The 132,879-nt window shown below is 39.2% G+C and overlaps 2 protein-coding genes across 5 annotated transcripts; one reads left to right on the top strand and one right to left on the bottom strand.

Annotated features, from left to right (window-relative positions):
* Positions 1–13,741: 13,741 nt before the first annotated feature.
* On the top strand, positions 13,742–24,734 carry LOC118846963 (transcription factor CP2-like protein 1). The gene is made up of 16 exons (XM_036755622.1): positions 13,742–13,824; positions 14,486–14,634; positions 15,384–15,457; positions 16,087–16,192; positions 16,402–16,508; positions 17,652–17,804; positions 18,041–18,151; positions 18,881–18,978; positions 19,538–19,592; positions 20,109–20,202; positions 21,685–21,775; positions 22,294–22,376; positions 22,878–23,023; positions 23,290–23,341; positions 24,309–24,400; positions 24,552–24,734. The coding sequence occupies exons 1-16, from the start codon at positions 13,742–13,744 to the stop codon at positions 24,732–24,734; spliced, it is 1,677 nt and encodes a 558-aa protein (XP_036611517.1).
* Positions 24,735–29,775: 5,041 nt separating this feature from the next.
* On the bottom strand, positions 29,776–130,848 carry FBXL20 (F-box and leucine rich repeat protein 20). Of its 4 annotated transcripts, none has more exons than XM_036754206.1 (15): positions 130,598–130,848; positions 83,763–83,824; positions 57,422–57,476; positions 54,361–54,435; positions 52,917–53,011; positions 52,497–52,565; positions 50,097–50,192; positions 47,632–47,758; positions 46,185–46,259; positions 44,138–44,268; positions 42,151–42,211; positions 38,633–38,677; positions 36,513–36,569; positions 35,282–35,494; positions 29,776–33,985 (listed from the first exon to the last, which is right to left on the bottom strand). In XM_036754206.1, the coding sequence occupies exons 1-15, from the start codon at positions 130,787–130,789 to the stop codon at positions 33,878–33,880; spliced, it is 1,461 nt and encodes a 486-aa protein (XP_036610101.1). In that variant the 5' UTR covers positions 130,790–130,848; the 3' UTR covers positions 29,776–33,877. The 4 variants fall into 4 exon arrangements, with proteins under 4 accessions (XP_036610101.1, XP_036610099.1, XP_036610102.1 ...); XM_036754204.1 differs by lacking the exon at positions 130,598–130,848 and adding an exon at positions 129,732–129,989; XM_036754207.1 differs by lacking the exon at positions 50,097–50,192.
* Positions 130,849–132,879: the final 2,031 nt, after the last annotated feature.

Here is a 132,879-nt window from a genome sequence, read left to right as displayed (position 1 = left end):
ACCTGTTTTTGTGATGTCCAAGAATTGGAAATTGACGGGATGTCCATCAATTGGGGAATGGCTGAAAAAGTTGTGGTATATGAATATAATGGAATACTATTGTGCTATAAGAAGTGATGAGCAAGCAGACTTCAGAAAAACCTAGAAAGACTTATATAAACTGATGCTGAGTGAAATGAGCAGAACCAGGAGAACATTGTACACAGTTACAGCCACATTGTACCATGACTTTGTTACACTTTGCTCTTCTCAGCAATGCAAGGTTCTAAGACAACTCCAAAAGGTTCATTGTGGGAAATGCTATCCACATCCAGGGAAAGAACTTTGGAGTCTGAATGCAGATTGAAGCAAACTATTTGCTCTCTCTCTCTTTCTCTCTTTTTTGTTGTTCCTTCTTTCTCTTAGTTCGTCCCATTGGTTCTAATTCTTCTTTACAACATGATCAATGTGAAAATATGCTTAATATGAATGTATATGTAGAGCCTATAGCAGATTGCATGCCCTCTTGGGGAGTGGGGAGGGGAGAGAGATGGAGAAAAATCTAAAACTCAAAAGCTTATGGAACTGAATGTTGAAAACTAAAATAGATAAATTTTTTAAAATGGCTAATATGGAAATACGTTTTGCATGATTTCATACATATAATTGATATCATATTGCTTGCTTTTTTGGATGGTAGGGAGGGGGAGAATTTAGAACTCAAAATTTAATAAGAAAAGAATGTTAAAAATAAATTTAAAAAACAGTCCAGTCTCCAAAGAAACTGAAATTGCAAATCACCAAAAGGTTGATGGAAAGGCATATGGCAGAAGTGAGCAGGCTGCTACACATTACAAATAAGGAATTACGAAGTGTAAGGGTCAAAATCACACCCACCCCACTTAGCGCTGAAACATTTATCAGATGAGAACACATCTCAATTTTCCACAAGTTGTGGACAATGCTGGACACGGCCCTAGGTATGATAGAAAATCTGTCAGGCTGGTTAAAGGATTTGGTAATTACCCTGTGTGACTGTCTAACATCAGGGAGCTAGCTGGAATGAGAAATTCTAGCAAGCAGTAAAGCTGAATAGGGTATTCTAGACAAACCCCCCGAGGAGAAATACCTCATTGTTCTTTTCGGAAGAAAAGTACCTAAGTACCCCTTGGCTGTAGGCAGACCTTGTGAGGTTCGAAGGATCTGGAAGATTTCCCAACATCCCATCAGCATCTCAGCTAATGACAATAGCTGTGTCAAGCTAATGTCTGCATCTGCCTCTGGAGCCAAGGACTAAGTAACTGAATGTGGGTTCAGGGCTCTACAAGGCTATGTTATCCTGGGCAAATCACATAATCTCCCACTAACCCTGTCAGCTCTCCAAAGCTATAAATTGCAGAGTAGGTAAACTGCCAATCTACACTGGTAGAATGTATTTCCTCAATGGAAACTCTCTATACCAATGAAGTCAAAGATCTGGTCTGAAAAGACAGAAAAAGAGATCAATGGAACCAGCCTGATAAGCAGTAATCGAGACAACTGGACTCAATAACTCAGTGTTTGATAAAACTGAGGGCATAAACTACTTGGGAAAATTCTTCATATTTGACAGGAATTGCTGGGGAAAAGAAATAGGTTTAGACCATCATCTTGTGCCATATGCCACAATATGTTCCAAATGGATACTCAAATATAAAAGGTAACATCACATTTTGAAAATGAGGGAAATGGATGGAAATCTTTCACAACTGTGGCAAGGGGAAGAATTTTTGATTTGGTTTGGTTTTCTGAGATACTGTCTTCCTATCTTGCCCAGGATGGAAGTTCCAGAAGCTACCCATGGTCCTAATCCCAAAATGGTTTGGCACTGAAACTTTGACCTCCATTTTTTCTGACTTCCTAGACTCATTTCCCCCTCTTTTAAGAGCCAGATGACCCTCCGCTCCTGGGGGCTCACCACATCGGTGCCACACTTAGTACAGACACCTGATCTTTTAAATGATCCACCAACCTTAGCCTCTCAAGAAGGAGGGACTGCAGACCTTTGTGCCACCATGTCTAGCTAGAGAAATAATTCTTAACTGAACAAGGGCTAAAGGAGGTCATGAAGGAAATATATAGATAATTTTGATTACATGAAATTGAAAAGCTTTTGCATGAACAAAATCAATACACATAGGATAAGAAGGAAAAGCTTAGATGGGGGGGTGGAAATCTTTGAATCAAGTACCTCTAATAATGTCTTAATATCCAAAGCTTATTGGGAATGAACACAAATATATATGATCAAGAGGAATTCCCCAAAGGATATGAATAATTTTTTCTTTTTTCTTTTATTTCTTTTAAAATCTTTGTTTCAAGGTAAGGTTTACTGGATAAAAAGGAAGAGGGATATATTTGGAAATGAATGGATATAAAAGACAAACAGCATCAACTATTTTTTTTAAAGAAAAAAATACAACTTGGGAGTCAAATCACCTGAATTCTGGTCCCAAATGTACTACTAAGCGGCTAACTGTCCCTAAACAAGTCACTTCCCTTTCTGGGGCCCATCTTCTTCCTCTATATAATGGGAGCTAGATAAGAGATAGATAGCTGTATAATTGGACCAGATAGTCTTTGAGGTTTTTCTCAGCTCCAGAGTCTTATGAGAAACATTTATTTTAGCATCCTTTACAGATCTAAAGTGACTTTGCTAGGTTAGGAACATAAAAATGTATTATGTATAACTTGGTTTGCTCATAAAATTATCATGCTTGATATATTTAGAGATGTGAAAGCCTGGGGGAAAAAAAAGCAAAAAAAAAAAATCCAGGGGAAAAATCTTTTAAAAAAGAAAGGAACTATTAGGAGAAAAAAACAAATTTCCCTGAATTTTCCAATCATGCCTTTTGTTCTGACACAATAGACACTTCCCAAAGAACACTCAACCCATTCCCCCTATAAAATACACCCCCCCAAAATAATTAAGCAGTAGCGCCTGATAGAATGACTCATATTTCCTGATACAAGTGATTGTGTGTCCAAATTGCATAATGGGCCACACCTTTAAACCAGCGTTTGTAGGCCTGTATTTCATCCTGACATCAATTGAATTCTATCAGTATAGACCCTGATGCAATTCTGCCACCTCATATAATTTTCATTAAGAATGAGTCAATTAGCATGACTGCACACATATAACCTTTATCAAATTGCTCACCTTCTCAATAGTGGGGGAAGGGAGGGAGGATGTAAGAGAATTTGGAACTCAAAGTTGAAAAAAAAAAGGTTAACATTGGGAAAAAATAAAATATTAAAAAGAATAAGTCAATTATATTGAATTTGTATCTTGGTATGGCATTATGAACTGCAGGTTCACAAAGTAAGGTCTTCCCTAACATTGGTTTTAACAACATATCATACATATGCAATCAAGTAAGCATCTTTAATTATCTCTGTTGCTTCACCCAGTTGCCATTCTCAATAGGAAACTTTTAGCTCCTATTAGTTGATGACAAAGGTGTTTAGGTATGTGGGCAATTCTTCTCCTGTTGTATCGTCTGCAAGTGGGAGCATTTGAAGCTGTTTTGCATGTCTTGCCAAACATTCTTTTGACCACAGCAACTGCAAGCAGTTCCAATGTTTCTCCTGTCAAATGAGGTTTTTACACTTAGCAATTCAGTATGCAACCCTTATATAATGCAAGAAATCCTTTAGATGTCACAGATATGGTTTTTTGGAAAGGTTTGTTGCTGCTTATTAAAGTATCTAAATTTTCCCGACAAAAATTCCCTTGCCCTGCCAATGGATTCTTTACGTACACTTTCAAGATGCATTTTAATTTGTTAGGTTTCATGATGTCTGCAATTGAAACATTTGTACAAAGCAAACACAGTGGTCTTTCTTCTACCTCAATAATAGTATTTATAAGTCTCGTTGATAATTATGCTGCATTCTATTTTCTAGATTTGAGTTTTTTACTTTATATTTTTGTATTTCCACTACTCTACTGTCTTTGTGTGTCAAGCTCTCCAGTGGATTTTCCCACAAATTAGTTATGGATTTATTCACCAGGAAGGGATTTTATTTTACTTAAAATAGTTATAGACAATAAAACAATTGAATAATAAGGAAGGTAATAGACAATTTCCAGTGATTATTTATAAGCATATTCAAATGTTTTAATTTGAAAAAAAAATTTAGGTTTTTTAGGAATACGTTTATTATACTGTAATTACCAACATGAGTGATATTGATAAATATAAGTGCTATTATGGTATTTTTAATGGCCAAACAAATATTGTTTGAGTTTAAACATTTCATGTTCAAATGAAGCAAACACTGAAGCAAACAATTCATCTGTATCATGAGCCTACTACAACAGCTGTTGACAGTGTCAATTAAAACCTTTGGCCAAGTTTGACATACGTGGACTCAAATTTGACCTTACTTGTATATATTTCATTAAATAATCTCTGTACCTTATTTACTGTCAGGTGAAGTGAATTGGCCATATTAATCTTGTGTTTGTCTACTCTGACTGGAATTTTGCCTTTATTGAAAAAAACCACAAGTATGGCTTTAGCGTTGTATGCAAAATTAGCCAATAAGCTTAGCTAGCACTTCATATTCTCCCTGGGAAGTTCTTGCTCCTTGTTTTTGGACCCCATAGTTTATGAAACTCTGCCTGTAGGCAAATCATTTTTCTTCTGTGGACTGCAGTGGCTTCTGTACAATGAAGAGGTTGGACCAGATGGTTTCAAAGCTCTCTTTTAGGTTTAATATTCTATAGTTCTAAGATCCTCTCCCCACCCAAAGCAAAGTTCAAACTTGTTGGTTGGAAAAACTTCTCCTTAAAGTAGGGTAGCAATTAAAGACAACATGAGCTCAGGGTAAGATGAGGGCAGAAGACTGGGACTAGGTCTCTCACCTCTCACTGTGCCTGGGCCACCCCAGAGGTTTTCTTAGGCATCCCTCTGTTTCTTGGTGCAGGTGGCCATGGCACATCAACAGCCTGTTGTAACAGCAACCACACTGGCATACCCAGGATAACTTCTAGTGTAGGTTCTTTTATCTGCTTTACTAAGGAAAGATAGCTGTTTCAGGGGTCAACAATCTTTCTTAATTACATTAAATCCAAACAGAGAAAAATACAGAGCAGAGAAATAAAGACCAACAGCCAGAGCTCTGCTGCTTGAATCAAAGCTTTGCATCCACCACCGCATCGAGAAAGCCTTTACCTCTGAGGAGTTGGAGAGTTTGAACATACGGCCACTCAGAGTCTTGACCAGGGAATCACAACATCTTTCTCATAAGCAAGCCCCCAAAGCAAAAGCTCACCACTCAGGATATATATTCTTTAGGCTGAGTGCCTAATTAGAAATTAACAAAAGGTGTGTAAGCCTTCCTACAAGCAAGCAAGCTTCCCTTAATGGGCTCCTCATGAGGCCTATTAATAGGCAGGGAAGATCTTATTCCCCATTAACCTTACATCTATCACCAGGTTGAGCTCCCTATGGATGATAGCACTGAAGTTGGTAAGCCTATTCATCATTTTCTCTTTGGTGCTATGTTATCTTTTTTTTTTTTTTAATACATAGACTCAGTAAAACCAGACCATCCTGAAAACATTTACAAATGAAACTGGAAGAGGAGAAAAAAAATTTTTAAATGAAAAGGATATGTCGAGATTTCTAGAACCAACTTTTCTATAAATATGGTTGGAGTTAGCACATTTGTACTCTAACATACTATACCCCATGCTGTATAAAGAAATGGAAATAGTACTAAGAAAACAAAATTGGGGAAAACACGTGGATCAGATCAAGTATACACAGAAAGCATTGTGGGATCCACTTTCAAAATATCTGAAAGAGAATATGAGACTAAAAGCCTGTGGGTGGATGGGTGAGGGACCCAGACTTTACTACTGATAAAAATAGAACCTGAAGAGATCATTAATTACTAACCATTAATCCTACATTCGCATTTCTATGAAGTCTTTATGAGAATAACTTACATACGTATAGAGGACACCCTTAATGGAAATGTGAGAAGAGAATACATAACCACTCACAAATAACAATCTATAGCAGATCATGTCTTTAGTCATACTAAGGATCCTACCATGTTTATTGTTTATGTACTAAATAAAAAAAATCCCTTTATCGATTCAGTAGAACAAAATGTACTCTTAATGACTCTCTTCCTACAAAGTATATCCCATGTAGATATTAAAATCTGAGATTATGGAATCTTCCTTGATAGACGTAACGACAGGCAACTATGATGAGGGAAGATATTCTCAAAAAGGGTATTTTTCATCGTAATGGAGGATATCTGGAACAAAGTCAAAATGAAAAAGGTAGAGATGGTGAGCCCTCCAGATGTTCTTGTGTATAGATAACATCAAACCGTGGAACATTGCAGAATCTCCCTAAATAAGAGCCAAAGTCACTCCAAAGAACCCAACAACCCATACAGGAAAAACCTGCTGATAAAGAATGCTGGCTGTCTAGACTGTGAGAGGCAGGAGCTGGTGTTAAACACATAGCAAGAACAAGAGCTCCATAGGCAAAGGGTGGGATGCTAATTACTAGATTAATCAATGATAGAAGAGAGATAAACTGGCATTGGCCCTGGGGAGAATATCCTGGGATGGGGGGGCTTGAGCTAGCAGTGTTAGAATAACCCCACTGCTTTCATGGGTATTCCTGAAGTGGAGATATAGCTAGCCAGTCTCCGAAGACCCAACTCATCACCACTGTGAGTGGGAGTTAGGGTAAGGAACCCAGGATTTTTATAAGTTATAAATGTTAGCATCCTTTACATCTTGAAATTTCTTTGTATTACATTTTATGCCCATTGTATTTACTAGTCTGGCTTCTTACTTTTCAAATATATTGTATTTGTTTCTCAGGCATATCACCAGCAGGCAGGCTAGCTGCATGGTGATGAGTTTTTTGGCCATAGAATGCCCCTCATTCCTGTGAAGCCATTTCAGCAGTGATTGCAGTGTGGGGAAAGGAGACCCAGAGCACTGAGAATCAAATAGTATTTTAAGACTATCTATAAATTTTAATTTTTCCATTGAGACTTTAATTGTGAGATCTTCGTCCAATGACCCAAAAATGGATATATTCCTGGAGAAGGGGAATCATATTAGTTGACATCCTTGTCAGAAGGAAGAAAGACCTCACAGTAAATGGAGGGATGCCTCAGGGGCACGCCTTAGGGATGCAGAGAAAGGAGTTGGCAGAGTGGATTTTATCGTACGTCTTGAGGCGACAAGGAAAACTGTTTCATGTGATATTTGGTCATCGGGGTGGTAGTGCTAATGAGAACCATTTGCAAAAAGACTTCCATATAAATAATGATGGCTTATATACCAAAACTGGGTACTAAAGAGGAAGAGGTAGAGAAATTTTATGAGGAACCTGCTAAGACTTTGCAAATTAATGCTACACACTCTGATATTTACTATGCATAGGCCCTGTGCTAAGTGGTTTTCAATCATTATCTCATTTGATATCAGAACAACCCTGAGGGGTAGATGTTATTGCCATCCTCAATTACAGATGAGGAAACTGAAGAAAACAAGGATTAAGTAACTTGCCCAGGGTCACACAGCTTGTAAGTGTCTGTGACCAGATCTGAACTCAGCTCTTTCTCACTCTAGGTCCAGCGCTCTATCCACCGTACCATCTAGATGCCCTAATATTGGGAACCTGGGTGACTACAAAGCTGACAGCGCCCTCTATGGAAGTTTGGGGGATGGATAGGTATTTGGGAAAACATGATGAATTTCATTGTACTGTAAAAATATGAAGAACTCAGAGAAAATTCAAAAGACTTGCGTGAAATGTTACAGAGTCAAGTAAGTGAAATGCAGAGAAAAATTGACACAATAGCCACATGTAAAGATAATACACATAATGTAAAGGAAAACTTTAAGGCTTTTCAAACTTTGACCTATGCAACTGACTAAAGAGGATTAATAATGAATATATCCCTTTTGTTTTGACAGAGAATGAGGTATATTCTCCAATATAATTGATCCATTTTGTTTAAATATACTTCACTTTAAGAGAGATTTATAAGGGGGAGAGGAATCATAGGGAAACAAAAGCATTGTAAAAAAAAGCAATAAAATATTTATTTTATAAAATATGCAGCAAGGTCTATTTTGAACTTAGGATCATAGATTTAGAAGGGACCTCAGTGGTCATCAAGTCACTTCCCAGCATCAAAAAAGGAAGGGGGGTAGATAGGTGGTACGGTGAGTAGAGCACCAGTCCTGGAGTCAGGAGGACCTGAGTTCAAATCCGGCCTCAGACACTTGACACACTAGCTGTGTGACCTTGGGCAAGTCACTTAACCTCTATATGCCTTCCCCCCTCCAAAAAAAAAAAGGAGAAAATAGTATGCTGACAAGGGCCTTTTCTAACTGGTCTCCTTGACTCAGATTTTCTCCTCTCTAAACCATCCTCACATACCTACTCAAGTGATTTTCCTCTAGCACACGTTTGATCAGATTTTTCCCTTACTCTATAAACTCCAATGGCTCTCTATTGCTTTGTAGGATGAAATATCAACATCTCTGCTTAGCTTTAAAGCCCTTCATTCATAACCTGGTCCCAACCTATTACCCATCACTTCCCTCCCTGCACACTACAGTTCAACCTAACTGGACTTCTTTCTGTTCCTCACACATGATACTCTATAGCCCATGTCCTCACCTTTGCACCGGCTGAGACTCCTGCCTAGAATGCCATTCCCATTTCACCCTCAGTTCTCAGGAGCCTTGATTTATTTCAAAATTCTGTTCAAAACTTCTACATGAATATTTTCTTGATTCCCCTTCCCTAATATTATCCCTGCCCCCAAAATTTATCCTGAATTGACTTTGTATTGTCTTTGCTGATAGACTATAAGCTCTTTGAGGCAGGTACTATCTCATTTTTGTCTTTGTATCTTCCATGCCTGGCACAATGCCCCGTATACACTAGATGATTAATAAATAGATAGGGAGACTTGAGGAGAAGGGAGAATGTTTGGAAAAACAACTGTGAAGAGTGGGATTCAAAGTCAATCAGAGAAGAATAAAAGGATTATCCCGAAGCAGTAAGGCTCAGCTGAGCGGTATAAACGATATAGCAAAGAGATTTATGTCCAGAAGACGATGTGGACCGATGAATTGAGTCCATAGACAGCTTGTTGCCTATGTAAAGTCAAGAGGAAGACTCTGACCCCATTGTGTGCACCCACCCTTCCCCCCACCCCCCACCAAGTTATATTGGATGAAGAGAAGAGGAAGGAAATAAGTAAGGATTTATATAGCACCTACTATGCGCTAGGGCCAGGGCTAAGCACTTTACAAATATTATTTCATTTGGTCCTCACAACAATAGTCCTGCAAGGTAGGGGTTAAAATTATCCCCATTTTCTAGCTGAGGAAACAGACAAAGGGAGGCTAAGTGATTTGCCCAGGGTCACACAACTAGGGTCTGAGGCTGGACTGGAACTCAGGTCTTCTTGACTCTAGGCCTAGCACTCTGTAAACTGCACTACCTTGCTGCCTCAAGGAGAAAGATGTTAAGGCAGGGGTGGGTTGCATGAAACCTACCCTCCTGGAGGGAGGACCCACATGGATGACATCATGGATTCACTGATCCATTGAAGACTACCTTTTCTGGGCTTGGTGAGAAGCACCAGCCCCTGAGTAGAAAGGAATAGGACACGGTCAGTGTTAATATCCTGGCATTGGGTGAGGGGAGGAGAGTCAGAGAAGGAGAAGAAGAAAGGGAGGGAAAATGAATCAGGGCTTAGGAGCTGGGCGATCTCAGGGATGGAGGAACAGAGAGGGAAAGATTAGAGGAGCAGAAGAGATAGAGAGATACAGAGAGACAGAAATAGAAAGGGAGAGAAAAATAGAAATACAAAGCCAGGGAGGAAAAGAAAAAGAATGACAACAGGAGTCTAATCACATTGGGCTTTTGTCAACTCCTGGGCCCCAGCTGGAAGTTTCCCTGGGTGGGGAGGGTTATTTCAGTTTCATGTATCCCACAGCTGTTCTGGGACTCATTAGTACAAAATTCCTACCTCTAGCCTGACATATGAAGAGATAGACTGAGAGATAAAGGACAAGACAAGACAAAGAAACAGAAGCAGCTAGGTGGCACCAGGCATAGAGGGCACCCCTCAGAATCAAGAGGACCTGAATTCAAATACTGCCTCAATAGTACCTATCTCCCAGGGCTGTAGTAAGGATAAAATGAGATATTTGGAAAAGTGCCCTCAGGGACAGCTGGGTGCCCTGGAATCAGGAGGACCTCATACATGTGACACTTACTAGTTTGGTGACCCTGGGCAAGTCACTTCATCCTGATTACCCTAAAAAAATATACTCTGGCCCTCTGGGAACTCTCAAAGTTCTCTGCTAACAAGTATACATCTGTGAGGACTCCAGGGGCATCTTCAGCCTTAGCCCCCACTGCTGTGAACTATAAACTTAGAGGATCATCCACTCCTTTACCTTCAGGCCCTCTTTTTATTGTTTTTCAGTCACGTCTGACTCTCCATGACCCCATTTGGCAGAGATCCTGGAGTGGTTTGCCATTTTCTTCTCCAGCTCATTTTACAGATGATAAAACTGAGGCAAACAGGGTTAAGTGATTTGCCCAGGGCCACAGAGCTAGTAAGTGTCAGAGGCTGGATTTGAACTCAGGTCTTCCTGATTGTAGGCTTGGCACTCTGTGCGCTATGGCACCACCTAGCTCCCCTCTTACTGCCTGGCTTTCCTAGGGAGGGCAGGAGAAGTTCAGAGCTAAAGAGGGAAGGAGGGGAGAGAGGAGAAAGGCTATGGCTCTGTCAATTCATCAGTAAACTTTGGTGGAGGGCCTTTTCTTACCAAGGCACCAGGGCGGGCAGTGCCAGAGAGACTAAGAGATATTAAAAGAAAAACAGACCCTTCGCAGCTACAGAATATGAGATTAAGAACTGAGCCTCAGAGAACCTGAGACTTTCCCAGGACATAGTTGCAGAGATAGAACAAAGAACTCATAATTAACTAATAATGGAGATGGGGGGTGTCCAGATCTCCCAACTCTCTGCATCCTGTGTCTCTCACTCCAGAATGGAGAGCCCTGCTCAGAGGTTGGCACAGGCATTGGGGCAATCAGCTTCCTAACAGAAAGTATGTTTTGAGGTGAGGCGGGAGGCATGGTTCTCCTTCCCAAACCTCCATTCCAAGGATGTTTTTTGTAGTGTGGGGAGGTGAGGGGGGCATAATTTTATATCCTCTGTGGGGCCTCTCAGTTGTGGTTTTACTTTCCCCACCCGCCTCCTATCCTACCCAGCCTCAGCACTTAACGATGCCTTTACTCCCACCCTCCCCCCTTCTCCTGTTTAACCCCAAACAGCCAGGCTCTGGGTAGAGATAAGAACTCTGTTTATTATCAATAAGGGGCAAGGGGTCCCCCTTTTAGGGCAAACGGTATTTGCCCACAAATACCCTCTCCCCTGACATGGAAGATGCCAAGGGGATGAGGAGGCCAGGACTGTGCAGATCCCCTTGAATAGGGGATGTTGACTGCACTGACAAGCCCCACTGTTCCTTGGATGGAGAGCCTGGCCCAGGTCTGGGCACTCCATGTTTAGGGTGACCCAGTATGCTAGAGGATCCACCCCTCAGGGAGAGTGTAGCTAGCCAGCCCCCAGCTCCTTGGGTCTGTTCCCACCCCAGGCTCCACCAGTCTGTTTCCACAACAAGGCAGGCTGTGTGCCCTGTAAACTTGGTCCCTCCCCATTCTCCACCCCGATTCTGGGGACACTGTGACCTGAGTGGGGGTGGGAGTTCCCTGGCCCCAACTGTCCTTTTAAGAATAAGAGAAGGGTGTGGCCTTTTCCCCCACCCCTCCAAACCAGGGAACTCGGGGCGATTCTCCCCACCAGGACCTAATGAGGAACCCTAATACTCTTATACTCTCTCAATGGTGACTAAACTACCACTTCACTTCCAGAGCCAGAGCTGGTAATTCCTTATGTTCACAGGATCTGTAGGTGAGTTGTATGCATGTGTATACATGTGAGGAAGGATTTATGTATATGAGATTTTGTGTGTATGTATTTGTGCACGTGCATATGTGCAAAGCTATTTAGGTATACCGCACCTGAATGTGTGTGGTAAATAGGCAGCTAGCTTTAAAGCCAGGATCCCCAGGATCTGGGTTCAAGTCTCACCTCTGACATATTCTGGTTGTTTCAAGGCTCTGAATCTTCAATCGATGAATAAGCATTTATTAAGCATGTCCGAAGAAAGCTGAGTTTGACAACAGAGGTCTTGGGTTCAAATTCAGCCTCTGCTTCTCCTCCCTCCCCCCCACTTTGGACTCCAGCCTTCTCTTTCAAATTTTGCTCTGACTAGCTCTGTAACACTAAGCAAGTCTCAGCACCAGGCTCAGTGGAGCCCTGGAGATAGACAAAAGGTTACTATCTATATAATAGAGACAACATGAACATATAAGGATATACAGTATAGATAAAAAATAGATACAAAGTTTGGAATTGGGGGGCAGGGGGAGGGGTAGAAAAAGGCATCTGCTGGGATCAGAAACAGCCTCTTGTGGCATCTGCGCTGATCCTAGAGGCTTCTAAGGCTCCTGATGTGGGTGGGGAGCAAGTGTATTCCAGACACGGGAGACAGTGCAAAGTGGCATGCCAGGTATGAAGAATACAAAGAAGGCCAATTTAGCTGGACGGAAGTGTGCATGTAAGAGAATGATGTGAAACAAATTGGAAAGACAGACTGAGGCCAGATTGTGGAGGAGCAGATAACAGGGGGTCACTGGAGTTCATTGAGTAGGCGAAGCTACTTAGAGTCAGGATTGCATTTCCAGCAAATCGGCCCGGCAGCTGTGTGAAAGATGGATGCTTCCGCGTGGGGTGCCACTTCTCTGCTGATTCTGTATGTATAGAACTCTCCCCAAACCTTCTACTGTCCGTTCCCAGGCATCTGAGGCTGACTGTAGTCTGTGACCTCCCTGGGGCTCAGATCCATCGTCTGTACTTATTAACATCTATCTCCGCGTTTCTGCCCCACCATATTTGCAAATGTTCTACTCTGTTCGTATGATTGTTTTCATGTCTCTCGGTCAGATCATAGACTGAGAGCTGTAGCTCCCCCCATAGACCCAGGGAGGTTAAGTGACCTGTCTAGGTCACAGAGCTAGGAAGTATCTGAGGCAGAATTGGAAAGGGAAATTGACATGTCCAAAGTGTGGGGATGGGTGGGAAGAGGCTGGATTTGAACTCAGGATCTTTGATATCAAATTCAGCTTTCTATACTGTATTACAATGCATTGGGGAGGGGGAGAAGGTGTAGGAAGAATCCCCGTAAACTTGTTTTCCTCACCTCAAGACCCGGCCTCGCCTACTGTCGCACCTCCCATGGGTTAATAATTATTAGGGATCCCGTTAGTGGCTCCCAGTCCCAGCCCCTCCCCAGCCTCAGCTGCCTTTGGCTTGTCTTGGCTTTGGGAGGGGTCCTGCTCTCCGGCCAAACAGAGCCCTTAGGCTTGGCCCCGCCCCATCCCTGGGTTATTTTCCCAGGATCTATAAAGCCAGAGACCCCAGGTGGGGCCTCTCCCAGTGAAAAGAGCCTCTCCTCCACCTCCAGGACATTCTGCTGCCGCTCTGTTGTCCTGGGTCGCTGTATCTCCTCTGCAACACCCTTCACCGGCACTATCGCCTTCCACCACTCAGCGTCTTACCCTTGCCCACTATGTTACTCTGGCACAACCAACCAGAACATCTGTGGCCCAGCCCGGGGGAGCTATACCCCTGTCCCACTAGCAATCTGCTCAGGTAGGTGCTTCCACCATGGGGAATACCCCCAAGGTCTCTTCTCCCTCATCCTTCAGGTCTTCCCGAGGGTAGTTATTTGCCTAGGCACCCACTTTGATCCCTCACGGTTAGTGTCTTCCAGTGTCTGTCCATTTCTCCTTGCCTCATCTGGGTGCTCCCTGTTGACCCTGGTTTTCCCAATCTGCAGAACAGGACAGGGGAGGGGAAAATGTCACCTAGGATTGACTGAATGAGGGCACCCTCTTGGGTCTGTCTCAAGCTCCTTTGGAGGTAGAGGAGCCTCTGAGTTCATCTAGGGTTTAGTCATACTTCTGTGGATCTCCCAGTATTACCTAAAGGTTCCCCTTTGTACATCCTCTGGGTTAAAGCAAGATCTGATCTTATCCAGAGGAAGAAGATTGTAAGGTCCAGGAAGGTTTAGGCTTAGGGATGGGAAAGACTCTTTTAGGCATTGGACCATGTCAGCACTTATGACTAGAAAGATTTTCTAAGGAAAGTTGAGCCTTTTGGAAGATGGGCAGGACACACCCAAGGATAGGGGAGAACTGAGAACCATCCTCTCTTAACCTGAGCTGTGAGTAGCCCAGGATTGGGGAGAACAGGCAGTGTTGGAGAGTTGGAGGAGGAGACCCTGGCAATTGTGTCCATCTCCCCCTAGCAGGGAGTCCCTGGCACTGCCGTACCTGAAGCAGGACCCTGCCAGCATTTCTACCTCGGACATGCACTGTCCAGTTTTCCAATATGTCCTCTGTGCTGTCACATCTCCTGCTGTCAAGCAACATGAGGAAACACTCACCTACCTGAACCAGGGTATGACCGACATGGGGCATAGAAACTAACTACACAGCGGGGCAGCGTAATCTAATAGATACGTTGGATTTGGAATCTGGAAGACCTGGGTTTGGATTCTACCTCTGACATTTACCATATCTGTGTGACCTTGGATGTCACTGGAGTCTTAGTTTTCCTATCTGTAAAATGGGGGTGATAACATTTTCCTTGTTGTAAGAGTTAAGCACATCACGTGGGTAAAGTGCCCTGCAAACCATAAAGGGCTACGTAAAGGTCAGTTGTTTGGTCTCTGCATCCTTAACACCTGGCTAGCATGGTACCTGGCACCCTGACACATCCTAGGTACCTAATAAGTGTTTTTGAATTATCATTAAGAGGCACAGTGATATAAGGGATAGAGAGCCAGCTTTGGAATCAGAAAATCTGGGATCAGGTGCTACTTCTGATGAATGTTGGATGTGACCCCGGGTGGGTCACTCAATTTCTCAGTGATCCAGAACAAGCCACAGAGGTGCCAATTTATGTTGTTAGTCCTCATTGGAAACTCCCCACACGGACCTTTAAAAAAATGCTATTAGTGGAGTTAGAGCCTGGATACCACAATGGAGTTAATGAGTACAGATGAGGGATCTGAGCCCCAGATGCTGGGAATGGGGAGTAGAAAGTTTGGGGGCAAGGGGACCCCAGAGGTGGAAGGGATTATCTCTGCTCTCCAGATGGCCCTCCCAGCTTTAGGCATGACTGATTCCCATCCTGATCTCTTCCAGGGCAATCCTATGAGGTCCGGATGTTCTGTAACCCCAAACTAGGGGATGCTTCCCAGTGGCCTCGACTGCTGAAGGTAAGCTTCTTCTCATCTCTCTCACCCCTCACTCACCTCTCACCTTCTCACTTCACCTTAGCCAGGATCATTGAAGATTCCTTCAATTAGATCAAGTGTCAGCTAAAAACTATTCTCCCTCAGGCACCAGACAGGAGGTTGCCTTGCCTGGTGTTCCCCTCTCCCCCGCCCCATCTTGGGCACTGGACACCTTACTTTAGAGACAACATGGATCAAATAGTGGAGAGAATACTGGACGGGAGATTTGGAAGCCTAGGATTCAAACAACTAACTAGCAGTGTAAACATGGAGTCAGTCACTTAGTCATTTAACCTCTCCAAGGCTCAGTATCTTTACCTGTGAAATGGAAGAGATAACCCTTGTTGTGCCAATCTTACTAAGAGGCACAAAGGAGATGATGTATTTTAAAATGTTCTGCAAGCAAAAGCACTTGATAAGCATCAGACTCCCAGGCAAATGATTGTTAAGTAGTCTTTCTATCCCTGTGGGACTGTCCAATCATCTTCTTACTTGGGGGGTGGGGGAGAAAAGAGGTCGTTTGAATCGGATGAAGAATATGGAAGGTATTTGGAGGCTGGACTCTGGAATTTCCCAAGTGCTTCGCTGAGATGGGTGTCTGGTGTCCACAGAGTGTGGTACGTGTGGTTTTTCACGACCGACGCCTGCAATATACTGAACAACAGCAGCTGGAGGGTTGGCGATGGAGCCGTCCAGGGGACAGGATACTGGACATTGGTGAGGGGAATGGAGGGGGAGGGTAGGAAGGCGGAAAGAGCCCTCCTCATGGTACTTCCCTAGTACCTAGTATCTAGGAGTGCCTGGGGAGGGGATTTGGGGAGGCTGTAGCAGTGGGTGGCTGTCAGGATGCTTTTACTTCCTGCTGCTCCCCTTTTGTCTACGAGTTTAACTTTGGTGCCTGTCTACCTCTTCCCCTGTGCCTACAGATGTGCCCCTCTCAGTGGGGGTGGTAGAGCCCCAAGTACTGCCCTCACTCCTCAACACAGTGGAGTTTCTCTGGGATCCTGCAAAGAGGACATCTCTCTTCTTGCAGGTCAGGGGTTAGGGTTTATCTGGTATCATTTCTGCCCTCTAGTTGATCACTGACTGGGTGGTGGGATGAGGTGTGGTAAGACACAGACAGACACATTAAAGATAACTAATGCCAGGAAGTATGTGAAACTTCACAGATGACTGGTGCTGGAGAAGCTCAGAGGCCCTTGGGCATTCAGGAGGAGACAGTCCTTGAGCTGGGGTGGCATTCTGGGGAAGGGGACAGGGTTCTCTGAGCAGATGGTTATGCTACTGGGTTTAGATAAGGACAACAAAGGGGTAAGAAGCAAGATGATGTGGTGTAAAATACTGGACTGGGTTCTAGTGATGCCAACTGGCAATTTGACTACGGAAATCTTGGGTGTTCCACTTAGATCCAGTTCAAAACCCATCTCTGACACTTCTACCAGTGCAACCTTGGGCAAGGAACTTGACCTCCCCTATGTCTCAGTTTTTTTATCTATAAAATGATCAGGCTTGATGATCGGTGGGGGCTCTTCCAGATCTAGATATGAATGATCCCAAGTCACCGTTTCTTAATCCGTAGTTCCCCCCATCTTGAAAAAATGTTTATATAATACCTGCTATATGCCATATACTTTACAAATATTATCTCATTTGATCCTCACAAGGTTATTATCCTCATTTTACAGATGAGAAAACTAAGGCACATGGAAGTAAGGTGACTTACCCAGGGTCACACACCTAGTAAATGTCTGAAACTGGGTTTGAACTTGTGTCTTCCTGACTCTAGGTCCAGTGTTCTATCCACTGTACCACTTAGCTGTCATAACAAGACCAATAACATCCCTTCCTCGGATAGATATAAGAATGGGTGGAGTATCCAATCGGGAGGAGAGGATAGACCACTTGTGAGTGTGATGACAGGAGAATGGATCCCTCTGGTAGTCTGGTGAAGACTATGGACCCCTTCTCAGGATCATTGGTTTAAATTCACAAAATAAAACAAAAAGGATGACAAAGGAAATCAATTATTTAGATATAGTTATAAAAATGGGTTTCCTTTTGTGCATTTGCACACCCCAGATGAAGGACTCAGAACAGATGTTTTCTGGCAGTAGGAATTCTGACCCTGGCTAAGCCCCTACTTTTGTCCACTCATCCCCTTCTTTTTCTATCACAGGTTAATTGCATTAGCACAGAGTTCACCCCTCGAAAAAATGGTGGGGAGAAGGGTGTCCCCTTCCGCATCCAGATTGACACCTTCAAACCAGCTGACAAGGGGGTACCTATAGAGCATCTGCATTCAGCCAGCTGCCTCATAAAAGTCTTCAAGGTATCCATTTGGGCCTGAAACTGCTCTCTCCTCCATAGACCCTAGCACTGTCTCCAGCCCATTTCGCCTTAGTCACCTTCTCAAGGTGTCCTAACGGACCTCTGGGGCACATGGGCTTCTTGACTCTCCTGGCATGCCCTGCCTTGCCCCCATTCCCATTTTCTGAATTGTTTTCCTAGGGAGGGGTGGGTAGAAGTTGATAGGACTCTGAGGTTTCCACATGGACTCCTCTGCAGCCTAAGGGGGCTGACCGGAAGCAGAAAACAGACAGAGAGAAGATTGAGAAGCAGTCACTACAGGAGAGAGAGAAGTATCAGCCAGCCTATGAGACCACTGTCTTCACAGAGGTGTGTATGTGTGTGGAAGCACCCCTACTGGGGCTGAGAGTTGAGGTTCTTGCTCTAAACCCTTTTATGGCCACATGTGTCCTAGTGGAAGAGCACCATAAGCAGCTGGGAAAAAGAAGGGCTACATTGAAACATTTTCAAACCAAGCACATTAGAAAAGGGCAGAAAATTTGGAGGAAAGCATAGACAAGCAAGATAGTTTTGTAAGTAATATGTAGAATTTCTTACTTTAAAAAGAACAGTGAGTGGTGTGAAATAGCTAGTCATGATCTCATGTAGAATCTTCTTTTGGTGTTCTGCTGTGTACGTGGGAATGGCTCTTCCTTGGTGGAATTTAAATTCAGAATTAAAAAAAAAGTCCTAGAGAGGGTCAACTACTTCCCCTAGGTTATACAGCATGCCAGAGAGAACTCTAATCTAACTTCTAGCACAGAGCCCTGGATCTACATTTTTTTTTTTTAGGATGGAAACTATGGAGGAGGTGGGGGGGGGGGGGGAAGAGAGATCCTGGTTCTTTAAGCAGCCATTCCCCTCAGAGATCTATGTTCTTCCTTATCCACAAGCCCTTCTTTCCCTGGAAGTGGACCCAGGGTGGCCACCCAGGGCCCCAAGGGAAGCAGAGCAGGGGATGAGAGCTAAGGAAAGTTCAAGTTCCCTTCCACAACCCCAGTCTTGGGGGCGTGGGCGTGAGCCACATGTCCTCTAAACTTTCCTGCTCCTTTTCCCCAGTGTTCACCATGGCCTGAGACCTCTACTGGTCTTCATGCCTGTCCCAGCTCTCCTGGCCTGACTTCTCCCCGTTCTTTCAAGTTCCTGACTCCTGAAAGGTGAGTAGAAACTGGGGACAGAGAAGAGGATTGGTCTCATCTGTTTTTTCCTCTTCTTTTGCCCCTCTGAGGTATAAGGTCAAGGGTGATTAAAGTGGGGAGGAAAATGACATTGATTTGTTGGTTGACAAAATATTTACTGAGCACAGTTTAATGGGGCATGGAGAGTGGGGCACAAAGAGGAATGGGACACAGTCCCTACCCTCCAGGTGCCTCCAGTCTAGCCAGGAGAGAGAGGAGACAGGAATACAAATCACCTATTCCTAGCCCAGGTAGTAACTGCAGATTCTGTTAGAGAAAAAAGAATCCCTCACAGTGGATATTATTAGGCCTTAAAATGGGACTCTTGGGAAAGGCTGTAGAACAATGGTTCTTAACCTGGAATCCATGAACTTTTTAAAAAACATATTTTTGATAACTGTATTTCACTATCATTGGTTTCCTTTGTTTTAAAAAAAAGGTGATGGAGGCACAAAGGTCAAGTTCTGTAGGACCTCAGAGGGCAAAAGCAACCCCTCTGGAGTCTAGCCTTCCAAGTCCTGTCTGCTCTTTCTCACAGGATCTGTTCCTCCCCACCCTTTTCCCTGGACAGCTCAGTGGACAGCCCTGGTGAGGTAAATCTCCTCCCCCCAGGTTTTCCTGCCTCATCCCCTTTCAAAGCAGTGTCACCCTGCCCCCTGGTGGCAATGCTTGGCATTGATCTGAAGTTGGCTGGGCAGGCATACTGCCAGGGGAGAAGGTAGGGATGATTAATACTTCACATACATTTTTCTACTATTTTGAAAGGTTTACTAAGTGATTTCCTCAAAACAACCCTGTGAAGGAGGCAGTGTAAGCTTATGTTCCCCTTTCAGACAGAGAGAGAAGGGCTTCAGAGAGCGAGAGAGATGGCCACATATGGGACTCTTGCTCATAACCTTCACTACCACCACCATCACTCCAGGCCCAGAGGATAAAATCTCAAGTTCTCAGCCTGGCATTCAGGTCCTCTCCCAACCTATCCTTCCAGCTTTGCACCTTCACACTCCAATCGGGTGGCTGGTTCAAGATCTAACCATTGGGTATCTTTAATCAATGTATTCTTTACTACTCACTAAAATAAAAATTTTGCCTCCGGCCTCCTTTCCCAGGCCCTCAGCCCTGGGGCTTCTATCTCAGAGACACAGCAGTGGTTACACCGTCATCGATTCTCTGGCTACTGCAGGATGCTGGCCAACTTCACTGGTGAGACTCTCCCCTTGCCTACATTACCCTGAGGTGGGTGGGCAGGACTCCCGAGTCTGTTTGAAAGAGCTGTGAATGGAAACTTTCTTTTTGTCCCTGGCTTACTAACCAGATAGCCAATACCTAACGTTTTTATATCTTTAAGGTTTGTAAAACACTTTATGGAAATCATTTGATCCTCACAACTATCATTTTGTAGATGAAGAAACTGAAGTTGAGAAGCTAAGTGACTTTACCCAGGGTCATGTAGCTACTACATGTCTGATTCAGGATTGAAATTCAGGTCAGCCTGATTCCACTCTGTAAAGTGGAGCTAGGGCAGCTAGGTGGTGCAGTGGATAGTGCTGGGCCTGGAGTCAGGAAGACTCAACTTCCTGGATTCAAATGTGGTCTCAGGCACGTACTAGCTGTGTGACTCACTCAACCATGTTTGCCTTGGTTTCTTCATCTGTAAAATGAGCTGGAGAAGGAAATGACCTTGTTCCAGTATCTTTGCCAAGAAAATCCCACATGGAGTCCCAGAGAAGTGGGTCTAACAAACTTGCACTACCAACATCCCCACAGGATTGTAATAGTAATAATGGCTAGCATTTATATAGGGCTTTAAGCTTTAGAACACACTTTTCAAAGATTATTCTCATTTTATCCTCACAACATCCCTGACAAGTAGGTGCTATCATTATCCCCAGTTTACATTTGAGGAAAATGAGGCTGATAGATTAAGGGCTCAGAGTCACACTAGCGTGACTGACGCCACATCTTAATTCAAGTCCAATGCTTTCTCCACTGCGCCTCCTAGCTGCCTACACTAAGAACGGAAGACAATGCCCTTAATAGCAAAATATTCACCAGCTTCTTAGTCTAATTCAATAATCAATTTTACAGAAGAACCACATTATACTGTACTGGAGGTCATATAGCTGCAAATATAGATATATTACGGTGGTGTCTATTTGTCATAATTGAGTTAAACCCAGAGTCAGGCAGGCTCATTAGATTGCAAGCCCTCAAGAGGATAGTCTTTTGCCTTTATTTGTATCCCTAAGAGCCAATCAATAAACATGTTTACTGAGTTCAGATCGTGTCTCTAACATACCTGCGTGACCCTGGATAAATCACCTACATGCTCAGTATACCAGGTAACTTTCTAAGCCTGAGAGCAGATAATGACCTGCGTGAGTAGGTGCAAGGTGCATTTGCATTCAGATAGGACTTTTTGGAAAAACCTTCTAGACCCAATGCCACAAATACTTATTACCTTCTAAGTGCTAAGCACGGTGGATACAAAGACCAAAAAGTGCCTGCCCTCAAGGAGGTTACATTCAACACTAAGAAATTAATTTTTAATATTGTAATTTCAGACCCAATGCCAGGGCATCTGACATCTAGGGGCTTCTTTGCTAGTTTGTTCCCCCTTGGGAGTTGCCTGTCTCCTATCCCTCCCTCTAGGCTCCTCCCCAAGTCCCTGATACATCTTTACAGGTGCAGATTTGCTGAAACTATCCCGCCAGGACCTCATCCAGATTTGTGGAGCTGCTGATGGGATCCGTCTCTCCAATACCCTGAAAGCCAGGTACTAAACCTTGCACTGCCCACTTAAGATAGGAGTTCCTCAACGCTTGCCAGGCCTCTTCCTCTCGACCCCCTCCCTCCCTTCAGATCTCAGCTTGTCCCACCTTCTGCAGAAAGCCTTTTCCCCCCATGTTAGTGCCTTCCCTCTGTTATTCTCTCTAGTTTGTACATAGCTGTTTGCATGTTGCCTTCGTTGGACTGTGAGCTCTTTTAAAGTAGGGGCTCCTCTTTCACCTTTTTTAGTATCACCAACGCTTAGCAGAGTGGTGGATGTGGCATGTGGATGGATTGGAAGATAAGGCATCGGCTAGGAATTCTCTAGTCTTGTGGTGGGGGTGTATGTGTGTGTGGGGGGTGCTGCTAGCAGCCAGCTAGGTCAGTTACTCCTGGTCCCAGCTTGGCACCTGTAGAGGCCCTTCAGGGACCATGGAGACTTGTTTCCTATGGTGTGTGTGTAAAAGGGTAAGAGATGACAGTAGGGTAGGGGAGGTTAACTAACAGGTCACATCTCTGGTCCAGGCCCATCCGTCCCAGGCTTACCTTGTACGTGTCTCCAGAGGCCCTGGAGCATGGAAGTGAGACCCCCCAGAGTACAGACTCAGGTAGAGATGCCATCTCCGTTGCTTCTTTCTCCCACCAGGTGCACCCACACACAGAATACCTTCCTGTTGCTTGTGGGATGGCAATGGGGCTGGGGAGTTTGTGTGATGTTTGTCCTCACTGTGGCTCAGGAACCCTACAGGTGGTCTCTGTCAGGTTCCTTCCTTCTCTTACTCCTGAGCCCAGAATGAATGCTGTCTTTCCTGATCCACAAACTTGTTTGTAACTAATTCTTGGTTTTTAAATCATTTCATCTGGGACTATACTGTATTCCTCTAAGAATGTTAGCTCCCTGAGGGAAGGGCCTGGGTCTTTCAAATTAATTTTTTTTTCATTCTGATTGCTCTGCATAGGGTTGATGCGGGGTGAAGATCAATAATTATGAAAGCCACCTCAAACTGCACCTACTTTTTTTGGTCCCATCTCAGATTACTGCCAAGATCCCCTGGTCCTGCCTTTCCTTGGCCCTTGGGCCATTCACTCCCTTCTCCCTCTGCCTCTAGGGTCTTACCAACAGGTTTATCTGGATGAGCTCAGCACTGCTGAACTGACCGGAAAACTGGCTGAACTCCTGTCTCTCCCAGCCAATCAAATCCATCAGCTCTTTCGCCAAGGCCCTAGTGGCATCCATGTGCTCATCAGCGACCTGGTAAGAGGGTCACTGCATCTCTTCCTTTGTTGCTATACCCTCCTTGGGCCCAATGTGTATTTACTTGCCTCTTTCAGATCTTAAGGTACCTTCACATTCCTCAGCCACCCATCCTGGTGTCTCTCACTTCCAGGGTTTAGACATTTTCCCTGTGAACCAATCTCCCTTATGCTTAAGTTTGTGTTGATTTGTTCTGACTTCGGTGTGGGCGTATCTAAACCAAACTGTCCTTTCCTTACTGGACACTCTTCTTGACTGCTCTGCAGGTGGTCCAAAATCTGGTGGATGAATCCTATTTTGTGGCTGTGGCAAAGAAAGGTAGGAGCACTAAGGGGACCAGCTGCCTAAGAGAGAATGAGGGTTGAAGAGGTGATGGCTGTGTTCTAGCCATATCTTAATCAAACATTTAAACACCTACTATATGCCAAATATGGGGCAGGGGAAAGCAACAGAAGCATGAGACAGTGTGGTGTAGTGGACAGAGCTGATAAAACCTGAAGACCTGGATTTGAATTCCCACCCTGTACTTACCATGTGACTGGGCAAATCACCCAAACTCTCAGCATTCCAGGCAACTTTCTCAGCTGATAAATCGCATGTTCATTTCCCATCTACAGTGGTGGAAGGAATTCCCTACCTATCTGCCAGCACATCGCTGCTCTCCAGACTATGGTCTAGGCAGGGAAAGGAGTACTAACAATTTAAGACAATCATAAGAAAGGTGTCAAAAGAGTGACACAGTATGCTCTACAATGAGGGTTCTTTACCTAAGGTCTACGAATTTTAATTACTCCAATTGTTTCCTTTTATACATTTAAAAACATTGCTCTGAAAAGGGGTCCACAGGATTCGCCAGACTTCCCAAGGTATCTCAAACACAAAAAAGATTAGCACTCATTTTTCAGGAGCTAAGGAAGGTGAGAACACTGGACTAGATCACAAAGTGATCTTCAAAACGCTGTGAGCTAGGTAGTACAAGAATTATATCCATTTTATGGAGGAAGAAAATAAGACTCAAGGAAGTTCGTAACTTATCTAAGGTCAGAGGCCATTAAGTGCTAGGGGCCAAAATGGGGAGATGCTACTATGTACTGGAATGTTGATGGAGGGCTTCCTAGAGGTGGGCTTCGCTTGATGGATCCAGGGAGAGGGGAAAAGGTAATGAAAATGTTACCTTAGGTTCCTTCCTATAATCTCATGTCCTGGTCTAAGGGTTAAGGGTGGATTGGTTCTGGGGACAAGAGTACCTACTTGAAAGCTGCCCCTTTTACTATTTCCAGTGCAGAATCCAGATGGCTACCACTTGTTTCTGAGTTAGGCTCCCAACAGGGTACCCAGTCAAGACCAGCAGAAACAAAGGATTTGGGATGCAACCACGTAAGCTGAATAACTGTGGCCAAAAATCAGTTAAAAACTCCAGGCAACTGCTCGAGACTGGTGCATGTGTCAAGCAGATGTCACTGGTTTCCGCTCTTTCTTTCCTGGAGAACAGGGCAAACTCCTTCCTGCCTTTTTCATTCTTTCTTAGCAAGGGAGGTGGGCAGAGTCCTCGGCTCAAAGGCTTGGCATTATCCAAGATGCTCCAGGAACAGATCATCTGGAGGAACTGGGACTGTGGACTAGCCATGAAGGATTGGCACCTCCTGAGGGACCTGTCTCAAATCCTCACGTGGAACAGACATCAACATCACTGTGTGAGCTCAACTGCTAGCCTAGCTACACTTGCTCTGTGCCCTACCCTTTTTTTCTTCTAAGTCCTCTAAAAAAAAAAACAAACCCTTTTTTTATCCTGGCTGCATGGCAATGACTTTTTAAAATTTTCAAGGTGCCAAGGTGGATCCCAAGGTTTGGTTATTCCGTCACATCTGTTCCAAGAGGCCAGCAGGACTCATTCTGGCCAGGGCTGGGACAAGCCTATTTGACATCACCATTCGATCATGCTTTGGACTCAGTCCAGGCAGAACCCAATGCTCTCTGCAAGGCCCATTCCCAGCCCTTGGTCCTGAGTAGAAAAAGTCTCATTAACAACCCAGTATACATGTTTTGTTTGTGTAACTAACATTAGCTTTGACCCCTCACTAGCTGGCATTCAAATTCAAAAGACTGGGTTTTAAAACTTTGAGTCTTAAAAAAAATTTGGGTTATAATCTGTAGAGACACTAAAGTATTTGCTTTAGTCTAGAGCAATGCTCAGGAAAGGTATAATGTAGGGGAAAAAAATGGCTGTAGTCTCAGTCTTGTCATTAATCAGCTGCATGGGGCAATTGGACAAACTGGCCTATCTCTAAGATTAACTCCCTAACAGGCTCCTTGAAATGTTAATTTAAGACCAATTTCAGTAAGAAATGTTGAGTTGGGCACAAGCCACTAAACATCACTATAGCAGAGGAGGCCACCAACAGTTTTAAGACCCCAAGGTGAAGGGAAGAAACTGGAAATAGCATCAAGAAGCCCCTATCTTAGCTCTGATGGCAGATTTTTGGTTGGGAGCCAGTCAAGAAGGCAGTATGGCTACTGATAGGAAGAAGGGTGTGGAAACTAGCTGGTTTTTGTCATCATAGATTAAGTGTTGAAAAGGACCTGAGTTCATCTAGCCCAGAAGTGTCAAACTCGAAGCTCCCCAGTGCTGCCAGAACCAGATTAAAACGTAACTGGGAAATGTTTAACAAAATAAATAAAAATACAACACAGGTAATGTCAGTTTGTGGTTTTCTAAGTCACTACGTGGCCCACAGGGTTCCATTTCTACTTGAGCCTCACACCACCTCTCTAGTCCAACCCTAATTCACAGATGAGGAAACAGCTCTGGAAATGTAAAGTTAACTGCCCAAAGGTCATGCGTGTTAGAACTGGGACCTTAACTGGTCTTCTGATTGAAAAGTCAAGCCTTTGTTCCTTGGCAGCCCTGCCTTCCCCCCACCTAAGGGGCTCAGAAGTCTTCACCACTCTAAGGAAAAACATTGTAACAGATGAATAAAAATGAAATGGAGAAGGAAGGCTCGGATGGGACTTGCAGGCCAGAGATTCCCTTCCCTTTCACTAATAGCCAGAGAAGGAACAATATGATTCCCTCCCAAAGGCATTTCTGAGGGTAGTGGATTCCACAGTCAGTGTGGAGGGAGAAAGGTTTTGTTTCTGCTGCTGCTGCTGCTGGCTGGCCCCCTTTGCTCCTATTGTCTGCTCATCAACTTCACCACTCATAAACCCCACAGAAGAAGGTTAGGGAAGGGAGGGGGGGGGGGTCCCTTTTATGGTCTGGCGTAGTTATTTCAAGAGTTGTTGGATTTTCCATTCCCAGGAATACATAAGTCTCAGAATGAAAATGAGTAAAGGTCAGGATGTACCTGAGCCAAAATGGAGGAAGACTATCACTCATCCTCCTCTAGATCCCCGCTTCTAAGCCCCAGGAAGTCATGACTCAGGTCATTTCCGCAGCAAAATGAAAAGTCTTCACAGCTTATTTCCTTTAATTACATCATAAAACAATATTAGAACGTACATGAAACAATAATAGTTACATAACAATTTACTTTATATATATATTTATATATATATATATATAAAAACCTTTTTTTTTCCTTTTTTTAAGTCCAAAGATTTCATCAGATGAAAGCAAAAGAAATACTCTATTGCAAACCCTGGATTTCATTTTATTTTTTAAAGAACCCTCCCCCCAACCTTCAAACTCAAAATAATTGGGAGGAAAGAAACACAGCCATGTGCACAGCTAAAAGAATCTTGTGTTAAGTAAAAGTTATCATTTTGGGAACCATGGCAGCCTCAACAACTGGTTAAGAAAGCTTTGTGAATGTACCTGGAGGAGAAATATAATTAATTCGGCAGCAACTCTCAGCATATGAAAAAACACTCTGGGTAAAGGAATCTGTGGAATTTCAGGTGACAGGAATGTCTGGAATCTGGATACCATTGAGACCTGCTCTGTTTCCTTCCAATGGGGGAAGGAGGAGTACATTTGTGGGCGTGGTAGTGGCGGAAGAAGGTACTGAAACCCATCTTGGTTTGGTGAAGACAAACCACCCTTCAACAGCACCATTTGTCCACCTTTTGTCCCTAGAGGCTCCACCCCAGCAAAATTTCATAGGCCTCTGTACAAGAAGAAAGGCCTCTCAGTCTATGGCTCTTAGGGGACACTATTAAATGGGCAAAAGTGAACAGAGTACTTGGCTAGCGCAGAGTTGCCAGGCTGTTTGGGAACAACCTCCAGGAAGAGAGAAAATAAAGCCATAGCCATCTTTGGGAAGTTAAATGTGGTATGCTAATAGGCTGACACCACTGACATCCTCCTCTCTCTTGCTGTCCCTTCCTAAAGGAGGAGGTGGGGGCTGGCTTGGACATACTCTCCTCAGGGCAGGAGACTTCAAGGAGCTGCTTTAGGTAGGTCTTGTAAACATGCCAGTTGGCTCATAAAGGACTCAGAGGTTAGTGTTTCATTGAAAAATAAAAAAAGTCAGGAGAGACTTCAGGCTTACCTCTCTTCACCAAGCCTCTGGTCACTCACAAAATACCAGCCAGTGATGCATAAACTAACTTATTTTTAAAGGAGGAGCTGGGCACGGGTGGGAGGGGAGAAGTTTGGGAGAGAGGAAGAACATCTTAATACACAAACCCAGGAAAATAGCAGCAAAAGCTTTGCTCATTACAGTGTTACATAGCACTAGGGAAGAAAACAATCCAAATCTTTATTTTAACAAGTGTTAACTGGTCAAACTGTGCCAGTCAGCTCTTGAAAGCAGGGCTTATTAAGACTTTATTTTCTCATCCTCCAGTGCCTTAAAAAGTAAGAGTAACAAGCATTATTTCAGGGGCCAAGAAATCAGGGCCGAGATAAGAAACACATACGTGTGTAGACACACACCTACATGTACACGAGCAGCAGTTGTGTGGATTTGAGAGAACAGTGTTGGTAGGCAAGAGAAGCTGCTGTGGGAGAAACGTTTGGGGCAGTTTTCTTCTGGGACAACCATATCTCTTAAAGACTTCCTAGGACCCTTAGAAGAAAGAAGAAAGAATAGACATGGCTTAAAACATCTTTCAGAAGGTGGCTTCTTCTGGATCACTTTGAGGATTGGCCAATCTACATTCTTCCAGATCCCAAAGGGGGAAGGTCTCAACTGCCTGCCACGTAGCCAACACTTGCCTTAGCCCTGACTAAGCAGCCAGGTAACACTGGCAACTGTTTCATTGTACTAATTTTGACACAGCTGGGACTTAATAAGAACTTGTTCATGGGTTGGTTCTCTTTTTAGATAAAATATCCTGAAGGGAAATGTCACTTGATTAGCAATCCCTTCCAACCTCCAACATACACTTCATACAGACTGAAGAATCAAACTAAATAAAGTTGGGGCGGGGGGGAGGGAATGAAATTACTACTGTTCATTAAAAACCGTAGTATGAAAAGGACAAAGCAGGGGGCAGAAGGTGAAGGGAATAATCATGAAGTAGGAAAATTATCTACAATTTGATGATACTGGGTGTTTCTAGGCCAAAAACTGATCCAAAGGGTAGATTCTCCTGCTCTAAGGCAAGACACCCTAACAGTCATTTGCTTCTTTCCTTAACTTAATGCTTCCCTGACCAAAACAAAACAAAAATGAACAGTAAACACAAATCCAAGGCAAAAGACCCTAGGAAGGTACTCAAATCAAAAATGACCAGATACCAGATTTTTACAGAATGTGAAGACTTGCATGGCCTTATCAATCCTGGTAGCCTCTCCACTGACATAGCCAAGAAGACATTGTGGCTTAGTTATATTTGGAAAGGTGACTATAAAACATGTACATACATGAAGGAGCCAGAAATGAAAATAGCACAACTCTTCAATACCACATCTATAAGCAATTATAATGAAGCCTGTTCTGCTGAAATTGAAGTGGGACTCCACCGGGACACAACTATGTTCACCCAAGTACAGCTTTGGGACTAGTTCCTGAAACTCCCCAGCAGGAAAATAAGTCCCATAGCTGAGATGACAGTTACAAAGAATAGAAATGAGGAAATAATACTTAGAAATAAGAGGGTATGAAAGAATCCGATGCTAAGAACTCACTCATTTCATAAGGATTTAGTTATATGGAAGGTAATCTATCAGAAATGAAAGGGCTGGGTGATGGCAGCTGGTTCTCAATTTATATACTCCCTTTTATCCCTCCCTTGTAGAATCTTGGCTTTAGGGCACATCTACATAATTAATTATGAAAGTATATCGGTTAGCACTGCTCCTTTCCTTAATTATCCAGGTAATATAACCTGGCCTTACCAGATTTGTTAAGCTCAAGCTCACTATCAATTTAGTGACTGCAGCGAGTGGAAAGGGGACCCTTCACATTGGCCCTCCATCCATTCCTTTGGGGCTGTCAGTTCTCCTGTAAAAGCTGCAACTCAAACATTTTACCTTTGCCCAAAGGTTATGCTAATAAACAGGTCTGAGGGGAAAAAAGCCCAACAGCTAGGTAGCTGATAGAGGAGACACTGAAAAGTATTTCAGAAGTGCCTAACACCCTACAGAACAGGTCTGTTAGCAGGGTGGCACAGCGGGAATAGACCCATCTCCTCATTCTATCCTTCAATAACCGAGGCAGCAATAACACAACACATTTCTTCCATGGTGTGGTAGGTGGTGGTATGAGTATTCTGGGGCAGCAGCAGTAATTTAAAGACAGCAGCCAGGACTCAATCATAATGCATTAATAACTTCCCTCCCTACCCCACCCTCAAAAACACCTCTCCACAATTTTATTAAGAAATTTCCTGAACATACTGTTAATATGGATAGGAAAACTGGATAAAGACACACAGATTTTCCCCATTCCAGCTTACAATAACTGACACTCCCCTTCATTCAACTTCAAGGTACTTTTCTTTTTATGTCACCTCTAATTCTCTCCCTCAGTCCTGTCATTGGTGCACTGAATAAAGTGGCAACGGTATTTTACAAGGCAATAAAAAATATGGTTCAATTTGCTATATTTTAAGTTCTGGTTAATTTGGCATTATTATAGTTATACTTAAATGTTCAGTGAGGAACACAATCTGAATAAGGATTGCATAAAAAATATTTTGCAGGTATCCTTCCAGAATATATAATTAAAGGAATATGTAACAAGTTTCTGACTTGTATCTGATTAAAAATTAGTCTATAATGGATATGGAGATTACTGGAAATTTACAAAGATCATTTAAAAGTCTCTTTAAAATAGCTGTAGGCCCCCAAAATATTATATTAGAGATGAAATTAGAAAAGAAAAAAATGTATGCAGAGGTATAAGCACAATGTAGTTTCATAATCATCATAGCCCCAATGCTGCAAAGAAAAAAAAAAAGATGGAAGTCGGAGCCCTTTTCTCCTAGGATACATCCAGCATATAGTTTGCTTTCAAGCTCATTTCAGTTCAACAAGCAAACTTCAGACCTAATGGCAAAAAGTCTGACCCACCAGAGAATGGCAGAATCCAAGGCTGATGAGGGTTTTTTGCTACATGTAAGCATAACTAGGAGGAAAAGGCATTGGAGATATCTGATATAACCTTAGCACTGCTGGGATGAGGCAAAGGCTTTATTTAGATGGGAAGAGAGACATGGGTTAAAAAAAAAAAGTCTTAAGAGGAAAAAGCATAGAAATAAAATCAAGAAAAGCAAGGGCACTATTGATTGAAGTTTGGATAGAATGTTCAGAAAATTGATGACTCTTGGTATATAAGAATTCACTTCAGTTGGCATAGCACCAATGTCTCCTGGCTTGTGGTAACTAGTTGGGCAGGGCTGTTAACCTTTTTTTTTACCCTGAAACCACTTCTACAAGGAAAGGAACTCTCCAGTTACTCAGATGCCATATTCCCTAGTATAGGTGGCACATCTAAATAAGGGCCAACAAAATCAAGCAAATGGCCTGCCAGCTATATGTTTAAGAGGGAGAAAGATTTGATTTAGGAAAGACCTCTTAAGACCACAGCTGTGGTTTTAGATTTTAGATATGGGTAAATGGGGAGAGCAGTACTTTCAAGCTCCTTTCCATTCAATGTAAAATCACTACATCCTATGTTTTTGGAAACTACAAGAGTCTTCTCCAAGGAAAATCTTTAGGGCTGAGTTTGAATGAAGGCAAAGGGATTCTCTCTAACAACACTGAAGCATTCTAATCAGAACCCTTTCCAAGCTTAAAGGGATCACAGTTGTCATCAGAAATAAGTAAACCCTAAAGCTAAATCCTAATGCTTAGAGCATTAAATTAAATTGGCCGGTGCAACCCACCTCACAGACTTAATGTACCAGAAGCTTCGTTCAAGATCTTTTCCTCATGATTCCTAAAAGAATGGCACTCTTTCTATAGCATGGATTACCAGGTCAGACCAACTATCAGTCCTAACCTGCATCTGGGTCAGATCTCAATACTTTAGAAATCAAGTCTCCAATACCATACGAAACAGGAAAAGCTGTGTCCTTGAAAAGGAATAAATTCGATTTTTGGGAAAGATGTTTCAAATTGACATCTGTTGACTATAAGCCTATAAAAGTCCACTGCTACCACCTACTTCTTCCTCTCCCCAACTGAACTAACAGACTTTTATGGTCAGTTTGCCAAATCTCAACAACATGCATTTTTCTGGGGGGAAAAAGGCCCTGAATACAAGGCTACTATTAGTTTTCAGCTTCCCGTTCCCAATTAGACTTTTCAAAACTTAATACAAACAACTTATCAGCTATGGTATCAAAACTACCAACCCTGCTGGATCAGTCATTTTACAAAGCTGTTACGGTCTGGTTTTTGTTTTTTTTTGATATTTCCAAAATTAGGAACTGGGAAGAGAAAAAGTTCTTTGAGTTCATTAAGTTCAAAATCAAAATTAAACACAATAGTGTCATAGGCTCCCTCCCAGCACTCTTTCATCTGCTGATGCCTTTCTAATTAGCCAAGCTAATTCCAACATATGCTGGTGGACTTAGGAGAGGAAGCCATCATCTGTAATGTGAAAAATGACCTTTGGAGCTGCCTAGATCAGTCAGAGGGTGACAAAAGGCTACCTCGACCATATAAATAAACTCCTATAAAACAGCAACAAAAAGTTCCAACTCTGGAGGCCTAGAAATCTGTTACTTGTGCTTTAGAAAATCATCTCATTTTTCCTAATTCAATTAATCACTAGCACTGAAAACTTTTCTCCCTCAGTTCTCAAGTACAAAGTACATATGAAGACAAAGACCACCTCCACCTGCATTGATTATCTTAGGCCTTCTGGGGACTGCTCCCAATATCCTCAAGGGTCCAACCCCACCTGGTTATGCTTATGCTGAACATCTGGAGAGTGAATCAAGAAGACTGGGTGACTTCTCTGGGAAGGCTTTGCTGGTCCTTTGAACCACCACCATTAGACCTGCAATTGATGACCCTAAATCCAACAGCAACACACTATCACAGGGTTCAGAGGTGGGTATAGGAAGAAGGGGAGGGACAGATAAGAAAAATTGGCAGCAGAGACAGCAGTGTGTTTCATCTAAGTACGCTTCCTGAGACAAAACACTTAGCCAACATCAAAGTTAGCAATGTTATTGAGCACACATAAATCTCAGTTCACAACATGACATTCAAAGCAGGGTCAGAGGTTTTCAGGCTGAGGTTTGTTATTTTCCCCAATCAATTCTACTTTAAAAATGCCACTCTCTCATGCCTTATGCAAGACACTCAAGTGATCAGCAGGATTCAACTCAAAGAAACGTAGGGAGCAGGATGTTATTGAGCATAGCCACCTATATATCATATGTCACAAACTATGTTCTCTTAAGGAGGAACTCAAAAGGCAAAAATATGAGTCGTTTCCCTAAGAAAGGGGCAAGAGCAAATATTTAGCTCATTTTCCCTCGCCTGCTCTTTAGAGCTTAGAGCTTCACATCAGACTGAACCTCAGGCAGTCTTTCTAATGGTAGAAAAGTGGAATTTTAAAACATTTTTACTAATAAATAACTTTTCTTTAAAAAGTACCCAGTAGCCTCAACTATATCACCCCATATGGAAAACCTTAAACAAGAAGACAGCAAAAGAGATAAAGGATGAGCTGACAACGGACAGTATGAAGCGAGTGCTTCAGCAAGCAACACAAAGTGAAAATGAGACCTGGACACAGACAAACACTCTCAAAGACAGCTAGGGAGAACAACACAATGAATAAGTGAACGAAAGGAACAAATTTGGATATCAGAGATTTCAAGCTAAATCACTGTGACCATCTAAGAAATCTCTGAACTGAATGCTCTGATGAGCCTTCTATGTGAGCATGCTCGGCATGTTGGTATGGAAACAAGGAAGTAGAGAAGCATTGTAATAGTCTCACGATGAGTGGTTGCCATCTTCATTCTCTTAGGGGAAGAAGGATTTTTCTTTCTTTCTGGTCCCTGGATGCAACATTTACTATATTTGTCCATACTCTCCTTCTCTTTGGAGAGCTCTCATTAGTGTTCTGACATCCCCAAAAGAAATCCCAAACAAAAAGAACAAACAAACCGCAGCAGCAGAGACCCTGGGTTTGCTGGAATGCCCCCCACCTTAGATTGTGATTCTCTTCTGAGCATGCCCAGTAGGAATGGTTTCAAGTTACACCAATCTACCTGTCAGAAAAAAGCCAACACAAATTCAAGTCCCACTGTCACAGAGTACGTCAGCTGGAGTGGACGGTGTGGGTATATATGCATGTGTATGTGTGGCTTGGGGGATCCGGACACAGCCCTCTATTCTGGCCCTTGCTCAGAACACTGGGGTCGATTCCGCTGGAGAGACTCCGTGGTAACTCTAGAAGTGTCATTAAATACTTAGTTCGCCAAGGCTGACCGCCTCCAATGTCATAGAATGATGCAGCATCTGCAGAAGCGTTGTCTGCTGCCCCCTACTGATGGAGGCGGAGTGACGGGTGCAAAGTAGGCATGAACTTTTATATTGGGTAAATGGGTCTGAAACAAGACAGAAACATTACTGAAAGGACTAGAAAGATTAGAACAATGAAACTTTTTAAGAAAGACAACCAAAAGTTTGAATAGACATGAAAACAGCACAAAGAAAAGAGAACTATACAGAGCTGGGGAACTCTTGGTTCTAGTTTGGACTCTGACAATGACATGATCTGCAAACATGACCAAGTTCACCTAATTCCATTGAGTCTTAGTGTCTAGATCAATAAAATAAGGAGATTTAGCAAAATGCTCAAGCTCACCCTAAAGGGATAGCTACAGCATAAACAAGTAATTTGGAAGAAATTAATCATGGAAAGTTAACATAACTATTATTACAAAAGTTAAAACATTACAAATATTGTAGGCAGAGGATTTTTTCCCCCTGAAACTATAAGTGTCCTTTTTGAAGAGTGTTTATATTATGCACGTGGGCAGTAAATAATAAAATATTTTGGCTAGCCTGTGGCCTTTTCTCTTGGTTGAAAAAGGAACATGCAAAGACAACTGTACTTCTCAAACAGAAATTACCTGAATCAAGTGCATGTTCTTAGCCCATCAAGTCTGAGAAGAGAGATGGGCAGGTCAAGCTCTCTGAAGGATAATCCTATGCTCTTGATGGAAGTTTTGGGCTACTTTTCATTGGATGAGTGTTAATAAGTCAACCTGAAATGGCTCTGGGGATCCACACCTTTTCCTCTCTCCTCAATCCCTTCCTCCCTCCATCCAATACTCACAGCAAATGACCTTAATTTCCATTTCCCTAAAAAGATTAAAGTCATTAGCACTGAATAATTCCCAATGCCAGGAATACTCCCCCCTGCATTCTAAAATTTGACATTTGAAATCTTACCCATCTTTTAAATGCTACCTGCTCTATGAACTCTCCTCTGATCTTCTTGTTAGAACTTACCTCACACAATGAATAAGGACAAAGTTGTTATTTGTATTAGTTATTTTAACATACATGTTAGTATTTGTACTGTCTCCCTCTATTAGATTGTCAACTCCATAAAAGTATTATCTGTTATCCATTACCTAGCACCTAGTACAGTGCTCTGCAAATAGACAGTCCTTGATATATGCTTCTCATAGATGTGAGAGGGTGAAACTAACTTTTCAAATCCAATACAGGTATGGTCTTGGAGGAGAAATCTTGACTGGACAGCCTGCTAGGGATTTACTCTCTTCATGTTCTCTCCTCCTAACAGATCTATGTTAAAATATTAATCCAAATCTGTAGAACACTTAGCATGGCAACGATACAATAGTTTTGAGGGTGACACTGCTGCCTCTTACCCTGAGTCTCTTGATTCCAGCCCGCGTGATTTGCTGACAGTCATATAGTTCTATCCTCTCAAGGCTATGGCAGCTCTTCAGGTGCTCCAGGGATGCATCTGTGATAAGTGGACAATTGTCCAGCTCAATTACCTCCAGCTGGTCATGGGCACAGGCTCCATTCCCCAAGTGACGGATTCCATCATCTGTAATCAGCTCACAATGAGACAAACTCTAGAGTCAAAAAGAACAAGAAAAGGGTTGGAATAATTCATGAGCACTACATGGAATTCAAAAAGAGCTCTTCTTTTAGGGTACTGAGAATATACTGTGAAGATACCTGATAACAGTCAGTCCATGAATTAGGAAAAGGCACTCCATAAAAGGTCTTCTGTTTTCTAGAGCAAATTGAGCCAGTGAGTCCCTGACTGTTTCTGAAGCTCAGACATTTCTTGAGAATTAGTACTAAATTTTGGGTACCTGGTAGAGCAAGCACCACTATATAGTTACTGAGGTAACATCACATATGTAAGTACCAAGTGATGAGAATTTTTACACCTAAGGCCTCTTCCGGGGGCATTGCATTATGTAGAAGAATAATTTTTAAATTTCCTTTTTGCTCTACTATTAATAACAAGCCTCTTCTCCTTCCTTTCATGGCCTTTTTCAACCACTCTCCAGTCATTAATTTCTCTTAAATCCCTGGTTCCTTCTATCTCTCAAGGACTTCCACATGAAGTTCAGAATCCCTTAGACTTCCCACTTTGGGAAATGCAAACACACCAAAAATGAGCTTGAATACAGCACTGATGGCTAGGCTGCCTTCAGTACTACTGGAAACTGTAGTGAGGAATGCTTCTCCAGCAAGCCTTCCTTTGTTCTTTCTTACAGGTACATCTAGCCGGGAGGTGAGAAGCAATCTATGTTCAAGCCATCTCACCCCCGAGTTCCTGAAGATTTAAACATCATTCACAGTGGAGTGTAATTTGCAGAGGGCATCTCAGCTTCTCCATGCCAGTTATCAGTCTCCAAGCATTGGTTCAGGATATGTTTAACTCTTCCAGCTCCTACCTTATCTTCCCCTTCACTTAGGTCCTTCCCTGGTACTCTGTAAGTAGGCAATTTGGAGAAAAAAAAAACCCTTTCCAAAAATGCAGCTAATCATACATACATCATTCTCATGAAAGTGAATTCATGGTACTGGTCCTGAAGAAAAGACTAAATTATAAATAGTTACGCAGATCAAACTCACCAACACCTGAAGTCTTGGACAGTGTATAGAGAGCTGAATTAATGTGCTATCTGTTATCTGAAAGAAATATATGAAGAAGTCTTTTTTAGGACTCTTTCTTTTTAATTCACCAAGCATTGAGCTTTCACTGGGGCCATGTCTGGTGGGGACACAGATGAACAATACAAAGACAAAATGAAAGGGTCCTTGCCTTCAAAGAGCTTATACTCTATTGGGGAAGAACACACACATACAAAATTAAATAGAAAATACATACAAATTAATTTCAGCAATGGGTGCAGGGAGTGGGGCATATGTGCAATATTAAGAGTCCAATCCCCAGAGGGCATACGTGGTACAGGGAAACAGTGATGGGCACAAAGGAACAGTGAGTGATGGGGAAGGCAGTCTGTGACTCCCTTACAGCTTTGTCAGTGAAGGACATTACGTCATCATACCTGTCACAGCAGCAATGATAAATACTTATTTAAATATTAACCCTTGATCAAGAGGTAGAAAGTCAGAGGAGGGAAGGACAAATGATAAATCTCGGGCTCTGTTTGGTGAACCTGAGGGAGGTATGCTTGCAGGGCTCATCCTACAGTTTAGATTTCTTTCCAAGTAGGACAAAGAGGCTTGCTGAGGTTTCATTTCTAACTGCCCTAAGAAGTGAATGTGGCTCTAAGACAAAAAAAAATGACTTGGAAACATTCATGGGTCTTGAGTTATTTGGCCTATTGGCAGAAAGGGTACATAGAGAAAACCAGGACTTAATATTCCACAGTTTAAGTAGCTATTACTCTCTCCAAATGGCTAGGAAGCAGTATTAGCAATTGATCCACATTAAGGTACTCTCTTGGAGAAAGGTGAGGCAAAATGGGGACCTGTGTTTCTTTGGAACTAAAAGGATTAAAATACTACAAATTAAGAATTAGAAGGGACCTATGTTAAATAATCTCTCCAAATGAGTGAGGTGATTCTTGGAGATTCTTTACTACACAGGCCAATTTACAACAAAAGCTAAAAATGTCCATAAATACTTCCTATTCTCAAATTACTTTTTAAAAAAAAATTAAATTTTATCTTCCTGATGTACCATTCTGATCACATCATTCTCTCTACCAAAGGCCGTCCTTGGTTTCCTTATACCGTATTACCAAACAAAGAATAAACTCTTGTTTCTGGTATTCAAGGACCACCAAGATATAGCTCCAGCCTCTCTTCCCAGCTTATCTTTCTCTTCTACCCTTCCACACAAAATGGACTTCCATTATCTCTTCTTGACCCTCTCAAATCCCCTCTCAAATCCTAACTCAATCTCCAATCTGGAGATGTTTACATTCCTTTGGTTCAAGTTCTAACTCATACGTTACCTACTCTAGGAAGACTTCTCTGACTCCCAGATTAATCTTTTCTCTCTTCTCATGTTATCAGTTCGTATCTGGCACTTGACCTTCACACTTGTCACACTGACTTTCCTATCACAGTTATATCTGTGGTTCTATATGGGTATGAACCTTTAAAATACGGTTTTTAGAGCACTTAAAAAAACATTTACCCTCACTATAGGTCGTGCATTTTCTTCTTTTTATTTTAACTGCTCTTTCTATTCCCATCTTCTTTTCCTCCTCAGTCTTGCTGCAAAGTTCAACCTGTGATTTCATTGGTGTGTGAGAATTCCCTCCAATGATTCTGATCAGCAACTGTTTGTAACTTTTCTATATGGTTAAATGACTTGTTTCAAGTCACAAAGCCAGTGTGTCTAAGTCAGAATCTGAATCCAGATCCTTCTGACTCCAAGGCTGGCCCTGTACTCATTCATTAGGTCATACCGCTGCTCCAACTGTTGATGGCCATGAGATTCTTAAACTAAGTGTGTTTCTATCACTGTTTGTAGAGATGGAGAACTAAGAAGATAAGGAAATGCTGCCTCTGGAGTGGCATTCTCTACAGTCTCAGATGTTTAGGAGTCGGGCTGAAGCTTAGAAAGATCAGAACACACATAGTAAGGATTTCTTTCCTTAGTATCACCTTAAGTTTAGACATTTTAAAAGGTATTTTTTGGACATTCCTTATGCTCATGACAGAATTATTGCAAAACCTACAGCATTCAGGGTAATGGTCCAAAGTGTTCACCTTACCTGGACACATTCTTCTAGGTCCATTTTTTCTAGTTCGTGGCAATTCTGTAAAGTATAAAGAGGATATCAGAACATGAAGAGGATTAAAAACTTACAGAACCCAAGGGAATCTCAGAGATGATGTCATTCTAATGTCATCCTTATTGTTCAATTATTTGGATTTTGTATGTTGGAGAACACTGATGTAACCAGGATTCCTCAAATGTCTCAGCACTGAATAATTTACCAGTTCTAGGTTGGTTAGTCAGTCAACAAGCATTTATCAAAGTGCTTACCATGCACCAACCAAGGCGCTAAGCACTAGAGATACAACCAGTGGAAAGGCAGAGAGTCGGGAGATAGAATGTTGTTGAGTGTAAGGAACAGCAAGAAGTCCAGTGTCACTGGAATATACAGACTAAGTGGAGAAGAGTAAAGTGCAGGAAGAGCTTTAAAAGTCAGGAGATTTTATATTTGACTTTGGAAACAAAAACGGAGCCACGGAAGTTCACTGACTAGAAGAGTGACATGAGCAGACAGACACTTTAGGGAGACTTTTTGATAGCTGCTCAGCGGATGGACTGGAGAGAGGAGAGCCTTAGATGAGGAAGGCCGCTGTGATCAACCGGATGAGAAGTGAGGAGGGCTGTATAAGGGGGGCAGCTGGGTAGACAAAAGGGGACACGGGAGAGGTGTTCTGAAGACAGAAAGAAAATGACAAGCCTCAGTAAGACTGGATATGTAAAGTGAGTGTGAGTCAAGGACAACACTGAGGTTGTAAATCTGGGTGACTAGGAGCATAGGGGTGAATTTGACAGTAACGATAAGTTCAGAAGAGGGAAAAGTTTTAAGGGAAATACAGTGAGTCCAGCTTTGGACATGTTGAGTTTGAGATGTCCAATAGGCAGAGAATGATACAAAGAGGCCAAGAAAGAAAGCCAGCTAGACAGATTGGTCTGATAGTTATCTGCATAGATATGAAAACCTGAAGGGAGCTGATGAGATCAGTAAGCTAGAGAGTACGAAGGCAGAAGAGGGGCAGCTAGGTGGCACAGTGGATAGAGCACCAGCCCTGGAGTCAGGAGGACCTGAGTTCAAATCTGTCCTCAGACACTTACTAGCTATGTGACCCTGGATAAGTCACTTAACTCCCATTATTGCCCCCCCCCCCAAAACCAAACAGATGATTAAAAAAATTTTTTTTTAAATGAATACAGATTGAGGTGCACTACATGCTCGCCTTTTTTGCTTCTCTTCTGTTTTTGTTTATGGGGTCTTTTTGGGGGGGGGGCATTTTGTTTCTTCTTTCTCATGATTCATTCCATTGGTCATAATTCTTCTCCACAGCTTAACTAGTGTATAAATTAATTCAATGTGAAGTTATACATGGTAGTTAAATGAGATTCCATGCCGTCTTGGAGAGGGAGGGGAGAAATTCTGGAACTCAAAATTTTGTAGAACCATGTGTGGTAAACTAAAAATAAAAAAAAAAATAATTAAAAAAAAATTTTTTAATGAGTTGGAAAACTGTTAGGTTAGCTATTGTACTGTTAAAAGAAGGTCCAAAAAATGGCTGAGAAAACGGTTAGGTTAGTTATTGTACTGTTAAAAAAATGGTTTAGAGGGAGAAGAAAAGAGGGTCCAGGATAAGCAGGGATGGTCAGATCAAGTGAGAATTCTTTAAGGATGGGAGAAATATTAGCAGCAAGACCAACAGACCATAGACAAGGAAAGATTAAAGAATAGTGAGATAGTGGAGATGATAAAGGGGGCACTCTGGTAGAGAGTACAGGATGTACGTATGGCATAAAACTGCTGGAACATGGAAAAATTTGCTAATAAGGAAATTCTTTTAAGCATGAAGAATTTTATAAAAATTATTTCCTTGGAGGTAAGCATAAATGTCTCATTTTTAATGCATTTCTATTCTTAGAAATGCTATATCCTAAGTCACACTCCAATGTTGTTCCTAGAAGTCATGTCCTTTCTTACATGTCATTACACTAGTCAAAGGCATTCTGTTTTTTAAAGAATCACCATACTTATAAAGCATTCCAAGACGGCAAATAACAGAAAATCTAAAAAGTCTTCCTATTTTAAAGTCTATTTCTTTTAGCCCTCAACTTACATTACAAACACTGAGAAAACCAAATTAGGTTTCCATTTCTCTTACTTCAAGAATCTGTGATTTCACTGGTGTGGGTGCTTCCTCCACCTATGAAGATTGCAACCCCTCTCTATTTTAGTACAGTGATCTCCAAAGTGGGGCAGTGGCACTCCTAAAGGGGTAACCAATCAGAGGGTTCAAAGATGGGTTCAATCCCACCCTCTCCCCAAAAGCTAATCATGGGGTTTGTCTCCAATAATCACACCCCTCACCCATTAACAGCAAGCAACACTTCCCTACTCCATCCCTCCCACAACTGGCCTCACAAAGCTACATAAACTTCCAGCTTCTCCCCTTCTGCAACAAGCCCTTAAGAATTAATTATAATGTAACCATGACCAGCAGCACCCCACATCAACAGCTCAAAGCATCATACCTCCTGTTTCCCTCACCAGGATAGCCAAACCCAACTCCCTTATCACTTCATGGTTGTGGCAGGTACCCCAAGAAGCATTCTGTGATCTGGGGCAATGGTCGGTAAGAACAATTTCCCCACCCCTAGTTTTGTTTTCAGTGAAACAGAACAAGCTGCATAGATTAAGAGACCATGGATGGTTCTAATGGGTACCATATCCCTCCTGTCTCCTCTCCCAAGTTCTCAACCTCCTCATTATCCTTACAATGTAAATGTGCCCCGTATTAAAACTCATAACTTCACACTTAGATCTAATTTTCTAACCCATATAAAACATCTTCCTAGAGTTTCAGTGGTTTTGAACCCATTTGTTAAGAATAAAAGAATACCACATGTTTCAAGAGCTTAGAAGAAATATCATTATTAATATTTTGATAAAAGCAAAAAAGTTTTTATACGTTAATATTATTTTCAAAATATTTTATACTTTTACAGTAGTACACATAAGTGAGTTATAAATAGTAAATATTCACATATTGGGAGTACATGCTCAAAACTTTTTTTTTTAACTGCTTCAGTAAACAGGTCTTAATAAATTGCTGTGCCTTAAAAGAACTCATCCCTTGGTGACAAATCTCCTGGTGATCAGTCTTTCTGAACATAGACTGAACCTCAGACAACAGGTAGGGCTGGCAACCTTCCACTGGCAAAGCGCATGAATCTAGTTTCACTTCCACACCATAATGAGCTGTTTTTCTTAGAAAATACAGAAAGGCTCCAGTAAATACTAAACTTACGAAAACCATGGGAGATAGGTTTCCTGAGTAAGATGACAGGAAAGCTCCTCAGGGTCACACATTGCATTTCTGAAGTTATGGAGTAGTGAGACAAGTGAACTGAAACAGGAAGTCGTGTAGCTGTTCCTTGGCTGTGACAGAAATGGGCAGGATTCTTCCCCTCCTTCTAAAATTAATATGCAAAGTAAATCTTAAAACAGACACGAAGGACGATACTCACCCTAGCCAGAGTAGTGAAGCCGACATCTGTTAGCTGAGAACACCTTGCCACTTCTAATATTCTGTCCAAAAAGGAAAAAAACAACAAAACAGAGGAAAGAGGGAAAATTAAGGTATTTGGCTACTGAAAGCTATGACTTATAAAATTTCCTAAACCATGTGGAAGGAAAACCACCTCCTACACCTTAAGAGTGATTTAACATAGAATACTCATAAGCAAGCACTTCTATATATAGATCACTCCATCTATTTTCATGGGATCATCATAAAAAGGTCCTATAACTTCACAGATTTACTGTAATTGTAGTTACTAACCCTAACTCTGAGATACAAATTTGCCTTCCTGATGGCAAAATGCTCACCCCCGTGCTCTCCCAGAGAATAATTTGCTCCTGAAAAACAGGTTAAAATCTATGTTCGTTCTCTGGTACCAAAGTCAATGCTCTTCCTACTATACCAGAATGCTTTTTCCCTAAGACACATCTACTAAAAGCTACTTGCTCGAATTACAGAGCCACTTCCCATTCCCAGTCCTCAATAGCAATGGATCTTGAAGCCTAATGTTCTGCCAAAAGCAGACTCCCATAGATGCTAATTTCCTCAGACACAGATCTTCAGCAGGGAGAAGAGAGTAGCCCAATGTTACACTACTAATCGAATTTATTGTCTGCACCCTTACTGTATTCCCTCCCCCAAGAAACTTAGTAGTGAGCCACCCCCGAGCCTCACAATCCTAAAGCTGTTAAAAAGCAGCTCTAGCTCTTTAGGCAAAGGCTGGTGATGCCAATATTACAGACAGGTCTGCTTGAGATGGCTACCACAGGAGCCTTGGTCATTATTTGTTTAAATAGGCTAAGAAAGTTAAAGATCAAGTACAAACAAGTTATTGCCAATGAAGGTAAATCAGAAAAATAAAAAAAAGTGTTTCTGATATTATAACATCAACATATAGGAAGAAAACAAGATTTGATTTAAACAAAATTTTTCACAGTCATCTGTATATTAAATTCCTTTGTCATGCCAATTAAATTTTCAGGTTATATGAAAAGTTAAAAAAAATGAACACAGACTAGCACCTAAAGTTCGAATTTTCGACACTCATCTGATGGCTCTAGTTTCAGAAAAGCATATCAACCACAAAAGCACTTATCAAGCCATTAATGCTACTATATGCAAAGCACTAGCCTCACAGGGGAGACACAGACAGTAAATGAAACAATTTCCAGGCTTCTATTTCTACTAATTCTGAGCAAGAAACCTGCGGTTTTAGGCCAGGGCAAGCAACTTTTGGATAACTTTTTTTGAAGATTCTATTTTTTACAAACCCTTATCAGTTAATAGCACTGCTGTACACAGATGAGCTAGCTGTTTTCCCTCCCCTACATCAAATAAGACTTGTCATAAAACTTTCAAAGGGCTGACCAATGAACTGTTTCAAATCCACATTTCTGAGCTCTTCTAGAAAATTGCGTTACTGTGCTTAACAAAGCAGTTTTTAATTTAAGAGGAAAGAAAATAAGGTTAAAAGCAAGCAACTTGAGAAACAATAAAAAAAAAACAGACCTCCCAGCATACTAGTGTCTGACCTGAAGCTTGACATCTGGCCTTATTTGTATAACTATTACATATACTTGCAAGTACATGGGGGGAGGGGGTGGTGGTGAGGGGAGGTAAGAAGGGAAGGAAAATCAGAACTCAGTGGATTGATTACTGCAAGGCTTTTATTAAGCTATCAAAGAATTAATTTTGTGCCTTGACTTCTTTCTTGTGGAAAGAAACAAGATGACTTTTATTAGTGAAGACAGACAGAAAAAGAAGATCTGAAGACAATTCTTCTAACTGGTTACAAGTCAAATGTGAAAATTAGGTGGCTAGGTATGGAAAAGGAATCCTGACTCAAAACATTTATCTTAGAACTTTGGGATGCCCAAACAAAGAAATATGGGTGAGTATGGTTTCTGTTGTTTGGCTAAATATGGGATACTCACCTAAGCCGGGGGCAGTTTTGACCCAGGGCGTTCAGGATTGCATCTGTGATATTGGAGCAGCCAGAGGCACAGAGAGACTGCAATTTGTGGCAGCCTCTGCATATTGTGATGAGGCCATCATCTGTGATTTGCTAAGATGAAAAGCAAAATCTTACATATTAGTCAATGGAGAGAAAAACCATAAAAACAAGCATTAAGGCACACAAAGGGTCTAAAAGAATTCAGATCAAGCACAATGGAAAACAGGCAACGGACCTAAAATAACTGAACATACTGTCTATTCTTTCCAGTTCCATTTACTTTGGGTTGCATGGGAAACTGTGGAATAACTCAGAGGGAAACTGTTGCTAGATGAAGTATGATTTTAACGTAGAGAGCCAGGGAATAGAATGCGAGGAAGTCATTACTGAGGAGGCCAGGAGACTAGTGTTCTCATTCCAACTCTAACAAAAAATGTGACTCTAGATAAGCTAGTTAACCATTTGGCCTCAATTTACCTTCTTTTGTAAAAGGAATCTCTACCTACCTCACATAAACAATTTATGAGGGAAAAAATGGATTTTATATACCTTTTATATACATACATATACCTTTATATAGCTATTTATATACCTTTATGTACCTGCTGGTGTACTATCCCTGTATCCACTTCACCACCTAGCTGTCCCAACAATCAATTTCCTGATTTAAAAAATAACTTGGGGCAGTTAGGTGGCGCAGTGAGTAGAGCACCGGCCCTGGAGTCAGGAGGACTTGAGTTCAAATGCAGCCGCAGACACTTGACACACTTACTAGCTGTGTGACCTTGGGTAAGTAACTTAACCCCAATTGCTCTGTCTTACCCCCTCCAAAGAAAAAATAACTTTTCCTTCATAAAGAAAATACATTCATATTATTTAAAAGTGTCAAAGAAAGACTCTTATAATAAAACTTAGGGGCAGACAAGACAGAATGATTAAAATTTCTAACTCCATTAGTTAGGCAAGGAGGTAAGAACAACGGCAAAGTCCCTAGTTTCAACTCAATCTAGAGCTATATTGGAGTCTTCCAGGGGCATTCATTTTTAGTACCTTCTGGCTGAAAGAAAGGAATGCCGGCATTGGCTATGGTAGCATTCTTCAGCATAAAAAGGAAAAAGGTAGAAGAAAAACAAGAGAATTTACAAAAAAAGAGAAAAAGAGATTTACAAAAGCAAAAGGAAACATTTCTAAGACATCAGGTGCAGCATTTATCACCTAAACAGCAAAGGGAGAAGAAATTTGGCTACATGAGAAACTTTTGGGCAGGATATGCCATTCCAAAAACACTTCTGAGTTTATACATAAAAGTATTATTTTTAACTTGCCAATTACTTACCAGCCCAGCTAATCAAAATTATTACCAACAACCACAACTTTGGGAGTTGTTCATCTTTACAGTAACAATCCAAAAGACCAGAAGATTTAGTTACTTATTCTGTCCTCTAGTGTAAGACTGATAGACAAATAAATACAATGGATTATATAGTTCAAAATAACCCACAGAGAAAGAGAACAACAGGTTGGAGATGTGGTGTACCAGAAGTTCTCACTAATTTGTTCTTTTGGGGGCAGAGGTTCTAGTTCCCCAGGGCCATTCGATCTACATCCATTTTAAAAGTATGTATCCCATTAACATTCTGGGCCCTTGACAGATTTTTCCAGCAAGGACTCTGAGAAATTTGAAGGGGTTTTTAGTCAGACTTAAACAGAAGCTGAATTAAAATAGAGGGCATTGTGAAAAACAGTTCAATGAATTCATAGACACAAAATACTGACATAATAGATCACATCTGTATAGAACTCTGTGAGGTAGCATAATTACTATCTATCCCTCTGTGTCAAGATGAAAAAAGTAAGGCTCAGAAAAGTAAAGTGATTTGGCCAGCCTCACAACTAATAAAAGTACTGCTTTTTCCATTAGACAACATTGCCTTTCTGATCAGTTTAGATGACTGAAAGAGGCTTGAAGGCTAGAAGGCACACTTTAGAAAAATCTCAGTAACAATGTCACAGAGAAGGCTACTTACTAAGCAGGTCTGCAGGTTTAATGTCACTAGTTCCGGACAGTGTGTGCCAATGTATTTAAGAGCTTCATCCTCAAGCTAGAAAGACAATAAAAAGGCTAGTTATTGACATTTCAAAGGAGACAGACTAAGAACCTGATACATTCTTCATTAAAATCCCCCAAATCCCATCTCTAAGCAATACAGAACACACCAAAAATGTTAAAAAGAATGGCTTTTTTTCATACTCCCAGGCTGGCTAAAAACATATTGTTTAGTATTATCAATATTTTATAAAATTTTTGACCAATCTATATTCACAGTCAAACATCATCAAAAGGAAAGAAGACATGAGCTGCACTTTGCCTATGAATGAGGCTTCTAATAAACTAGATGTACTTCTGTATTTCTCTGAGCTCTGAAGATAGTTTATGAAGCCAATCAGTTTTCCCTATCTTCACATCCTCCAGAAAGCTCTCCAAAACCAAACTTCTGTAAGGAGAAGCTAAAAAAGGAACCCATCGTGGGATTTTTGTTTTTTGGTGTGTTTTTCCCCCCACATTGAATGATCACTGCCACGTTACAGTGCTGAGAACAGATGGCATATAATTGATTACAAAATGTATTCCAATCAATATTTTTCAGGACTCCATAAATAACCAGAAGCTCAAGCTGTTGTTTTGTGGTAATCAAAGCCCTGACATACTGCTTCTAACATCAGGGCCCCACCCATCCTGGCAAAAGAATGGTAGGAGCTACCCTCTAATCCAGATATAATTTTACTACTGACCGAAGTCTGAGACAAGTTCTGATCAACCTATGACCACAGCTGGTCATTATTCCAAATCCACTCTTTCTCCTCAAGTGTGTTTGCAAAGTTAACTCTTCTACTATAATCAACAGCGATGAATTTTACCTTTTTAAAACAAGGTGTCTGTCTTTTGCCATGTATGACCAATGGGGTAATAAAGGGAAAAAAGAGGCACCAAAATGATACATGGTATGCAGGAATTAAAGACTCTGGCACATATAAGAATTTAAGACTTCTCAGCAGCTAAATGTTTGGCTAGAAATGACAGGACTGCTTATGAACACCAGCTCAACAGTCTCCAACAAAACAGCAGCAATGTGAGCAGTTTTTTTCACGTGCTAAGATTTCAGCGTTTATAAAGCTCTGGGGTGTGTGTGTGTGTGTGTGTGTGTGTGTGTGTGTGTGTGTGTATGTTATGTGTTATAACGTAACCCTATGGCACCCATTCAGGATGACCTTTCAGAGACAAGCAGGTCTAGTATTAGATAAGTTTATCATCTGCCAAATGTTAAACTTCCTCATTTTTTCCCAGGTAAAACAAGCTAGGGCTTAGTGAACATGTCTTTGATAAGCAGGTAGGAGAAAGAAGAATATCCTTCTTAAGCTTCCTAACTCCACTGCCTCGATCTCATATTCTGAGAGTACTATGTCAAGCATTACCTGTGTGCAGCCTTTAAGAAATAAGGCTTTGAGCCCTCCACAGCCTCTCACCAGAGCCTGGATGCCATCCTTGGTCACCTGGTCACACCATGAAATGTTCAGTTGTTCCAGCAGTGGACATCCCTCACTTAAAAGGGGGGGGAAACCCAAAAAGCAGAAAGAATCATCACAACTAAGTACTACTCCGAGACTTAGGGCCCCAAAGTCCATTTTAGGGGATTTTCAGTCCACAGAAGAAATGGTTAATCTCCTCTTACTCACATAAACATACATTTACTTAACCAGACAGTAGGATATACAAAGTTCCATGCCAAAAGAAGAAGTAAGTCTTTCAAAGTTAGTGAGGTACACCTGAAGTCATGTTAATATTTTTATTACTACAGGGAGCAACCACACTGATAAAATTAAATCCTTAAAATTTCTCACTGAACTTATTGCCTGAAGAATGTTTCATGCTTGTTAAGTACTTTCTGATCTATGATTTCAATTGTTGTACACAATCACCCTGCGAAGCAGGTAGGGCAGCTACTTCAGGATAGGTACAAGAAGCTTAAGTGTTTTGCTTCAGGTCACACAGTTAACAAGACACAGCTGAGATTAGAACTGAGCACTCCCGATTTACAATTCTCCTATATTATTTACTAAGGCAGTAACAAAATTTTAATTGATGTAGGAATACAAAACACATTAACTTAAATAGCTTATAAATCGGTTACCTATAATCATATTTTATCTTCTAAAAACTTAAGTTATCTTCCTAAATTCAAATCGAGATTCAGACATTTACTACGTGTCTGTGACCCTGGCCAAATCACTTAACCTATTTGCCTCAGTTTCCTCATCTGTAAAATGATCCAGAGAAGAAGGCAAACCACTCCATTATCTTTGCCAAAGAAAACCCCAAATGGGGTCACAACGAGTTAGAGAAGACCGAAAAACAACTCTACAGTAACTGAACCTAGATATAGAACCTATATATTTTTTGGGCAACCTTAAATCTGGACCTAACTAGTTTATTTAATGTTCTTACATAAGTTATCCTTTTTCCATCTTTTCTGAGTTTTAATAAATACATACCCCACTGCACTTTGTATTCTTATTTCATTTTTTTCTCCTCATTTTCCTTACTTTTTCTCTCACAATCTGCAGTCTAGTCCTTGAGACTTTTAACTTATAAACCAAAATTTTCAGCTGATAGTTGGATTATGGAAGATAACTTGCATCTCTTTGGCTCAATCTTGGAAACTTTGCTCTAACTTAATTTTTTTTTAAAAATCTGTGACAGAATCTAATATAGTTCCACTATATTTTTATTTACTAAGGATTTTACTAAGGGATTTACTAAGGGAATCACCAGACCAAGATGGGTCTCAATAGATTTTTGCAAATTGATCGAATTCAATCAAGAAGTATGTATTAAATGCCTCCCATGTCAGGCACTGAACTGGGCAATGGGGCAACAAATACCAAAGTGAGACTATATCTGCCCCCAAGGAATTTACATGCTATTGAGGAGTTACCATATGTTTACAAGTAAGTAAATAAAGGATGTATGCAAAATAAGCACAAAGTGATTGAGGGGAGGGTCATTAACAAATGGGATAATCAGGAAGGTCTCTTAAAAAAAGGGGTACTTGAGCTGAGCCTTGAAGGGACTTAGAAACTCTATTAGGGTGAATATAAGGAGGGAGAGCTGTGCAATGGCTGGGAGGCAAGAGACAAAATGTTACACATAGGAACCAGAAAATAGGACAATTTGGGCTGAAACACAGAAAGATGAAGGGAAGTAATGTATAATCAGCCTGGAAAGAAGAGCTGACTTCAAATTTTATAGGCCTTTTAAATGCCAAACAAAGGCATTATATTTTATCCTAGATGCAGAGGGAAGCTACAGAAGCTTCTTGTGCAGGAATGAAGTGGTTGGATCTAAGCATTAGGAAATCTATCCATTTGGCAGCTGCAAAGCAGATGAATTGGAGAGGGAAGAAACTATATGTGAGGAAACCTGTTAGGGACCTACTGAAATAGCTCAGGTGAGAGATAACAAAGACCTGAACTAGGGTGGGCAAATTTGAAAGATGTTGTGGACACATCAGATTTGAGAACTGATTGAATAATGGTAACCTAGTTCTCATTAAGTATAAACGTTACCAGTATAAGCTATCACTAAGGCTTGTTTAGATGGCAAAGCACCCAAAAGAATTAACATTAGCCCTCCTCTCTTTTCACAGGTCACATCTTAGTACACAATGTTCCAACTGTCAATGCTTCATCTTCCTTCCATTCCTCTGGAAAAGAAATCAGAAAATGGTATTCATGTATTATGTTTACCTCTGATCAAAGGTCCTAGTCATGTTTTGTCACCTTACTTGGGGTACCACTAAGACTTCAGATTGTGATAGGATGAGAAATCTAATTTGAACTAGTGTACATATGGTTAACACTGTAATATATCCAATCCCTACCTCAGTGCTTTTAGAGACATGTTGGTTATCGATGTACAGGAAGCCAAGTCAAGGTGCCTGAGTTTGGAACAGAACTTGCTAAGGCTAGTACATGTGCTGAAAGAGGATAAAAAAAAATTATCTATATTTTTAGACACCAATGAAACAAGACAGACACAGACACACACATCCACGTTATAGAACAACCCACCCTTATTTAATCATACACACATAGGTAGCAGAAGCTTCAATTTCCATGCCCCAAAAAGCCATAGCATTGGGAGTTACATGAATTTTTTACAGATGAGAATTGGGTAGATGACATTCACTTAAGAAATGTAAAGATATGCATGAGGAAGAAGATGGTGTTTGATTCATATGTGGAAATGGGAGATGTCAGCGTAGTCTGATCATACGTATTCTAAAAGGTCTATTTGTTCTTTAGGAAAACATGAGAATTGCGAATGTATATAGCATCTGCTAGAGTAGGGTCATAATTGAAGAAAGATTCATCCCTTCTTTCTTCTCAAATTTCTGCTCAGTATAATTCTTTAACAGACAGAGGGATGTTATTAAAGTCAATAGCTAAGGGCAGGGAGAAATATCATTACAGGAATGAGTCATTTGCATGGGAAATACAGAAAGGACAAGGAATTGGGGTCAAACTGCATCCATGTAGGGGTACAATTACACACTATACTTATCAGCTTATTTTGTATTATTCCATTCCTTTGAAAAACTCAAAATTCTCAAATTATAAAGATTCATGTGAGAGACAATAAAAGTGCTTTCTCTCCAAATTAAGAATGGACCACTGGTACAAACTATTCACCGTAGGGGAAAGCCAAGTGCCTCTTAGATTGACAGGTTTCAAGGAGATTCACCTAATAAAGTCTTTTGGACACCCTGTAATATTAATAAAGCATGTCATGAACTTCCGGAATGGCAGAGAATAAACTACAGCTTGTGAATGGAATGTCTTCCTGTTGCTTTCATTCAATTACTTTCTAAAATTCCCCTTTCCTCCATTAGTAGTCTCTAACTGGAAAAAAGAGGCAGTTAATTCCTTCAGATCTTCATACTACTTCAGTGACCTCGTTCTACATCAAAACAGCCAATACGTTAACATTGCAAATAACATTAAGATTTTGTTAAATTTTAGAATTAAGGGCTTCCTTTTAGTTATATATTCTTTATTGCCTCTTTTAGGTTATAAACTTCTCATGGTGAAACCCATCAATAAACATATTCACAAATAAATATAAATATAGAAGTACAAGGCACTCTGCTAGGCACTGGGGATACAAAAGATTTTTTTTAAAATAACAGACCCTGCTCCTAAGGAGTTTACATTCTGTCAGAAGGGACACAACACATATATTGAAAAGTATAATACAAAGTAGGGAGTGATGAGGGCAAAGGAAGAGAACTAGACAAAATGCTCAGGAAAATCTAAAGAGAGACAGAACACTTTCAGCTGAAAAGGCTGTACAGGAGGTGGTATCTAAACTGAGCCTTAAAGGAAAATAAAGGTCCTGAAAGGTAGAAATGAGGAGAATGTGTATTTGGCAAAGGGAGAGACTGCAAAAAGTGTCAGATGGCACAAGTCAAGTTAGGAGAACAGGTAACTGTCCAATTTGGCTGAAATACAGTTCAAGAAGGGTTTACTTCTATGAAATGAGGCTGGAAAGGCAGTTTGAAGTCAGAAGTGGAGAACCTTAAATGCTAGTATTTTATTCTGGAGACAATAGAAACCACTGAATGTTTCTGAGCAAGGGAGTGACACAGTCACGAACAGGAAAACCCAGGCTTTCAAATGGTGGCCAACAGTGCAACATTTGAAAAGCAAGTAATGCTTGTATTTTACATTCTCACAGTGTTCAATGGGCCATGATTTTTTAAAATTTCACTTTAATCCTTAAGGGCAGGATTTAGGCCCATTTCCAAAACAATTTTGATTCTATTTATATCTGAACTTCAGTGTCTTTTGAAAAATTTGAACCTCTTGTATCAAATGAAATATTAAATCACTGGGAATATAAAAGATATTCAGAGATATGGGATGGGGTCAAATTGGGCCCACTGTACTAATTATCTGCCACGGTCATTTTTTTGAAGAATTCAAATTTTCAAACTTCACAAGACTAAGGATTCATGTAAACCACAACAAAAATGCTATTTTACAAATTAAATATGGCTTTGGAACCTGAAGCTCAAACAGCCCAATTAAATACTGCCAACTGAAGTACACACTGATTCTCACCAGAATCAAAGAGGAAAGTGTTATTTTTTGTGGGGCAAAATCAAGAGTCATTTTCTTCTAGCCTGCAAAATGATTTACTAACTTCTTTGTATACCAGCTAATGGTAGAAAGGAAGGGACCAGAAACTTTACTCTGATCCTAAATTGTAAGGTACTTACGCATCTGTAGTCTTTGTACATCCATTGAGATTCAGTACTTCAATATTTCTACAGTTCTGTGCAAAGGTCCTTTATGAGAATAGAAAAGAAAGGCTTTCAAGAGACATAGTGGAATTCTAGATATTTTGAAGAAGATATATTATCTACACTGTCTTCTGGTAAAATAAGGGTTTACAAATTAACTAAAACTTTTTCATTAATCACTTCTCAAATTCTGATCTCTATGGTATTTCTGTCCATGAGTAAAAAAATCCACAGTTTATAGGGTTTCCTCACTGGACAATTTTTATGGTTAAAACATTTTATCTGAATTAGGTCACTTCAAAAAGCTGAGAAACTAAATTAGCATTTTCTGTATAAAGAATCTTCTTTGCTTAGTTAAGATGGGCATTTGACAACTAAAATAAGCTATGACATTACCTTAATGCATTGTCTCCTACTCCAAGACAACCACGCAGACTTAACTTTCGTAAGAAACCACCACATCTTTTGGAAATATTCTCTACTACTCGGCCCTATGAAAACAAAGAAAAGCAAATAAACCACTCCTTTTGAAAGCATCTAGTTGCAGTTACAACATGCTAGAGGAATATGAAAGCCTTCAATTAATTTTATTTTTCCTTCCACTCATTTAAAAACATCTAGGTAATTTGTAAACCAAATCTCAAACACACTTGAATCTACAAATCCTTCCCTAATTAAACACCTAGTCATTCATCTATGCATTCCTAACTCTGCATTCTATTGATATTTACAAAATTAATGAGATATTCTGTACTTGAGGGAGAACCTGGAAGTCAACATTCCAAAAAAAAAAAAAGAATGTTAAATTTTTTTACATGTAACTGAGAAATAGTTAATGAAATAAATAAAAAATATATTGGAGTGAGAGGGAGGAGAGATCTAATACTATCTACAATTGGTTTTGTGTTTTCATCCACATTGGCAGTGCCTATTCTATATTCTATTCTATTTTCTTTAGGGCGGTTAATGGTAGCTGACTAAATTGAGTGCATACTTTTATATGCTTAACATAACACACATAGATAATTACAAAAGCGGGGGGGGGGGGGAAGCTAGTTTAAAATCAATGGGGAAAGTGGTAGAACTCATTTAAATTCAAAGCCATCTCTCTTTCATTATAGTGTGAAGAAGACAAAATCATGGCTCCAAAGTTTTCTCAAAGCTCACCTTCATTTATTCATTAGATAAGCATATATTATTTCACAAATCAGGTGTGCTGTCTAAGGGAAACTATTTCTACTAGACCACTAAGAAACAGAAGAATGAGACGAGGGAGAAAGGATTTGGGAGAGAGATAATTTTTAAAAATCTTTAGCACAAAAGCTCTTAGTCTAGATTCATGGTTTTGTCCAGAGGTATTTTTAACAGTGAGTGCAACTTTTCGAGAAAGTCAAGAATGGTAATTATGAGCTTTCTTTTAGCTTTCAATTTTTATTTTAAGACAGGCCACACCAAGGGCTGAAATTGCAAAACGGAAATTTTGCCACAAACTTGGCATCAGGTTTCCTCTCTTCACCAAAACTCTACCTGCACACTTCCTCAAGACACAAATCTGTTTGCTCTTTAACAAAGATAAAAATGATTCTTTTAAAATGAGAAAGCACATGTATATAATGCCACGGTGAAATCTCTTTTAATCCTTTTCCAAAGAAATAGTTCTGCCCAATCTTGAAAGTTAAAAAGAGCTTTTGGGACTCAAGGTTTCCCTGAAGTTCAAATGAACTCAAATTAATGATTTATCTCTCTAGGGAAAAGGGTCATACTAACTGTATTAATCTGGTCTATACAGTAATTACACTTTAACGAGAGAAATGGGATCACATATCACATATAATTATACCTCGATATCCCTCTGGAAATCAAACAGGTCAATCCGCTGCCAGTTGCTGCCATCTAGAGCTAGAACATTCCAAGCCTAGATTGAAAAAGAGGGGGAAGGAGAGGGAAGAATCCATAGAGTTAATTTAAAAAAAAGTCAATGCAACCTAATTCAACCTTTATGAAAGTCTACTTAAAATTACAACAAAACAACAAAACTCCCACAAAAAAACTCATGGATAATTCAGACTAGACAATGACTAAGACACATAGTCTTAGATAGACAGACAATGACTAAGACAAATACTCTCCAAATACTATGATCAGCCCCAAAAAGAGCTGCCTTACTTTTAACCAATAAAAGAACATTCGCCCTAGCTCTTCCTACACTTACAAGAAGAATGGATATGGAACCTCTGACAGTTGTCGAAAAGTGCCCAATGTGGACAGTCAGAGCAATAGTCAGGGAAAAATAGGCTTTGGGGTAAGGACTGAAGCCAGAAGCTATTTTCTAACTGGAATACTTGGTCTTCTGAACACTAGGGAGCATTGGCTATTCAAAGGAATTCACCACCCCAGATAAGCCTGAATTGGGAAAAAGTAACAATAGATGAGGACAAAATAATGATCATAGGATTCAAGGATGAAGGGCCTTAGTAATTACCTAGTCCAACCACTTCACTTTACAGATAAGGGCACTGAAGCCCAGGATGGTAAAATGACTTGCCCAGGGTCATATACGTATCAAGTGGTAAAGAAAGGATTAAAATCAGTGTCTCCTGTCTCTACATCCAATGTTTTCCATACCATCATGCGAAGCTAAAGGAAACCATTTTTTTTACAGATAACTGGTACTCAAAACTTGTTAATTAGCTTTGCATTTTATTAGACTTTAAAGTATAGAATGCATCTCTGACCTGAAAAGAGGACACCATTCATTTTTTGGGCCTAATATAATCTTGTAAGATTATAGGATAGCTTATATCCTTCAACTACTTCAAAAAGCAAGTTAACAAACATGATACTCATTACCACAAGAGGTGGTATCTTTGAAAACAGGACCAAGTTTTATGACTGTTGGGTGACAACATGGTTGGTATCAGATATCTCATAAAACTACTTAAACCTTGGTATTGTAGGTCTGTGGAGATAAGAGGGAGGGTTTATTCCATAATTTGATCATAACAAGGAATCTACGTATAAGGGACAGAGTTAAGGATTTCACTGGCATAGGAAACATCTAGATAATAATGATGATGATAAAGATAATAGCTAACATACATACAGCACTTACTATATAGCTATAAAGTGCTGTGCTAAGTGCCTTACAATTATTATCTCGTTTGATCCTTACAAAAATTGTGGGAAGTACCTCATTTTACAGAGGACGAAAGTGAGGCACAGAAGGGTTAAGTGACTTAATCACAGTCACATAGGAATAAGTGGCAAAGCTAAGACTGAAATCTAGGTCATCTGACTCTAAAGCTAGCTCGCTCCTCTCCACCATACTCTACTCCAGAGAAGAACGAATCAGCTGGGTCTGCTTTCATTTCAAAAAGTTGCTAACTAAACCATTAATTTAACACTTTGACAAAAAAAGAACTCAGGGAAGCTTGTACTTCAAAGCAGAAAAAGTATGGAGGAAATTAAGTAGAAAAAAACTTTCGTGGCTTTGTTCTCAATGTACATTACAAAAATAGTATGACCGGATATTTGTATAGCTTTTTGCATATTCAAGGAGAAAGGAATTCTATTTATATCTATCACCTATGTCCAGTGTGACTATTAAATTGTTATCTTTTAAAACTGGTAAAGAAATCAAGTACAATGAAATAAAACACTTAAGCAGGAACTCAAAGTAAATCAGTGGCAGAGCTGTAACTGAAGAACCCACTCATTAACCTTCTGCTAAAACAGTTTGTACTCTAGCTGTAAAGGGACCCTTATATTTGTGCATTTAGAAAGAGTTAAGCCTCTTTTGTCTCTCAAAAAAAATCACCACAGTTGAAATGTCTGTTACATATATAGATATAATACCAATCGTTTTAAAAACCACTACGTTTTACCCTTAAAAAGGGAAAAGTATAATTTCTTTTAACGGGATTGTGTTTCTTCTATATTATGAAAAGTCCTTGGAGCTCCTAATATCATGCACCATACATACAAGGGATTTCTGACTAAGAAAATGAAACATTCAACTCTTCCATAAAACTAAATCCACAGCACTCTTAAAAATTTCTATCTATGATACCTTCACCATTAAACACATTTATTCAGCTCAATCATGCAGAGCAAGAATAAGAAGAAATTAAAAGGTTGGAGGGGAACTAGGTGGTACAGTGGATGGCGCTAGGCCTGGAGTAGGGAAGATAAATCCAGCCTCAGACACTATCTGCATGATCCTGGGCAAGTCACTTAAGCACTGTCTGCCTCAGTTTCCTAAACTGAAAAATGGGAATAATAGCACCTACTTCAAGGTAGTTGTAAGGATCAAATAAGGTAATATTTGCAAAGTTCCTAGCACAGTGCCTGGCACATAAAAGGTACTAAATAAGTGCTTGCTCTCTTCCCTTCCTCCACTTCCCTTTATAAAGAACATACAACATCCAAAAGGCTCATAATAGAAAATGATATCCATATCCAGAGAAAGAAATATGGAGTCTGAATGCAGATCCAAGCATACTATTTGCTCTCTCTTTTTTGTTGTTTATTCTTTCTCATGGTTCATTCCATTGTTTATAATTCTTTTTTGCAACATGACTAATGTGAAAATATGTTTAATGTGAATGTATATGTAGAGCCTATATCTGATTGCATGCCATCTTGGAGAGAGGGAGTGGGAGGGAGGAGGAAAAAATTTGGAACTCAAAAGCTTGTGGAACTGAATGTTGTAAACTAAAAATGAATAAATTAAAAAAAAAAAACAGAACACACAACAGAATTCTATAATGACAGTGGCCATTACATCAATTTAGTTTCACCATGGGTCAAGTGTCCCCTGAAACATAAATACATACATGGTTAGAAGATTATCACAACACCAATATTATAAGCAGGTTTAATCATATGTCAGCTATTCTTACCCTGGAGACTTGAGCACAGCGACACAATGTAACAACATCCAGAAAAGAGAATATTCTAAAAAGAAGAAAAATATATTTATTGTAGAATAAATTTCCCTTAATTTTATAAATACGTAACAAAACAGAACACTTTTGCAGGATATAAAACAAACCCACATAAATCATCAGCATTCCTACATATTACTAACAAAGCCCCAAAGCAAGAGATAGAAAGAGAAACTGCACTTAAATTTACTGTAGACATTATAATATATTTAGGAATCTACTTGCCAAAACAAACCCAGGAACTATACCAACACAATTACAAAACACTTTTTACACACATAAAGTCAGATCTAAATAGTTGGAAAAACATGAGTTGTTCATGTGTAGGCCGAACTAATATAATAAAAATGACAACTCTACCTAAATTAAAATGCTTATTCAGTGCCATACCAATCAAACTACCAAAAATTTTAGAGCTACAAAAAAACAATAACAAAATTCACCTGGAAGAACAAAAGGCACAGAATAAAAACAAATTAATTAAAAGAAACGCACGGGAAGGTGGCCTACCTGTAAAAGATCTTAAATTGTATCATAAAGCAGCAATAGTCAAAACTACTTGGTACCAGATAAGAAATAGAGTGTTGGATCAGTGGAATAGGTTAGGTACACAGGACATAACAGTCAATGACTATACTAATCTAGCATTTGATAAATACAAGGACTCCAGCTTCTGGGATAAGAATTCACTATTCAACAAAAACTACTAGGAAAACTGGAAAATAGTATGGCAGAAACCAGGCCTAGATCAACATCTTACACCCTATACCAAGATAAAATCAAAATGAGTGCATGTTTAGCTATAAAGACTAATACTACAAGCAAACTGGGAGAGCAAAGAATAATTTGCCTGTCAGATCTATGGAGAAGGGACAGAAAACATTATGAAATGCAAAATGGATGATTTTGATTACATTAAATTGAAAAGGTTGGAGCCAAGATGGCGGCTGGTAAGCACAGACTAGAGTGAGCTCCGTACCCGAGTCCTTCCAAAAACCTATAAAAATGGCTCTGAACCAATTCTAGAATGGCAGAACCCACAGAACAGCAGAGGGAAGCAGGGCTCCAGCCCAGGACAGCCTGGATGGTCTCTGGGTGAGGTCTATTCCACACGGAGCTGGGAGCTGGGAACGGAGTGGAGCAGAGCCCAGCCTGAGCGGCGTGGATGATCGAGACCAGAAGCCGGGCGGAGGGGGCCCTAGCGCCCTGATTCAGTGAGCTGCGGCAGTTACGAGACTTCTCAACCCACAAACACCAAAGACTGCGGAGAAGGTTAGTGGGGAAAGCTGCGGGAGTGGAAGGAGTTCGCGGTTCGGCTTCCAGCCCCGGGGGCAGCGGAGGTGGGGCAGCTACAGCTGTTGTTACTTCCCGCTCCAGGCCCACCTGGTGGGAGGAATTCAGTGGCGGATCAGAGCAGGAGTGCAACAGCCTGCTGAAGATCTAAGCCCAGTCTGGACTGGGGGTGCTTGGGGAAGGAGGAGTGGGGCTCTGACAGAGCTGGCACCTCCCCCCCAAACGTAGAACATAGAATTCGTTAGTCTACAAGCAGTCATACCCCACTGAAAAACTCAAGGGTCAAGTTAGTTGGTTGGGAATATGGCCAGGCAGCGAAAACACGCCCAGATTCAGTCTCAGACTTTGGATTCTTTCTTTGGTGACAAAGAAGACCAAAACATACAGCCTAAAGAAGACAACAAAGTCATAGAGCCTACAACCAAAGCCTCCAAGAAAAACATGAACTGGCCCCAGGCCATAGAAGAACTCAAAAAGGATTTGGAAAAGCAAGTTAGAGAAGTAGAGGAAAAATTGGGAAGAGAAATGAGAAGGATGCGAGAAAACCATGAAAAACAAGTCAATGACTTGCTAAGGGAGACCCCCCAAAATACTGAAAAATACACTGAAGAAAACAACACCTTAAAAAACAGACTAACTCAAATGGCAAAAGCGCTCCAAAAAGCCAATGAGGAGAAGAATGCCTTGAAAGGCAGAATTAGCCAAATGGAAAAGGAGGTCCAAAAGACCACTGAAGAAAATACTACTTTAAAAATTAGATTGGAGCAAGTGGAAGCTAGTGACTTTATGAGAAATCAGGATATTATAAAACAGAACCAGAGGAATGAAAAAGTTGAAGACAATGTGAAATATCTCCTTGGAAAAACCACTGACCTGGAAAATAGATCCAGGAGAGATAATTTAAAAATTATTGGACTACCTGAAAGCCATGATCAAAAAAAGAGCCTAGATACCATCTTTCAGGAAATTATCAAGGAGAACTGCCCTGATATTCTAGAGCCACAGGGCAAAATAGAAATTGAAAGAATCCATCGATCGCCTCCTCAAATAGATCCCAAAAAGAAATCTCCTAGGAATATTGTTGCCAAATTCCAGAGCTCCCACATCAAGGAGAAAATACTGCAAGCAGCCAGAAAGAAACAATTTGAGTATTGTGGAAACCCAATCAGAATAACCCAAGATCTGGCAGCTTCTACATTAAGAGATCGAAGGGCTTGGAATGCGATATTCCGGAGGTCAATGGAGCTAGGATTAAAACCTAGAATCACCTACCCAGCAAAACTGAGTATCATGTTCCAAGGCAAAATATGGATTCTCAATAAATTGAAAAGGTTTTACACAAAGCCCATGCAACCAAGATTAGAAGGGAGGCAGAAAGCTGGGAAACAACTTTTACAGCCAGTGTCTCTGAGAAGGGCCTCATTTCTAAAATATAGAGAGAGAATTGATTCAATTTTATAAGAATGCTAGTCATTCCCCAACTGATAAATGGCCAAAGGCTATGAACAGGCACTTTTTAGTGAAAGAAATTAAAGCTATCTATAGTCATGAAAAAATGCTTTAAATCATTACTGATTAGAGAAATGCAAATCAAAACAACTCTGAGGTACCACATCCATCAGACTGGCTAACATGACAAAACAGAAAAATGATAAATGTTGGAGAAGATGTGGGAAAATTGGAACACTAATGCATTGTTGGTGGAGTCATGAACTGATCCAAGCATTCTGGAGAACAATTTGGAACTATGCCCAAATGGCTATATAACTGTACATACCTTTTGACCCAGCAATACCACTACTAGGTCTGTATCCCAAAGAGATCATAAAAATGGGAAAAGGACCCACATGGAAAAAAATATTTATAGCAGCTCTTTTTCTGGTGGCAAAGAATTGGAAACTATGGAGATGTCCACCAATTGGGGAATGGCTGAACAAGCTGCAGTATATGAATGTATCAGAATATTATTGTGCCATAAGAAATGATGAGAGGAGCTCCTCCCACTAGACACACCATAGCCCCACCCCAGAGAGGAAAAACTTGGCCACTGTGGATGTGCAAATGTTCTGAAGTAGAGGCCAGTCCCTGGTGGAGGCCCAGGAGAACAAGGGGAAGCATAAGCGCTCTATTTGGCCTACACTGGAGAGTGTGCCTGCACAGGTGGGGGAGCGAGAGCTGCCTGGCAATACTCTGGGGAAGATCTGACCACTACCTACAATAAGAGTCAAATCAAATATCTTCAGGTCGACTTTTACGAAGACACGGATGATTACACAGCCGCCACTGAAACTCTGCCCCATTCTGAGGTCCTGTATTGCAACTGAGCCTTAATATTTTATAGGATGGGGCAGTGTGACAAACATTCTGAAGATTTCAAGAAAGTGTTAGACTTCAATCCTGGCTTTCAAGATGCTACTACACTGAGCTTAAAAAAGACTATTTTAGATAAAGAAGAAAAACAAAAAAGAAATTATTAAATATCCTACCATAATTACAGCATTTACTGATTGTTCACCTGACAACCTGGAACTTGTGTTTGCTACTGACTAGAGCAGAAGAATCCTTGGAGACATTTTCAGTGCCATTTAAGACAAAGAGACACTTGATAAGCGGGTGGGGGCAAAGAAGGGCCCATGGTCTGGGCCTTTGGGGGGTTTTCAGGGTGACCGAACACTGGATGATCATTTTCAATTTCAAATGATGATTTTTAAAAAATGTTTAAATATTTGAACTGGTAAAAATGTGTGTTATTTTGGGTGAGATTTACAGATGTGTGCAGTTTTTCTTTAATAATTCTATTTTGTAATAGGTCTATGATAAAACAAGAATTATTGGATTAAAAAAAAATTATACTTCTCAAGGGAAGTATAATTTGAGATTGTATATTCCTTACATGGCTGTTGTCAGAAGGTGTTAAAGGCAATCAGACTTTTCCCAGTTCTCTTTTGGAATGCTAAGACTATCAAGTCTCCCCTTTGTTTGAATTGGTGGGAAACCTTTTGCTATCTTTGCCTTGGAGTATTTCTCAGCTATTTCTCAGCACTGAGGCAATCAGGAGTCATTGACTTTTTATATGATGTGATACTGGGGATGGGGAACTTTCACACACCAAGCCTGGGTGAGGTCAAAGCCCTCAGGGCTCTGAACAGGATATAATTGAAGGGAGCCTGGTGTTTGACTTTTGGGGCACACTCATGGAAGGAGTGTTGAGACTCTGGGCAAGCCGTAACTGCCCCTGCCTCAGCCACTATGTAACCTAGATAGATGTTGGTGATTCTCTGGTAACTACGAATTGTGATTTGAATCAGACAAGGTCTGTCTGTTGATGTTTCTAAGTTGTTTGTATTTGCTCTGAAATTCAGGGGGATGATCCTATCCCCTAGAACTAAGTGAATGATATATGTATGTTTGATTAAACTGAGATTGTTAAGTTGTTTTCCTTAGAAAAGCAGATCAAAGAACCTGTGTTAGCAGCTCTTCTGTGTGCTGGTGTTACTGGTCTTACACTCCTACAGCAGCTGCCTAGCAAGATAGCTGCTACAGAAAGTACTTTGCATACCTTAACAGACTTCAGAAAACCTGGAAAGACTATTTGAACTGATGCTGAGTGAAATCAGCAGAACCAGGAACATTGTACACAGTAATAGCTACAGTGTGGAACGATTCACCTTGGTAGACTTAGCTCTTCTCAGCAATGCAAGGACCTGAGACAGCTCCAAAAGACTCAGGATGGAAAATGCTATCCACATTCAGAGAAAGAAATATGGAGTCTGAATAAAGATAGAAGCAGACTATTTGCTCTCCTTTTCTTTTGTTGTTTTGTTTTGTTTCTTCTTTCTCATGGTTCCTCCCATTAGTCCTAATTCTTCTTTACATCATGACTAATGTGAAAATATGTTTAATATGACTGTATAACTAGACCTATATCAGACTGCATGCCATCTTGGGGTGAGGGAGGAGGGGGAAGGGAAAATGTAATGGAAGTGAATGCTGAAAACTAAAAAATAAATACATTATGTTTTTTAAGACTGGGCTTTCCGAGTAACTCTGTTGGAACTTCACAAATAAAAGGACATAAAGCCTCAGCAGTTTTTTTTTTTTTGAAGGACAATACCACTCCAACCCTAAAAGACTGAAACATTTAGTTTTTCACCTTATGATCCTGTTGCCAATATAAACACAATGATTATTTATCAACATAGTGACAGCAGTATCTCAGTTACTTTAAAAATAAACAAACAAACCTAACAACCTGAAGTCAAAATAAATGATTCTAGAGCAACAAAGTTTTACAAAAAGCAAAACAAACGTGTTGCCCTATTTCTATATAATAGTGGTAGAAGGGTAGGGTAGCAAAAGTGGTAGAAGACTTCCTCTCCACTACTAAAAGGTTATATAACTGCTAAAAAAAAAAAAAAGGAATGGGTCATTGTAATGTCTATAAAATAGCAATATATCACTAATTCTAGTTCAGAAGCCCGTAAAAATAAAATGACTTTAATATATCAATGACAAGAAAGCATTAGGACTATTTCAGGCAACAGTAAATAAGTATAAGCAAACATTAGGTTTGACCTGGACAGAAGTCTACCTAACCATGACAGATAGGCAATCTGTGTAATATGGTTGGGTATATTGAAATTAACACTAAATGGGTCACTTTTGCATGAAACACTCTCCATGAATTTTCAGGTAATATTGGTCTGAATAGCTAGCTTGTTACTAAAAATGTTATTTTTTTGATGACCTTCAGTTTTATTATGTTTTATTGTTATGTTACATACTCCAAAAAAATGTAACAAAAAGTGAAGTAAAATTATTAATACAATGACTTACTCTGAAAATGTGTGTAACATTTTGCACCTGTAGCACCTCTCTGTCCTCTAATAGAAACCCATTTTCCCTTCCTCTTACTTCATCCCTACCCCACTGGAAAAAAGGAAAAAACAAATTTCATCTTAAAAAAGCACAGACTTGCAAAACAAATTATCTATCCATCTATCTATCTCTGCATTCTAAACCTATCAACTCTCTAATGGATGTTAGTCCTTGGGAATCATGTATGGTCAATGTCATAGTTCTTACAGCTTTCGAAATTTTATAATGCTGTCATTGTATAAATTGTTTTCCTAGTTCTGCTAACTTCGTTTTTTATCAGTTTATAAAAGTCTTTAAATTATTCATTTTGTTAAAATACTAGATAGCTTAAGTTTTCCATTTCTTTTGCCATTGCAAAAAGGCCTGTTTTAAAAATATTTGTATACCTTTTTCTCTTTTGTATATCTGAGTCAAAGGGCATATATTGTTTAGTAACCTTTTGTGAATAATTTCATATTGCTTTTCAAAATGGCTGTATCCATTTGTAGGTCCCCCCAAAGTTTGTCAATATGCTTATTTTCCCACAATCCCTCCAAAAACTTTCATTTTTGGTCATCTATGCCATGATGATGTCTGTGAAGTAGAATCTCAGAATTGCCTTAATTTGTATTTCTCTAATTAGTAGAGATTTATGGCTTTGGATATCCCGGGTTTCTTCCCTTGAGAACTATCTGTTTTTAGACCATGTATCAATTGAGGAATGGTTCGTTTTCTCATAAATTTGAACCAATTCCTTACATCTTAGAATGTAACCTGAAAAACTTTCTGCCAAGATTTCCCCCAGTTGTTTCCCTTTTAATCTTAAACTCTATTAATAAAAACTTTTAAAATCAAAATTATATATTTTGTTTTCTGATTCTTCCTATTCCTTGTTTTCTCCTATTCATACATCTCAGAAATAATTTTTAAAATACGTTTGTTTTGAGAATTTCCATCATCCTTTGTGATAACAAGAATGCTACAAAACCATTTGGTATAGAGTATATCGTATGATCCTTTATTCTCTACAAATATAAGTACCTTACTATGAAAAATTCTCAAATCCACTTAAAAAAATTTGTCTTCTATTGTTTAGGGATTACCATTTTTTACTATTTGGTTCAGGTCCTTGTCAACAAATTAGATAAAAAACTCAAATTTGCATTTGGTAAAATATTTTCAGTAGCTCTTGAATTGTAATTAAAATTTTTAAAAATCTGTTAAATATGAAAATGTTCATCATGTGATTGGTTAAAACTGAACTGGGAAGGTTAAGTAAAGGGGAAATTTAGTAAGGTAATAAAACTGATCTACATCCAACAAGCTCTGTAAAATGTTATTTACAGATAGGTAGAGTTTCCTGATTGTAAGCACTGAGAAGCAATTATAATGCAAGCAATAATATCAAATTAGTTAGGTGAATGCAGGAGCACCATAACGAGGTCTGGAGTGTATACTATCCAGAAAAAGAACAATAGTAGTTACAGCAACGAGCATGTTGTGATTACTATGATCAGTTAGCCAGCTAAAGGAGTGATGACTGTTTTTGGAAAAGAAAAATGATTCATTTTGATGGGAATGGCATGCAAACCCTTTTAAATTTTCCTCTATCACAAGGTCCCTCACCTTTGTGTCTACCACTTTACTTCTTTATTATTTATTTTTTTTTATTTTTAGTTTACAACACACGGTTCTACATAATTTTGAGTTTCAGATTTTCTTCCCTCCCTCCCTCCAAGACAGCATGGAATCCCATAACTTCCACGTATAACTTCGCATTGAATTAATTTACACACTAGTCAAGTTGTGGAGAAGAATTATGACCAATGGAATGAATCTACCACTTTATTTCTTAACTAACCAGAAAAAAAGCTTACAGTGGAGAGAAGAGAAAAGGAAAAAGAATCGGTGAATGATACCAGGTGCTGGGAAACACAGAGATTACTAAGAAAGGGTAGAAGAGAGCACCTTTATGGAAAATGGATGAATGACAAGGACTTTTGCCTCTTGGAATATGTAAAAGGTATTACTAGCACTCTAACTGCTTAATAAGGAACAACAATGAGTGAACAAGTTAACATGTTAGTTCTTCAAAGTGACAGTTGAATCTATAGTCACATGAAAAATGCTTTAAATCACTACTGACTAGAGAAACGCAAATTAAAACAACTCTGAGGTACCGCTTCATACCTACCAAATTGGCTAAATGTTAGAGGGGATATGGGAAAATAGGGACACTAAAGCACTGTTAGTTAGTTCACTGTTGTGAACTGATCCAGCCATTCTGGAGAGCAATTTGGAACTATGCCCAAAGGGCTCTAAAACTGTGCCGTACCTTTTGACCCAGCAATGCCACTACTGAGTCTGTATCACAAAGAGAACAAAAGAAAGGGAAAAGGACCGACATGTAAAAAATATTTGTAGTAGATCTTTTTGTGGTGGCTAAGAATTGGAAATAGAGGGATATAATAGCAGCTTAGATTTGAAGATCTTTCCCACCCATTAACAGGGCATGTGACCTGCTTACATAGCAGGAAGCCTAAGTGACATGTGGTAGGAGGAGCTTCCTGAGAGGAAAAGGCAGTTGTGTCACAGGAAAATGCTGAGAGAGAGAGAGAGAGAGAGATAGAGAGAGAGAGAAGTGCTGTTATGGCTGTTAATGGCCATTGTGACTGTCAGAGCTGAGGTAAAGTAAGTCAACCTCTGATAGCTGAACATACTGTGACAGCTGTGAGTTTGTCTTTGGGAGGACCCCAGCAGGGGGTTGGAGGGGTTTTGGGATGGCGAGGCACCAGGTTGTGATATTATGTATCAAATGCTTTGCTGCTGTGATGGATTGGGTAGATGGCTTATGGGATATGGTCCTCTGGTTTACTTCTTCTACCTTCTATGTGGAGAGTCTCATATACTTTGTGACACAGAACCACATAGGCATTCTGACAATTATCACCAACTTTGTTATTATTGCCTTACTGACATAAGGGGATGCCCATCAATTGGGGAATGGCTGAACAAGTTGTGGTATTTGATTGTAATGGAATACTGCTGTGCTATAATAAAAGAAGAGCAGGATGATTTTGGAAAAACCTGTAAAGACTTATATGAACGGATGCAAATTGAAGTAAGTAGAACCAGGAAAACATTTTACACAGTAACAGCAATATTGCAGTGATCAACTGTAAATAACCGAGCTATTCTCAGCAATACAATGATGCAAGATAATTCCAAAGATTTATGATGAAAAACGCTATTCACTTCCAGAGAAATAACTGATAAGATAAATGTAGACCGAAGCATACTTTTTAAAACTTTTATTTTTCTTGGGATTTTTTCCCCCACAACATGACTAATATGGAAGTGTGTTTTGCACAACTGCACGTGTATACTTTATATCAAATTGCTTGTCTTCTCATTGAGGGGGGATTGGAGGCAGGGAAGGAGAGAATTTTGAACTCAAAATTTTAAAAAATATTAAAAATTTGCTTTTACATGTAATTTTTAAAAGTACTTGAAAATAGAATAACATTTCTCTGTTCTCCCTCACAAAAAAAACCCCAAATGACAGTTGACACATTGCTTTAGACATAGGAAAGATTAAAAAGAAATGATTTTATAAATATATATAAAACCAATAGGACACCTCTAAAATTTAAAACGGAACTCTTAAGCCTAAGAACTAATATTTGAGGGAACAGTTTTCTTAAAAGAATGACCTATATATAGGTAACATGCTGAGTCCTATCACTCTGAAACAGCATAACTTGGGTATGCAAATGATAATGGTGTTACAATGGCAACTTTCATCATCAAAAACTTAAGGTGTTATAAATGGAGGATTCTGATGACAATAAAAGCTGGGAAATTAACCTTCCATAGCCAAAATTACCATGGCAGGATTTTAACCATTTCCCTTGAAAAGGAATTAACTCCCTAAGCTCTCTGCCACACAGCTGAGCATTAAGAAGCGTTTTCTTTTGTTAGTAATAAACAAACTAGAAATTCTTAAACAGGATTCCGCAAAACAAACTGAAAGTTGAATGATCCCATGACCATGATATTTGAATGAGTCTTTAAGACAGTTTAATAAAACCAATTTATGATTAAAATCCTGCCTACTTCCTAGTAACAAAGAATATTGGCGTTAAAAAGTCAAGTATCACTTTTTAAAACATGGAATTACAACAAAATAACCAAAAAAAAAAAAAAACTTAGCCAAAAAAACCCAGCAAATTGGCACAGGTGACAAAAGACAGCAGTCAGTGTTGGAGGAATTGTGGAAAAACAAGCACATTAATCAGTTGTTGATGGAATTTTAAATTGGTTCAACTGCTCTGGAAAGCAATTTAGAATTATGTAAAGAGTGACTAAAATGTCCATACCCTCTGGGTCACCCTGCTAGGCATGTAACCACCATGTACCCAGTCTGTGATAAAAAGAAAAACCCCAAATACACTGAATACTTATAAGAGCACTTTTTGTATGACCAGGAAACAAAAGTGTGGTACGTAAATGTATCTGGATATTATTCTACTGTAGGTAACAATTCAGATGACTATAGAGAAGCATAGCAAAACTTATATAAACCAATGCAAAGCAAAGTAAGCAGAGCTAGAAAAACAATATATACAACTCCAACAATGTAAATGGAAGCAAGACAAGAGAGGTGGAATGCTGTGAATCAACAACCTTGACCACAAAGAAAAGGTGCTCAAATCCCTTTCTCATCTTTGCAGAGATGAGGGGCACTGAATGTGGAAAATGGTTAAAAAAAAATAAAACCTCTTTTAATATACTAATTAGCTGAGCTGAACTAATTTTCCTTTTCTTTTATTCTTTATGAGTTAACTCTCTGAGGATGCATGGAAGAGGGAATAAAACAGGAAAGTAGCTCCAGTAAAAACAAAAGGTATCAATACATGTTTTAAGCAGCAGAAAAGTAAAGCAAACATTTTACAATGACATGATGTGCTAATTTAAATGATTGATTTTAACTCTGTACAAAATAGATGGATTTATCATCATAATAAATTAGTCAAACTTGATGGGACAGCAAATTTGAAGTATGCAATGCACCAGGCGGGAACATACACAGTATCACTATGAAGCAATGAGATTTCTTCCTATTACTTTATAAGCACATCTTGTTTAGAGTTTAGAAGGGGAAAAAAAAATAAAGCCAAAAGACAAGTGCCCAGTAGTATGATACAGGGAATAAATGTTTACCACTGGAGGGAATTCAAACAAAAGTAGTAAAAGACAGGGTACTTATTCTTGAAGACCTTTAAATTTTGTTAGTGAGTCATCAAGATTTATATATCAAGATATATATACTGAACAACCAGAGAACAATAAGGATACCATTTTTATATCCATTGTTAAATTGTGCGGTTGAAAAACAAATGCTCTAAAATGGTGGTTCCCTTGTAGTGGTTCTTAACCATGGTCTAAGCAGCTTGTGCTAAAAATTATTTAATGGCATCTTAGCAAATAATTTTCCACTGTAGTACAAATATATTTTTTCCTCTATGACAAAAAGCATATGCATTACAAGTTACTTGATCTCTTCTAACTGAGAATTATTCTTAACCCATCAACTTGTTGTCAAACCGCCATAAGAATCTGACATTTGAGCACAAACCAATTTCCAATGAAGCATGAGCAGACGTGCAAACACCTTCATTTGCACTGTGCATACTGTATGACTGTAGCTTCCCTCTGTTTCCTGTAATAGTAAACTCATTAACTTTGCAATCTACATGATAAAGATGTTACTAATGTTTGCATTCTTGTAGTACAAATATCAGGCTGTTTGAAAACCATGATCACGTATGTATATCACAAGCTATATTGCGACTATCACGTACTATAGACACAAAGCTTTTATTACTTCTCATTGCAATATCAAGGCTATTTTCTTCTAATTTAAACATATTTCCTGCTTATGTTACTATTTTTCTATCTGGAATAATATCATATGAGCTGTTGGCAATATGATCAGTCATTCAGTAAATTGTCTGTGAGTGTATAGCCACTGCTTCAGGGACAGAAGATAAGGAAGTCAAGTCTAAAGAGATTCTCTCCTTACAAAGGTGAGTTTTCATATAAACATTCTTTAAAAATGAAGCAATATATGCACTGAACATTTACATTTAATAAAGCATATCCTTAACCTGTGGAAAAGTAAGTATTTTATATCCTAACTAGTGATTCATTTTTGTCGGTTAGTTAAGTGGCTAAAAATAAAAATACTCAGGAGAGTATGTAAAATTCTACAATTATTATCAATTTGTGTAATCAAGTATTTTCATTTTCTTATTTTAATAAAAATACAGGAAAACTCTATGTACACCAGATTTAAGACACTAGTATTGATTGAGCCCAATATTGTGAAATTTTTTTGAATAAAAAAAAAATCCAACATAGAATCTAGGTTTATGTATCATTATTGTATTGTTACCTTCCAAGTTATAACTTATATTCAACAAAATTTGTAGAATAAACAAATTTAATATACAACTATGCATATGCAGTCTTGGAGTATTTTTTAATTCTGAAATGTTCCACCTAAGATACTCATAATTACAGAGTTCCATAATTTTATATTTATAATTATATAATATGAAATTTAATTTGGAGCTGGGGGTAAGTCATCACTGTCATTATTCTAAGCACTTAATAAATCTAAAAGAATATTATGAGCAGTATATTAAATTGTCATGGGATTTCACCACACCACACATTACTTTGTTGCAGAAAGGTGATTTAGTTTACAGAATGTTGGGAACTACCAGTAAATCTTAAAAGGTCAAACAAAAGATGAATCAGACCTTAAAAAAACCCAGCAGTCTTCATCACCCATTTTTCCATAATCCCCTAAGACCTGGCTTCTGCCTTTATCACTCTAAAGGAACTATGACCTTCTTTGTTCTGGATACTTCACACTATCAATGCAGCCCAAGTACTAATAGGTGTTTTTTTGGCAGCCACACCACACCACTAACTCACAGCAAGCTAATCCCACTTTTGCACATCTCTTTTACACCAGTGCCTCTCTTTCCCATTTTGCATTTGGAATCACAGAATGTTGGAGATGGAGAGCCAGAGATTATTTATTTCAGATTAGAAAGAGGTTCAGAGATGTAAGTGACTAGCTTATGATCCCAGAGGTAGGTAATTCATGGGAAGAATCCAGGCCTTCTTTGTTCTAGACAACAACGCTTCTCACTACACCACTTGTGGCAGCAACTGTTTATTTTGAAAGTAGTAAAGCTTAAATTTTGTGAATGAATATCTAGCTAATATCTAGCTTTTCAGCATTTATCTTGTTTTCGAAAATTAATGGCTGTTCCTCCCTTCTCCTCTCCCAACAAGAAAAACAAAATCTTTGTAACAAATAAACATAGTCAAGAAAAATAAATCCCATTGGCTACATTCAAAATAAATGTCTCAATCTGTACCCTAAATCCTCCACTGTAACAGCTCTTTCGTACTTCTTTTATGTGAGATAATTTATCCCATGCTACCTCTGTCTTCTCCCATGCATCCATCTTTCTCAACTTTAGATGTCATCCAATCATGGTCAATCCCCACTAACTGCCCTAATAATGAGAAAGTTCTTAGGAGTTACAAGTATTATTTTCTCATGTAAGGATGCAAAAAGTTTAACCTTATTTAATCTCTTTCCTGTTTAGCTTTTTGTGCTCCTCTTGAGTTTTGTATTTAAAAGTCAGATTTTCTATTCAGCTCTGGTCTTTTCATCAGGAATGCTTCTAAGTCCTCTATTTCATTAAATATCCATTTTTCTCCCCCTGAAGGATTATACTCAGTTTTGCTGAATAGATGATTCTTGGTTGTAATCCTAGCTCAGGGTGGAGAACCTGCAGGCAGTTTTCCTTTGATAATTTTTTTGAAAGATGATGTCTAGGTTCTTTTTCTTTTTTTATCATGGCTTTTATGCACTCCAATAATTCTCAAATTATCTTTCCTCAATATATTCTCTAGCTCAGTTGATTTCCAAATGAGCTATTTCATATTTTCTTCTATTTTTTTCATTCTTTTCATTTTATTTCTTCGAGTCTCATAGATTCATTAGCTTCCACTTGCCCAACTGTAATTTTTAAGTAATTATTTTCTTCAGTGAATTTTTGTATCTCCTTTTCCATTTGGCCAATTCTGCTTTTTGAGGAATTCTTCAACAGATTTGTGCCTCTTTTACTATTTGTCCTATTCTCTTTTTTAAGCTATTATTTTCTTCTGTATTTTTTGTTTACCTTCTTTACCAAGCAGTTGCCTCTTTTTTCATAATTTTCTTGCATCACTCATTTCTTTTCCCAATTTTTCTTTTACCTCATATTTGATTTTTAAAATCTTTTTTGAGCTCTTCCAGGGCTTGAGATCAGTTCACAATTTTCTTTGAGGCCTTACATGTAGTTGCTTTGATTTCACTGTCTACTCCTGAGTTTGTGTTTTGGTCAGGTTCTTTTTTTGTTTGCTCATATTTTTCCTAGTCTTTTCACTTTTTACTATAGTTGGGCACTCCTCATGGAGTGGAGAACGCTGCCCCAAGCTTCACCTTTTTTGTTCTGCTGTTTTCAGAGCTAGTTTGGGTGGGGGAGGGGGGTTGGGGATGGGAAGGAAGGTGGGTCCATAAGTTTTTAGTTCTTCCAAGGTGGTATGATCTAAGGAGTGGACTGTTCTCTCGGCTTGTGCTCTGGTCTGCAAATGCCCACAAGCACTCTTTGTACCCTGGAACTGTGACCAGTGGACACGCTCTCTAGTGTACTAGTGCTCCTTCTTACCCTGGGATTTCAAACAAGAAAAACATGTGGGCAACGCAAAAGAGTCCTGAACCCAGTGCCAGCAAAGAAAGGGTCCTCTGTAATCTCTTTTTGACCAGTTGTCCAAACCCCTTAACATCTGTGAGCTGAGAGCTCCAAAAGTCATTGCTGATTCAGTTGCCCACAAGGGGTGCTGCTGACTTGCCGGGGGCTGCACTCAACTCTCACCCCCATAATACAGACCTTTCCTACCCATCTTCTAAGTTGTCTCAGGGTGGAAAATTGCTTCATCCTGACTTTTTGTTTGTTCTCCTGCTCCAGAATTAATTTGGTAGTGTTTTTCAAGGTTGTTTGGAGGTGAATTTGGGAGGGTTCAAGCTATTCCCTGCCTTTACTCCACCATCTTGACTCTATCTGGAAGGTGTTTTAGGCTGAGACCCGTATTATATCATGAGTTACAGCCTCCCCAGCATAATGGCAATACTTTATCAACATTCTTTGGGACTAATTTTTCAACCATTTGGGAAGCCATATTAATATACTTAAAGTCCAGCCCATATTTAAAAAAAAAATCACTTCTATCATGATATTATAACAGACTTTGTTAATTTCCTGGCAGAAGCCTAGGTTTTTATTTTATTTCCCTAATATACTAGTCTAGCAATCTTATTAGAGAAAGAAATAAAGCTAGTATAGCGTGGCAGAGAGATACAGTGCCAAGAATACTGGGCTTAGGAAATGCGTAACTATGGCTCTATGAAAGCTATGCAGCCTTGGGCGGAAGAGGTTGGATCAATCAATGAATAAATATTTATTAAGCACCTAGTAAGTGTCAAGCACAGGTGGAAACAGTGACAAAAGACAATCCTTGCCCTCAAGAGACTTATAATCTAATGGGAGAGACTACATATAACCAAATATATACAAAGCAAGCTATGACCAGGATAAATAGGAAATAACCAAGTGAGGGAAGGCACCAGAATTAAGAAAGAGTTGGAAAAGGCTTCCTGTAAAGATGGGATTTTATTAGGGAGTGAAAGGAAGCAGGGGAGTCAATAGTTAAAGAGTAGAGAAGGGAAAGCACTCAAAGCATGGGGAACAATCAGAGAAAGGGCCCGGAGTCAGAACAGCAGTGCCACTGGCTTGAAGATTATTTGTTGGAGAATAAGCTGTAAGAAGGCTGAAAAGGTAGGAGGGGGATCTAAATGCCAAACATCATTTTGTATTTGCATTCTGGAGGCAATAGGGAGCCACTGGAGATTAAGTAGAAAAATCATTCAGTGACTAAGGCAGACTGAATTGGAGGGAGGCTTAAGGCAGACCAATCTATCAGCAAGCTACAGCAAATAGTCCCAGGTAGGAGGCAGAGAAGGCCTGCATGGTAGCAGTGTCAGAAAAAAGAAGGGGTTGTATTTGAAAGATCAACAGGCCTTGGTAATGGATTGGATATGAAGAGTAAGAAAGAGGAGTCAAGGTTAGCTTCTAGGTTGTGAGTCAAAGAGACCAGGAGGATGGTGTTGCCCTTTACAGTGAAAAAGGAAGGTAGGAGGGGGGACGTTCCGGGGGAAAAGATAATGAACTGTTTCAACAAGTTTGCTTCAAGATGCCTACTGGACATCCACTTTGAAACATCTGAAAGGCAGATGGAGATGCATGATTGGAAGTCAGCAGAGGGGTTGGAGCAGATTTTATGTATATACATATACATATATACACACAGGAAACTGAGGATTGGTCAGATAGGTAGGAGGAAAACAGGAGTTGAAGAAGAGACTGTATTGTGTAATGGCAAAGCTTTCCATGAACAAATGCATATCTTTTTAATACTTTCTACTGGTGTTTTTAATACTAACACTTCGCTGGTGTTGCTACTGGTATTGTCATAGAGACACAGGATACAACTACCTCTGAAGAACTAAAAACATAGTACACAGAAGGCAATAGAGAAATACATGATGGATATAAACAGACCCCAAAAGTTACGGCCTCCAAAAAACAAAAGTAAAAGATATTATCAAGGAATTATATGATAGGAGGAAGAAATGGGCTAGTCACATGGCAAAAATTTGGGACCACAGGTGAACAGTAAGATTCCTCCACTGGTAGCTTCAAAATGTCAGGAGAAAGCAAGGAGGGCCATCAGAACATTAAGTGGACTGCCTGTGTTTTGTTTTTGGAAGGACATGGATAAGAATTTTATGGAATGGGCAGGCCTTGATGGGTTATAATCTATACTGCTGGAATCAACTCCTTAATTAATGAAATTACAGATGCATCTGAGTACTTATCTCATATGTTCATTTCACCGGAAAGTAAACTGAGTCAGAAAGGCAAACTGCCATAGGTTACTCAACTAGTAAAAAATTAAATTTAGTTCTTATCCTAAGTTTAGCACCATTTTCCATTATTTCATTTTTTCTTAATTGAGAAGTAAGTACCAAAACCAGTTTAGAAATTTGAACAGTGGGCCCATCCTGTCTTGTCCTAAATGTACCTTTAAGTCTTTTTTGGGGCAGCTAGGTGGCACAGTGAGTAGAGCACCAGCCCTGGAGTCAGGAGGACTTGAGTTCAAATCCTGCCTCAGACACTTGACACATGTACTAGCTGTGTGACCTTGGGCAAGTCACTTAACCCCAACTCCCCAACTGCCCTGCCTTTCCCCCTCCAAAAAAAAAAAGGTTTTGGCGGCCCTTAGCAATTGAGGCAAACTTCAACTCATTCTGGATGTTTAGCATTCTTAATGCTGATTTTTTCTTTTTTTAAACAAAATTTTGTTATCTTTGTTTTTCCCTCCACAGAATCATTCTTACCAAAGTATCTCTAAGGCCATACTTACTATTTGTAATTTTGCAACATTCATTTTAAACTGCTGTGCGGTTATTGTTCTTTCCATTTACATCTGGGGTCACTGTGTTCCCTCATTTCTTGGCTCTGATTACTTCACTTTACTTCAATTCATACAAATTTTTTCATGCTTCTTGGTATTCATCTTATCATTTAGTACAGCACGATAATATTCCATTCCATTCACATATCATAATTTGGTAAGCCATTCCCCAACTGATGAACACTTCTTTTAGGTCCATGTCACTGCTATATTTATTTGTCTTTATTTAGGTACCCCAACTTAGTTTTTGTTTTTTTGATTACATGTCCCTTTTAGACTGGAGCATATTAGCGCTCCTGTACAGCTGCCCCCTTTTCTTCTTCATTGGAGTCATCTGATTATATCATCAGAATTTCCTTTACACGGCAGACTCACACTATCATTTCTCTGAATTTTTTTGAAACCTCTCCTAAAATCAGATTACCTATATGACAATCACCAGTACTCTCCTTCTGTGCAAGCACAAAGATGACAAATCACTTTTCCCCTAAAGTTTCCATTCGTTCCACTTCACCAAATCAGATCATTCTTGTATCACAAGTAGAATAATTAAGGAAATTTAAAACACAAACTAAGTGGGAACAAAACAAAATTTCTTGGAATTTTATTAGAATCTCAAACTCCAGTGGACTTAGTTCAATTAAATAAGAATTTACTGAGTATCTTTGATGTGCAAGGTAAGAGATGGTAGGTGGGGAAGGGGAAGAGATCTAAAGATAAAACAAAAGTCTCTGCCCTCAAAAAGTTTATAGTCTACTCATAGAAAACAATAAATACACAATCACAACACCTGAAAGACACATGACCTGTGTTATAAAGGAAGGAAGCTGAGAATTCCATGTGGCAGTGGTGAGAGAAAACATTCCAAACATGGAGGAAAAATGCAAAGGGAGACAAGTGAGATTTGTTTTCGTCATATCTACTTAGAAAAAGCCTACTGGACATCCAGGTGGAGGTGTCTAGCAGGTTCAAGCACTATCTCTTACAAAATGTCTTTCCTGATGCTTACAGGTACCTTTCATATATTGACTCCACAATGGCACCAATTTTTAAATGGTACCAAATTTTTAAAATTTTATGCTCTCCTACAACTGATGACAAATACTAAATGATGGCACAGCAGAATCCCAGATATTATGTGAAAATTTAATCTTCCAGCTGTCAGTGGCAGTCACAATTGTATAGTGTACACTCATTGCTTTCCCTTCTTAATTTCCAGTTTTCGAAGCTCACGATGCTTAAAGGAGAATGCTAGAACAAAAATGCAGTCAGCAGGAACAAACCTCTGAAACTTCTTTTTTTCTCATTCTAATCCCATGAAGAATCTTTCCTTATCTGAGCACACTAAAGGAGAAAAGATTTCTTTCTTTACCTAAAGTCAATGTAAGAAAAAATGCAAAGGTCTCTTCATTGTAACAAAACAGAATATAAAGTATAAAGAATTTAAGCCCCACCCCCCAAAGATATAAAGAATTTTCACTAATTTTCCAGTCCATAACCAAGCTTAATATTTTACCACCATAAGATCCATGCTCATCTGGGAATGCTTTTAAAATGCATGTTTGTTTCTGAGCTTCAATATAAAATGATAAAACTCTTATTTGCTAGGCTAATAGAATTAATCAGCTGGAGTCATAGTTCAGAAAGCAAAATTTATTCTAAAAATAGCAAATAATTTCATAAGGTTTTCTATAGTTGGTATTTCACTCTGTTTAGAACCTGAAGAAATGCCTATAATTTCAGGCAATCATGAAAATGCTATTTTGGTTTTATATTTCAAGTTGCAAATCTATTTTGGACTAGCCAAAGACATCTGCTGAAATCTATTATGTTGTTAAGATGCTTTTACTCTTAATAGAACTATAAGGATCAAGAACATGACTTTTTGAATTAATAATGTTCAACAAGCATTTAATTTTCCAAGAAATGGAGAAGGGAAGATAGATTAGTACAGCTAACAGTAACTAATCTAACTAAACTATCAACATGAAAAAACATCAATCACCATTTGTTGTGCTATAGAATTGATGATTCAAGTTTCCACAAATGCTGAACCCTAACATGAACATTAATGTTTCTCAAAAGAGAAGTGTCTAAACCTTCAGAAGGCAAATAAAAACAGTAAATAGTTCAGAAAACTAGAAAAAATGCCAGATCTTATGCTTTTATGTACCACTTTACGCTTTTATATGGTTTGTTTTCAAAAGATCTAGTCAGACTTTCTTGAAACCATTTTTACAGATCATATTTTGGTCAAGAAAAATGGCATGATTCATTTTCCCCTATCATAAGCTAGCCATAACGTCGAGACTCATTACTTTGGGAGTTTTTGAGAAACCAGCGTAATTATTCCCAAGGAGGTAGGCTGTGGAGTTAAATGGTAATGGAATATATAATGGTAAAAATACCAAAAGAAAGGTGGTGCAGTGAGTAGAGCACCAGCCCTACTGGTCAGGAGGACAGGAGGACCTGAGTTCAAATTCAACCTCAGACACTTGACACCTGTACCAGCTGTGTGACCTTGGGCAAGTCACTTAACCCCAATTGCCCTGCTCCCCCCCCAATACCAAAAGAAGCAACAGTACATAAGCTAAAAAAGAATAGCTTAAAATATTCTCTTTTGTTCACCTTTTTTTTCCTGATTGCCCTAAACCACCAAAGCCAAACTAAGCAACAAAAAAGCAAACAACATCCTATTCCTTTACTTCTAGGTTCTTCACACTTTCTTTCTTTCCTTTTATTCCATTTCAAAATCCACCCTCTGAAACTGGAAGCTTGTCTTGCTTATGACTAAGCCCTTCTTGAATCTATCTTCTTTTTAGTCCCCAGCTCCCTTCTTCCTGTTTCTTCCTGATTCCCTTTGAATCTATTTCTACACCAAACTCTTTGTGTGTAGGTGTTTGTGTTCAATCTTATGTCTAATTAAGATCCAAGAGAGGTAAGATGTAAATGTGTAGATCATTTATCTACCCCCTTCCTCCATGTTTGGTGCATACTCTAATGTGAGATACTCCCTTTCCTCTCTCTTTCTTCCCTTAAGTATTCCTTTCATTTTCCTTTTCTTTGGCCTATTTTATAATTTTCCTGTCCCACTCCTTGCTTTTACTCTTTCAGCATACCTCATTCTAGTAGCACCACATTCCCGTTCTTTTTCACTGTTTCTACTCTGCTGAAGAATGGAAAATGAAAAGTTTGTGCAAACTATGTTTAAAGTAAGGGACAGGACTTTATCAACCCAGCTCCAGACCATACAACAAGATCATGCTTCTAAATACCCAACTCACACACTTCCTTACTATCTCCCCCTATGTGTAGGTATCTCCCCCTCCTCCTTGCTTTGGGAGCTGTACTCAAATCATTATTGCTATTGATTCTGGAAAGGGTGTTAAAATTATCCCTTATGGTTTCCATTCATCATTCCTATGACTTCCCACACCAAAAAAACCTCTCTTGTTTTCTGACCTTCTTAGAACTCCTTTGGTATTTGTAACCCCAGCACTTAGCACAGTGCTTGGCACTTGAGAAGAGCTTAATTTTTAAAAAAAGACCTTTCATTGATATAATCTGAGGTGTTCTTCAGCAACTCATGTTGCAGAATATTAACAGGTGTTCAATGCACCAACTTTGTGATTTCAATTTGAAAAGTTCAAATGCTCCCCCTTCATCCCCCTTTATAATCTTACTTCTTGCTTCTCAGCTGTGTTCTATATTGCTGAGGATGCTGACCAAATAAAATCTAGTTAATCAAGATACTAATGTACAATCATATGATACCTGGCTCACTTAAAAGTGGCTCCTATCCATCTGCCCTATATTTACCATCCTTATGGCCAAAGAACCTTAGTTAGCTGTAGGAAAAAAAAAGATATAGACAAAAAAGGCCCTGCAAGTTTCTTATGAAGAATAATAATCCCCCTCATGATCAATACACCTTCATCTTGAAACTATGCCAATTCCAATAACTAAAGGAGTATGCATGGGATCAAGTACATATCACTTGACTTCTCATTTTTTGTAGTTATCAATACCATCCTCATAAGAGCAGCATTGCAAATTAATGTAAATACACATTGGTAGTAGCTAAAGACATAAGACTCTGTCGTCTAAACAGTGATGCTCATTTCCAGAAGGCACCCCTAGATAAATACAGTGAGTCTTCTTTTCAAAGGGTACACTGTCAATCTGTGCGAAGTGAATTTCACAGTATGCAAACAATGAATTCCAGCTTTCATGTATCATTACTTATGAACTTTGTTTCAAAAAGGATGAGAAAAGAATTACTGAATTAAGTTGAAGGTAAGCCAAAATCAGAACACTCGCTTAATTCATTGGTAACACCAAGTCTTCATCATCTAGCAGACAATAGAGTAGTCTAGAATTTTCTGGCTGTATGCTGGGTCAAATAATTAGACACGGTGGTATAAAATAGAGCCTATCAAGGGCTGTCATAAATTCAAACTATGCTTTATTTTCTTAAGGAAGAATTGATCTTTTTAGGGAACAGTACAATATACCTTGTCACAAGAAATTCCAAATATTCTAAAAATTGTAATAATAAAGATGTCATGTGAAACTACATAGGACTCATTTCTGCTTTGACTAAAGACCCAGTAATCTCTAATTAAGTTAATAGAATTCATAATTGGTTAGGATACTATGCTATGAACACCTGTCTTTCCCCTCCAAAAAACAGGTAGTTTTATTTTTAAGTTGTTTGTAAATAAATTTATTTTCCAAAGAAACAATAAAATACATAGGTCCTAGTTTTCTAGGCCAATCCTACAAAAGCCTACTTAGCCTGTAATGTACTTTTGGCATACACTGGTGATACTGTACAAATCAAAACCAGTATACAGAAAAAGGTTTCTATGAGTAAATGAATTCAGAGTTTCAATTTGGTGGGACTAAAAGGACTGAAGCAAGGGTTCTGAAGTAAAAAGCTGGAAAAGGACTCAGGACCCATAGCAGAGGTAGGGCAAAGAGAAACAGCAGGAGAGAGGGAATAGCTACCAGTACTAGTTAGAAATGACCCTCCCTTACTCTCTGTTCTTTTACATGGAACATGATTTATACTCCTTTTCCTTACCTTTCCTCCTGTTACTGAAAACTGACACTGTGGGTAGGTTAAAGGTGATGATAAAGATAAATGTCTGGGGTAAGAGGAACAATAGTAGCAAAATATTCTCTTTCTTACCTTCTCTCTTGTGACACTTGCGCTGGGTTTCAAGAGAGGGAATAGCAGGATGATAAAAATGTAATTCCCTCCCCCCATCTCCTCCTGCCAACAACCAGTGTTTTAAAGTGATGGGTAGAGACAAGGAAAAGAAGGATTTTTCGTCCAGTCCACTTATAGACTATTTGCAGTGGGATAAAGGTCACTGTAGGTATCATCTACAGCAGCAAGAAAGAAGCAAAAGGAGATAGAGAGTAAAATCCCTGGCAACAGTAAAAAGAAAAGTGGAATTTCTCCAGGATGCCCTGACTAGAGCAATCATTTGTAAGGAATTTAAGTTGGGTATGAATAAGTTAGGTAGTAAAAACCTGAACTTGTCTGTCTTTAACTCATAAACAAGTACACATGAAATATACTTTATGTAGTCTCAAAGAATCTTTTCATAGATAGGTATTTAATGTCTTAAATTTATCTAATTTTACAAATGCACTACTGGTAGAGTTGCGAACTGTTCCAACCACTCTGAGAATAGTTCAGAAGTATGCCCAAAGCACTATAAAACTTGTGCATACCCTTTGACTAAGCAATACCATTCCTAGGTCTATATCCCAAAGAGACCAAAGAAAAAGGGAAAGGACCAGTGTATGAAAATGGAGTGAAGAATTGGAATGCCCTTCAACTGGGGAATGTGGTTATGATTATGACAGAATATTATTGTCCTGCAAGAAATAATGAAGGGAATGTTTTCAGAAAAACTTGTAAAGACTTATACAAACTGATGCAAAGTGAAGTGAGCAGAACCAGGAAAACATTGGACAAAGTAAGAATAACATGGTAACAATGTTAAATTATAAGAATTGTGAAACTCAGCTACTCTGATCTATACAGGGATCCACGATTCCAAAGGACTCATGATGAAAAATGCTATCCACCTCCATCCACCTCCAGAGAGAGAACTGATCAACTCTGCGTACAGATTGAAGCATATTTTTTTCATTTTATTTATCTTGAGGCGTTTCTTTTTGGGGGGGGCGCATGGCTAACATGGAAATGTTTTGCATGACCTCATATATATAATAAGTATCACTGCTTGCTTTTTCAATGGGTAGGGAAGGAACTGGAGAGAGGAAGAGAATTTCAAACTCAAAATTTTGGGAAAAAAATCCATTTTTCCCTGAAAAATTTGTCTGATTTTTCCTCCAATATTATGAATCCCTCCTTAGTCATCTTTGCTTTATTCAGTATTAGAATCAAGTTTTTGCTGTTCAATAGTTTTCAGTCATGTCTAACTCTTCATGACCCTATTTGGGATTTTCTTGGCAAAGATACTGGAGTGGTTTGCCATTTCTTCTCCAGGTCATTTTAAAGATGAGGCAACTGAGGCAAACGGTTAAAATGACTTGCCTAAAGTCACAATGCTACTAAGAGTCTGAAGTCACATTCGAACTCAGGAAATGTGTTTGCCTGACTCCAAGCCCAGTACTCTATCCACTGCAAAACTCAGTTGCCCTAGAAGCAAACTAGTGCAACAGGAAATATAGAAACCCTATCTGACAAAATGTCTCCTTTTTACAAATTCACTCCTATAATAAAAAGCATTTTATTTCTTGTAGTAGTCTTTATCTTTTATTGGCTAAAAATTCAAGTCTTACCCATAACTATAAAAGGGATCTTTTTAATTTTTTCATGTTATCTCTAATATTCAGGTAGTATATCTACTTTGAGATTATTTGTGGTATATGGTATAAGATCCTGTTGGTCTAAACTTAATCTCTGTCCAACTACTACCTAGTTTTTTTTTCCAGTAGGCCTTGTCAATTGGCTAAATTCTTCCCCAAGTAATTAATGATCTTATGGATGTTCAAATATGTATTATTAAGTTCAATTATATCTAATTCTTTCTGACCTAGTCTCTTAACACTGATCTAAGTTTTCTATTTTTTTTTAATGAATACTTAATATGGGGTTTGGAAGTGCTAGTTCCCCCATTCCTACTTCCCCTCATAATTTCCCTTAGGATTCTAGAGCTCTGGCTCCTCGATGATGACTTATAACAATAAATGTATAAATTATTTTAAATAGTATTATTTTTATTATATTGGCATATCCTAGTCAAAGAACACTGAATATTTCTCTTTGAAGTGCTTTGTAATTATTATTTGACAGGTGTTAGGTGAGCCATAGTAGGATGGTTTTCAGATGTTTTATGCATTCTGTGGTTGGTTTGAATAGGGATTGTTTCCATTATTTCTTTCTGGATTGTTATTGCCACACAGAAATGCTACTGAATTTTATGGGTTTATTCTGTGTCCTGTTTATTGTCATGACTATTACAATTAGTTTCTTTGCTGATTTTCTAGGGTTTTCTAGGTAAACCATATGATGTAATTTTATGACCTCTTTGCTTATATTTATGCCTTTAATATCCTTCTAGTCTTTACTGGTATTTCTTAAACTATGTCAAACAACAGTAAGGGGAAATGGAAACTATGCTTAATTCCTGTATTTACTGGGAAAGTTTCTGTTATTTCTCAATTGAATAGTAGTATGTTTTTAGATAGATATTTTTTTCATGTTTTAAAAAAACCGTGAATGAGGAAAAAAGTTTAATCAAATATCTAATAAGATGTCATAGATATCTCTGCCTTCTAAATTTAATCTATAAAGGAACTAACACAAATGGATATTACTTGCAGTTCTTCAAACATGGCACTCCAGCTTCCTTCAAGACTCAAAACAAATCCCACTTTCTGCAAGAGGCCTTTCTGGGCTTTCCAGCTACTAATACCCTCTCAGACTGCAATCTAGTTACTCTGTATTATCTTGTATGTATTTAGTTATTTATACATTATCTTCCTGATTAGAATGTGAGCTCCTGAGGCAGCTAGGTGAGGCAGTGAATAGAGCACTGGCCCTGGAGTCAGGAGGACCTGAGTTGCAATATGGCCTCACACTTGATACTCACTAGTTGTGTGACCTTGGGCAAGTCACTTAACCCCAACTGCCTTGCCTCTCCCCCTCAAAAAAAAAAAAAAAAAAAAAAGAATGTGAGTTCCTTGAGAACAGGGACTGTTATTTGCCTTTCTTTGTAACCCTAGTCCTTAGCATAGTGCCTGGCACATAGATGCTTAATAAGGTACTTTTTGACTTGACCTTAAATCAATAAACAATGTAAATTTGCCATTGATAAAACAACAGCAGCAGCAGTAACAAGTATTATTAAGACTGTCCAAACAGATGGTAATAATTCTCTGTAATAGGCACTGGGTGCGAAACAGAAATAAAAGTATTCTAATTTCATAGACTTACCTTAGCAGTAGTTCTTTGGGAAGCTTTTTATTGATCACAGCTTCGTCATTGTTTGAGAACATCTGAGGGGAAAAAAGAATGTAAAGTTCCACAACTTTTAGAAACACTCTGCTCTGCTCAAATAGTAGAAATTCTTTTAAGAATGAAGTCAGAAAAGTAACCCAAGCCAAAACAAAGTGTTTTTAAATCCATCCCTCTTCCAAACTTTCTTAGATCTGTGGAGACTATTAAGGTCATTTCAGTCACTCAGATTCCCAACCTTGGAGATATCCTTGTGTTCTCTCTCCTTTACTCCCCATATCTAATTAATTACTAAATACTGTTAATTCTATTTCTTATCTGTTCTCTGCACACCCACCCACTTTCTCACATACCAAATCTACCTCCCTAAGTCAGAGTCTCAATACCTCTCACCTGGACTATTGCAGCAGCCTCCCAAGTGGTCTCTTTGCTTCTATCTTCTCTTCCCTTGCCAAGAAGTTCTTTCTACAGCTACCACACTGATCTTCAAAAAAAACCTGACCATACCACATCCTTCTTAAAAATCTTAAGTAGTTCTCAATTGCTCCTAGGTAAAGTACAAACTCCCCAGCATAGCAATTTAGCTCCCAATTACCTTTCTAGTAATACTTCATATAATTCCCCTTTCTACACTCTCAGTTTCTGCCTGCAGGGTTTATTTCCTGTGTGGAATCAATCTCCCCCCCTCCAAGCCTTTGCATAAGAAAGGCCCTACACAACCTTGCCAGCCAAAGGATTTCCTATACATACAAAGGATGTTTTCCTCCTCGTTTATCATGGGCCACCCAAAATCCTTTGGCATGGTGGGCACAACAGGTTGTGCAAACCTAGCGTAAGAGATTCCCTAATATCCAGAATGCACTTACTCAAAGGTTCAAAAAGGCTTATTTAACCTACCGCCCCCTTTAAAAAAATTACTCAGCACTCCGCCCCGCCCCCAAAAATCTAACCCTTTAACATTTGGGTTTTTTTTTAAAATGTGCATCATTTCAAAAAAAAAATACAAGTATATTTAAATGACACATCTTACATTTAATATTTTGTTGTAAATTTGTGGGGTTTTCCTACATTGAAATTTTGATGATGTAACACTGAGTCATAACTGTATAGTAGCGTATCATGAACAAGTCATTAAACCAACATATTCCGATGTTGGCTATGTTCCCATATATCTATGCAAAGGCTATATGCTTGCCTACCAACACTTGCTTGTTAAGACCTGTCACTGGACTTGACCATTGATTAGTTAAAACTTGCATTTTATGCTTATTTGGAAAATAATATAATCACTATGACTTTAACTCTGTTATACAACAGATGAAACATATACAGTTTCTCAAAATTTTCTTATCATCTCTTCTTTCCTTATGCTTCCACGGCCCTCTTATCTTTATTAAACACCCCCCCAATTGCACCTGAGGCTACTACTGCACCCCTGGATTGTTCCAGCATCCCCAGGGGGTGGCACCACCCACTTTGGGAATCTGTGCACTGACTCCTCAGTTCTACACTGTACAACTCATTTATCACTTCCCACCCCATGCCTTTCTTAGCACACATGGTCTCAAACTGTTAGTACTGTCTAAGGTTATTTTGTATTACTATGGACATACTTTATATTTATTTGTGTACATTCTATATTTCTCCAGTAAAACATAAGCTCCTTCGGGGAAGGCATCCTTTCACTCATTTACTTTTATACCTAGGACCTGGAAGAAGTAGAAATATAATGTTTGCTAGCTTTACTTAAAAATCACTCCTGAAGCTAAAGGATTACTGAAGATCATTTAAAACAGCATCGTAAGTCCTGGAAAAGAACACCCCTACAGTAGAACAATCACAAAAAAGCTAACCTAATTTAAGATATCCTTAACTTCAAATTTCCCCAAACATCTCTCATACTTAGCTTACTATCTATAAAATTCCCACTAATGGTCTGAATCTTTTAAAAAATGGGAGGGGGAGGAAGCATCTTTTTCAATGCCTTTTACAGCCTAGGGCACAAACTGATCTAGTAACCATCACCATAAGCCTTTCATTCCTATTAGGAATGGATAGCTTCAATCAGAACCATCACTGCTGCCAGAGAAAGTCTGTAAAAAACATATAACCAAGACCCAAACACAGAAAAATCTGTAAAAGTTAACAGAAAAAGACCTATTCTTATTACTGAAATGAAATTAGGATACTAATTTTTCTTTTAATTTTTCCATTTTAAAAAAAGTACTTACAGCAGTAAGTTTGTTCATATTAACTAGCAAAATGAATCTTCGGTGCCTGGCTAAGAAGATAACACTTCAGCTGACCAGCAATGAAAAACCACCCAAAACGACAAAGTAGAAATTACTAAGTACTCTGTAAGCTACCAAAGGTTTTTGAATAGCAGAGCAACATGATAAAAGCCATCTTTTAGGAGGATTAGTTGGGGAGCAGTTATGTAGATGAAATGGAACAGGAAAAGACTAGTTAAGCAGGAAAATATTTCAACAGCCTATGGCTGAGTCTCCACTGGGTGGTGGCAGGAATAATGAATAAAAGAGAACATAGGAGACGTGGTGAAGGAAAAATTTAGTCACTGATTAGAAGACAGAAAGAAAGTAATGAATCAAAGATGTCTCCAAAGTTTCAACACTAAATTAGGAAAAGAGTTCATGAATGGATAAGTTAAGAAGAGACGGTTTGAGGGTTTTGTGGGGTGAGGAGTAAAGGACAAAGTATTGTTGAGACTGCTAGGATGAGAGTAAGAAGACAGTTCTAGCCCCAGGGTCTGTAACTTTGGAGAACTCACAGATAAGAGATGTGAAGAGATGGAGAACTCACAGATAAGAGATGTGAAGAGAATCACCTGTAATGGCAGAGCAGGAAGGGAATGTGTGACTGTCTGCATAGACATGATAGTTGAAAACATGAGTAAATGAGTAAATAAAAAAAGGAATAGAGAAGAAAAACAAAGACTCTAAGGATATCCAGCTGAAATCTGGGAAGGAGTAGTCAGTAGAAAGAAACAAAACGGTTAGTGAGATAGGTAGATAACTACTAGTATGTATGACAGAAGCCAAAAGAACAGTTTCAAGGAATGGATCAGTGCCAAATGTCAGAGAAAGATCAAGACAAAGGCCTCTAGATTTGGCAAAAAATTCGGGGTGAAGTACTGGGAGTAGAAACCAGATCATGGGAGGTTAGGAGGGGAATTAACTTCATTCAATAAACATTCCTTTACTGTGAAAGAACATACAGATGAAAAACGACACAAACACTATCTTCAAGGAACTTACACTCCAGTAAAAACAGCCGTATACTGTTATACATACATAATATTTTAAAAGAAAATATTAAAGCTAAAACTAGAATAGCTTGAGAAGTTCAGCTAAGGAGGGTGTGTGTGTGTGTGTGTGTGTGCGCGTCTGGGTGACAGGGAAAATGATAGTGCAACAGTTTTGGACACAGTGCGTCTGAAGTGTCCAACAAAGTATCCAGGTAGAGTTTTCTTTTATATGAGGTAGGATAGGGAAGAGAAAATAAATACTTGATAACTGAAAAAATAAAACAAACAAAAAAAAAAAACAACTCCATGGTAAGATAGATGAAACCATTCCAATGAGATTATATACAAATGAAATTTTGTATGAACATGTGATGAGAATCAATTAAGACTCGCCTATGATCAAAGTCAATTCCAGAGTAATTTCAAGTACACTGAGCTAGTCCAATTTCTAATTTTAAAATAACTTAGCCACATTCAACAGCCCCTTCTAATAAGTCTACATTTCTAAACATTTAGACTCTTAAAACCCCAGTGACTTGGTCTGCATTGGCACTAAATGTTGCTCTGTATAAAACTAATAAATTTTCCCCCTAAATTAGATGACTAAGGAATAACACGACTTTCAAACCTCTTGTTTCAAAAAGTAATGAAATTGTCCAAGAGGGATTCTAAATATTATGAAGAAACTTTTAAAAAAATACTATTTCATTCTTTGTGATCATTTGTTTGACCTATTCTCAAATCTATCTAACTGTAATGAAGCATTTCTACAGTTTAGTTTACAAACCACACAAAGAACTTCTTTGTTGGCCTTTACTCAGATGAAGCCTGAAGCCAGGTTAAGGCTGGAAATGTTGGAGTGAATAGATTGGGAAAAGTAGGTGAGAAATATTCACTTGCTCAGCAGTGACCCCTACTGCTTAATAGATAATAAGCATTTTTTCTGTATAAATAAATATTTTTTAAGTATCCTCACTATCTCTCCACTCCACCTTCCCATACCCAATCTGTTCCCAAGGCCTTTACAACATCTCTCCAATATACCTCCTTCTCTCCTCTAACCACTCCACCACTCCAGTGCAAGCCTATCACCTCACACCTGAACTATTTCAATGGCCTGCCTTAAGTCTCTCTCTGCACTCCAACCCATCCTGCATTCAGCCACATATCAGAATCTTGTCAATCACCATCCCTACTCAAATAAACTCTCATGGCTCCCGATCACCTCCACAGGATCAAGTAAAAATGTTGTGTTTGCCATGCAAAGCCTTTCATAGTCTAGCCCCCTCCTACCTCCTACCTTACCTTTCCAGTCTTCTTGTAGCTGAAGACCACTATTAGTAACCAGGCTGTTCCAGAAACAAAACATTCTATCTTTTGGTTCCAGGCATTTCCTCCAGCTCTTCCCCTGGCATGGAACACCTCCTCCTCCACTGGCTTTCTTTAGGTCCCAACTAAAATGCCACCTTTTAAAGAAAATCTTCCCCAACTCCTCTGAATTCCAGTACCTACCCTCTGTTAATTATTTCCTATTTATCCTGTATATAGTTTGCTTTGTATATATTTGTTGGCATGTTATCTCTTCCATTACATTGTAAGTTCCTAGGGGGCAGGGGCAGGGACCCAGGTTTTTTTGTTTGTTTGTTTGTTTTTGGCTTCTTTTTGTATCCCCAGGGCTTAGTACAGTGTACACAGCAGGCCCTTAACAAATATTTGATTGATGAAGTAACACTGAATCACATCAGGGGAAGGTCTGCAGAAGAGCTGTTTTATACTGATAAAACAAAGGGCAAGTTAATTTGTGAGAATACAGAAATAAAATTTATTTTTAAAAGATTTATGACCATCTTTCCAATCTCAAAGAAAGACTAATCATAGAGGTGAGGGTAGAGAGGATTTAGTAGACAAGATGAAGGTAATATGAACAAAGTGGTTTTGTTGTTGAAGGGAAAGGGGAAGAGTTCAAACATAACAGTGTGGGGAACTCACAGGGCATAAAAACTCCTACCAATGCACATCAGCAACTCACCTGTAACTTCTAGTCTTAGAGCAACAGTTCTTAACTTGGGGTCTATGAATTTTTTAAAAATATTTTTATAATCATATTTCAACATAAATGGTTTACTTTGTAATCTTACATATTTTATTGTATATATCTAAAAACTTTATTCTGAGAAGGTATCCATAGCACTGCTAATATTGCCATAAACTGCCAATGGGATCAGCGACACCAAAACCTTAAAAAAAAAAAAGAGTTGCTTGAGGCACTTATAAATTAAGTGACTTGCCAATCATTCTGCCTCTTTAGCAAAGTCAAATTTGTTTTCAACATGTACATTAAAAAAAACTTACGGATTAGACTGATGGCCTGTTTATTTCATATAATACAAGGTAACAAAAGTTTCAGTAAAACAAAATAATAGAAACAAATCACTTGGTCTTCACTGTAATGGAACTGAACCAGAAGAGTCCTCCTTCCACAAAGACCACTCAACTTCTGGCTAATAGCATGTTTCTCACTAAATTTACCTAAGGAAGTAATTTAGTATTTGGGTTTAAAGCTTATAGAGAACTTAACTGAGGCACCAAACTGCAAAGGCCAGAAGCCCTAGATCTATGTTTCAGTGGCCACTTAAAATCTATTGTCCATATTTGAAAAAAAAACTTTGAAGTTGTAGATTCACAAATTTACTCCCATAAGTAATTTTTATTGACACTGATTATGCTGCTCCTCTACATCCAGCCAACACCAGATGTTTTTTCTAATACACCAATTTTCTTGCCAGAAACTAAGAGAAAAACATTTTTCTATGGCCACCTTAACTTAAAACAAAATAAGTATATACCCTCTCCACCCAACATCTTATCCCCAGTAGGAATATAACAGCTTTTTAAATACAAACTGAAGCCAGTTCATTATGATCCCATGACTAAATGTCTCCTAAGAAAAGAATTCTGAGATATAAAACAATAATGAAAGGGCATTTGGGGACCAGCCAGTGCTCAGTAGGCCCAACTTCTCCAGCTCTGAACAACTTCTGGCATCTAACTCAATTTCTTGGATTTTTTTCCACCTTGACTTCTTTTTTGCTCACACACTCCAACTATCTATCCCATGGCAATGTCTGCTCTGAATAAAAGATTTTGCTTTTTTTCCTTTTAGATTATTCTACCATATCCAACTTCATCCAGAAAAAGATTTTCTGGTTCTAAGTAATCCCACATGACCTACAGAGTGGGTGGACCATATTTTAAACAATACTAGTCCATCTTCAAAAATCTACTATGCTCTGCTAAAAAACTTCTATTGAATTTTCAGGCCAAAGGGAAAGGTGACTAGATATTTGCATCAAACAACAGGCATTTAATAGCTAAAGAAAGTAAAGATATTTTAAAACTTTAACTAGAAGAGGGTGGATAGCATATAAACCTAATCCAATTACAAAAATCCCTAACAGAATGGATGGCTTAAAATTCCCATGCAAAAGTTCCAGCTCATATGCCAGAACTTGAAAACTGGCAGAACTTTTGGAATTTTCCAAGGAATATGTCAGTTAGTAATTATACATTATCACTCAATACACAAAGCAACTTCACAATTCTGAAGGTATTTCTAAAGCTATTGTGCATTTACATGCCAACACTATTTATTTGTGGAAGAAGTATTTCTTTGATTGATCCAAGAATGTAATTTCAGAGTTCCATAGCGGTTTTCTATTGTATATAGAACTACAGAATTTCTTGGCTAAAAAGAACTTCAGTGGCTATCAAGTTCAACCCAAACACAAAGCGAAAGCCAAGCAGCCATTCAGAGTCTCTTCCTGAAGCCCTTCAATAAAGGGGAACCCACCGATTACTAAGGCAGCTCACGCCATTTTTTATTAGGAAGTTTTTCCTAACATCAATCCTAAACCTGTCTATTCAAGTATTGCTCCTGGTTCTGCCTTTGGAGCCAAAGAGGTCAAATTTCTCCTGCACATAACAGCCCCTCAAATATATGAATACAACTGATGGGGTGATGGGCCCTGAGTACCCACAAGGAAAAGATTGTCTTTGAAAGCAACCCAGTCCCACACATTTCAGCAGCCCTATCACTGCTCGAGGCATCTGGCCAACCCCAGCCCTCTTAAATCACCTGATTAGCTTACTAAACTCTTGGCCCAGCCCAGACTACTTGCATATAAGGACCACTCCTTAATCCCATCTAGATCACCTAATGAGCCTACTTGACTTCCTTTCACTGTTGCCCCAGGCCCACCCCAGACTACTTACCACTCCTTAATCTCATCCAGATTCCTTTCACTGTCCCTTTTTGATATAAGCATTAGTCTCACCCCTATTAAGCTGCAGGTTCACTAGGAACTACTATTGGTGTTACAATAAACTGCCCTTTACTGGAAGGTTTGAGTGCAGATGTGCCCTGTACCCTGATATTTTGGGGCTCCCAGCAACTGTAAATCGCATCACAACTATATCACATCCTCCTTGAATTTTCTCTTCTCCAGGGCAGATAGACATTGCTAGCTCTTTTGACCCATTCTTCCAATGACATAAATTCCTCTTTCATCATATTGGTTGCCCTCCTTTGGACATCCTCATCCTCTAGGTTTATCAATGTCTTTCCTAACATATGGGAGCTAGGAAGGAATACAGTACTTCAAATATGGTATGACCAGTGCCTATTTATTCCTGGAAGCTATGTGCAGCCAAATATCACAATAATTTTTTTTGTCTGCCACATCATATTGCTGCTTCATATTGAGCCTGTAGTCTGTGTGGTTTGGGGCCTCATTTTCCTCACCCGTAAAACAAGGAAGTTGAACTATATGACCTTCAATGTCTCATCTAGCTCTAAATCTGAGTTTAACACTGAATTATGAATGATTAGTCTGAGTCTGGCCATTCAACTAGTTCTGAAATCCAGCTAATTATATTATACATCTCTCCATCTTTTCCATAATAAACAGTTTAAAATACTTGATCAAATGTGACACTGACAGTCAAGTGCTGCTTCTGGTTGTTTCTGGCCTTTTCTCATCTTGTTAAGTGGGAAACATGAAAATTCCATGACTGACACAGGACAACATAAAGGTACCCGGAAGAACTGGTGGACATATGACTAGAAGTATTTGGCAGGTTAGGTCCCAAAATAAAGGGATCACGACACAGTTATATAGCAAAAATGCAAATGTGTATGTACATTGCCATCTTCACCTGGATGTGATGAGGGCACAGTCTCTGGGAACCCCTTGAACCCTTGAACTCTCCTTGAATCTTCCCACTTGATCTAGCCTTGGCCTGAGGCTATAACCATTAAGCCCAAATGCCTACCTTGCCCAGTCCTCCATTGTCCAGCTGTTTCCCACCCTTAATCCTGTTTCCCATCCTTAATCCTGATCAAAATATCTATACCCTAGCTCTGTTACCCTAGCCCTTTATGGGCTGTCATTTCCATACAGCCTTCAGCTATTTCCCCCACCCTGGAGTCTGACCTCATCCTTAAGTCCCTCCCTAGACCCCTCTTCTGGTCACCCCAGACCACCCCTCAATCCCTCCCACAATCTTTGTGTATATAATCTCCATCTTGCCTCCATGAAGGTGGTCAGAACCAATCTAGCTCAGATGGGTCTGGCCCTCTTTCCTTACAGGCGTCGCAAGGGGTGGGATCTCTCGGGGAAGGCTTATTTGGCTAACTCTTAATAAACTTTATCTTTCCCTTGGCTGAGAAAGCTTGCGTTGAATTCTTTCGGCAGGACCCGGTGTGTCGGTACTTTGGGGTGTCAAGCACCTCTCACCCCAAACCCTCATCATTTAGATACCTGTCTTGCTGGCACCTCAAATTCAACATACCCAAAACCAAACCCATCATGTCCACAAAACTTAAGTCATCTTTCCCACATCCTTATTTATTTTGATGGCACCACAATCTTTTGTTACTCTGAACCAGATGACCTCTGAGGTTCCTTCTGGCTGGAAACCAATCCCAGGAAATATCTACAAGTTTAACAACCACATTAAAAAAGAATATAAAGTTAATCTGTCATGACCTATTTATGACAAAGCCATGCTAATTCTACTCGAATCCCCCTTTTAAAAAAATTAAGATGTTTATTATAAATAATATAGATGTAAACAAATAGCATATTTATGAAATTTGCAAATCTTGGAGGGGTGTAAGAAATGGGAGGAGGAGTTTTGTTTCCACAGAACTGAAGGTGTGCTTCCCCACCCTCCCTCACCCCAGCTTTAGCAGAAACCAGGCCTCAAGGTTGGTCAGATGAGAGGTCAGAGGCTTGTATGCGTGTGAATGCTTTTTGAGAAGGCAGTCTGGGGAATAAGAGAGGCCAAACCCACTTGAGCCAGTTCAAGCTTATCTAGGTTCTGGTCTTGGTCAAGAATCCAGGCCTACTGATTTGCATAATTTGCATATGTTAAAGAGGGAAAGTAGGGGAAGTGAAAGAATATAGTTTAATCCTAAACTAAGGCAAGGAAAATCTAATTAACTTCACTTTTGCTTCTGTATCCTTATTATCCTATTTATATAAACTGTATAACCTAGAAAAACTATGTAAAAAACAAAGATTGTAAACTAACCATAACTCTAGCAGGAGTGGAGGGAATGGTTACCCCTGCTCCTGCAGCTGTATCAGTGTGAGTGTTCCCATGAGCCCTACACCCCCTCTCCAGAAGGATGATAAAATGCCTTCCTTTGCCCACTCTGGTCTTTGGGTGAGAATGGGCAAATCACATGGATTTTCCTAAGGTCAAGTGAAGGGAAACAACAGGCAGCAGAAACTCGGGCTTACTCCTGGATCTTGTCTTGGGGTGTCCTGTGATCCCCACTGCGGTGTTAAGAGAGCTATCGCTCTGGATTCCCTTGGGGAACCCTGTGGTCTGCAAGGCCTTCTTAAGGGGACATCACTTGGGACTTCCGGCCCTGTCTCGGGAGCCTTGTGATCTTACTGCCATCCTAAGGGGCCATCACTTGGGTCCTCCTTAGGGTCTGACCCCTAGAAGGCCCTATGATCCCCACAGATAAAGGGATAGCTACCACTTGGTCTTCCTCTGGGAGTCCTGTGGTCTGTACAGCCTTCCCTAGGTATTATCACAGGGTTCTTCCTCAGGACTTTAGCCCTGCCTAGAGAGTCCAATGATCCCCAAAGCTGCGCGTTCTCACAATTTGGGGAAGTCCAGTGATCCCCAAAACCACGGTTCTCAGAAGGGGTAAATGTTAAACTAAATCAAGATTCAAAATTATTGAGACAGACCAAAAAAATTTTAAATATCAACAGAAATAAAGTTCCTCCATTAAGGTCCAAAAAACCCAATTACATCAAAGTATATGACTAACTTTTATATGAAAACAGCCTGAAGATTTTTGTGGATCTAACCAAGCCCAATCCCGATCTAACATTGTGATGTGGCCACTAAAAAACCTAATGCCTAATTTTCTGCTGCATTAATTTAAACACACAAACTCCTACTCCAATCTCTCATCATGGTATTGAGGTTTACCCTGTGCTGGCATGTTCTACCATAACAGAAAGACTTCAAGTATTGTCCCAACAATAAACTATGCCTGCTTCTGAAGGAACAGACTAAAATGAAGGGGGGGGGGGGGGGGCGCATTGAAGGAGTGGAAAAGAGCCAAAGAGGCACAGATAGATGGTGTCTATGGTATGATCTGGATGATGGAGGTAGGATCCTCTCTAATCTCAAAAATCCATCCAACAAACACATAGCTTTTGGATCAAGGAAGGATATGGTCTCAATATAGTTAGACCACATCTAGAATACTAGAATACTGTATTCAAATTTCAGCATCACACATTAAAAAGAATACTGGCAAATTATTAAACACATACAAGGAAAATAAGGGACATTAAAAGTTCTAAAATCAGGTCATATGAAGAACAGTTGAGGAAATAATAAATTTACATTTAAATAACATTGTAGGTTTTACAAAGTACTTTCCCCACAAAAACCCAGAAGGATAGGTGGACCAAGTCCTCATTTCAGAAATAAGGAAATTCAAGTTTAGAGAGTTTAAAAGCAATTAACTGCTACAAATCACAACTCAAAGCCAAGTTTTTTGTTTTTGTACAAATGTATCTAGGAATCCAGCAGACTGCTGGTTGTTAGTGTGTAGATTTGGGAAATGGAGACATGACAGCCTGAGGCAGCTAAGTGGGGCAGTGAATAGAGTGCAGGGTCTGGAGTCAAGAAGACCAGAGTTCAAATCTGGCCTCAGGCATTTACTAGAGGTGTGACCCTGCAAGTTGGTCTCAATTTCCTCAAATATAAAATGGCTACCTCCCAGAGGTTGTGAGGTTCAAATGAGATTAAAATTTAGAAAACGCTTGCTTAGCACTGTAACTGGCACACAGTAAATGCTTGCTTCCTTTTTTCCTTAAAATGTGAATGGGGAAGATTTATTGTTTTCCAAGAAGAACACATATTGACAGGTTTATATTACAGAGAAGACAGTAGAATCATAGATTTAGAGCTGGAAGAGATCTTAAGAAACCACCAAGTCCAACCCATTGGTTTTACAAATGAGAGAACTGAAGCCCATAGAGGTTAAATGACTTGCCCAGGGTCAAAGAGCTAGTAAATGTCTGAGGCAGGATTTAAACTCAGGTCAAAGCTAATTTCATCTTTAATATAAAGAAAACTTGCTAAAAACTAGGAGCTATCAAAAATGAAATTACTTATCTCAAAATATAAGTTACAAAAGTATTCAAGCAGAGGATAAATAAAATTCTGCATCGGGAAAGAGGAAGCATTAGTTGACCTCAAAGGTTCTTACCAGTTCTAATATTCTATGAATCTGTTAAAGAAAGCAAAAGAAATGCAATAAATTAGAATCATAATTTATTTTTAAAAATACCCATTATGACATTTAACATAATAAATAGGTTAAAAGTTACAACCACTGAATTTTAACAGGCAAAGAATCAAAAGTTTATGCCAATTCATTATATGGAAAACATTTGGATGGATCTGGATTATGAATTTATAAAGCACATGAAAATACGTTAAGATTGATTAGAACAACTATGTTCTGTAGGGAGCAGAAGTTCCATGGTTAGATGATGAGAGATATTTTCCTTTTAAATAGTCAGCTGTCAATCTTTACTCAAAGGGCGCGAAATAGAATACTGGACACAGAGTCAGAAAGGCCTGGATTTAAAACATGCTCAGACACTTTCGTTGAAACATAATAGAGTCTACCTTTCTCTTTCGAGTGTTTCTTGTAAACAACATATTGCTGAATTCTGATTTGTAATCCATTCTGCTATCCACTTCCATTTTATAGGTGAGTTAGTCCCATGCTATTCACAGTTATAATTACTAACCATGTATTTCTCTCCAACCTCTTCTCTTACACTTCTCGTGTGTGTGTGTGACTGTTGCTAGCCTCAGTCAATGCTGGTCCACTAAGTTCTGCAGGTTCAGAGTGACTGAACTGCTGGCTCCCCTTTAGTTTTGGTCTCCTGCCCTGATTTATTCCACTACAGCTTTTATTCAGGATTAAAGGTTAAAGCTGAGTCCTCACTCTGCTCTTGGGCTCAGAGCCATACAGTGATGTTTCTGGAACTTGTTCCTTGTTTCTTACAGATAGGGCCACTGTATCACATGACCCTGACCACTCCTCTCCTCACCCTGGAGTTGTGACCTGGAACTGGCTAACCGGTAACACTGCTGCCAGATGATACCCATCCCTGGTATCAGTGCTAGTATAGGATATTCTACCCAGCTATTCAGTGCCCTTACTGTCCCTGGGCCACTCCCTCACCACTGCTACTGGCACTACAGCCTGCTGCTACTTCTACCTGCTCCTGTTTCGGCCTCCTGCTGCTCTGCAGCAGCACCAGGATCCTGGCCTGCTTCAGTCTCCAGATCTCTCTATCTTCCTAAGCTGCTCTGAACTGAAAAAAAAAAAAAAAAAGACTCAGAGTGACTTTTTATTGGCTCTCCTGATCAGAACTTGGTCTGATATGCTTTACGGGTCATTTTAGAGGAGCTTGAGTAGAGAGCTAAGGCAAAAATGTTATCCCTTAGTGCATCATCTAGACTCTACTCCTCTCACACACATACACTTACTCCTTATATTACCCTGGGCAAGTCACTTAACCTATGACTCTGGTTCCTCATCTATAAAATCAGCATAATAACTCCTATTTCACTGCTAACAAAAAGGCAAAATATGACCAATATAAGAACTGGAACCATTTAACTATCTATGTGTGATGATGCTGTATTAACAAGGCAATAATCACAATATACATGACAATTGTCAATATGCCTATGTGATTCTGTATCGCAAAATATGAGAGACTGTCCATATGGAAGGTAGAAGAAGTAAAAAAACATTTATTCAGACACTAGATAACCAAATCCCATAACCAGTAAGTCCCACCAATCCAAGCAGCAAGAAACTTCCAAAACCAGTAAACCTACTTTATCATAACATCAAGGAACTTGAAAACACAGTATCACAGCATGGAGCCTCACCATCCCATAACCTTCCACCCTGCTGAGGCCTTCCCACAAACATACTCACAGCATAACACATCTGCTCTTTCCCCCGCTCTAACTGCTCTCTCCAAGCATTTTCTGTGACACACTTCCTTTTTCCTGTCAGCAAGTTCCTCTTACCACATGTGACTTAGGCTTCCTGTAAGAGAAGCAGGTCACATGGCCTATTAATGGGCGGGAAAGATCTTCAAATCTAAATTGTTATTGCAGATTTAACATACGCAAATCCCCCACAAGTTCTGGGAGAATCAGAAGAAATGCCTTAACACCTTGTAGCACCAACAAATTACTGGATCTCTGAACTGATTCTTCTATGCAGAAAGGTATATAAATTCTGTTGCATGGGACTTCATGAACAAAAGGGGTAAAAAAATATGGATCACCACTAGACTTATAAATGACACTCTTTTCCCCATGGAACTCTATGTATTTAAACAAATATAGTATTAAAAATGGGAGACCAGCTCACTTCCTCTATGTAACAGCTCTCAATCTCAGTCAGCCTAGTGCTTCAGAGAGTTAGCCTGGAAATCATAAAGACCTGGATTCAAGTACCTCTCCGCAACACCTACTGGCTTTGGACACCCAAGACCTGTCATAACCTTTCAGTGCACCAGGCAATTTTAAAATTTTAAGTTGTAGGGTAGCTGCAGATTTACAATATTAACAGGATCCTTACCAAAAGTCCCTTATATCAATGAAGTTACAGGCATAGATGAAAAAAAAATCTCTGTGTATCTGATGTCAAATATACTTACTTATATTATTGGTATAAGTATTTTGATGATTGCGATCATAACTGAGACCATCTTCATATCCCTCATGACATCAAAAGCCTAACACGTTGCACACAGTAGGTACTCAATTATGTATTTAATATATTGTAATAGCAATTTGGACTTGAAGATCTTTCCCACCCACTAATAGGCCATGTGACCTGCTTACATCACAGGAAGCCTAAGACATATGTGGTGGGAGGAGCTTCCTGACAGGAAAAGGAAGTTATGTCACAGGAAAATGCTGAGAAAGATGTTATGGCTGCTAATGGCCACCCTCATGATGGTTAGAACTGAACAGGCTGACTTAGCTGTACTGTGAGTTTGTTCTGTGGAAGACCCTAGCAGGAGGTCCAAGAGGTTTTGGGATGGTGGGGCTCCAGGCTGTTATATGGTGTTTTAAGTTCCTTGCTGTTATGATAAAGTGGGCTGACTGGCTGTGGGAGTTTGGTTATGGGATGTGATTTTCCGGTGTCTGAATAAATGTTATACTTCTTTTACCTTATTTATGGGGAGTCTCTCATACTTTGTGATACAGAACTACATAGCCATATTCACGATTATCGTTGATGTTGTGTTTATTGCCTTACTGATACATAAATAAATCTTGGCATAAGTTTATGTATCATCCTCCCCATAAAAGCTCACTTTTTACTGCATAGCAGCAACATTGGGGGAAAGTATACTCATTTATTCAGCAATTATTTATTAAGTTTCCACCATGGAATACTGATACCAAAGACTGTATTTGCCCTGGAGAAAACTACAATCTAGTAGTAAGGATAAGATATATAGATATCAGGAACTGGAAATTGAGGGGATGCCCATCAATTGGGGAATGGCTGAACAAGTTATGGTATATGAATGTAATGGAATACTATTGTTTCATAAGAAATGATGAGCAGGAAAAACCTGGAAATACTTACATGAACTGATGCTGAGTGAAGTGAGCAGAACCAGAAGAACATTTTACAAAGAAACAGCAACACTGTGTGACAACTAACTTTGATAGACTTATCTTTGCGTAGCAATGCAAGGATCTAAGACAACTCCAAATGACTCATGATGGAAAATGCTATCCAAATCTAGAAAAAGAACTATGGAGTCTAAAAGCAGATTGAAGCATACTATTTGCGCTCTCTCTTTTTTTGGTTTCTTCTTTCTCGTGATTTCTCCCATCGGTTCTAATTCTTCTTTACAACCTAATGTGAAAATATCTCTAATATGAATATATATGTGCAGCCTGTATCAGAGTGCATACCATCTTGGGGTGGGGAGGAAAGAGATGGGGATATGGAAGTGAATGGTGAAAACTAAAAATAAATTTTAAACACACACACACACACACACACACATGCCTAAGTTACAACTGCCTTAATTGAACTTCACGTTATACCAAGCCATGTTCTAGTGAGAAAGTAGTGTAACACATACCTGAATAAAATACATTCAACAACAACAAAAAAGACAGCAGTATATAGATGCCATATGCATGGTAAAAATTAAATGCTACTGAGGTGAAATTTGACTTAGGCCTTGTTATTTTCCCAATAAAAACATCCCACTAGGATTCAGCACCTTTTTAACTGTCTACGTGGAAAAGAAATATCACCCTCAAAACATGTAAAAGGGGAACATTAATATATTACTTTAAAAAGATAATTATATACCTCAAAAAATGTGGTTTTTTATAAGTTTCAAATTATTAGGGAATGGCCTAATGACCCACCAATCTAGGATCACAGATGTAGAACTATAAGAAACCTTAAAGGCCAATTAGTCTGACCCTCTCTTTTTCATGGATGAGGAAATTGAGGCTCAGTGAGGTTCAAGTGACTTAGCAAGAGTCCAACCAAGTCTTGTGAACTCCAAGTCCAGTGTTCTTTCTATGTACCACACTGCCTCTTTGTTGCTGGTTTAAAGTATATTGGGAATAGTATTCAAACATTCCTTACTTTTAATAATTAACTCCTGCAAAGGTGTAAACAATAGAGACAAAATTGGCATTGAGGGCCTAGACTAACAGTTGACTTTCTGTGGCTTTTTGACCTAGAAGTTAAATTCTTATTTCAGATAATACTCATTTAGAAGATAGGGCCAAGAGGTACCATGAATTGCTAAATTTTCACAAATATTCTTGTCCTGCCTATTTTCCCATTTGGTTATCATCCCCACCTCTATTTCTTCTTATTATTATTCCAGTTTCTTTGTAATCTAACTATATGTCTGCAAATCACAATGGGTTAAGCAGCTCTATGTGGAGAAGGATTGGAAAAACAATGAGAAACTAGCTTTTTTGGAGGGTTAAGAAAGTAACTCCAGAAGGCACTTTTCCGGTAACTAGAGCAAAGTATATTTAAGATCCACATTTACACATGGTAGGCTTGAACACTACAGATACTTGATAACATATTAAAGTGAGATATTTATGCCTCTAAAATTAAGAGTATATGAAAATCACAAACAAAATAATCATATACAACAATTATATAAATCTGTACAGACACATAATGACAGAAATGGAAAACATTATTTTGGATTAGCTAAAAGATATGTACATTGGCAAACTATTTTGGGACTTAGGAGGTCCAGAAATATATTTCCTATTCTTGATGCATACCTACCTCCTTCCACTATAGTCAGAAAGGTCTGGTTTTAGAATGCTGATCCAAAAAATTAGAAAAACTAATTTAAGTGAAAACAGAATCAGAGAAGCTAAAGGTGGAAAACAACACTAGGACATGGTTAATCTCTGGTACCAAGTACAGTACTGCTAGCCACAATACACTGATTTTTTGAGGCCATTTTAAATTGCAAGGGATGGTATTTCCACCATTTTCCTCAAAAACCATTAAAAAATATCAAAATACGTTATTACTTTAAGCAGTTTTGGTTCAAGATTAATCACCCTTACAAGCCATCTAGGGTAGGGCAAAGGCATTAAAGGACGACAGAATTTTTTTAAATTTTTATTTTTACTGATAGCTTTTTGTTTTTTATATCACATTTATTTTCAAATACAGGTTATTCCAAAAATTTAGAGCAATTTTTAAGCTCTAAGATTTTTGGGATACCCTGTACATCCTTTCTCTATTATTTAGCAAGCCACTCCATGTAACAAAAGATTTTAAAATGAAAAAATGCTCTTCAGGAAAACCAGCACATCAATAATGTCTGACAATATGTTCAGTATTGCACACTAATAGTCCCTACATCTTCAAAGAAAAGTAAGAGACACATTTTCCGTGGGGGCGAGGGGAGGGTGTGCTGAGAAAGAGGAGGGGAAGAAAAGGGATGAAGAACATGTTTAGTCACTTTTTATATTTACATTACTACAGTCACTGTGTATGCTGTTTTCCTGGTTCTGCTTACTTTACTCTGCATCACTTCATAGAAGTCTTCAGTCACATGCCTTTCTGTTTTTCTGACAGCAAAATGAATATTTCATTATATATTTTTTGCTATATTATAGCATATATATATATATATATATATATATACTTTTGCTATATTATAGCAAAATTTTCTTATAGCAAAATGAATACTTCATTACATTCACGACATTTACCCTGGTGAGCCAGGGTATCATAACAGAACCAAAAAGGGTCAGGTTCAAGTCCCACCTCTGATATCTACTGGCAGTGTGATACTGAGCAAGTCACTTAACTTCTCAGTGCTCTAGAGAGCTGTTGCAGAGAAGGTACTGACCTCCATTAATAGAAGCAATTTCTGCACCTATAGTCTATACCAATAAAACCACTGGCCCAGCACTTTTTCCTATGATGTACCACAATTTGTTTAGCCACTCCCTAACTGAAGGTCATCTACTTTTCCAGTTTTTAAAAGAAGAAACAAAAACTAATTTTTTTTGAAGATTGCTTCAAATTGCTAATAAAAGAAATGATTATACATTATACCCAGCAAATTGGCAAAGATGACAAAAGATGTAAATAGTCAATGTTGGAGGCACAGAAAAAAGACAAGCATACAAATACACAACAAATACACAATTGTGAAATTTTGGAAAGCAATTTAAAACATCCATACTCTCTGACTCAGATCCCCCAGCAGACATACTCCCTCAAAGATCTCAAAAGAAAGAAAAGTGCCATGTTCACAAAAAGGGTTTGAAGGTGAGAGGCAAATTACCATCTTACGTGTCTTCCAAAAGTAAACTTAAAATAATCATTTAGCCCACCAACTCCATCTCCACTCTATGCCTTCTTGTAAAAACTTGGTACATAATAACTCTCTTTTGCCTGAAAACTCCAGGTAAGGGTTCTCTACAACTCAAAGAGTTCGGAGTATGCAAGTTTGTCCACACACCTATATCAAATTGTCTTCATGTCTTTGAATACATGGTTCAATGGATGTGTAGATAAGAAGATAATCATTTACTCAATTATCTACCTTAATAACACATCTACCTTATACTTACTGAAAGCCTTCAGTCTTGAAACCACAGCTTACAAAGACAATTTGAAATCATCATCCAAAGAAACAATCTTCTATCTATAGTAATATGAAAAAATGCTCTAAATCACTATTGATTAGAGAAATGCAAATCAAAACAACCCTAAGGTACCATATCTCTCCTGTCAGATTGGCCAACAGGAAAATCATAAATGCTGGAGAAGATGTGGGAAAATTGGTAAACTGTCACATTGTTGGTGGAGTTGTGAACTGATCCGGCCATTCTGGAGAGCAATTTGGAACTATGCCAAAAGGTCTATAAAAATGTGCATTCCCTTTGACCCAGCAATACCACTTCTAGGGCTGAATCCCAAAGAGATATTAGTAGGAAATGGACCCATATGTACCAAATATTTATAACTGCTCTTTTTGTGGTGGCAAAGAATTAGAAATCAAGGGGATGCCTATCAATTGGGGAATGGCTAAATAAGTTGTGGTATATGAATGTAATAGAATACCATTGTGCTATAAGAAACAGGAAACAGACTTCATAGGAACCTGGAAAGGCCTATGTGATCTGATGCTGAGTGAAGGGAGCAGAACAAGGAGAACATTATATACATGGTTACAGACACATGCTATCTCTCTCTCTCTCTTTTTTTTCGTTTTTTGTTTTGTTTCTTCTTTCTCATGATTCATTCCATTGGTTATAATTCTTCTTTACAACTTGACTATTGTGTAAGTAACTTTAATGTGAAGGTCTATGTAGAACCTATGTTGGATTACATGCCATCTTGCAGGGGAGTGGGGAAAAGAGGGTGGGGGAGAAAATGAGGAACTCAAAAACTTGTGGAACTGAGTGTTGTAAACCAAAAATAAAAAATTAATTTCAAAAAAAGAAACACTCTTCTTCTCAAAACTGCTAAGATCTAAAACCTAAAGTTTTCCATTGAACACTCAAACAGTGTGTACCTTGTAGAACATTCATATTCCTTTTTAGAAAGTTATCCCCATTTCTCCAAGTTCTACAATATGGAAGATTAGAAGAACTGCCCTCATAAACACATTAAGCTGAAAAACCTGAGGTGGCTCTAGCAACACATTCAAAGAGGTTTCTATGTTTAAATGCCTTTATCTGAAGTAACATCAAAATGAGTACCACTATAAATCAACATAATGCAGGCTGCACACTACCACTACTAGTCAACAACCAAATACTTCAACTAAACACCAATTAGCGAGATAAAGAATGGTAAATGAACTAGCAGTCAGTTGAGACTCTTGAATCTCAATTATTTTCTAATTTAAAGATCATACATCCCTTTAACACCAAGACTAATAGCTACCCATAAACACACATGATTAGATACTGCTGTAGCCCTTCAAACTGACTCTTCTAGTGTGCCATTAGGAAGATACATACTTTAAATGAAGTCTTCCTAAACATCTTCCACTGTTGCAGGCGTAATGTTGCATTACCCAGGATACTTAGTTCTTACACCCATGTATCTCTGAAACAATGCTGGCCACATCATATCTGACAAGAATGTAAATGTACAATACATAAAGGAAGAAATACAAGAATGTACCTGTCTGTCTCAAATACTGAATTTTAAGTATAGGGTACCAGAGAAAAAAATAAAGATGGCTAAATGGACCAAAATTAAAGAACTAATCAGTTTCCTCTGATACTTAAAATAGGTCTAGCAGTCATTATCAAAATAGAGAGCCATGTGCCATTATGCCAAAATAGTGAATATTTTCTACGTTTTAATACATACAGTCATTATGGTTAGGGCCATTTTTTAAATATCAATTTCAACAGTTACTTTAATTCACCCACACTGATGAATTGATGAAAAATATTTATCCTTTCTATCAAAATGCCAAACAATAACAAACTACAGACCTGCTGATTATGAAGGCATTTTAAATATGTAACTACAGGATGACTGACTAGGTTTTTAATTCATCGACAATAGTATGAAGAGACCAATGTGGAAGATACATGCAACACAAAAAAAACAAACAGATTGGTATACAAAATTTCACAGGCCAAACCAAAGAACTGAATTTGCCCTACTACTTATAGCCAAGTATTCCTGGAGGTGAAATATTAACTAGCATATGGTGGTAAAATATTCTGAATCATTTTTTCAACATTCCACAAAATTTAAGTGCCTACTACATGCAACTCTGGTCCTCAGTGAGGACAAAAAAAAAAAAAAAAAAGATGACCATAAAAAGAGTAATCAAATTTTGGTTCCATATTCCACTGTCCTAGTTCGACAACTTACTGAGAGTATAAAGTATACTGAGTCCAATTCTACACATGTTATGTTTATGTTCATTTGACAGTTAATTTAGTTTATTATATTTATTTAGTTTATTATATATATTAAGATTCAATTGCCCTAAACTGTCTTATGCTCTAGCCATAACAAACTGCAGCACTAATGCTAGCAAGTTGCCTTTAAAAGAGACAAAATGAAAGTGTGTGAATGGCTCTGCACCACTACCACTACGAGAAAAAAACAATTCAAAAGTAAATGCCTACTGAAGCTGGGTCAATAGCATCACTTTAGGCATAAGCACACACATATAAGGCATGTAAGACGCTGCATAAACCAATGCCCTGTTGCCCAGGAGATCTTTTTTTCCTATCTTGATTTAACGTGTACTTAAATCTCCTGGGGAATGACAGACTTTAGAAACCAGCAGCTGCTATGATGAGCTCTATTGTTAGCAATGGTTTTGTTTTGTTATTCTAAGCATCTGGGTCGGCAGAAACAAGAAATTTAATGGCAAAGTTCAATCAGTAAATACTTGCCTTGCCCTTCTTTGCTATACTTCCTTCACCCTCTCAACCCAAAGAGCTTTCTATAAACTATGGGGAAGATGTCAAGGAAAAGTATATGGTATAGAGAATAATTTGAAGGCTTAAATACAACACAAAATGCTAATGGTGTAGTACATAAATGTAACATTTATCTTCCTCAAAAGTAATAAAGTCCCTACCCTGAAAGGCGTAGAATAGGGGCCTAGGACAAGTACATATAAGCGTGCTATAAAGCAGACTTGCACATAAACAGACAGACCTTTCAAAACATATTCTCTCTCCCTCTTCCTTTCCCTCGAATACACACACACACTCTCCCACACTCTTCAGTTGCATACAGAACACAAAATCCAAGGAATTTCATTGTTCATAGAAAGCTGGTCACCATCACATTCTCACAAACAGTGCTTCTAGGTACACACTATGCTGGCTGAATGACTCCCCGTCATACATTGCATTTTTTGTAGGCAGGCAGTACAACTGGTCTAATATGTGAACTAGATCAGGGCTTATATAAGCAGGATAATGTACAGAAAGGCTATTGGATTTATAGCTAAGACAGACAACCCATATTTATTACCCATAACTGACTGTGTACAACTAACTTCAATTCTGTGCCTCAGATTCCTTATGGGAATAATATATATGGTATTGATCTCATAGGGTTGTGTTAAAATAAAATTATGTAACATAATTAACAAATGTGAAAGAACTAAATGTCAGCTGCTTTACATAGAGAGAAACTAAAAGACCTAATCAAGATTTTTTTAAAAAGCCTTGTGGATAGTGGCCTGTTTTTCATAAAGCCATCAGATACCTTGGGTTTTACTCTCTTTATATGAGATTGCACAGTTTTTTCCTGGGGGAGCGGGGAGCTATTAGTGGTGGTGGTGGTGGAGGTGTTATATATAGCAATATCTCACTGTGACATAAAAACTGTGTTTATATAAGAAGGAAATATACATAATTCTACCTGGTATCATTACATGGTGTGGAAATTACTTCGAACAAGCAATAATTCTGATATGGTTTTATTTTGTGACATAAATGGTCACACACACTGGGCAGACCCTGACCAGATGAAATCAGTTTTTTAATAATTTTTTTTAAATGAACAAAAATTTATTTTCTCTCCCACTACCCCACCCGCAAATAGGAGCTGATTACTATATTGATCACTGGCTTAAGCTTTTCAAAACCATCTGTCTCAGACACTTACTAACCAGGTGACCTTGGACAAGTCACTTGACATCTTGACGGAGGGATAACAACAGGATGGCTTGGGAAGATCAAATGAGAGAATACATGTAAAGCACTTTGCTGTTTCTCTTTACAGGTGTTGCTGTGATTATATAAATTGCTCTCTTGGTTCTGCTTACTTCACTCTGCATTATATCATACAAATCTTCAGGATTCTCTGAAGCTCCCCCCTTCATCATTTCTTACAACATAACAGTATTCCATTATATTCATATAACAATTTACTCAAGCTTCCCCCAACTAATGGGCACCCTTCTTAGTTTCCAGTTTTATGACACCACAAAAAGAGCAAGAACAAATATTTTAGTAGCAATGGGTCATTTTTTTCCCTTTGAGGTGTAAACCTAGTAACGCTATCATTGCTGCATCAAAGACGATGCAGAATTCAACAGCTCCAAACTGCTTCCCAGAACAGTTAGATCAATTTATTGGTTTACCAACAGTGCCCATTAACATGCTTGTTCTCCCAAAGACTTTCCAAAACTTGTCATTTTCCTTTCTGGTCAACTTTGCCATATGACAGGCATGAGGTGGAGCCTCAGAGTTGCTTTAATTCAAAATTCTTTAATTATTAGTGATTAATTATTATTAGCTTGAATTTCTTCCTTTGAAAACTGTATCCTCTGACCACATATTAACTGAAAAAATGAGAAACTTGGTAAAGATCCCCCTTCCCTAATCACCTCCTTCTAACAAGTTAATTTCTCCACTTTCAGTTTAGACTTTGCTACCCAGGACAGCTGCATTTCCTGTCAGATGTGTTTCATTATTCCTTTTAGTTTTATTTCTAATTCTGAATTTTTTAAAAATGGGTATTCCTTCAAGTAAAGATACTAAAGTTCTATTTCAAGGAACACAATGCAATGACTGTGAGAAACACTGCAGTTGCTGTTGGTATTGGGAATGTTTCAAGGATCCATTAAGCCCCAAATAGAACAAGGTCAGTCACATGAAGCAAAAAGGAAAGTATAGAAACAAAAAACACCACCAAAAAATTACAAATTATCACTATGAAAACGTTTAAGTGGGGGCGGAGCCAAGATGGCAGCTGGAAAGCAGGGACTTGCTTAAGCTCTCCCCCAAATCCCTCCAAACACCTATAAAAAAATGGCTCTGAACAAATTCTATAGCTGCGGAATCCACGAAATAGCAGAGGGAAACAGGTCTCCAGCCCAGGAGAGCCTGGATGGTCGCTGGGAAGGGTCTATCACACGGTGCTGAGAGCAGCCCAGTGTGGGCCACCCCAGGACAGACCAGACCTGGAATCAGCCAGCCCGAGCAGGCCTTGGGGCCATGAAACAGTGAGCTGTGGCAGTTACCAGACTTCTCTTGAAAAAGATCCTAAAAATAAAACTAGGAATATTGTCACCAAATTCCAGAGTTTCCAGGTCCAGGAAAAAGTTCTGCAGGCAGCCAGAAGAAACAATGTGAGTATTGTGGAAACACAATCAGAATAACACAAGATCTAGCAGCTTCCACATTAAGGAATCAAAGGGCTTGGAATACGATATTCCGGAGGTCAAAGGAGTTAGGATTAAAACCAAGAATCACCTACCCAGCAAAACTGAGTATAATGCTCCAAGGTAAAATATGGATTTTCAATAAAATAGAGGACTTTCAAGCTTTCTCAGGGAAAAGACCAGAGTTGAATAGAAAATTTTACTTTCAAACACAAGAAACAAGAAGATGATTTCATAAGGGACTTACTGAAGTTGAACTGTTATGCTTACATTCCTACATGGAAAGATGATGTGTGTAACTCATGAGACCTTTCTCAGTATTAGAGGAGTTGAAGGGAATATGGACAGAGTGCACAGGATGAGTTGAATATGAAAGGATGATATCTAAAAAATGAAATACATTTAAGGAGTGAGAGAGGAATATATTGAGAGAGGGAGAAAGGGAGAGATAGAGTGGGGTAAATTATCTCACATAAAAGTGACAAGAAAAAGCAGTTCTGTTGGAAGGGAAGAGGGGGCAGATGAGGGGGAATGAGTGAATCATACTCTCATTGGATCCAACTTGAGGAGGGAATAACATATACACTCAACTGGGTATCTTAATTCCACAGGAAAGTTAAGGGGAAGGTGACAAAAAAAGGTGGGGGGGGATGATAGAAGGGAGGGCAGATGGAGGAGGAGGTAATCAAAAGCAAACACCTTTGAAAAGGGACAGGATCAAGGGAAAATAAAGGGGGACAGGATAGGATGGAAGGGAATATACAACATGAGCATTGTGGAAGTGTTTTACATAATGATACATGTGTGATCTATGTTGAATTGCTTGCCTTCCTAGGGAGGGTGGGTGGGAAGGGAATAGGGGAAAGAATTTGGTACTCAAAGTTTTAAAAGTACATGCTTAAAAAAATTTTTTAAAAAGTTGTTTTTTGCATGCAGTTGGGAAACAAGATATGTAGGGAATGGGGCACTGAAATCTATCCTGTCCTACAAGATAAGAGGAGATGGGGGCTGGGGGGAGAATGGGGTGAAAGAGGGGAGGGCTGACCGGGGAAGGGGGCAATCAGAATGTATGCCATCTTGGGGTGGGGGGGAGGGTAGAAATGGGGAGAAAATTTGTAACTCAAAATCTTGTGGAAATCAATGTTGAAAACTAAAATATTAAATTAAAAACTCCCAGATTATAAAAAAAAAAGAAAAAGTTTAAATAATTCTCAGAAAATAAGCAAAGAGTTTCAAAGGGATTCAGCAGCTGGAGGGGTTGTTACTGATTCCTCTATAGTGCAATGTGGGCTCTTAAAGTTGAAAGCACAAAGAGAACAGGAAAAGAACATATGCCAACTGTTGCTCACTTGTCATGAGCAAGACTATAAAAATTACAGCATACTGAAGTTTTTAAAAAAGTTAATTTTTACTGATGAAATTCACTTTTTTCCTTCAAAACCAATGTCACAAGTCTAGAAGACATTCATCTGATTATCTTCATCAGATTATAAAACATACACCCAAAAAAGTAGTTTTAAGGATGATTTAACTTACAGTGGGACAGGAAGTCTTCTTGTCCTTATAAATGGAATACTGAACTCTGATATATTTTTATTAATCTCTGCAACTGTTGACACTGTTGAACACTCTTCCTTGATACTCTCTTCTCTCTAAGTTTTTGGGACACCATCCTCTCCTGGTTTTCCTCCTACCTATGTAACCATTTCTTCTCTGTCTCTTTCATTGGATCCTCTTCCACATCAAAATCTCTTACTGTAAGTGTCCCTCAGGGTTCTGTACTGTGCCCTCTTCTCTTCTCCCTCTATACTACTTCACTTTGTGATTTCATGAATTGTCATGGATTTAATTACCATTTTTATGCTGATGATTCTACCTTTCCTGCCAGTCTCTCTGCTTACCTCCAATCTTGCATCTCCAACTACAGATATTTCTTGAAATAGATGCCCAGTAAATTTAAACTCAATATTTAAAATTTAAACTCAATAAACTCAAAACAGAACTCATCATCTTTCCTCCTAACCACCTGATCACTCCCCCCTCACCCTCACCTTCCCTTTTACAGTACAGGGCAACACTATCCTCCCATCCATTAGGCTCAAACCCTAGGAGTCATCCAGGATTTCCCACTATCTCACCCTCCACATTCAAAGCTACTGCCAAGGCCTTTCACCTTTGCAACATCTCTCAAATACTTCCCCCTCCTCATCTCTAATACTGTTGCCACTCTAGTGCAGCTCCCCATCACCTCACAACTAGTGCAACAGCCTGCTGGTAGGTCATCTACCTGCCTCAAGTCTTTGCTCCAATCAATCCATCCTCCATTGAACCACTATAGTGATCTTCCTAAGACACAAGTCTTATCACTTCCCCTACTCAATACACTCCTGAAGCTTCCTATTGCCTCCAAAAGCAAATACAAAATGCTCTGTTTGGTATTCAAAACCCTTCATAACCTAGCCTCCAGTTTTCTTACACCTTACTCCCTAACACAAACTCTTTGTTCCAGTGACATTGGCCTCTTGGCTATTCCAAGAACAAGACATCCATCTTTTGGCTCCAGGCATTCTCTCTAGCTATCCCCCATGCCTGCAATAGTATGCCTCCTCCACTGTGAATACTAACCTCCCTGGCTCCTGTTAAGTTCCAACCAAAATCCCACCTTCTACAGGAAGCCTTTCCATAACCCCTCTAATGCCAGTGCCTTCCATCTATCAATCATTTTCTATTTATCCTGCATATAGCTTGATTTGTATATATCTGTATGTTTTCTCCTCTACTGTATTTTAAGCTCCTTGAGGGCAGAGATTACCTTTTCTATCTTTTTGATCTCCACCAATTTGGCACTTAGTAGGCAATTCATATTTATTGAATCAAAACTGAATTGAGAAGCAAAACTGTATCAGAGTTACAGATTTCCCAAATGGAGAAAGAACATCTTGAATTATGCCAGATGTCACAAAAAGATTTAATATAGGGGTAAGAAATATAGATGTTTCAATGGCCTGAAAAACTTGTTTGATTTAAATCATGCTAAAAACCTATGGGCTATAAATCAAGGGCAGACTTGGGAAAATAGACAGTTTGAAGTTATATTTAATATCCAGTGTGATAAAATTATGGTTTCATGATGAGGATTTACAGAATCTAAATCTTAACTCAGTGCTAAATCCAATAAACAAGTGACTGCAGCAAAAGGATAAGCTTCTTGAGGGCAGGAATGTTAAGATTCAGGTCTCTAGACTTTCTATTTCATATTCTTTTAATTAGGTTACACTAACATTTCAATTCACAAGGTATCTTCACATCCAATTCAAAAAATGTTAAGTACGTAATATGTGCAAGGAAAGTACCAGCGATAAAAGGCAAAAAATAAAATAGAACCTCAGTCCTCAAATTTACACACCAAATCTAATAGGGTGAATAAGACAAGTAAACAAGTAATTATGATAACATGTACACATGTAAAGGGCAAAAGAGAAGTCCAAACAAAGAAGTGAGAGATCAGGGAAGGCTTTTAAAGAAGGCTTTAGTGTGTAAATCCACTGAAAGCATCCCTGAAAGCAGGGAAGTACTTCCATGGCAGTGATCAGAGGAATGCAATCCAGGCAAGAGGGAAATGGCTTATGCATGGAAATGCGAGAGAAGCACAAGACCAGGTGTAGGGAACCTGCTCTGCTGGTAGCCTAGAGGCTGCAGGTTCCCCTCCCCTGCACAAGACCCCCCCCCCCAAAAAAAAAAAAAACCTCAATAGTTTAGGTTTGGACAACCTAGTAGGCAAAGGGAAAACAAAGTGAAATAAAAACAAGGCTGGAAGGGCAGAGAGAGATTAGGATCTTAAATGACAATTCAGTATCACTAGAGTTTTTTACCTGGGGGAGAAAGGTAAATATAGATTTGTGCAACAAAGATTATTTTGACTTCTATTTGAAGGATGGATGATAAAATAGTATTGAAAGTTAACTTCACAGGGCAGCTAGGTGGTGCAGCAAGTAGAGCACTGGCCCTGGAGTCAGGAAGACCTGAGTTCAAATCCTGACTCAGACACTTGACACACTTACTAGTTGTGTGACCTTGGGCAAGTCACTTAACCCCAACTGCCCTGCCTTCCCCCCTCAAAAAAAGTTAACTTCACAAAGTATTTCTTGAATATTTCCCTGAGATTAATAGCCCCTCTAAATGTTAAAATATACTATAATTTCAGTGCTTCCTAAATTAATCTGCAGAATCAGTGCCATACCAAACTACCAAATAGTTACATTATAGAAACTAGACAAAATAATAACAAAATTCATCTCGAAGAACAAAAGGTCAGGAGTCTGAAGAGTAATAACAAAAAAAAAATGTGAAAGAAGAGGGACTAGTAGTACTAGGGTCTCAAACTATAAAACAAACCCAGCAGTCAACAAACCTTTGGTATTGGTTAAAAACAGAAAAACTGATTGGTGGAACAGGTGGTACACAAGACCCAGAAGCAATTCAACATAGTAGCATAGTTTTCTATAAATTCAAGGATTAAAAACCTCTGGTAAAATTAGAAAGCAGTCTGGTAGAAATTAGGCTCAAAGCTAAAGCTCACATCATATACTACAATAATCTCCAAACCGATTTAGGACCTAAAACAGAAAAGGTTGTATCACAAATTAGAAGAGCAGGAAAAGAGATCCCCTGTATAACTAAGGATAGGGGAAGAATTCTTGATCAAAGAATAAAGATACTCACGAGATATAAAACAGAAAATTTGAATTAGATACAACTGAAAAAGGCTTTGCACAAACAAAACACATGCAATTAGAATTAGAAAGGAAATGGTTGACTGTGGGGGGAACCCTTTCAGAGAGTTTTGCTGATAAAATTCTGGTATCCCAGATAAAGGAAACTGACAGAAAGGAAAAAAAACAACAACTATTAACAGGTAGTTCTCAGAAAAAGAAAGACAAGATATCAACAACCATAGGATTAAATGCTTCAAATTGGTAATAATTATTAGAGAAATGAAAGTTAAAACAACTCTGAGATTCCATCTTGCATCTATCAAATTGGCAGGAATGGTAAAAAAGGAAAATGAAAACTGTTGGAAAGACTGGGGGAAGACAAGTACATTAATGCCCTATTGGAAGAGAAGTGAACAGAACCTGAACAACAAATTATACTATGGCTGCAAACTTTATAAGGAAACTCAAGTGACTTAAGAACTCTAATCAAGGCAATGACCAAATAGGATACCAGAATGATGATAAATTTTGTTTTCTACTTCTTAACTGAGAGGTGGTGGACTAGAGGTGTAAAATGAGACGTACATTTTTAGACATGGTTAAATTATGGAATTGTTTTGCTTGATTAATCTTATTTTTTTTATGGGAAAGGCTTTTATTTGGGGGGAGGCATCATAAGGGAAGATATTGAAGGTAGTAATAATACAAGGGAAAAAAGGATTATTAATGAAATATTTTAAAAATACACACAAGAGAGCAGAAAAAAGTTCAAAAGATTAGCAGGGAAGTGTTATAACTACAGTGTTAAATTTAATACAACCTGTGAGAAATGGTGGAGGAGTTTTGTTTCCACAAGATAGTGACAGCAGATTGTAAGTCAGGTGACTGGTTCTAATCAGAGCTGTGATCTCAAGGTTAATGAGCCATTTGAGGAGGGCATGACAGTAAACAGTCAGGGGGTTGCATCTGGCCAATGAAGAGTAGAGATTTGAATTGGGAGTCAATAAAAGGACTGGAGTTTGAGTCCTTGTACTCTCCTGTACTCTGTTCAGGGGACATACCCATTTATTTAGACCGAATAAATGTAAAATATAATTAAAACCTTCCTGGCTTTCCAACCAATGTTGTTTATTCCTAGACAGTGTAAGTGTATTTATAACACAGCCTTTAAAAAATAAGTTGTATGTAATATATCCTGTAAAAAAAAAAGTATATGTAACAGATTCTGTTTCATACATATACAATTTTTCTGGTATTCATGATTGAAGGAAATGTACAAGCTTGTTAATGTCTGTCACGTTGATCATGAAAAAACTAATTACTTAGTTACATCGTTTTCCTAACAGTATCATAAAAGGAGCCTTATTAATATTTAGTATGAAAAGACTTCAACAAAATTTAGACTAAATCCTTAAACTACAGAAACTAGTGTGTCTGAAATAAACTCAGTTTCTCAGGAAAGATTAATTTTGTTAAGATTGGGTAGCCCAACAGATATGTCATAGGATGAGATCACCAGATAGGAAGATATGACCTAAATATAGCAGTAACTAGGAACTAAAATCAAGAGGTGCAATCTCAGCTCCAACAGTCTCTCACTGTACCTTGGGATAGGTTAATCTCCGCTAAATCCTAATTTAGAGATGGAAATCAACCTACCTCAATCTGTGAGCCTGTTTTACTATACTTGTTACAAGGAAAGATTTGGGAGTGGGGAAGGAGAGAGAATTTGTAGGTAATGGTGATATAAAAATAAAATGCGCATCAATGAAACATTAGGAAGTACATAAAAGAGAGCAGAGAAGTTTAGAAGGGGACACAGACCAGACAGGGAGGGCCAGGACTGATGAGGGCACAATCTCTGGGAACCCCCTCGAACCTGGAATAGTCTCTGGGAGCCCCCTAGAACTCTCCTTGAGTCTTCCAACTAGATTTGGCCTTCCCCTAAGGCCATGGTCTTTGCATTATCACTGGGCCCAAGTATCTGCCTAGCCTAGCCTAGCCCTCTATTGTCCAGCTGTTTCCCCGCACTTAATCCTCATCAAAATATCTGTACCCTAGCTCTGTTACCCCAGCCCTCTATTATCTGTTTGTCTCCAAGTAGCCTTCAGCTATTTTCCACCCTGGAGTCTGACCTCATCTCAGATCCATCAAGCTCCTCCTCAGACTCCTCCTCAAGTCCCTCCCTAAACCCCTCCTCTAGTCACCCCAGACCTCCCCTCAATCCCTCTCACTATCTTTGTGTACATAATCTCCATCTTGCCTCCATGAAGGCGCTCAGATTCAATCTCTGGCCCATTTGTGGAAACAGGCATCACAAAGGGTGGTATTTCTTAAGACAATCCATTATGGCAAACCCTTAATAAACTTTGTCTTTTCCCTTGGCTGAGAAGGCTTGAGTTGAATTCTTTCGGCAGGACCCAGTGCGTCGGTACTTTGGGGTGTCGAGCACCCCTTAACCCCAAACCTCTTCAGGACTACTGCATCAATTTTAATATAGGCCTTTTTTAAAAAGCTATATGTAATAAAGATTCAGTTTTATATACAATCTTTTTCTGTTCATTGTATAAGAAATGTACATAAAATAAATGAACCAAAAAACCGAAATCTACCTATCTTTTATGGGCGCTAAAAGGATTGGTGTTTCCATTAAGGTCAGGAGTGTTACTAAGGTTGTAAGAAATGGGAGGAGTTTTGTTTCCACAGAACTAAAGGTGTACTTCCCCCTCCCCCACCCCAGCTTTAGCAGAAATCAGGCCTCAAGGTCGGTCAGGTGAGAGGTCAGAGGCACGCATTCGCATGCTTTTTGAGAAGGCAGACTGGAATTAGAGAGGGCAAACCGCTTGAACCAGTTCAAGCTTATCTAGGGTCTGGTCTTGGTCAAGAGTCCAGGCCTACTGATTTGCATAATTTGCATATGTTAAAGAGGGAAAGTAGGGGAAGTAAAAGAATGTAGTTTAATCCTAAATATCCTACCTATATAAACTGTATAACCTAGGAAAACTATGTAAAAAATAAAGATTGCAAACTCTAGCAGGAGTGGAGGGAATGGTTACCCCTGCTCCTGCAGCTGTATCAGTGTGAGTGTTCCAGTAAGCACTACACCCGTTCTCTCCAGGCCTGTAATAAAATGCCTTCCTTTGCCCACTCTGGTCCCCGAGTTCTTTGGGTGAGAATGGGCAAATCACATGGATCTTCCTGAGGTCAAGTGAAGGGAAGCAATGAGCAGCGGAAGCTCGACTTGGGCTTACTCCCGGATCTTGCCTTGGGGTGTCCTGTGATCCCCACTGCGGTGTTAAGAGGGCTACCACTCCTGATTCCCTTGGGGAACCCTGTGGTCTGCACAGCCTTCTGAAGGGGACATCACTTGGGTCTTCCGGCCCTGTCTCGGGAGCCTTGTGATCTTACTGCCATCCTAAGGGGCCATCACTTGGGTCCTCCTTAGGGTCTGACCCCTAGGACGCCCTGTGATCCCCACAGATTACGGAGGGGCTACCACTTGGTCTTCCTCTGGGAGTCCTGTGGTCTGCACAGCCTTCCCTAGTCCAGTGATCCCCAAAACTGCGTTTTCTCACAATTTGGGGAAGTCCAGTGATCCCCAAAATCGTGTTTCTCACAAGGTGAAATGGCCCTACACCTCCAACTTTGCAGAGATAGGGAACTAAGGATGTCAACAGAATGTCAACAGATTAGTCTCTAAACAGATCAGAGTTGTTACTAAAGCGTTTGGACCTAAAGATCATAGTTCATATCAATAAAAGCTTAGCATATGGAAATATTCTGCGTGCACATCTGTGAAGAGTACTGAGGGTAGGGGGAGAGAAACTGTATTTTTTCCCCCCACAATGAATCATTTCCTTTTCCACAATTTATATAGTATCCTCACCCCTTCTTCCACCAAATTAATTCCAGGATTTAAAAAGTAACCTTAAAAAAAAATAAGCAAGATAACATCATATGTTTATAGGGAACTTTGTCACACTTGGGCAATTTTACTGAAGATCCCCCATACACACACACACACACACACACACACAACTTTTTTATTCCTTGTTATAAGGGATTGCTTGCTGGAAGAAGAGGGTAAGGAATACATTGAGAAATGTTGGTGACAGGGAAAAAAAAGATTATTTTTTTTTTAATTCCCTGGCTGTTCTCAAAAAATGGATATAGACAGGAGAGAGGATTCTAAGAAGATGGCCGAGTAGGTCAGAAAACTTTTGGCTCTCCAAATTTCCTCCACAAAAAAAGAATATTGCCTCAGAGCAGGAGAAATAAAACCTGAAGTAAAGCAGTTGTTCTAAGACAACCAGAAAAGACCAGACCTTCAGGGCAGAGGTTTGGCCTGAGGAAAGTGCAAACACCTCCAGGCCTACTCAGCAGACTCAACAAACAGCAAGCCCTGGGGGCAGTGGATAGAAAGGCAGCCTTAGAAAGTTAAACTTTCATGTCCAAGACAGTATAGGGGTATGAGGTGTAGGAGAGGTTGGAAGACGATCCACTGTTGAGGGACACCAAGCACACCCTTTCTGACCAGACATGTCCTAGGCTGTGAATGCTGGGAGGAACTAGTGCGCACCTGATGAGGTATAGTAGGGAGGGGTGGGGACCTTGTTGAGAGCACTTGCAAGAGAGCAGAGCCCCAGTTTCAATTCCAGGGAAGAGAGGACAGCAGTAGTTTACAGACACCAGAGGGACTGCAGGGACCAAGATCATTTGTGGGATAGTGTGTCTGGGGGCTCCAGCTGTGGCTTAGGAGCGGAAAGAAGAGCCCAAGGTAGTTAAGCAGGACCTGAGGTTTGGAGCATCATTCCCCGTACCTAAGGAGTACAGCTTGATTACATTAATAGCTGCTAAGAACAAAATAAAACAAAAAATAAGGGAAAAGAACCCAACCATAGATAGTTACTATGGGGATAGAGAAGATCTGGGTTCATATTTAGAAAAAGGTAATGGAGCTAAAAAAAGAAATCACTTCTTTTTCAATGAGAAATATCAAATGGTCCCAAGCACAAAAAGAGTTCTTGGAAGAACTTAAAAAGGACTTTAAAAATCAAATATGAGATAAAGGAAAAACTTAAAAAAAAAACAGCATACGTAAGAGCAATCCAAGAAAATCAAGAAAATTATGAAAAGAAAGTAAACCAACTGGAAATGGACAATCAAAACCTTAACCAGAATTGGGCAAGGGGAAGCTAATGACATTCTAAGATTCCAAGAAAACACAAAACAAAATCAAAGGAAAGAAAAAACAGAAAAGTGAAACATCTCATCAGAAAAATAATCAATCTAGAGAATACATGGAGAATATAAGAATATTCAGACTACCTGAAAATTACAGTAAAAAGTTTTGATACAATATCACAAGAAATTATCAAAGAAAATTGCCCTTCAGTTCTAGAACAAAAAGGCAAAGCAGAAATAGAAAAAAATCCACTGATCACCACCTGAAAGAGATCCCAGGAGCAAAACTTACAGGAATATCATAGCTAACTTTCAAAGCTCCCAGGTTAAGGTGAAAATATTGGAACCAATGAGAAAAAAACAATTTAACTATCATGGAGCTACAATACGGATTGCACAAGACCAAGCACAAAGGATAACTTACCCAGTAAAGTTAAACATAATCCAGAACGAAAAAAACAAATGGACATTTAACAAACTCAAATACTTTCAGGTTGTTTTGGTTTTGTTTTTTTTTTTAACCAAAAACCCAGAACTTAAGGGAAAATTTGACATATAATATCCAGGAGAAATATAAGGTAAACATTAAAGACCAATTATAAGGGACTTGATAAGGTCAAATGGTTTACTTTGTAGATGTGAAAACATTAGCAGTAGTCTTGTGATTGTCATCATTATTTGGGCAGTTTAAAAGAAAGGCATGGGCTGAGCTTAGTATGATAGAGTGATTCTAAAAAAAAATAAAACTGTAGGGAGAGATAAAAAGGAGTAACTATCTCATACAAATGAGGCATAAAAGGAAAAATTGATACAGAAGGAGCTAGTAGAGGGGAGAGGAGGTAGTACTGTAACCTTACACTCACAGGGGAGTAGGTTAAAGAGGGAACACATATATCTTCTAAATTCAAAAAGAAGTAAGAGGGTAAGGGTGGGGGGAGAGGATAAGTGAGGGACTTTTGGAGGGGTAGATATGTAAGAAATAGGAGGGAGCAAGGTAGCCACTACAAGTAAAGCAGAGGAGTGAGGAGGAATAGGGTAAATAGGGTGAGAAGGATAGTGAGGAAAAATAGGAAGGAGGAAAATACAAGTAATTATAGCTTAGAATGTAAATGGGACGAATTTACCCATAAAATGGAAACCAAAAGCAGATTAAAAATTTGAATTCAACAAGATGTTGCTTTCAGGAAACATTATAAAAATGAGAGATAATACAAAAAGTTAAAATAAAGGGCAGGAGTAGAACTTAGTATGTAAAAAAAGTAAGGATAGTAATCATGATCTCAGATAAAGTTAAAATAGATTTAATCAAATGTGAAAACAGATAAACTACACTATCTGTCAGCAATATTATTCAATATTGTTTTAGACCATTTAAAATACCTAGGCAGTATAAAATACCTGAGTCTATACCTGCCAGGACAGACACAGGAACTACATGAACAAAAATATGAAACACCTTTTATACAAATAAACTCAGATCTAAATAAATGAAATAATATTTATTGTTCATGGCCAGGTAAAGCCAATTTAATTTTTTTAATGACAATCTAATATATTTATTCAATATCCCAATTAGTTTACTAAAAAAAAATTTTACTGAGTTAGAAAAAATAACAAAATTCATTTGGAAGAACAAAATGTCAGGAACATCAAAGAAACCCGGGGAAAAAATGTAAAGGAAGTAGATTCAGCAGTATCAGACCATAAACTATATAAGGTAAGAGCACTGTTGAAGTGTAAAAAGGATAATTTTGCTTATTTTAAAATATAATTTTCTTGTATAAATAAAACTTATGTAGCCAGGAATAGAAGGAACAGAGAAAATTGGGGGAGGAAAAACTCAGATAGGATGTCATTGGGTTGGAGTACTGCTGTGGTGTAGAAAATGATGAGCTGGTTCATTTAGAAAAACATGGAAAGACTTGGACTTAGGAGGGAAGATGCTATCCACCTTCAGAGAAACAGATGATAGGAAGAAATAAGCATAGTACAATCTTACATATGTATCTGTGTCTACGTCTATGTGTATGTTTATAGATAGATAGATAGAACCACACTTTACTGTAGCCTTCTCTAGGGTGGCAGGGGGAGGAGGAGGAAATAAAGTAAAAAACACACAGTGGAGAACAAAAGGAAGCAAAGAAAAACTGAACAGCTTCGAAAACAATATGCAGTATTCATTATATAAGTTTTCTTGAAAAGGAAATTTATTGTTTTATACTGAATCCTCTCTTATGGTCTGCTGTGTACATAGCAATGTTTTTTTTTCCCCTCACATTTTGTATTTAAGTTTAAAATTTAAAAAATTTATCCAAAAAATGGTTAAGTAGTTAAGTGATATGTGGCATCTTCATTTTGCTGCAAATGAAGACCCAATTGGAAAAATATATATGTAACATTTGCAATCCAATCATCTTTTAATTTTGATTTACGTGGGGGAAATAAGTTTTCCTGTTAGGAGTCTGTTACCAAAAGAGAGAGACTGAGAGAAAAGGAAAGAAGGAAGGAAGGAGGAGGAGGAAGGAAGGTGACCTGTTTTGTTTACATTCCTACATGGAAAGATGATGTGTATAATTCATGAGACCTCAGTATTAGGGTAGCTGAAGGGAATATACATATGTACATGTATACATGTATATATGTATATATATGTACATATATATGTGTGTGTGCATATATAGACAGAGGGCACAGGGTTAGTTGAATATGAAGGAATGATATCTTAAAAAAAATAAAATCAAATTAAGGGATGAGAGAGGAATATATTGAACGAGGGAGAAAGAGGGAGATAGAATGGGGGAAGTTATCTCACATAAAAGTGGCAAGAAAAAGCAGTTCTGTTGAGAGGGAAGAGGGGGCAGGTGAGGGGGAATGAGTGAACCTTACTCTCATCGAATTTGACCTGAGGAGGGAATAACATATATACTCAATTGGGTATCTTACCCCACAGGAAAGAAGGCAGAAGGGATAAAAAAGGGGGGATGATAGAGGGAGGGCAGATAGGGAGAGGAGTTAATCAAAAGCAAACACTTTTGAAAAGGGACAGGGTCAAGGGAGAAAACTGGATAAAGGGGGATAGGATAGGAAGGATATAGTTAGTCTTTCACAACATGAGTACTGTGGAAGGGTTTTGCATAATAATACACATGTGGCCTATGTTGAATTGCTTGCCTTCTTAGGGAGGGGAGGGAAAAGGGGAGAGAATTTGGATCTCAAAGTTTTAAAAGCAGATGTTCAAAAAAAAAAAAGCTTTTGCACGCAACTAGGAAGATATACAGGCAATGCGGGGGAGTGGGGTGACAGAAAGGAGAGCTGACTGGGGAACAGGGCAACCAGAATATACGCAATCTTGGAGTGGGGGGAGGGTAGAAATGGGGAGAAAATTTGTAATTCAAACTCTTGTGAAAATTAATGCTGAAAACTAAAAATAGTAAATAAATAAATAACAAGGAAAAAATAAAAAAACAAAAGTAGCTTAGAATAGATTAATTGTAATAATTCATCTTGGTACTAGAAAAGATAAAACATCTTCTTGATGGACAGATGAATAACAAGAGCAGAGTAAGTTGCATGTATTTTTGTTATAAGAGTGGATTCAATTGGAAGAAAAGAGGATGGAGGAGAGGAGTGTTTATTCAGAAGTTACTTCTATGGCCAAAAAAAAGATCAATAAGAAAACATTTTTGTTAAAAAAAAAAATAACTATTATGCTACTTACTTCAAGGGACTAGAGGCTAAGTTTAATTCTTTTTATTCTGAGGCCACCAGAAGGCAAAGTATAGAGTTCTAGGGCTAGAATTAGGAGGACCAGAATTCAAAGCCAGACTCCCACACTTAGCTGTATGATTCTGGGCAAGTCACTTAACCTGTCTGCCACAGTTTCTCTTCTGTAAAATCGGGATAATAATAGCATCTACCTCCCAAAACTGCTGGGAGGATCAAATGAGATAATATTTGTAAAGTGCTTAACACAGTAACTGCCACATAGGAGGGGCCCAGCCAATGCTGGTTTTCTTCCTTTTATTTGAAAATGAAGTTGATCGCAAGATTGACAATACAAAAGAATTTCTTTCATAAAAATAAAAATGCTTAAACTAACAGTAACCAAATACAAACTTTAAATAATCCAATCTCAGAAGTTGAAACTAGCTTTAAAGGAGATAACAAAGGGGGGAAAAAATCTCCTTTTCCAAATGGATTTACAGTTGCATTCTATTAAACTTTTAAAGAATACAACGTGACCTCTACCCTAGAAAGCTCATTTTGGGGAAAACATCCAAAAAGATCTCATCAATCCTGGTATTCCACACCTCATCACCACCCTTCTGTTCCTCACAAGCAAGGGTATACCAGCTCCAAAATCTTCATTCAAAGAGGAAGCTCTCATTTCTCACCTGCTGTACTTGGGACTTCTCTGACTTCTTCATTATGCCCCAGAAGCTCATCATCCTGCAAAATCTAATCAGCCTTGGCACTCTACCTTTTCATCTCCCTCTGTCCCTTTCCAAATCCTCCATTCAAGGAGGGAGCTCAGCTCAGATCTCATTTCTCACTTGGCTGCATTACTTTGGGACTTCTCTGACTTCCCCATCATTCACTCCTCTACCTTCCATGCTCCCCTCTCTATCTGCTTTTAGACTTCCTTTACTGTGTATAGTCTTTCCCCAGGGGCAGCTAGATGGTACAGTGGATAAAGCACTGGCCCTGGAGTCAGGAGGACCTAAGTTCAAATCCAACCTTAGATACCTGACACTCACTAACTGTGTGACCCTGAGCAAGTAACTTAACCCCTACTGCCTCCCAAAATTTCACTTCTTGAAGAGGCCTATTCACTGAATGGGCATCACTTCACTCAAAGTGAGAACCTGAAAAGACCTTAGCCTGAAAGGGCCAGGGTTTCCTAATGCATCCTGGGCCATCTCCAGTCATCCTAGTGAGTATCAGGCCACTGGACTCAGATGGCTCTGGAGGAGAAAGTAAGGCTGGTGACCCTGCACAGTCCTCCCTCACTCAAATCAAAGTCAACTGCAAGTCAAGTCATCATTTCCCTGAACCTTCATCAGGTCATAATCTTTTTGCCAGTGGAAGATCTTGCCCCAATGTTGATTGCTGCTGACTGATCAGGGTAGTGAATGCTGAAGGTTGGGGTGGTTGTATCAATTTCTTAAAATAAGACAACAACGAAGTTCACCACATGGACTAACTTTTCTTTTCACTTGAACACTTAGAGGCCAATGTAGGGTTATTAATCAGCCTAATTTCAATATTGCTGTGTCTCAGGGAATTGGGAGGCCAAAAAGAGAAAAGGAGATGGGTAATGGCCACTCAGCTGAGCAATCAGAACACATATAACACTTATCAAATAAATCCACCATCTTATATGGGCACAGTTTGTGGTGCCCCAAAACAATTATAATGGTAACATCAAAGATTGCTAATGACAGATTACCAGAACAGATATAAAAATAATCAAAAAGTCTGAAATACTGAATCACCAAAATGTGATACAATATGATGTGAGCACATGCTATTAGAAAAATGACACCAATTTGCTCGATGCAGGGTTGCCACAAATCTTCAATCTGTACAAAACACAGTATCTGTGAAGTGTGATAACGTGAAGAGCAATAAAACAAGGTATGCTTGTAAAGATAACTTTAAATTAACTGAACAGATATTAATTATTTGTGGTTGGGCCATGACAATATAATAAAAGTAAAAGTGCAACCTAAGCTGCTATGATATCAAAGGGTTAATTTATAGCCCTGGGCTCTAATCTGGCCTCAGATATTTACTGTGTTACCCTGAGCAAGTCACTTAACCTGTCTGCCTCAGTTTCCTGTAAAGTGGGGATAATAGCACCTACCTCATAGGGTTTTGGTAAGGATCAAATGAGATATTTGTAATGCACTTAGTGAAGTACCTAGCACATAGTAGGGGCTTAATACATACTTGTTTCCTTCCTTTTTTTCTGCCAGAACTAGGAAAAAAAGTAACAAAATTCATCTACAGAAACAAAAGGTCATGAATCCCAAGGGAAATAATGAAAAAAAAAGTGGGATATAAATGAGTCTAGTATTAATAGGTCCCAAACTATAATGCAAAGCAGTAATCATCAAAATAATTTGGTAATGGTCAAGGAACAGAAAAGATCAATAGGCATAGATCAGGCATACAAGAGCAAGAAACAATTCCACACAGCATAATGCTCAATAAACAAGGCCACCCCAGTACTAGGACTCAAATATTCCATCTTATATCACAATAAACTCCAAATAGATATATAATCTAGATATAAAAAGTTATATCACAAAGTAGAAGAGCAAGAAAGCAGATACCATTCACTAGAATAGATAAGGAAAAAGTTCTTGACCAAACAAGGAACAGAGGGGATTACAGGAGATAAAATGAGTAATTTTGATTACATAAAATTGAAAAGGTTTTACAAAAGCAAAATAAATAGTTAGAAATAGGAGGGAGAAAATCTTTTGCAACAAATTTTCCTGATCAAGTTCTGATGTCCAAAAAATGTAGGGAATTAAAAAACATAAGAACAAGAAATATCGATTCCCCAATAGGTAAATGTTTTATCTAGCGATGTGAACAGACAACTCTCAAAAGGTAAGTTATCATATGAATAAATAGACTAACTCACTAATAAGAAAAGAAATGGAAATTAAAACAACTCTAATGTTCCACCTCACCTACTAGATTGGAAAATTACAATTGCTGAAGGTCCTATGAGAAGACAGGCATACTACTGCACTGTTGGTAGAGCTGTAGTCTAGAAAACAATTTGGAATTATACTTCATTACTGAACTGCATACCATTTGACCCAGAAATACCACAGCCAGGCCTATACCCCAAAAGAGACCAAACACGGGGGAAAGGAGTCAGATACACAAAAATATTTATAGTAGCACTTTTTAAATCTGGGAGGGCTTTTATGAACTGATGCAATGTGAGGTTGAGAACCAAGGCAATAATTTATACAATAACTACAACATTATAAGGGAACTGAAAAATTAAGAGTTCTGATCAATGGAATAAACAACGACAACTGCAGAAAACTAGTCATGAATCATGGCTATCTCTTGGCAAAGCACAGAATGAGACAAAGGTTTTTAGACCTGGTCAAAGTGTCAATATGTTTTACTTCACTACACTTATTTGTTATAAGGGAAGGCTTTTGGAGGGCAAAGAAGTTTTGAGACAGAATATCTGATGCACTGAAGAAAAAGGAACATTAATAAAACACTAAAAAAATAACTGAAGAGAGCAGAAAGAGACATAAAGGGACATAGACAAGCAGAGTAGTCCTGGAACTAGTGTTAAGTTGCATATAAATGTTAAAATTAACAAACTGTACATAATAGAGATTCTGTTTTATACGCAATTTTTTTTTCTGTTCCTGCCATTGGACAGGGCTATTTAAATTAAGTTCATAATATTAAAAAAGAAAACTTTTTTAAAGAAAATGAAGCTGACTTGTCATCATTAATGAACATCAATAATTTTTTTTTAAAGATAAATGCCTTCAACAGTGAGGCTAGATATCCTCAGCTTCTCCTTTGGGTTTTATACAAATTAAACGCATTAAATCACAAGTAAAGAAAAGTGTCTCCACCATCTGAACTTCCAAACCTCTAGATACTTCCAAACAAAATTCTTTAATCTCATTGGTGCTTTCTAAACCCCCATCATCAAGTCTTTTAAACAGAATAGAATGACCAACTGACAACTACTAACTTCCTAATGAAGCCTAACTTTCAAATGAACCAATTTTCATGCAGAAATTTTAGAAATCTTTAAATCTCAGAATCTTACAGCTTGAACCGTGTACATGATCAAGTCCTATACCTTTATCTTACAGGGGAAGAAGCTGACTGAGCATCCTCTCCAAGGAACATAGTAACTTGCAGAGACAGATTGGAACTTGGATTCCAAATCAATTCTCTTTTCTCCTATATTACAACAGAAAGAAAACTGAAGCAGTAAAGTGAAATTCTGCACGCTTTCATAAACCATAAAAATCCAAAAAATTTTTAGAGTGTGTATTTTTTATATATCTAAATAAGATACTTTTTTTCTCTAAGAGTAAGACCTCATGATAAAGATACCAAGGCACCCAAGTGACATAAAAATTAAGAAACCTATATAAAGATTGTAAAATGGGATTAGCAGTATCTCTTTCCCACTGATCTCAATAGCATACTTTTGAGTACTAACACGGTATTAAATATCAAGCATATTTTATACAACATTGCTATGTAAAATGCATGATAACCATAACTCCGCATGTAACATAATTCACTCAAGTGTCAATTTATACTATTTTTATACAATGGTATTCTAAAATAATGTTCCACCTAACAATTTAGGTGGAATATACCTGTAACTTGAGGAACAAGAATGGATTGGTTCTCCTTACGGTGAAAATGAAACAAAATTTTAAGGATGATAAACTTTAGAAAAGATAGTTTTTCCGTGCATTTTAATTGCCTGGATATTAACTGCCTAGTAACCACTTCTTTACTTCAAGGGATCTGTGATCATGAACTCCCTCCAACTGTACAGATGACAATACATCCACACCTCATCTTTGTGACATGTTTTCTATGACTTCCCATAAATCTCTAACAAGAAGAATCCACCCAATATGAGCAAAGGCTTCTAACCTCTTAACAATGTAGGGCTGCCAGTGAAGAATAGAGGCTTTTCATTGTTTATCCCTTTATCTCCATATATCACCAGTCCTTTTAGAGTGCTACATCTCTGATATCCATTACTACATTTCTTCTGAATAATCCTTCACAGGTAATATATTGCAGTTTACACATGCACCTCTATGTTGCCTATTAAAACTGCCTGATAGTGTATCAAGCAGGAGCTTTAGAGAACATCCATGCCATAGTATCTGCCACACGTTTACATTTTTTATCTGTTTGATTGGCTTTAACTACTTTATTCTTACCTTTACAGGTATTTGATCTCACTGAGATTGTTACGTAGGAGGTTAACAATATTAATTTTCTCATCACTTGAGCATTTTGAAGCCAACTATGTATTTATTTTACAATACCCTACCTTTTGGCTGGCCTACATACAACATTACCATAACATTTGACAGGAATTCATACTTAATGCTACATTTTACAAAAACTTTCAGCATTTTCACTTCTGGGCAGGAGATGAAAAGAATTGGCTTCCCAATGCACACTATGTGAAGTTTTCTCACCACAAAGCAATTAATAATTTAATGATTTTAACAAGCCCAAAACGCTAAAGTATTTTCTTATTATAGACTTTCTTAAAATATAAGTCTGTCCATGTTATACATCTCCTTATCTTATCAAATTTAAATATTCTGCACAGGGATGCACACAGATGGAAAGACCGTTGTGCCTTACCATCTAAAGATACATTTTTAATGACATTTCATATAAGATTCTACACTTTACTAATAATTTTGCTAGTGAAACAGAGTTAAGAAAAGCACTAACAGTTATAAGACAAACTCATTTTAGATGAAAAAAATTCTCTAAAACATGTCCTAGTCCTAAATCTTTCATTTGTCCCCTAGTTCAGAATAAATCACACTTTCAGTAACAACATTATACAAGTAATTTCCCAAGTTATTTTTCCTCATCTTTTTCCTACCCCAGTCACTTCCAAAAACTTTTACTTACAAGCTACATGCCTATAATAAGGTAACTTGACTTCTTCAGTAAAGACATTTCCTCCGGAGAGAAATCTGGTTGTTCTTGTTGCATATATCATGGCTATTCCTAAGTTATGAATTAATATCTACAATAAAATGCAAAGGAGCAATATAATTTAAAAGCATAGCTCCAAAGAAGTGCTACCTAAAATGGAAGGAAGCTTAATCAAGAAAACCGAAAATGAACCAGAAATATAAAAATCCATATAACCACCCTTTAGATCTCTGTACATTTGGCCTTTTCTTCGAAGATTCTTGTGAGTATCAAAGTTTCCATTCAATATTATTCTAATTACAGTCTGGAATTGTATACTAGTACTTAATTTGAAACCAAACATATTTCTTTATGTCTACTTTTTATTTAAGAACCTGTAAAAATGCAAATCCAATAAGAAGCTTATAGTACATTTCTATACCTTTCTTAACCTCTGATCAGTTTAAGAAACATACTAAGGAGACTAGAAACTTTTCTCTTTAATTCTTTCTGTAGTGCTGTAACAATGTATTTTATACCCCATTCAAACTGGTAAAACTATATAAATTTAAAACAATCAATAAACATTTAAGATCATTTGGTAAGATCCTCTCCCTAGAGGTGTCTAGAACTTCCTGCAACTCTCACTTCTCTAACTAGCTCTTTCCAATGTCATCCTTCAAATAGAAATGAAGAAAAACACCTGGCTATGTACACTGAGCTGTGTGTGATCCCAGGTCAACCAGAGTCTCTGCCAAAAAAAGGCCATGTAACATTTACTCTCTGCTTCTTGTGGAAGTCTATGCCTTATCATCTTAGTCCCCTTCCTATATTACTGTGCTACCGTAATTCACCTACGGGCAATCAAAACATACAGTAGTTTGCTCAGTAACTCGCACCACGAAATCTACTTTGTTTTCACATTTCCTTTTCCAGCCTTTAATTTTATTTTATATCATTCTATGAAGTACGTATAACCACGGAACTAGGAGGGGGTGGGGAAGGGCTGGTGGGGGTTGGGGGGAAGGGTTGAGAATTACAGCTTCTAACCAATAATTAGAGTGGGGTGGATTTTCTGAATAAGTCTCTCGCATCTCTGCTCTCACTACCCCAATATACCTTAGGGGGATCCCTCAAGACAATGACTAACAGCAGTACAGCCAAAACAACAGAGAAGAGGAAGTTTGAGAACAATACCCAAACCAATCAAGAATATTAAAAAAAAAAACCCAACCCAAACAAAAAACCCAGAACCCATGGTCCTCTCTGGGTTCTCCAGATTCCCACTCTGGCTTCTCTAGTTTAAGGCAGGACTGTCCGGCCCGAAGAAGTCTCCTCCCCTCCGAGACTGCCTACTCCTTTACCCAGGATCTTTATCTGGAGTCCGTTCTACGAGAAGGGGGTGGGAAAGGAACGAGAAAAGGGGGGTTGGGCGGCGGTCGCCCCTCGGGACCGCTGCGGAGTTGTAAGGAGTTTGGGCGCGGGGAGGGGCTGGGGTACGCTTCAGAAATGAGGGCGCCCCAAGGCACTGGCTGGATGGAGGGGGAAGGGCGCCTTTGAGGGCTCATTGTCTGCGGAGGAGGCCACGGCCCCACCGGGCGGCGTCCATGGCCCGGCCGGCGGAGGAGGAGGGTGTGGGGCAGCTGGACTGCAGCGCGGCCGGTAAGGAAACCTGGCAGCCAGATCGATGGACTCATGGACCGACCGGCGGGGCCTGGCTAGGGTGGGGTAGATGGGCAAGGGAAATCCCCCTCCCCTCTTTCCCTCTCTCGCCACCCCCCTAGCCCCGGGCTCACACCTCAAACCTGCTCTTGGTCACCCCGTTCATGTCCCTCCTCATGGGGCCGGCGGGCGCGGCCGCGACCGGGCGCTGCGGCGTGCAGACGGGGACCCTGGCCGGGGCCCGCGGGGAGGGCCGGGACGGCCCGGTGCTGGGAGGGCAAAGGAAGCGGGCACCAGCCCGGGGAGAGGAGGCCGCGGCGGCAACAGCGGCGACTCCGGAGGGGTTTCCACCACCTCCCGCAGCGGGGGCCGCTGGCTTTCTTCTCCTCTCCTCTTCTCACTCTTCTCTCTTCTCTCTATCTCTTTCTGTGTCTATTTCTCTCTCTCTCTCTCTAGCCTCAACTTCAACCCAAAACAAAAACACTCCCCACCTGCCAGCAACGCCGCTGTTCATTGGGCAGCGCCGCCGGGGCCCTAGCGAGGGTGGGGGAGGGGAGGCGCGAGCACGAGCGTGAGGCGGCGGCGGCGCGGCCGCGGCGTGAGAGAGACCACCCCCTCCTACCCGGGCGAGCCCCCACCTCCGCCCATCCCTAGTCCCTCTAGGCGGGGCAAGCCCCTTCAGTGTCAGAAGAGGGAAAGCTGAGTGTACGTGTGTGATTGTAGATGGTGTGTGTGTGTCTATGTGTCTATTTGGGGGGCGGTGTTCGTAAGTGCTTGCGCTTCTGCGCGTGCACGTCGGGAGGAGGAAGAGGAGGAAGGCTCCCAAGCTGCTGGAAGCATCCCTGCCCCCACCCCCAAACGCCTGCCCTCCTGCTGGGATCGGCCACGAGCCGCCCCTTCAAGGATCACCCCTGGGCGGTGTGTGTGCTGTTCTGCCGTACCGGACATCGTTCCTCCCGGGCCCCCAGCTTCCTCCTCCCCTTACGCCCCAGTAGCACTCACGGTAGACTTGAGCCCGAAATGCAGCAGACGGTCCCGGCTTGGAGCCATTTTCTTCCTCTCTCTTTCCGGACCTCTCTCGCTTAGGGCCGTATTGGTGTTCGTGCTGCCGCCGCCGCCTCCCCCGCCCCCGTGGATTGCTTTAAGGGGAGCGGCGGGGAGGCCCCGGAGGCTGCTGCGGGGGGTGTGTGTCATCGTGCATGGCCTGGCTGGGGAGGGGGCGCATGGCACCAAGGGGTTTAGAAGGCCCCCACCGCGCCAGATGGGAAAAAGGGGAGAGTCCCAGACTTGGGAAGTCAGGGGGTGCGGTGCGCCAGCATGGCTAGTGTGTCTCGGGCCAGGGATGGGGAAGGGGCGCGTGGGGGGGTGGGGGTGGGGGAGGCGAGACAGGGAGGAGCGGGGCTGGTCCACGTTGGCCCCGCCCCTTCAGCGTTCGTCCCGCTTCCTTCGACCAATGACCTTTTAGGTCTGTACGTCCTCCAATCAAGATGCGGATTGGTGAAACCCTGCTCATGACGACATTTTAGCGGGAGAAACAAGCGTGGAGGGACCAGGAGATAGGAGAATTTTTGAACACTGCACAGTCACAGGGAATCCCCCGCTTTTTCGTTCAAAAGGTTCTATGAAAGTAAAAGGCTTTAATCGTAATAATTTTTGTCTCATTGCACCTATTTGTGAAGTCTTGATCCTCACTGGCATGTGTGTTTGTGTGTGGTTTGTCCTTTGTTCTCGGAAAAGACCAAAAGACCATGGCATCAGCAGGTTGATGCTTAACCCGAGTAGGAATGCATTTCACGAATTAGGAAACCATCTGAACAATAATTATTTCTGTTGCGATTTAAAAGTTACACAGCGTTTATCTCACAACCCTGTAGAGTAGGTAGTACAAGTAATAAAAATAAAACTATTACCAGTTTCCCATCCTCTCTCCAATCCATCTTCCACATAATTGCCAACATAATCTTCATAAATATTTTTACTTTATGCTTGCTATGTTCTATCCACGTTGACCTATTTGCTGGTTCCCAACCTCAGTATTCTATTTCCCACCATATGCCTTTGGATAGACTTTCTCCAAGCCTCTATGCCTGGAATGAATTTCATTTCCTCCTTACTGTTCCCTTTGAAGGCTCAATTCAAGTACCATCTTCTGGAAATCTTTCATAATCTGTCACCCTCCTCAAATTTTGTATTTTACTGTTTAAATACAACAGAGGCAATTGTGGAGAAGGCCTTTGATCCTCAGCAAGTGAATCTCTCTTTGCTCTAAAACTAAGCTTGAATTGCAGAGAAGATGCCCACCAGATTTCATAGGAATTTCCTCATCCAAGAGTAACCTGTATCAATTTAATCAGTGGTCTGTACCTAGCCTTTTCTGTTTTAAATGTTGCATGCCCCCATTGGAATATTAGTTCCTTGTGAGCAAGCATCTTTTTGCTTTTGTTGTCTCAGCACTAACAGGCTCAAAGGTCAAATGTAGTCATTTGACCTGATGGCAGAAATTTTTTACTCGCTCTCCTTTAAATCTTTCCTAAAATGTTACCATTCATACATTTTATGTTTGCAGAGCATTTCCATATGACCCTGTCAATTATGTAGTATATCATTAGCCTCATTTTCCAAGTAAGCAAAACAAACCTGAGATTCAGTAAAGTTAAACAACTTGCAGAGTGAAACACAGCTAGAACACTGGGGCTGGGACCTGGTCTGCAGTAGTATCGTCTACCTCGAATATATCTGCTCAAAGTGAAAGGAACCTAGTTTCTCACACCCCTTTAATAAGCATTTGTACTGAGTCTGATATTATTTATCAGTCCATGAAGACTGAGTAATGTAGACAATAAGGACAGTTGTGGAATTATCTCTAATTTTTATCATCTTCACAAATAAGAATTACTTGAACACTTAACACAGCCTTGCCTGTGGTGGTGGAGTTGGGCTTTAAGGTCCCAGCAACAAGGTTCTATACCCATAACTTGAGGAAAACAATATTGCTCTATCAAACTGTAATATTAGTTATTTTATTTCTCCGTATTATTACTGTAATATGAACAAGGTGACCACAGGCTTATTCCAGAAATGGAAACCCTTACATCAATGTTCTTAGCATGCCTTTTAGTTACTTGTTAACACCCGTTGGTCTTGTGTGTTTGTCTCCTTCAAGTGTTGTGACACTACAGCAGGATTCCTGTAGACTTAAATGAACCACTGAAAAGGATTTTACTGCCTAACCACAGACTGTGATAAAATATAATTAAAGGGTTATTCATTTCCCTTGAGGCAGT

Source organism: Trichosurus vulpecula, chromosome 4, assembly GCF_011100635.1.
Source record: "Trichosurus vulpecula isolate mTriVul1 chromosome 4, mTriVul1.pri, whole genome shotgun sequence".
Taxonomy (NCBI): Eukaryota; Metazoa; Chordata; class Mammalia; order Diprotodontia; family Phalangeridae; genus Trichosurus; species Trichosurus vulpecula.
This window is presented reverse-complemented; position numbering and strand designations above follow the sequence as displayed.

Coding starts and splice junctions, on each gene's coding strand:
- LOC118846963 (XM_036755622.1), top strand. CDS start 13,742: ATGTTACTCTGGCACAACCAACCAGAACATCTGTGGCCCAGCCCGGGG. Junction 14,635..15,383: donor ACTCACCTACCTGAACCAGG/GTATGACCGACA, acceptor GATCTCTTCCAG/GGCAATCCTATGAGGTCCGG. Junction 16,193..16,401: donor GGACAGGATACTGGACATTG/GTGAGGGGAATG, acceptor CTGTGCCTACAG/ATGTGCCCCTCTCAGTGGGG.
- FBXL20 (XM_036754206.1), bottom strand. CDS start 130,789: ATGACACACACCCCCCGCAGCAGCCTCCGGGGCCTCCCCGCCGCTCCC. Junction 42,212..44,137: donor CAAAACTGCCCCCGGCTTAG/GTGAGTATCCCA, acceptor CTTTTTGGACAG/AATATTAGAAGTGGCAAGGT. Junction 33,986..35,281: donor CTGGAATCAAGAGACTCAGG/GTAAGAGGCAGC, acceptor GTCTTGTTTCAG/ACCCATTTACCCAATATAAA.